We start from the raw sequence: 144,179 nt of genomic DNA on the forward strand, positions 1-144,179 counted from the left end.
GGTCCACAAGAAAGATATTGCACAAAGGAGTGTAAAAATGCATACATTAAGCTGTGATTAGTGAATAATTCTTGACTATTGGTAAATAATAACTTCAGTTTTGGGATGAATTGCTTAATTAACAACTAATTTTCTACCGTCATTGGTTTTTTTTTTTAAGAATAAAAAGTTGTAAAATGAAACAAAAGTAACTATGTTTTACAAAGTTAAGCGGCTTTTACGTCCATTACATGAATAAAATGGGTGTAAAAACATGGTTTTCATAGTAATGACTTAATTTTATCAATCCACTTGTGATAATACCTTGAATTGCACAAACGTTAATTAAAAATATAGAAGATAAATATTCAAAAAATCCTCAAGCTTTACTGACTGTTTTTCACGAGGAAACCCAATACGTAGCAACTTAATACATTAATATTATCTCCCCAAGAATGATAAAAATTAATTGACTAACAAAAAGAAATGGCATGACGTTATGGTTGATGAGCCAGGAAGTATTATAATATCTATAGCGCTACTTTACTGACCTGTAGCTACATAATCTTAATCCGACGTGTAAATCATCTGCAAAATTTCATTAATATGACTCCATTGATATTTCGTAGATAAAAATGTGAATATGATATACAACAGGGAGCATTATATAAATATTGGATTCTATAAACACACTCAAAGTTATGGGCAAAACGTCTGCTAAATTTTAAACATGATTAGATAGTTATATTTTATATCATAAATATGAATATGATATTTAAAATCAACTTGATTAATAATGCAAATTATATTTTGTAATCTTCTACGGATTATTTTTAACTTTCAAGTAAATAACTTTTGATTGGGGATTCATATTTCATATTCCTCTTGTTATGTAGTTGCAATTAATAGTGTTCGTAAATTTAAATCTAAAATATATTGCTGTATATAGGTTTATTCTTATATAGAGTTACTTTATTTAGTAAGTTTCTTATTATTTTGATTAACATGACAGAAAATGTATATTTATATACCTAGAAACAAATAAAAGGCGTATATAACGAGTATCTACGCCTACAAAATATATATTATGGGCTTTTCAATACTATGTTGTAACTGAAAATTAAAGTTGTAAAAATATCTACCCTAATAATGAAATATATCCGTGTCCTAAATTATAAGAAAAAAATGTCTTTAAGGCTGCATATTATACTCCAAATATGTTTCGTATTAACGAGAATTGTCGAAAGCTCCAGGGAGTACTTGATTCTTTTCTAGGGATTTGCTTTGAGATATGTATTCTTTCTTGATGATTTCTTTGTGTTTGGATCTTGGAATCATCTTTTTTTCTAATAGGCCTTTTAGGATCCGAATTAAATGAAGGTAACGATAAAGGATCAGCAGTTATGATCTCTGGTTGGTTTAGCTGAGCTCGGAAACGGTCATTTTGAAGTAAATGTGAAATAGCTTTAGGTGATTCGAGAGAGCTCTCATGCTGGTGGTGGTGATGAGGCCCGTCGATACATCTCTCTGCTCCGCCAATTAAACTGACTCCAGATTCTTCGAATGCATAACAATTTTTCCCAATTTTATGTAAATGTTTTTGTTGATTTTGATTTACCTCATCCTTTTCTGAATATAGTCGGGCGGCCAAGTCAACCAAAAGTGTTGGATGAATTTCTGCTTTTGGAATCTGTGTTACAGTATTTTGGGTATAGTAATGTTGGTTGTTTGTATTAATTTTAGAAAGCATTGGATTATCCGTTGGTGAAGGCTCATACCCTGGAACAAATCCAGAAGTGGCTTTTGGTCGCCATTGAATTGATATTTCATCTTTTGAATAAGGATTCACGTCTCTAGGGTTTTGATTTGAATAATGTGTAGGTTTTTGATTAGGCAGTTCAAAATTTGCATTATTATTGCTGCGGAAGTTATCTGTATTTTGATATTGAGGGATTTGCCTATAATTTAAATTTATATCCTTGTTGGAATGAACCGATGACTCTCTCTGATAAATATTTTGTGGAGTGTGTTCATTATTTTGATAGAACGATTTTGGAGTTGTATGAACAATGGAAAACTCTCTGTTGTTTATGTAATTCTGAGTATTTACTGGGACTGAGTGAAAATATTGCTGTTGTGATGGGACGTTCGCTCCATTTCCATTATAATTTATTTTTGGTTTTGGTTGTACTAAATGTTGATAGTAAGGTTGTTCTTGTTGTTTTTCATTATGTGCGATGTATCCTTGTTGATGTAGAAGCTGTTGTTGATCATTGCGTGGGATTTGAAACCTTTCTTTCGATTGTACTATGTTTTGATAACGTGGCTGTTCTTGGTGCCTTTCATTTTGCGTGATGTGTCCTTGTTGGTGTTGATTGTGCAGAAGGTGAGCTCTATTATTTTCTTGTCTATTAAATTGATTTTGTTGATTATGATTTTGTAGAGCAAACATGGTAGAACGGTTTAGATCTGAAGTATAGACACTTTGACGCCTCTCGATATTTTTAGGAGAAGGCGTTGATAAGGATAGTAGCCTATTTTGAGCATTAATCCTTGCATTTAACTCCTGTTGTTTTGTTATATATTTATTTTTCTGTCTTTGTAGAATTATTTCTTGTCTTCTTTTCAAATCATTTGATTGTTGTTGAACTGAGATATCTGGCTTTTTATTTGCCAATGCTAATGCTTCAAAAGGTGAGACGGTTGGTGTTGTTGTCGCAAATAAATCAATAAATCCATTTTTGTAAATTTCAGTGGTTTGAATATTGTTATCTATAAAAAAGAAAAATGGCAATTATCAATTACATGAACATTATAAAAACTTATACTTTAGTCATTAAAGCTATTTAACTTGATAAAATTAACTAAATAGATACATTTAAAATTATATATTTCCTAGAAACAAAAATCCTTTTTTTTAATGTGAACGTGGCAAGCCTTCCTTATGGGAACACCAAAAAAAAATTAAAATAAAGAAGTTAGTTTTACTGATGATGGAGCCGCATCTCATTTACTCAAAGTTTTTCAAATTGTTCAAATGATAACCTTGAGATTATTTATAGGAGTGGTAAGGAACAACGAATTGTTGCCAAACATATGCTCGATTTAGATCATTAACATAATTCCATGGCTTGACCTCGTCATGGAGCACCTGGATGTAGGGCTTGGAGTCAATTTTTGACTCATTGACAGGCAAAAAGTGAGGTAGCGTGACTTTTCCATCTGTTGAATCGACGCCCAAAACCATAACTGGGCTGAAAACCTGGTTTTAATGATTCTTTATACTTCCTCATTTGACCCAGTAATCCAACTGCTGTAAGACAGATCCACAAAAAAAAACCTTTTTGTCGGCGAGTAAGATAAATCTACATCGACGTAGATTAAATCAACAATTTACTGTATTTAGTGTTGTTGCTTTTTTATATCTTCCAAATATCTCACCTCCATTGAGAGGTTGAAATCTAAAGACTTCAAAATGCTATTGTTTTAGAAGATTATGAACTAATATAGGCCCAAGAAGATAGATACTTAATCGAAAGTTTTTTTTATCCAGCCTAGAGATAGTTACTTTTCTAAGACACCAACAGTAAGAAATATTACCACATATTATAATTATGTAGATATATAGTATGTTAATATGGAATAAACCTTATATATAAGTTGTTACCTATGACAGAAAAATCTTGAAAAAATATATGTACATATATTTACTTCAACATTTCAACTGAAATACCTGTTAAAAATTATACCATTCTCAGAATATTTTCAAAATAAGGTTGAAGACGTGACTAAAATATATTAAAAAAAAGTTTACTCCTACTCATTGCCAACGTACTATTTATAACCGTATACATTTCGGTATATGAACAAGAAATTAAAAAAAAAGTAAATATAGATTATCAAGCATAATTTATATTTATTGTGAATGTGTCCAAAATATAATGAAAAAAAATCACTTATTTAAAATAATTCAAAGATCAATTTTGATCTAATCTTTTTGATTAATGATTGTAGAAAAACAATATTTTCATAAACTAATAACATAAATTGCAGAGTATATTGTAGGATTTTTCAAGAAAACCTGGAGAACATAGTAGGTCGTACGATTGAAGAGATTGAAGGTAAAGGCCCAACCCTCGTAATTGGCATTTCGAGAGATATAAGTAACTTATGGGCATCTTATAAAGTCTTACCCAATTACAACTCTTCTATTCATTGGTAAGTCAACTATCCTGTACGTAGTAAAATTAAAACTAAAAAATTTATAACCAACATTTTCCAACAAATGATAAAAAATAAATATAAGCACGGACTTCTCAAAATTCTCAATTTAACATTTTAATAAACGAAGAAACAAAATCAGCAATAGACAATAATACACTTGAGTGCATCGTATAAGTTTGTCTGGACGTCATACTTTCTCCTTTTATCCCGAAATTGAACAACGACAGCAGATAGTTAAAAATCAATAATCTTAATATAACAATAATTATGAAAGAACTTAGCAAATCGATAACTTTTTATTGGATTAGGTGGAGAGGGATCTTGACTCAATCGATCACAATTACTAGAAAAAGTTTTTAGATAGGATTACTTAATCATTGGAGTTTGTACTATATATTTCTATTTCAGTATGTTTATAGTTTTTTTCTGTTTTAGGAGTTAATGGATTTGATGATAAAGAAGTTCCTCTTCATGATTCATATAACATTTATCTTGTAGTGATACTTTAATGGATCATCGTAGGAGCAATAAAAAGCTACACTGCTTATTTAATGAGAGGTGATTTCCTTCGGCTCATCCCTCAGTCCACAGATCGACTACATGGTGCCCTCCACTCGGAATACTTCATAAGTGTCAAACTCACAACCATTTCCACATAATGATAACTTCCGTTTATTGTCATGATCCATCAAAGTGCTAATTGTCCAAATATCTCAAAAAAGTCGAGTTGTCACATCTAATCCAATGATATTATTCGCTTTGCGATGTTTATTTACTAATTATTAATAGGTGACAATAATTAAATTTTAACTTTGTACTTTTGCTGATCGTGTTGACTCCTATTCATCAATCCTGGGGGTTTCAGTTTAATAAACAGCTTCAAAAGGTTGAGTTTCTCACATTAGAGCAATGAACTGAACGAAAAAAAAAAAATTGCTTTAACCACACGAACTGAAAGATTATTGGCCTGGTACATATGCAAATTTTCTTAGTTATTTTCAACTTGTTTCAACCCGCACAGCGCAGTACTGTCGGAAAAACGTTTCTTGCTTATATGAACTACTTTACAATGTCTTATTGTACGTTCCAATGTGACCAGTAATGAGCAAGATATACTTTGTTAAAAAAAGGGTGTGAAATACGAAATTACTTCTTGTCAACTTAATAAATTATTTTAGAGCCTTATCGTAAAATACTTTTTTATCAAGAAAGTCGGAAAGAGGTTTTGAAATGAGTTTCTTTGTTGATGTTCAATTTATTGAAGGTATTGACATACCTTTTCACCCCATTATGTACATCTATATATATATATGGTAAGTGAAAGAATATAAATTATTTATATTTTATTTATCCATGGCTGAATAGAAAAAGGCTTATTCTAGCTTTCTTTTTTATTTATGTTTTTCTTTAGTAAATATGGTCAAAAATATATAAGAAAAGTTCACATCAATGTCTATATCTTTATATATATATATAGATATATATACTCAATTGTATTGAAATAATATAATGCATGTATATATACACTCTTACACACAAAGAAAAAATTAGGGTAAATATGCGATGCTTGATGATCATTTATCCATACAATAATAAATGAATCAATGAGGAATCTCCAAATAGACTACATGAGCATTTAATAATTTTAGCTGAATAAAAAGTATTTCATTTTATATAATTTATAATTCGAATGTATTTCTTTATGTAGTGAATAGATCCATTGAAATTTAACTAAAGGCACATATTTTTGTATCACAAGATGCTATTTTTACGTCTTTTATCCTTTCATTTCTGGAATATAGAATATTAAATTGATATCTTTACTGATTTTTAATGTTTTTTTTTAATTTAAAACTAGAAATACTTTGGCAGAAGACCTCTTTTCGTGTAGTGTTTGTATCAAAAATTATCCCAAAAAGTTTTTAACCAATTCTGGCTTACTCAAAAAATATGTTTTGGGCTTATATATCTAATGTAATTACAATACAAGTATTAACTTACTACAAATATCCAAAAAATGAATTCCGACATGTCATAGTCACTGTTTCAACAAGTAAAAATCAGCGGGAGTAAAAATGATTCCACCGTCCTTCCATGTAGCATAAATTGTTTTAAGGATCATCTACTAGGAATGCAATTATGAAATGATATATTTGGCTATTGGTCCTTAGATGTTGCCAGTTAGACATTATAAACCGGTCCAAAAATCTAAATGCTTATTTTGATATGAGTCAACAATATTTAATTCATTGTTTGTATAGTTTCATTCAACAATTCACTTTTGTGCTTACAAACGACAATGCGCGGACATCATTGATTTTCTGTTACCAATTAAAGAAAAACCCTTCTCAAGCCCATCAAATATTTGTGGAAGCTTACAGTGGATAATTTCTATGCACAGTGCTTCAGGGTGTTTGAAAAATTCCAAATTGATCTATAGAAATATATCAATAAATAAAATATACTGATCTCTCTTGCTTATAACGGTTGGCCCATATAGTGGTTGCATTTTGAACTACCTTTTTTTACGTCCGAGAGCTGTAGTTAAATTCTCATTGTGTCTAATATTTTGTAAAAGGTCTCCGGTTTACGAAATGGTTAAGTTTACGCTCGAAGAAAATTGGGAAATACTGAAGATTTACTTCCAAAATGGAGAGTCTTCAAACGAAACTGTAAGAAAATTACGTCGGTCGAAATATAACGCCTTCCAGGCAGTTTGTGGATAAATTTGTGAAGCGTGTGCACGAAACTGGTTCGTTAATTGATAAAACAACGCGTTCCTGTGTTCGTCCAGTGCGTTCAATCGAAAATATTGATGCTGTTGCCGAAAGCGAGAAAACGAGCAAGGAGCTGTCGTTACGGTCAATGGTGAGCGCTATTGGGCCATGTCGGAAGATTTGTTTGTTTCCCCAAATGGAAAAGGAAGACATCGACGACATTTGGTTCCAACAAGATGGCGCTACGTACCACACAGCCAACGTTACAGTGGATCTTTTGCGCACCGTCTTCGATAATCATATCATAAGCTGAAACGGCTACGTCAACTGGCCACCTCGTAGCTGCGATTTGACTCCGTTGGACTATTTGTTGTGGGGAACTGTCAAGAATAAATGTTACGCTAACCATCCAGAGACGATTGATGATTTGAAACACGAAATTGGAGTGTCCATTGCATCTATTGAAGCTCACACAATCGAAATGTATTGAAAAATTGGGTGGAAAAAAAATTATCGAAAAATATCCATCCGTCTTTTTGTTATAGCGATATCAAAAAAAAAAAAGTTTCGTCGACCACTCTTTATGTTTGAAAATTAAAAACTGGGAGAAATAATCCATAAGAGAACTAATATCTTGCAGATTACAATCATAACTTATTTTGAAAATCTATGCTCACGACGATTCAGACAACTTTCACATCCTTAGTAATAATATTTCGTAACAAAAAATTATTCTATTCATCACATCAGTACTATAGCGTAGCTTTGTGCCCCTGGCGTTTCTAGAGAAGGAAATATACTTTATGTATATGAACTTCAAAGAAAATTCTTAAGTCAGATAGATCAAATGTAATATTAAAATGTTTACTTATACTTAATCAGTGCAACTCCATCTGACTACTGAAATGAACACTAAAAAAAATTTGAGTCCGTTTTCATTGATAGAGTTACATTATAAGTATTGAATGTTTGATAATTATCAAAAGAAGGAATCCCGAGTATATGATGACCATTACAAAGTCGGTGCAAAATGAGGAAGACCTCTTCTGAGATAGTATAAACTTTTAAGGATAACCAAAAGGGGTATAGTTCCAAAGGATCAAAGCATCTCGGCGTAGTTTTTTTTTTTTTAAATCTAGGTTTGACTATATTCTACTTTAACTCTTCTTAATTTTTATTAATAGATAATCGGATTGTAAATTTAATACATATCACAAATCTTATAAACAAATCTAAAATACTACTTAGTAAAGGAGTCATCGTACTTCTAAATTTATAAAGCATGCACTCTATTTTTATTATGAATAAATTAATATTCTGTATAATGGGGCCAATATAGATGGAATGAAAATGATTTGCTCTTGCTGTAATTCTATATCTTTGTCATTCGACTCCATATCCCTTCAGTATACTTACATATTGAAAAAAAAAATGTTATGGGATCTCTTTTTTAATTTTACAAAAAAACATTGCCTCTCCTCTTGTGTTTTTCCCTATATGTTTTCAAAGGGCAATATATTTGCTATGGTTCTGTAAATAAACCAATACATAAAAAATCCAGTTTTTAACAATTGACAGTATACAATATTCCCTTAACATAAGCCTTTTCGTATAGGCATAATATTGATATGTTTAATAAATTACACATTTTTGGAAGAGTAGGGGTTAAACTTCAGATAATGTGCTACAGCAAAGTCAAAATGGTATAAAAAATGTTACAATTGTCATATTAGACTAAACTTTTCTTTCCTCAAAATAAAATTCAGTATCACCCTCAATTTTTCTAATTTAAATCTATTATTATTAATATATGAACAAGATCAAAAACCCAATATGGTAATTAATATAATTATATATGCATTGCATACAAAAATGATTTCATTTCATCACCAATATATATTGAAAAATATCTTAGATGATTGAAGATTCTTTATATTAAGGACGACTTAATATGACATATTGAGGGCATAAATACAAGTATGTTTCTATAGTACGTATTCTAAAACATACAGTATATTCATATTTCTAATACATATGAGTATATTCTTTGTTAAACGGATCAATAGCCCCATGGGTAAGATCTGCATATATTATGTATAAAAGTTCTAGTTAGTGGTTTTTTCTAATCGAATGACTTATGATGGCAATCATAGAAAAATAAATATACTAAGAGAAGGGAATTTCCATTGGCAGCTCAGCATATTAAGGATGTATTATAAAAATATCTGCAGTCTGTACCAATGAATATTAGCTATGGAAAAGGATAGAAAAAAAGACGCATTAATACCTTGAGAGATGAGTTACATAACATTCCATTTTGAATGAGATGCAAGGAGATTTGAAATTGATGACGGTATGGGAGAGCCACTTTAAATGTTTTATTTGTTTAGTTATTTCTTTGGGGATCAATGACCTTGAAATAACTATGGGTCAAGGAATTGTATGGCAAGGCATAATAGGATTTTACTTTATCTTTAGGTATACAGATGTATAAAGAATTTGAACGTTGCCTGCTCAGGACATAAATTGATTGGTTAACTTTTTATTACATCATTTTATATCAGTCAGTGTTGAAAATACCTTTTCATGTTGAAATTACTTATTATTAAGGTTGAAAGTTTTGGAGTGAAAACTAAAAAAGAGGAAAAGGTGGGAGTAGGGCTTGTATTACTACTGAATTGTTAATATCAGCTTACTGTTGTGTGATTTTAGAGGGAGAAAATGAATTACTGCTAACACGTGGAGAACCTTCCACATTTACAAAAAACATTATTGCAAAAAAATATTGTAAATATATTTAAATTCATAAACGTATATTTATTGATATCATGAATTTCTAAATCATTAATGAACACCAAAGATAAGAGGGAATGCTTCCTTCAGAGAGAAAAGTTAACACCAAGATGATTACTTAAATAATATACAAACTATGAGAAAGAGCTCACACAACAACCGTTTTCTCTTTTCTAATTATTGAAGGTAGTTTTTTCTTTACAAATTACTCAACTCAACCTATTATGAATGTTAGACATAAAAAAAATAAGACGTCTTTTTAGCTATGATAAATTAGTGAATACATCAGAAGCAAAGTATTAAAATACAAATTACAACATATTATTGTATTGCTATCTTGTTTGACAAATAAAATATGGAAGAAGGAGAACTGTTCTTAGATCAGCATATTAATTTGATCATTCTAATATTATATGTCTTTTGTGTGCTAATACTTTTGTTCAAACTTCACTCATCTTGTCCCCTCTATGCATTTATTTCTTTAATATGCTAAAATTAAGGAAACTGCTTTTTTTGTATTTATAACACAAAATGATTTATTCCTTTAGAATTATGAATATTAATATTTAGTAACCTTGCACTATCGACTGATATATCAAACTCCAAACACATTGAATTTTAAATGTCAAATAAATATAATTCATCATTTAACAATAGAATTTCAACAAAACTAATGCTATAAATAAATATGTGTGTACTCTCTTAATCCTTAATGCAGCCACCCTTAGCGGCAAAAAAAAGCTTCTAGGTGGTGGTGGTGGTGGAAGGCCAGACACCCACTACGGTTGTAGTTATTTGTCATGGTGCAATTGAAGGAAGGTACTGCAGCCCTTCCCTTCGACATGCACCCAAAAAATGAAGTCGAAGGGGGATTGGTATCAGGGCTGTAGAGGGTCAAAAGTATCACATAATAGTTCCAAATAGCTCAAAAGACTCATTCAAACGAGTTTTGCAAAGGAAGAGATGGTTTATTTCTATGTTGGTGTCAAAAGTGGCCTCTCTGTCCTCACAAGGGTATTTTCACGCACTTTTTTGTAAGCTCTGGGGACAGTCGGCTGTGAAATCCCAAGTTATCTTGAACGGACCCTCATGGACTTGAGGAGATTGGCCTAGGTTGTTTTGTTTAACTCATTCGAGTTGAATTTGACCTTTTTGACAGAGACCTTCTTCCTCTCAAATATTTTGGGATTCCTAACAGTGTAGACGGTTGTCCTGTATGGAGTGCACAAATGGAAATTTGTCCGTCACATTCCAGTGTCTTTTCAGATAACTAATAGTGAGAGTATAAAATTTTACTCAAGAAGTAATGAGTAATCTCTTAATCCAATCAGAAGACGATCGACAAATTTTATAAAACAACTAATTATCTTATTGTAAATATACAAGCATTTTGAATAGCATACTAGGAGTTAAAAAAGTCATTAACACCCCCTATACGACGATAATTTCAGAGGTTTTGTAAAGTTCCTACCATTTTATTCCATTTATATCAGCTAAAACTGTTTTTTTTATTAAATAAAAAATATGGTATCATGGTTATATGTTAAATATTAATAAAAATTGAAGCAAAAAGTTTATTATCACATTCGTTCTTCCCGACATTGTTAATCCTTTATTCTCGTATGTGACTAATTCGTCACATCATAATTTTTTGAAAAAAATATCAAAAATAATACCAATTCACAAAAAATTATTTTTTTTTTGATAATACTATTTCAAAAATTAAACATCAATTATTAAATTTTTGAAAAAAAATTTCAAAAATCAAAAGTTATTTACAAAATATTAAATTTTTTGCATTTTTTTTAATTTTACAGATATTAACTATCGACACCCTTATATTCACGTTTAATATTTTCTTTGTAATTCCATTTAAAAATTAATTCAGGGCACTGTCTTACAGTGTACAAATTCAGAAAGCTTGTAGAAGATGTAGAAAGTCTCAGTGATTGGCTTATATGTGGTAAACTAATATAATTGACCTCAAAAGGCTGCTAGGAATGTATTGGGTGTCGAACAGCAGCTGACTCCTTAAGGATTTTAAGAGTCATAATTCCACAAGATCTTTAAAAAGTCTACAAAGCAGTGGTGGATATTCTAACAAATAATACTCCAGTGCATACAGCAAACATGGTTCAAGACTGGATGAAAGAAAATTTCTGACACAAAGACTTTTATCCTCCCAAGTCCTCTGATTTGATTCATTTACACTTTTCAATGTGGTTGAAATTTTTACTAAGATTATTTAAAAAAAATACTGATACAGCAAATCTAGTAAAAGATATATAAAAATATGAACTGTAAAATTATTTAATTTAAAACACCCGCCAAAGGGATAGTAGCATTGTTGACATTTTAACTCTATGTTAGTCAATTCAAAAATGATTTTACTTTATTTAAATGTGCATTAATGACTAATTATTTTTAGTATGCTCATGAAATTTATTTCGAATATGTGATCATTATTTTCCTTGTTTAGCACTTGTCTGTGTATTTAGGAAATTTTTATTCGAGGTTTTGTGGATTTTTGAACAGTTTTCCTTCAAAGATTTTCCTTTTCATTTCTTGAATTATTTTTTTTAAATTGTAAAATGCGACAATAGCTAGAAAATCTTAATATTGTAGCTATTGAAACCATTTCAAAAACTGAAGGGTACAATTTTGATTCCCAAAATTCCCATTAAGTAATGAATATTTCATAAGAAAAAGATATTTAATGTTTTTATCAACCCCAAACTGATGTTTTTAAGATTTTGTAAATATTATATAGGGATAAGGTTTGATTTTTTATTGATGTCTTATTTTTGGTACAAGAAAAATTGACAGAAGGGGAATATTTGCAAGGGGTAGAAGCATAAAATTTTATCCATATCTGGATTTAGAAAAAAATACTTAAAAATAAAACAAAGGATAAGTTATGTTTTTTAGACAAATATATCTTTGTTCCTATTTTATTAAATACTTGAAACCTTATAAAAATGGATGCGTACTTTATGTAATTCCAAAAATTTAATTAAAGTAATGAAATTTCGATCAACAATAAGTTATTTAATGTTTTTTGCTAAAAAGACATTATTATATCTTGTTCAAAAGTCAAACTCAAGATGTTCATATTATGTCAAAAATGGATTGATGTCTTATATTGATAAAAGTATCAACAACATTTTAAGTGATATTTACGAGTGCAAAATGGAAAATATAGTTAACCAATAACACAAAATTTAAAGACTAAAACATTATAATCGTATATTAATTTCATTTATAGTTTTTCTTTATTACTCTATTCACTAATCTTGTTATAAAAAGAATGTTCACTTACGGTGGGTTAAAAGGATTTGAAAAATATGTAATGTAATGCAAAGTAAAATAATTAAACTTGATTCTATGTAATGACTAATTTTTTTTCTACAGAGTAGTATGTTATAAATTACATATTACTCAAATAAGTAATCTTACCCAACACTTGTCTTCATATGATTATTATTTCATATATATTTAAATTTCATACACTTATGAAAATATGCTTAAATATTCTATATTCATAAGTTCTTTAGTTTCATGAGAATATACAAAAATGTATATCCCTTGAGTTCTTAAATAAATGAGTATCTAAAAAATATGAAACTCACACGAATATGATATGTAAAAGTATATGAAAAAAATTAGGGTTTTTTAAAAAGATTTTTATACCTAAGGGTAAAAAAATATGAAATGACAACATCCTGTTTTATTCTAAATTTAAGTCTTGATATTTTCTATTTTTTGTCAACATAATTTAAATGCAAATTATGTTATTAAAGGAAAGAAATGGTATTTGATCATTTGACTTTTGTAAGAAAATTGCTATCAACACATGTCTTGGACATTATATGGTCATTATTTGCAAGGTGTGATCTATTTTGCATAAAAGATTATATTATTATTGTTAGGTATACAATAACAAAGTTGTAGTTGAGTAATGATTAGGGGTGAGACTGTACTCTTTAATCATGGCTGGGTACGAACCGTGGTACACCCCTCACGGTATGCATTTCGATACATTATAAACAGAAAAAGTTTTTTAATAGAATTAATGTAGTTTTTCAAGTTTTTTTAATTAATTTCCTTTTACAACAAATATTTTATTTCTAAGAATATATTTATCTTCTTAAAAACAATGATTGATATAAAATATACGTAGGTTATACAATACAATTATTCATGATTAAATAAATTTGTAAGATGAATTTTTTACATTTTACGGGTATAAACATTGTCAGTTGTTGTTAAAATTATTCTGCTTGAAACAAAGGTATATATAATTGCAAAGTATCGTAAAACTACCTTGGAAACATTGGAAAAATTCATTTATATTATTCCTCAACCACACCTCTGGGTTTTTGTCAACTATATAAATCTATTAATTGACCAAAAAAAGATAAATATTGAAATATTTGATATGAAGCTAAATATTTAGCATATATGTGCATATATACGGACCGCCCCTAGAGTAAATACATAACAAACCGTAAGGATTGCACCAACCACAACGGGGTAACAACCTTCTACTCTTGTAGTCCTAGTAATGACGTATATAAAACGTTAAACGTTTTCACAAATTGATAAAAGTAGTATATTAGTTGTTAATCTATTGAGAGTCACAATCTTCAAAAATATCTGATACGGAATCTAATCTGTTGTTTTATCGTGTCACAAGATTTTATAGCCATAGAAGGGAATAAAGCAACATTTTCTTTCAATCATTTACAAAGCTTACAGTAGTTTCAAATTTGGGCACTTTTGAAAATTAAAATTTAACGGTTTTTTGGAAAAATTGTTCTTAGATAAGTAATATTTTTTATTTTATTAAACCTCAACCAAAAATATGTTATCAGTACAATAGAAGCAACATTTAGGAAGGGATTTCGAAGTCTAGTATAACCCTGGCCAACAACATTTTTTAAGCGATTGTTTATGCCATTTATATTTTGGTTTTGTCAAAGTACAAAATAAAAAATGTTTTGTAGTGTACTAATTGATTTTTAGTGTATACTAAATATATTTATATAATTTTTTAAAGTCAAGCAAAATAGAAAAAATTATAAGCATACAGTAAAAATTATAAATGTAGTTTTAGTTTGAAAAATATATAAAAACTTTATGTGCATTGTTCTTAACTCAAGCAAATTGCTTGGAAGTAAGCAAAATTCAGGATTTTTATATGAAAAGTTAATGTTCAAAACTTGATTTTTAAGAAAATACAAGAAATATTTTTTTTTAAAGTTTAATATTACAAAAACAATAAAAAACCCACACTTTTGAAGACCACAGCGATTTAAAAAAAAAAAAATACTTTAGAATCGTTTATAAATTAAATATAAAAAGACGTGCAATTTTTTTTTGAACCACTCAAGAAGAGAAATTTTAAGTAACCAAGAATGGGACATTTTGGAGGACAAATAGAGGTTTATGATAGGAAGAGAAAAACTATTTGGTACACTTCATGACGATAACACTGTTGTGGTAAAAACATATCTAGGGTTGCATATTCCTATTCTCTGTTGACAGAGATTACTATATGAACTATAGCTCTACTAGCTCACTAATACGTTTGAATGCTCAAATCATGAAAAATAATTTATTAAAGCACCAATACTCTTGTAGATTCGTCACATATATATTTTTTAAATGTTTTTACATGACAAGGATTTCGAGAACTTTCACATCCTTAGTTATCATCATTCTTTCATTCTCCAGGGGAACACATCAAAGTATAACCATGAGTATGTATACTCATGAATGACGAAGACACATTCAGATGATTTGATGGGATAAATAGACCCATAAAAAATCGAAACGGGAGGGGTGGGGGGGGGGAATATGTGTTTTTTCCTTCCCTTTATACATGTTCACAGCTCATGTAATGAAAGCCAAGCTGCACTTTTCTCAAACACTGCTCAAATTGTCAGGGTTAACATGTTGATTTATGTCTTTTTTTTGACAAAAATGCTGTCGATTTACAAGTCTAAACATTCATCTCCAAAAGAATAATTAAAGAACCCTCGCCTACCTTTGTTAAATATGTATTTTTGTTTACATTCATAGGAAAATTATGGAACAGAGTCGGAACCCAAAACTCGAAGTAGCTTTACTAAATAAAAAAATGTGATTTATATTAATAAAAGGAGAGACAACTGAAAACCAAATTAGTATAAGTTGAAACCCTTATTTTGTATTGACTATGTCCTCCGTCAAACCCAATAACAGCCTCTTCACGTAATCGAACAGATTTGCAAAACTTGGCGACGAAGGCCGAGTCCATGGCGTACTATGCTGTCATAATGGTAGCTCAGACTGAATCCAAATTTAGATGAGTGGCAGACATTATTCTCAAAGACACCCTAAACTACAAAGTCTAGGTTGAGGGCAGGGATGAAGAAGGGAACATGGATGCAGGTAATAAGCAACTTAGAGATATGGGATATGAATACCACTTATTTATTTAGGTTTCAGCTGTTGTTTGGTTGTGTACTGAACCCTTTCATCAAAAATAATGGGGATAATATTAATATTGAATGTTACTACAAGTTTTGGGTAACGACTTTGTATATATTTGTTGGAAGATAATATTTTATATTATCCCTTCACTTTGTTTATCTAAATGTTGAAAACTTTACACCCTAGAACAATAATACAGTTTTATATATTCTAAAATTTTCCAGAAAATACTATCAGTCACTATGATGTTTTGAAGTAGTAAGGAACGTACGTCTACCTTCGAATATAAATACTTCCAAAAATTTATTTTAAATATTAATATTATTTTAATTATGCTAATTGCTAATTACCTGTTGAGTATTTATTGGCGAGTTTTATAAAAATAAGTTACTTAATTCAACTTCTAATATACAATGAAAAAAACCATTTTCATAATTGAAGTTTGTAAATTTGTATAACGGAAATACAAATAATGATGCTAGAGAATAGAAATTAGTGCTTTGATACCCTGTGTCATACAGAAATTATAAATTAGTGCATTTTGTCCAAATAAAGTATTTAAAATTGATTTATATCCCAAGACAAAACTTTCAGATTTACAAAATTGTCAATACCTAATTATTTTATCAACTTATCATTTACAACTATAACATAATATATGTTGCCAATTCAATTTGGTATCCAATTGATAAAAAATAGTTGGTATAAATACTAAAGTTTGGTCTATTCTGTGTACCAAATATTTGGGACAACAACTATCTAATAGTATCTAATATAATTATAACAAACAATTAAACTTGTTTTAATGCCTTTTGGACAAAAAATAATTTATGCAACTGCACTAGACGAGTATTTTATATAAGTGTAATTAAGAGCATTATATAGATTTACCTTCATCATAGTATGATTGAGAATCATCATATTCATCACCACTATATTCAGAATATTCATGATCATAATCGTCATAATAATAGTCATCTTCAACTTCGGGATTCGATTTATAATCATAATAATAAAAATCACTTTGTTCATTTATATTAGATCTTGAAAACCTTTCAATATGATTTGAAAAGTCTGTTTTTTCTTCGGATTGAGCGTAAATTGTAGATGTATTTGTAGCTTCTATACGAACCTGTAAATTAAAAAAATATTATTACTTTACATATAAGATTATTTATTTGTATAGTAGTAAAAATAATTATGTTTTGATATGGTTTAATATTAATTGACAAAAAAGGAAACTATATTTATATTTTTTTCTCAAAAGAGTACATTTTTTATTTTCTTCTATAGCAGGAAATAAATATCAGTTTTGAAATGTTAAATATGTGTTCATTAATGGGATATATTATAGATACTAAAATAATAATTTACCTTTTAATATTATGAAATTAATTTGTATTTCAGTTTGGCTATCCCACTACATAAATTGATCAAAAATAATTTTTTTTTATTTCTACGTATATAAAAGTTAATTGGTTAACAAAAATTGATTTACGATTTCTTGATTTCTTATTCTCAATTGAAAGAAAAGCATTAGAATTGTTTATTTACACATTTCTTTCATTAACAGTATAAAATAAGTAATTTATCTTTTTAACGAGGCAAAAAAATAGATAAGAAAGTAATAATGTTAATTAAATAAATAAGTATTTGCAGGTTTATAAGTGTTGATGAGATTATAGAAAATTGATTCATTTAAAAGAAAAAGTTTAATTGCGCGCCAAACATAACTATTTGCAATTTTTAAGAGATATTAAATTCAAGTGTAGTAATTTTAATGATGATCCATGTTGTTTATATTTGATTTAAAGTAGACCATAGAAACAATGAATAAAAATTTTATGTGGATTTAATTATATCTAGTATTTCTATATACCGGGGTTGGCAAAAGTTTTGTAACAACTTTTTAATCTTAATAGTTCAGCGTATAGAACAAAAGTTTGGTACTTTTTTTATTTTTCTGAGAGCCCAAAGTCTCCCTTTTTTATTTATCTTAAATTCAAAATATAAGAGTTTATTATCATATTACAAAAATAACAAAATCAAAAGATTGGAACTTTTCTAGCAACTGGAGTATCCCCAAAAATAGAGATGAGGCAAAATATGGCTCAAAATTAATTATAAGTCGTGTCAAGTAGCGCTTGAATAAGAGTGAGTATCCCAGAGAAATCCCCAGGAGTAATCATAAAGAAAATAAACTGTATGCATATTCTGAGATAAGAATATTTGCCGGCAGATTATAATGCCCCAATTAATTAGTAGTGGACTGTCATGTCTGAAGCCTAGATTAAAACGCACCAATAGCAAGTTTTGCAACCACGTGGAAGCCGTTATTGTTGCTTACGGTCGTCATATTTAAAATTTATTATCCTTAATTATAATATTACAAATTATACTTATTAAATTGTTTTAGACATTAAATGTTTAACAAAATAATCACCAGTGTTCAATTCATTCATTTCAGTCTCAAAACTTTCACACGACCTGGTATTTTCAAAGTTGTGAAACTTTTTCATACAGAGCCTGTTTTACCATGAGTGTTTTGTAAAGTTTGTTTTTGTTTATCATGAAATACTTTTAAAAAAATAACAACACATTTTTATAATTTTGTGGCATCACGTTTTTCCATAAATTTTTATTTAAAAAAAATCAAAATACGTTATTTCAATTAGAATAAGTGAAATATGCGGGGATATAAATAAAGTTTAGTACCTAAGGTAAGTGCCATCTCCAAATAAAACCATCGCTGCCTCCAAGAGGTGTAAAAGCTAGTTAAACTACATATTTATCGATAAAGTAATGTAACTTCCATCTTCATGAATTGGTATGTTCAACTATGCTTGTAATTTTTTGCACCAGATCTAACCCAGTTTGTTGACTTTATGCTATAAATTGAATTGCATGTTCTAAATTATATTAGAACAACTTTCATCAATTATACTGATTACGAATATAATGTATCATTGATTCCTTAAAAGGAATGAGGGAAGGTCCATTGAGCCTATACTGGAGTTATTCCAGACAAAAGCATGTAATATATTTTTATTAAATTATCAGTAATTCTATAATGTAATTGAGTGTCTGTTTATTTTAAAATCTATTTTCGCATGTTTGAATTAAATATATTCTTCATTATTGCATATAAATAGAATAATAATCATTAAATATCTAATTTAATAACCCGTTTTTACTCTCAAATTATATTAATCGATATCCATATAGATAGTATTCATAAAATTAATAGATATACAGTAAACATAATTTGAGAAGGATCATGAATCTTGGATTTATTTTACTCAATTTACAGGGACTTTATGCTCCATTTTTTCTTCCCATCCCCATTTATGAAATTCAGTATCTTTTATTGAAAATAGACACTAATGTTTTGTAGGGTATTACACTACCAAGTGCACTTATATATCCGTGCTGTTATGATTTGATCAACAACAGAAAAGTATCAGCATTAATTTTAGGCTAATATTGAAAAATTATTATTAAGAAATTTACTAATAATTAAATAAGTCAACAAAAAATAATTAATTAAGTTCCATATTAAATTTGTAGTAATACTTGAAACTTTGATGAAAAGTATGCAATTAGTTTTTTCGTATAAACTCTGGCTTTCTAGTATTTTGTATTTGAATTTTTGAGTATATCTTGTAAACAGAATCATAACCACTCATGCTTAAAATGAACTCTTTTGGGCTATAATCAATTGAAGCAACAAAGTTGTTGTTTCTATAAAAAAAAACCCTTAAAATATGAAGGTTTTTGAATCTTAAATTTGCATTTTCACAAAATTGTATCATCACAAATGAAATATAAACATATATAAAAAAATTAAAAAAAATGCTGTGACTAAAGTAATTTTTATGTGAATAATTGATTTTTTTAATTTTCAAAAATTATGTCAAACCCATCAAATAGAAAAAATACACGAAAATTAATATTAAAAATTTTATAAAATCAGATTTGATAGAAAAAAATTAATTACTAATTAATAATCAACGCACCATGGGTCAAATAATAAATTTAAAAAAAATAGATACAGTAAAGTTTTGCTGACTGTTTTACTTTATTTTTTTACAAAAATTTAGAATTTTTTTGTATGTTAAATTTTATTATTTTATTTGTTTTACATTTATTGTATAATTTGATTATATTTTCTGAAAATTTATGTTTCTATACGTATTTTAGCTTTTTTTCGAAAAATATAATATTAAATATAACTTACTTTAGATCCAGAGCATTTGGCATTGTACCACCAATCACAAACAGTTACATTCAAATTAAAAATTGTTCCTTTGGGGCATAGAAAGCTATCTTGTCTTCCGTCTTCGTGACAATAATGGTATACCTAGAAAAATATATTTGTTTTCAAAATGTGTTTGAATTTAATGTTCATGAATAAGATTGGAAAATACATATTTTTCAAAAAAAATATCGTAGTATAAACTTATTTCATTTCTTATCGAATAGACACCTCCAACTTTTTAAATTAGATGTTGTTACTATAAAACCAAAAGTGCACAGATATGAATTATTATACTTATTTCGAAAGCCATTTTTTCTTTTGAGAATATATATATTTTTATATATTTTAAAACTATGGATATATATATATATATCATTCTATTTGTACAACCAAAGAAAGTTTTGTTACGTATTGTTCATCTTATACATTATTTACGCTTTTTTTAGTATAAAATATTCGCTGCAACCGATGTCGATGTTTATAAATATAAATTACCATTTGCATGTGTGTGTGTATTTTATGGGGTTTTTGGCTTAGACTTGATTCCAATTTTGGGGGTAGGGTCATAGGGTGGCTTATTCTATACCCAAAACTCAAAAATTACTTTTGGGAGTTCATGGATGCTAGAAAGGGGGTTCATTTATAAATCAAAAAGTGAGTTGGGTCTCAAAAAACAACGTTTTCCAATTTTATACAAAATTTGAAAAGTGAGGGTAAAAAAAAATTTAAAAAAATCGGTGAAAATTACAGTGTTATTTTTTTTTTAGGTGCAAAAAAATGAAATTGTAATGGAATTTTGGATTCCTCGACAAAATAATGTTGGTTGTTACGTTCTAATTATTATCAATAAATATACTTCAAATACTTACATCAGACTAACCCTTTTATTTCATGTGTTAATACATACACGTACATTTACACGTTGATACTTATATCATATCATTAGTAGTTTAACATCAATATTTTCTGAATCATTTCTTTTTTTTGTCATCAAAATTCCATTTTCAATTTTTAAGAAGAAACTCAACAAAACAAAATTTCTCATATAAAATGTTAGAAATTTTAATTAATGTCATTCACTGTATAATTTTCAAAAAATTTACAATTTCAAAGGAGCACAAGTCCCTACTAAAAGTAATACAAAAAATATTTAGACAAGAAATTTAAAATATCGACACATAATCGTTGTGTTAGTGACGTAACACTGTGATTTATTGTGCAATTGTCATGATTTTTGTTCAAACAGTTATACAATGAGTTTTAGTTAACTGTTGGAGCATCCTTATATAAAATTACTCCATTAATTGGAAATTAATGAATATTTAATTGTTGAAATTCGTACAAAATAGTTGAACATTTTATATATTAAAACTGGATTAACATGTATGGGAATCATAATTACAAAGTATTGGAGCATGAATTATCATAAAAAATATAAATATTATTTTGGTGGCAATCTGTTTACTCGAAAAAGTCTTCAATTTGTTCTTTTGATCATTAAGCAAAGTGTCGCCATAAAGTCTTAACACAAGACAGAAGTAGTTAAAATATTTTTTTTGTAAAGTACTTAAGTATTTACTTTACAATTTTGAACATTTTTTTAGAGCAACAAAATCATTTCAATTTTTAAAATTGAAACATGTACATCGGTCAATAAGTACCGGGTTAACTACCTAATGGTGCCACTAACAAAATATTTTTCGGAATTACAAATATTCAAAAAGTGACTGTCAAAATTTCATGACGTTTGATTATTTATTTTACGATTTACAGTGGTTTAAGTGACGCTACTTTTGTTATTCTTAAAAACGATAGAATCAAAGCCATTTCGTGTATTGATTTATCATTACTTTTTGATGGGGAAAAACACTGTTAAAGCCCAGCTTGCAAAATGTTATCTGGAATCTGCTCCATCGAAAACAACCATTAAATGATGGTTTGCCAGTTTCAAACGTGGTTGTACGGACATCGATGTTGCTGAACGCTCTGGTCGCCCAAATGAGTATGTTATTCTTGAAAAAAAATTTAAAAAAACCCTGAAAATCAACATGGGCAATCGCAAAGTGAAGTTGCAAGAAATAGCTGACACTCTGAAGTTATCAAAAGGTAGTGATAATACTATTTTTCGCGAACATTTGTGTATGAAAAGCTGTTTTCCAAATGGGTGCCGCGTTTGCTCACACCAAAGCAAACGCAACAACGAGCAGATGATTCAAAAAGCTGTTTAAAGATGTTCACGTGAAATAAGAAGGAGTTTTTTGCATTGGTAAATCACAAGTGATGAAATATGGATTCACCACCTTCACTCCAGAATCAAAACAGCAGTCTAGCAGACTGTGGTAAGTGCTGTGCAGACAGACAAAGCTGTCCCAATTGTCCAAAGATTCAAACATTGTCTGGAAAGGTCATAGCCTATGTTTTTTGAGATTCGGATGGATTTATTTATTCCCTTCTTGGAGCATAAAAAAACAATGAACAACGACTAATATATAGGTTTGTTGTATCGTTTGAAGGCCAACATTACCCAAAAAAGACCTCATTTGAAGAAGAAAAAGGTGCTCTTTCGCCAAGACAATGCACTCTGTCATAAGCCAATAAAAACAGCTGCAAAGTAGAGTCAAGAATTATATTATTATTATTTTTTTGATTATATCCGTTTTTATATAATATACTTTTATAGTTTATAATTAAACTTTTTTATACCTTGTGGAAAATTATTATTATTTTTTTTTGACATAGGTATATCCGTTTTTTATATAATATACTAATTTATAGTTTATAATTAACTTTTTTATAAGTAAATAAATTGCATTAGAAAATACAAAGAACAATTATTTGCAGTCAAAGGTAATTACTAAGATGTTGTTTGCGTGTGTTTTATAGTCATTAATAGCACCATTAATTTTTATCATTTTATTTATGCTATAAAGTGGTATTATTTTGAATTATTCATTATGTCAAGAATATAGTCAGTAAAAAAAGAAAATAATTATAAATTTTGGGTATTTTGTAGAGTATTTTTACAAGGAAACAGATTGAACAAAAAACAAAACCATGTGATATTTTTGATACAAAAGCAGAATTAAAATGAAAATTTAGATTTTTAGCTCAATTCAACTCTCACTTCTAAAGCCTTAAAGATGAAAAAATTGCATTTTGATGAATATTGGATAAGCGATATATCGTAAAACAATGTAATGATAGACAAGTATTATCCTGCATTAAAAAGCAATCATTTCTGTGGTAACATTTACATCTCCTAAAATCATATATAATATATTTATTAAATAAACTGTCAATACCCTCCTTATTAACACTGTATACCTAATAAAAATACTAAACATTTGGTCACTAATTTTGCTGGTAAAAATATTGAGTTACTTTGTTCATTTTTTTCTATTATCTTGTTTAGGAACAACTCTACGTTGAATAATAAAGGTTTCATATAAGCTATAAGTGTAGTTGTGGGAATTTTTTTCCTGTTTGTAAATGTTTTACTTGCTATTATGTCCAATAATAAAGTGTTCTATAAATTCTATAAATAAAGATACGTGTCTAATCCTGAACAAAAATTAGATTAAAAAGAGCAAAATATATCCTTTCAACACAGAGGACTACTAATGCTCCGACAATTTTAAACTGCCTCAAATTTTACATTTTTCATCGAAAAAAAGCAATATATTCAATAATTATTCATTATACTAGACAAATCTTGAATAAGCTACAAAAAAAAAAAAAAAAAATAGCAATACATGATAAGCATATAAAATGTAAAATTTTATTTCATCTAATCCCACAAAAATGATTTTGTAATAAAAATTCTTAAAACAAACAAGTTCTATGAAAAAATTTATTTTTTATACATTTTAGGGATCTACTATTAATGTTTTTAATATTGGAAAAATATTAGAAATACCATTAAAAATAATGTAATGACAAATGAATCAAAATATGGAACATTAGTGTCCTGTCGATGCAAATGTGTTCATAATAAATACAGGTAATAAATCCTTTGCTGAAAGACACATTGCAGAACGAACACATTACCGAAAAAAATAATAAATATATTTGATAATGATTCATGTTATAGTTAGTAGTGTTATAAATAACGTTGTAATCATCAAATAATTACAAAGTACTGTTCATGAATATATATATATATTGGCAAAGTGTTCGTTTGCCAATATGGTTATTCGAGAATGAGTTTTAGAGCCGTATACATACTTTTTATTTTTTCAAGTAAATGAATTATAATTTTTTTAATTCTTTTGAGAAAAATCATATTTATTTTTTTAAAGATAACTTTTTGACAAAGAAGAATTTTACAAAATTTAATCATCACACAAAAATATATAGTATTTTTATAATTTCTTTAAATAATATGTACATCATCAATGATTATTTTTTATTTAACTACATGAGTCAAATTCATAATATTTACAATAGTAATATAATGACTGATGACCTTCTAAATGCCATACAAAATTTGTATAGGGTATACGAATAAATCTTTGTGAAGTTATTATGAATGAAAACTTTTTAATGCAAAAACACGTAAATATTTATAACTATTTATAACATCGATTATCTGTGGTTGCTTTGAGTAGTTATTATTATATATGTTATCTTTATTTCTATGCAAAGATTAAGTTGGAAGATTAATACTTTTATATTTTAAATACTATAATATTTATAATTTCGTACAAACATTTTCCTGTAAGTGATGTAAGTTTATAAAAATATGTATTTTGTATTGGAAAAAACATTTTGTAGAAAAAAGAAACATATGCAAATGTGATTTTTACGTCCCTATAAAAAATAAACTTTAAGCTTTTTAAACATATTGACTACTACTAATATACAAAAAATATTTACATAATATATAATTAAAATGGAAGCCGGGGAATGATTGTAACAGATCTTTTTCTGGAAAATTAAAAAGCTACAACCATAAAATTTACATAACAAATCTATATTAATGAAGCAAAATTTATATTTAAAAAAGAATCACTGGGTGTAGAGCATATGGTGTCCAAAGATGTAAAATCTAAGAAGATAATAATGTTGGTATATTAATCAACAATTGTGGGTGTGTGCATCAAACGTGTATACAGGGTGCGCTGAATTTGATGGTCCCTGATGTAAATCATATACATATTTATCATCTATGAAATATCAATGCAGTCGTAAAGAAATATTGCAGGTGTGTGTACATAGTATCAAGCGTATAAACTTGGTGCTCTAAATATAGTGATCCCTGATGTAAATCATATTCATATTTTTGATCAAAGAAATAACAATGTATTTGAATAAAATATAAGAGCTCAAAGGTAAAAAGGGATTAACTCTTGTATAAGTGTTGTATGTTGCATTCGGGACTTATTTGTTTTTGTTAGTATACAATGTAGATATTGGAGTATTCATGAGTCAACCCATCAGAATAGATAAAACACATTTGAATTTATATAAGTATTCAGTAGTTATGAGTGAGTGTGCTCATGTAAAACAGAATATTTTTTGGATTTCAGTGGATTTCTTGGGGAGTTATCTTTTTTATTAGTAAAGTAAAAGTTGTCTTATAGTCGACCCCTAATTATTTCCTACAATGCCGGATACTACTGCTAATATAACGCAGATAACTGTTTAAAAAATGAGTATTTTATTTACTTTTCTACGAGACATTAGATAGAAACCTATTATATATTTATAATTTTATCAAAATTCAAAACTGATGTGTAAGATATATTATAGCTCAGTATATAAGGTTCATTAACAATAAGTGTTCATTTTTCCTCGTATTCTTCTTTGATATGTTAAATACATATTATCACTACGGAAAAAACATGTTTTTTAGCCAAAAAGGGCGTTCAAGAGATTTATGGGAGTGAACTTCTTTGATCTATAATACTGATTGATCTATTAAATATGTCTAATCTGATATCTCTATTCATTAGTTGCACTCCTGCGTATTTATATTATAATCAATTCTTACTACTTTCAATGTAAAAGGATTTTATTAAGTGATCATATGATATAATTTGACTGAATTGAGGGAAACATCTGTTCCTTGCAAAAAACCTTGCTAATTGTGGTAAAAAAATATTTAAAAAGTAACAATAATTCAACGTAAGGTCTATTTAGCCAGTAAAAAATAGTTTGAGTATGAAAAAACATCACTGGGTGCAATTTATATAGTGACCCTGATTCATATAGTAATACAGTATAATGAGTAAATATAATAAACAGTGAACACTGTAAAAAATGAATGAAATCTTGCATATTTTTAATGAAATGAAACAAGTCCTTTATATAAAACTTTAAAAAAAAAGAATGTGACTTCAGATAAGGTTTCAAAACAAGCTGAAGTACTCTTGGGCCCATCAAATTATTTTTATATTTGTTGTTCAATCTCTTATTATCATTTCTTATTCATGAGGAGAAAATCTCGAAGTATTAATTTGTATGTTTATGAAAAATGGAGATCAACACCGAAGATTTGTTGAATCTTTTATATTATTTAAGCAAAATGTACAACTTTCAATGCCTAATAACTCTAGATATTGCTAAGTACACCCCCTAGTATATTACATCAAAGCATAAAAACAACAACAGCACACATTAAATGATACCGATATATAATTTTTCATTCTCCAAGAAATATTATTTCATCCAATTTTTTGAAGTTTTTATTCAAATTTGATTTTTTTAATCGTCGTAATCCTCCCTATTTTTAGGACGAGTTAAAATAATAATTTACAAAAATATTTTTTGGAGTGTGACAACCGTCCAATAATTTAAACAATATATTAGAAAGGGGAAAAATGTTTTTAGTTCTGAAGGAGTCAATAAATTAATCAAAAATTGAGATTCAATAGACAATTCTAATTAATCAATCGTTTAAAATGCGTTAGAGCTCATATGCTCCTTGTCAAATACTGATTGACATCCCTTTATCCCAAGGTAATCTCTGATTATAATTATCATAAAATATATATTTATGATGTTTTTCGGGTAAAGTTGTCTTTCAGCTAATTAACCGTTCGTCAAAGATTCCTAAATTCATCAAAACATATGCTTTGAAAGATCTCATCTAATCATTTGTAAAATATTGGAGTGGAAAATAAGTTGAGCTAGCACCAGGAAACTGAGCCACAATACAAAAAGATCTTGAAACTTAAAATAAATTGCAAAATTGAATAAGATTAATCTCTTTTAAGATTTGTTGTTTATATATTAAAAATGTAACATACAATATATTCTGGCCTTAATTGACTGTGATATATTATTGTACATAATAAAAGAAAAATGCTGTTTATAATTCTATGCCTAATGTAACATGAAAATAGTAGAACAAATGTTCTTATTTTCTTATCTTATACATGGTCTTATTTTTTAAATTCTTTGGTTGAAAGTATATGAGAGTGATTAATATATCTTAGCTGGGGTTCTACTAGTGTTGATTCCCGTAACTTTTTTGCGAATCCCGGTAACTTTATCGACTTAAGTATATATCTCTAGAATTTTTGTTACCCTGAATCTTTAATAACTTATAAGTCTCTATAAGTTGATTATAAGCTAATGTACATCTAATTGAAAATAAATAAGTTAAAACTTGTTTGATTTCTTTTTCATCCCAGTGGGGCTCAGTTCTAAAAAAATGTCAGATTTTGTGGATATACATAATACTCAATCTACCAAAGTGTTGATTCATTTTACTCAAATAGAAAAACAGCTGGGCAAAATGAAGTTATTGTTGAAAAATTTGAATGGCTAAAGCGTCAGATAAAACGAGACTTCTTGAACATGTGAAAAAACAACAACCTGGAGTCAACATAAATTAAGACAAAACATATCCGAAGAAAAAAAAAGTTATGAAAAATATTTCAAGCTAATATACAACCCTAAAAAAAGATCTTTAAAAAATTAATAGGATGTAGAACCATTTCTCTAGTATAAAAGTTATTTTTACAAAAAATTAACAAAATATGCAGACCAATTCTTAGTTATTGTAACAGAGAAGATAATTTAGATAAAAGTTATGAAAATATGACCATAGATAAAATTGTTGAAGAAGAACTGTATGTCAATGAAAAGTTGAATATTGATACCCAAACATCATTAAAAGCAACAGATTTATAAATTTCGAATAGAATTTAAAGGCGTTTTAAATAAAATTTTGAAAATTTCCAAAAAAAAAAAAAATAAGTTATGGAAATGGGCTCGACCTTCTTTTTGATCTAAAGACTCGTTATATTTCATATGTGATAGTGATAAAGCGTTGTATGACGGTAAAAAACCCTTTAAAAATGCAATAATTGAAATACAATATATTTTGATTTTGCTACTACAGAAATCAAACTACTTGAAAAACTTTTAGAAGCTATTGTTGCATTGGAAGAAACTATTTTAAATGTTTCTGAAAGATATTAAAATCTCTTAATAAGTGAAGATTTAAATATAGCTTCTTAAAAAAACAAGCAAATCAGCCAATATTTGAGAAAGTATCTTATTGAAAAAGTTTATAAGCCAGGTCAGTCTGTACTAATGCACCTCATTCAGTATTTTCATGATTTTAAATATTTGACTAAATCAAAGTTTGTCAAATTTACAATTGAGTTAGTAATAATACTTTTTTAAAGTAAAAATGATCATCGTAGTCAAAAAGTAGAAACTGTAGTTGTTCCAGAAAAAACATAAACTTCAAAAGGACAAACTTATAATTTAAAGCTTAAGGAATTCTTAGCTAAAAACTGCTAGAAAGTTTAATTCATTTTGGACTCATAAAGTAATAAACAAAGCAATGGCTTTGTATGACCAAACTGTGTACTTGAATGAAGCTAAAGTCCTTGGTACATTTTCAAAAGGAACTTTTAACTATTCATCCAACATCTATTAAGCCAAAAACGCCGTTTTACAAGTTTCATAATTTTTATTAAAGCTTTTATTAAGCATAATGACCAATTTAAAGGATCTAAGCTTGAAGTAGAACACTTTTTTTTTCTATGATTGCCCAATAATTCCCAAAAAATTGTAAAGCACTATCAGTATTGTCGATTTCTGGGAATCCTTAAGAGATCAATAATTTTTCATTACTAGTTTCTACGTAAAAGTTATTGCGTTAATAAAAAAAATGAGGATAAACTTTTTGGGCCTCTCAGGTTCGATTGCTACAAAATGAGTTAAAAGATGTAGGTCAAATATGTCTAGCTAATGTAATATTAATATCTACTTTGAGCCCTCAAGATAGCGCTTTCTTGATTATGATGCAATTTATGATATAAATGAAAATGTTGTATTTTAAATATATTGCAACATCATACTCAAATATTTATTGACCAAAAAGTTTTTAACATTTATTTGATTAAAATACTTATTTTGGCCCTTTTCTTACCTTTCAAATAAAATCTATCCATTTCTCATTCTGTTATTGTTATGATCAACTTTGGCTACTTTAACTGCAATTATTGGTTCACTCAAAGGGTTGAGGAGAAAAATTTCTTTATAAAAGTTCACGATAATTTGTCAAAAATACAAGTGTGATACACACTTGATTTAAAAAACTTACTTGGTTTCATGTTAGCAGTTCAAATATAGTAATAATTATTTTTAATTCACAGATTAGTTCCATATTATAAATTTAAAAAAATAATTCACTCACCTGACATCCTGCCTCAGTATCAGCATAGTACCCTTTTTTTAACTTTAGTAGATTACATGAGAAATTGGTTGCCGGTATTTCATCATATATTGGAAACTTATTGTTTTTTGACGGATTTGTTATTTCTTTCTTTTTTTTAACTATTTTTAACGTTTTCTTAGGCAGGGGAGAAACTTTTGCTAGTCCTAAAGGAACTTCATTTAGAGACTCATCAATTCTTAGCTGTTTTGAATAAAGGGTTCTATCATGCGATGTTTGTTGAGATAAATGTATTGCATCATTATTTATCTGAAAATTAGAAAACGGCGCGTTACTAATGATATCCTTTATTTGTATATAAAAATATTTAATAATAATCAAACATCAAATAATATTACACTGGTCTATTTCTAACTTTTTTTTAGAAAATGAATTACCATATGCTAAAAATTCGCTTATTACCAAAACACTTTAACTGAAAAATTTTGAAAAAAAAATTAGATGTCGCCTAACGGCCTAAAAGTTTTGAACATTGACAAAAAATTGTTTTCTCCATTAGTTATTTTCCAAACAAAGCCAAACTCCAATTATATTATTGGATAATATTTATAAAAAAAACAACTTCATTTTTTCGAATTTATTATGTTTGATTGAAAATGTAATCAAAATCAAAAAATGGTTTTAAACAATAATATTAACAGACAAAACATTCATCTTTATTTAAGGATAGCTCAACAAGTTTCATTAGACCTTTTTGTTACAATAATTAATTCATCATATTTTTTTTAATTATAAGTCTATAGAAATAATTAATACTTTAAGAACTAAATAATAAATTGTATGGATATAAAATAAAAATAATCTTTTTGAATTTCAAATATATTCTTATGAATAGATTGTGAAGTATTATTTTTTTTTTCAATATTTTTTCTTTATTTAATTTATTTTGAATATATATTATGTTGTTTCCTCACTGATAAAAAAATGAGCACTTTATTTTGTTGTCAGCTGTCAATGGTTATGTTTAATTTCCCCTAATCCGTGTTTTGACCATAGATTGGTAAAAGTCTAACTCGTTAGACCTGTTTTTTTTAAGGAAAGTTAACGAAATACAATAAGAATAGCAATATTACTTTTGAATTAAAAGGAATCAACGCCTGCAGGGTCATGATAGAGTGTCTTTATTTGCTATAAATGTATATAATATTTCTTTCAAAAATATTTATTCCTTCTAAAGAATTAATTACTTCAAAAAAAAAATTACGCAAACCCTCTTGGTCAATTAAGTTAAATTTTAAGATAAAGAGCATATAGCTAAATATGTTTTAATACCAATTTTAAATATATTGTCGAAATTGTAATGCAAATTTGCTTTTTTTTAAGATCCTGATAAAAAAAATTCAAATATATATTTTAAATGTTGTAAATAACTTAGGGCTGGAGTTTCCTCTATTTAATATTGCAAATATATTTCGTAGGAACATGAGCATTTCTATACATCAAGTACCACATAAGTTACATTCACTGTTTACTTTTACAACAAGAAGTGATTCACTATAAAATCGTAACTAGGACTTTGTAAATACCCAAGTCATTTATCAAATGATACAAATGGTATCTTCTGACATGCCCATAAGAAAATGACTGTAATTTTAGTTAGATTGTATACATTTTAAAGACAATTTAGGCAGCATTATAAGTAAACCTTAATAGACGAACTCGTAGAATTTTATAAAATATTAGCTATAAATAATGGAAACCCGGACGATCGAAGAATGTTTTGGAGAAAAACGACTTTGGTCCCATTACATTTTGTTATACTGGCTTCAAGCAGCTACATATAAGAGCAAGAGAAAAAAACATAGATAACACAAATGTTGATCCTCGATTCTAAACCCTTACTTTTACTCTCTATCTTGCAAGACCATCAGCATCAGTAATTACTTAATACTCAGAATGTATCTCTTCAAAAATGAAAAAATAATTATAAAAACTTTGGAAAATCCAAAAAAAAAATCATATGGCCAACTAGAATAATATATTATTATACACGCTAATTTTTTATTTTGTTCAATCCGAATATTAAAAAAAAAAAAACCTAATTATTACTAATTCTAGATATATGAATAAATACGTGAATTCTGCATTTTAGAACTAACATCCGTATTTTAACTGTTTAATTGTTTGTTTTAGGAGTAGTTCTGTTATTTTCACTTATCTGAGTTTACCTTGAAGATAATGAACCCCCCCTAAACTACAGGGAGCGGGGATCAAATTGTCGCCAATATATTTTTCTACAAAAAACAATACAAAATATACATTTTTTAACTTTTTATTGAAAATCAAAACTATGACGAGCATATAAATATAGAGTAGCCATTCATTAGATATAATCACCGTTGGCATTAATAACGGCCTCAATACGGCCTCTGAACCGGCCGCAGGCTCTTCTGACCATCTCATTGTCCATGTTGCCGAATACCTCCTTGATGGATTCCATCAGGTTGGCATTGGTGCTATGGGGATGTATGTTGGTATGTCTCTCGACATAGCCCCAGACAAAATAGTACAAAGGATTAAGGTCAGGAGAGTTAGAAGGCCACAAATCCTTGGTTACGACGTCATAACAGTTCTCGGTTAACCACTGCATGGAGATTTTGGACATTTTTGGGATTGTTTGGACTTATTGTTTTCTCATAGCAGCCCAGATCCCTCGCAATGCCCTTCATGGACCTGGTAGGGTCATCCTCAACCATCTTCTTTACCTTGTTGACAAAGTCGGTGTCCCTGCCCTTCTTGTCGGCGCCCTCCTCCTTGGGTGCCCTCTTTATGGTGGTATCAACATCCCAGGTGTCCTCTTGCTTCTTATGGATACGCTGAACAGTGCGTAAATTCACTCCTAAGATTGAAGCAATCGTTGAATTGGAGATTTCACCTCCATTATTAACCAATGCCATGACTACGGCACCTCGAAAGCTCCTCGTTCCACTTATAGCTCTTTATCTCCTCATAGGATGACGGCATGATGCTAACTGACAACTGTCAAGAATAACTTTCCTATTTGGTAATTGGTTTTTTATTTGATAATGTCGTCTTCAAGTTATCAAGGTTTAAAGTAGGCAATAATTTGATCCCCGCTCCCTGTACTGTTAAAAATAAATGTAACTGGCCTTTTTCCAAAGTATGAGTATTTAAGAAATATATACATTAGGTCACAATCATTAACCGACTTCTCAAAATTTTGGGAGAAGTTGGTTGTGGTGATTTAAAAAAAGTGAAGATTTGAGTGTACGATTTATGACCTATTCTTTGATTTGTTAATTTTGAGTATAGATAAAGTCTGCTAAAAAATGTACTTGGATGCAAATATCCCAAACAATAATACAATTTTTTAATTATATTTAGCAGGAATTTCATTTTTTAGGGGTGGTAGATTTCATCAGAACATACTCAAATATACTTTTTTTAAGTACATAAGTAGATGTTTTGTTAATTTGTACAATTTAGAATCAACAAAAGTTTGATTTTATTCAGTTTTAATTCTAACATGATTTTCTTCAGGGTTTCTTTGGCTGCACAGGAAATAGTTGCTGGACGCATTTGGCCGTGGGTTTTATTTTGCCCACAACTACTCTAAACAATCCACTTGGTTAATGGATGAAGAATATTTCCTTATTTTTTAATATTAAGTAGAATACTTATCCTATTAAAATAAGATAAGTATGGTTTTCTGAGTAACTAACATATTACATAGCTAATGTTGTTTATACTGTTTAGAAAAAGAGAAAAATTGTCTCCATATAAAGCCTTTAAAATAAAATTTGTAAAAATGCAACATTATGTCATTTTTTCACATTTGCAATATATTTGCAACAACGGAAGGTTATAAGTAAGAAATTTGCTTTTATTTCTGTTTGTTAATCCATGCACTAATTACTGTAATTTTATTCTTCATGTTTTTGAACTGAAAAATGATCAAATTACTCATGTCGAGGATTCAAAAAACCCTGTATCAAATTTGATAGGTGTGGCGTTATATCAATAAATAACATATCTAATATCAAATGAACTTTTTTGATGGATTTGACACAATTGTTAGTTCATCATCAATAACAGAGTGGATATCAATCATTGTCAGTTACATATAAAGTAAGTCTTGCAGTATCCCTGTTTGTATATTTCCAATGAGACAAATAACCCTATAATATGAATTATTTTGTATTCAAGAAGCCTTAAATATTCTCAGGTCATATTTTCAACCATGACTAGATATAAATTCATATATAGTACTTTTTTTTTTTCATTGGATTATTCTGTTCAATAGAATTATAAATATTTTTTCTTTTATTAACTTTTTACTGCCTATATATTTTTTATATCTAACAAAATCATCCAAAATTTTATTTGATAGGTTAAATGCTAGGAAAGTTGTAAAAAAATATTTTTTATTGCCTAAATTAAACAGGGCCATATTGTCCTACAGGCCTACCACATATAAAAAATAGTATTATTAAGCATTTAAGTAACTTCAAAAAACTTAAGTATTATCTACGTTACATTTTTTTATTAGCCCTTGGTTACAGATTTATAAAAATCTTAACTATCCCTCTGAATTTAAATTTATGGCTACTAAATTTCACTATGCTTCTGAAATATTATGTTGAATTATTTGAAATTCTTTATTTATCTTGATAATGACTCGTTTAATATATATATTCGTATATTAAGAAATTTTAAATGGTGGTTTAGTGAATTGAATTAACTATTTTGGTGGCTTAAATTCTTTTTATTTTTGATGTTAGGACTATCAAACGTCGATCGAACGCAATACACACTGTCAGTTTTAGTTGGGGGATTTGTCAGCAGATCTGGTAAGGCACCCCTAGTCTTTATCTGGAGTTCAAAATTCACAGCTTAGAAAAGATAAAATCCATCCTGGAGAAAGTTCTTCTTCTTCCATGGGCCAATTCCTACTTCAAAGAAGATACTTAGACCTTTCAATAAAATGGTGCTCCTTCTCATACGTCCAGTTTGACGCAGAGGTTGTGCAAGCCTCATCACCTTAGATTTTTTAGCTGGGGTTTTTGGCATCTATCAAGTCTGAGTCATGAGTTTTGTAATCTGATGCATATTGGGGGACAGGCCCCGGAATTTTTTGTCACTTATTTGTAGATAGTCAAAAGTATTGATGTATAATTTTTGGTATCTAATAAATAATTTAAAAGATTATATATAATTATTCATTTCACAGTATTTTGGGCCCAACTTGTACATATGATTAATTCAAGTTTCAAATTATAGAAATAAATTCCCTCATACATAATCTTCTTACATAGCGATACAAAAGTACTTACAATATTTGTATAAAAGTTAATCACATTTTACAGCAAATAAAGGTTACATAAAAAGTTATGTGTATTTAGAGAAGATAAAAAATTAAATGTGAAACGTTAAAAAATAATAAACAAATTGATGAATTAAATATTTATTTTTTAATGAAGGTATATTTATGCTATAAACTACTCTATTAAATTACTTCGTATGTATTTTAATTGATGCTTGAAAACAATCACTTCTTCCCAGTCATTGAAGTATTTTTACTTATACATTCAATTCCCTTACTTTTCCATCATAATTCTATTTTTTCAAACTTTCCTAGGGGGTTCAGTCTTCTAAAACACATCATTTGTTTCAGCCAAATCTATGTTACACAACATTTTGAAAAAGTTGAGGTATTTGAGCAGTTGTATTCTTAACTCTAAATATCAAATCAGCTGTAGCTCTTGACTAGATAGCAGTTGCTGATTTAAATAGAAATTTTGTGACATTACTCGTTGTTTGTGAGTTTTTTAGATAGCTTTAATAGAAACAATCGTTTTGACGAATTTTTTAAGTTATTTCAATATTTTAAACAAGTCATTTTAAATTTGTCAAAAAAACGTTTAAAGTTAATGTCTTTTAAAAAAGGAGGGAAAAAATTGAAATAAATATGTTTTACGTATATCTATGAACGTAATATTGATATTTTCCCCAATAATAATGAAAACAAGCCATTATTCAGCTGAAATAAATTTCTTCGAACCAACAGTGTTTTGGAAAGACAACCTTAAATATTTATCCTTTAAATTAACTATTTTAGCGGAAAAACAAATAAAAACTGAGGTACTTTTCATATTCTTTCAAAACCATTAAAAATGTTGGTTTTTTAACCTTTACATTTTATTTTTTCAAGATTTTGATAAAATATAAGCACATATTTGCATTTAATATAAATATTTATAAAAATACACTAATTTTGTGTATAAGTAATTGATTTTTTGCCCAATAGTAGGCTTTAACCTCTAAAAAGCATAAAAAGTTTTGAAAATTCAAATTATATTTTTTTGGAACTTTTTTAGTAAAAGTAAAATTTTTGTTACTTATATAATTGATTATAATAAGTAGAATATTTGGTTGAAAATATAAAAAAAAAAAGATTGTCATTACAACATTAGAAATAACTATATAATAGTGTATTCTATAATCCCACGGCGTCCTTAAATAGAATTTTTTTGCCCTTCACTTGTACAACCTTAAGGCCATAGTGTATTTTGGATTTAAGAAGGGTTCTTTGATGCTCAGAGAAGTGGCTATAGAAGAATTTAACTTTATTCAGGCACCAGCAACCTAGAATATGTGTGCCAGGGTTTAATCTATCATATTAGAAGGCTTCTTGTTACTTAGAAATGTGGCGGGAGTGTAGTTTAAACTACCTTGAGACCCAGTTTTTCACCTCCACAACCTTTGTTTCGGGGTGTATATTGGGATATTAGTAGGTTCCTTGATAATCATGAAAGGGACGGCGGAGAAATTTAACTTGCCTTGTGTTCTGCAGTTCACCAACACAACCTGTGGACTGGGGTTCACTTTAGAATGGTGGAAGTGGTGTTTAGCGCCTAGAAAGACACCAAGTACTTCACCTGTATAATCTGAATCTGAACACAGTAGCAGTAGAATTTAAACTGTATTATTGACCAGTACTTCACTTGTACAACCTGAGGGCTGTGGTGTACTTTGGCTTATGAGGAGGTGCCTATATAATGCCATTATATTAGTATACTCATACTTATACAACCAAATTGAAAATAATTTTTAAAATTTTACTTTGCTTATTTTTGTTTTATTTCTTCTTAAAAAGAAGAGATCTTAATTCATTTTAAATTATTTATGTCCCGGGCAGCGCTGGGCAAACCTTCTCTACTATATGCTTGAACAAATTAATTTTGATATTTCTTATTAAAGCTCTATTTGTAATTTATCTTATTTAAAAAAAAAAACACATTATTACAACTCGTAATTCAAATCAACGGAGTATTGACTGATATATCATTCTTTTAGCACTCTGACATTGTTCATTCTTACTATTACAACAAATAATAAAAGGTGTTTAAACCTATAAGTACACACAATAAATAAGTTCTCCTTCTACAAAAAGTTTTGCTGACTCAAGTCAATAAATATATATATTATCATTTTTCGATAAAAACACTGTTTCTTTTATTTTATTCTTTATGTATTTGATGTCCATCAAATTGACTGCTCTATCTATCTCTCTCTCTCTCTCTTCAGATTATCCTAAAATTATAATTGTATAAAATATGAACTTAATGTCTGTGATATTTTTTTGTTCGAGGGAATGAAAAGAGTGTTTTATTGTCATTTTCTAAAGCTGTTCTCATTAAACTATCATTCTGGATGAAAGGACAACTAAAGTGAACATACAAGTACGAGTTATAAGTGTATGTAAGGCTGTCAAAATATTCTAAATCCTCGTGAGTGGGTATCAAAAAGAAATTAAAATGTTGGTAAGTTTGATTCAAGACATATATCTTGACTTATATCCTTTTGATAAAAGTCAGGCGTATTTTTTAACTTATCCTAATTTTTGGAGTTGGCAAACGAAAGAGTGCATTTTTTTTCCTCCTTATCTGTTGTCATTATTATTCCATTCCCCATGAGGAATTTCCTTTTCTACTAGATACAACATATCATTTGCATGGTGTTCCTGAAAGACGGAGAGTAGATCTGAAGATTTTGCTGTGGTATGACAATTGTAATTGTATTTGTTGGACGCAGGATAGAATGGAGGATACACGACTCATTAATTTTTGTACATGTTCTTTTTTATTTCCTTCTCACCCTCTCTTGGCACAGCTAATTTTAGCTGATTTAATGCAACATTATGATAGCTAAGCTGGGATCCTCCAAAAAATTACTACAATATTTCCAGGGTTACCATATTGGTTTGCAGTTTTTGTTTTTTTTAACATGTCCAAAATGAAAAGTTTCCTTCAATAATTGACAGAATAAATTGACGATATTATCTCTTCCTATGTCCTTGTTAAATTATTTTTCCCTCGTCACATCTACTTGTAACTGATATAAGGAAGCAATATGATAGTTAAGCTACTCTCCCCCATGCAGTCTTCAAATGGTTATGGTTACTTTTTTAATTTTTGGTTTATTTTATCGTATAACGTCATTGGAGATCATTTTATAAGCTATAGTGCTCCTTGTCCTTTAATACATTTCCATTTTCAAAATAGGAAGGAATAGTTAATAAATATCTTGCATAAATTTTACATCCCTAATCGTAAGTTCCTCGTGGGTTTTCATAGTATATTTGAAGATAAAAACGGAGTAATTCTTGCTAATGCCCTTGCTTGATACAGAGTAGGAAGTGTTATTATTTAATTGCACTCATAGCTAGTTTAGCCACTCTTCTCCCAAACATTTTACAAAATGTTTATTTTACCAGATTATTTATTGGTATTTTTTTTACAGACCAAATATGACTTTTAATTTACGACCCTATGTATACCTTGAATGAGCTTGTACAAATTATGTTTTGTATTGAACATATATTTTATATTTTTTTCATTTATGTATTGTGATGGTGAGCACATTATGGTAATAAGTAAAGAAAATTTGTTACACAACTGCAACTATATGGTTGACATACATGTATTAAAAGAAAATTATCATGTATTTTCTAAAACTAAAAAGAGGTTGGTCGGGCCTGCCATAGCTGATTATGACGTGTGGCCAAAAAAAATGATGAATATTTTTTTCTTTTATCTAATGTTTATTACATTTGTACACTTAATCAATAATCGTCAATTTTTAAATACACATTATTTTTATAAACCCTTGGTATGTATCACAAATGCATTGAAAATGGACACAAAAAAAATCACAGAAAAAAGAATGAAAAATTTCTTAAATTTATTTAAATTATACTCCTGTCAATCAAAAAATCTTAAATTAAATTAAGGTCTGAAACAATAACAAAAACATTTGATCATCTTATTTTTAATTCATCCCACAAATTTGAAATCAAGGCTTTATGATTCTATAAAATTATTGACTGTTTGTATATTGGGATGTACTGTAATGTTAAAAGTTTGGAGTTTAGTATCGTTGGATAATTTTGATTTTATTCCTCTAAACAAAAAAATAAACATCAAACGTTCACAAAATGGTTCTTCATGGACACATTTTGATTTTAAAATCTGGAAAATGTCGAAAAGAAGGAAATTTTGATGTTATTTCATAAAAATTATCGATTTGAATGTAGTTAGAGAAATATTATAAGAATATATATTTCATCAATAATACAATAATAAAAATCCTTTAACTTGCCTCAGAGGGTGAGTATTTTAGTTCCAAACATGCTGCAAATAAATAAATAATATATTTTGCTACCGCCTATAACCCGAATTGATTTTGACATTTTTCTTCATGTTTCAAATCTTTTGATATGAATTGTTAAATAATTAAACATACTTTTGTTGTTCATTTTTGTTAATTTACAATTTTGGACAACAAAAGCTGTCAATTAAACTTTAAAAAATACAATCTTTTATTTATTATTCCTTAATTTCTAAGGTTGATTTGTTTTTATTTAAGCATATTTTTATATTCTATAAGTATGATTTTTTTCATCCATTAGAAATATTTAATTTTTTCTTCTTTTTTTTCGATAAAACTAATCCGTTGATTTTGAGGAATGACAACCGTGATAAAAGTCTCAGTAGCGTTGTTCAAATCCTTCATATTAATAATAGAAGTATCCTCCCGATTGCGGTAAGATGTACAATACGGCTGTACACTGATATCTACCAAATCCCTTTCTCTTATGTCTCTCATTTTTGATATCTCGAATTGTCTATCTTTTTCCTTCAAAACTTGATATCACAGATAGTAGAACATGTTCAGAGTGCAGTTAATAAAGAAACTTTTGGTCCATACAATTGTTTGAATAGTGTGTGAACTTCATACCAATTTATTATCGCTATGTTATATAATAATGAGTTTGATTGATCATTGACTCGTAGTTTCTTTTTGAAAGGTTATTAAAAAAGAGAATTAAATATTCATAATAAACAAAAATATATCACTTATAAGTAAATAACATGAAAAGCGGGATCCACGAGAGGTCGCCAGGGACTGTAAAAACTTGTGGCGCTGTGTGGTAGGGGTTATTCTTAAAAGTAGATTTGATTATGAATAATTGAATGTCATTAAATGTAGCTTTCAAATAAATAAGCCCTTAAATATTTTCCCAATTTATCTAGACCACCTTGTACACAATACACACTACAAGGTAAACTTTTTTTCTCACTTTAATTTATAAACCTACGTATATTCAAATGATGTTTACTTCGAAAAACATTGTATATTCATTTACTTCTTTTATCAAACGATATTTGGCAATTCCTTCTTCTTAAAAATTATTACCTTCACTAAATATAAAAATGATTTTCGTAGCCAAAATATTTTTATACCAAAATTTATTCAACTACACGGTGTATGTACTTTCCTTACAGGAAGTACTTCTTGAAATAGTTAGATATTTTTTCCTTGGTTGTTTAACGAATAATTTATAGAAAAAAATCAAAGTAAATGCATTAGTTATACTCTTTATGACTTCCAATGCCAACTTTAGCACACTATGAGACTATAAATCAATATTTCAAATCATATTCAGTAGTAATCCAGTCGAATGAAATATTATTAAATTTTGAAACATATAGGTTGCTCTATTATTCATTAAACCATTTTTAAATCTTTAAATATTTTTGATGAGAAGACATATATAAATTGATTGAAGTATTGAGTAGCTTATGAAAACGGAGAATAATAGAGCATTTTTTTTATGAAGTTTTCTTTTATATTATTAAGGCAAAATTCATATTTTACCAGATGTATAATTACTCCTGACAAGCTAAGATTTTTTTTTCCGGTTAATAATAAAGCAACAATTTTGAAATTCGCACAACATAAAAATAAAGCTATAAAATATGAAATCTCAACTTGTTTGCTCCAAGAGCTTTTTTAATCTGTCAAGTATAAGATATCTTATAATCTTTGATGCAGCTAAATAATGATGAATACATGGTCACAATTTGTTCCACTTCATGATAAGTACAGTGACAAGGAAAAGTAAGCATTTAATCAAGACAGTGGTATGTTTAAGGCTAAGGATGGTTGGATTGAATGATTAGGTTTATGGAGGATCCCTATGTTTGTATATAAATGGATTTGTAAATATCTCAACTAATTTAAGAAATAAAAAGGTTTATGTCCGCGTCTCTAAAATTTTAATTGTAAAACCGCAACCTGTATATATTACATGACTTAATTTAGCAATATTTAGATGATTTTGAGAAAGTTAAAACTATCTCCTTCAGAATATGTCGAAGTGAACATTATTATTTCAATTTAGAATCAAAATTATAATTTTAAACATTAAACACTTCTAAACCTGTTCATAATTTTTTAAACTAAATATCCAGATAAATAAGAAATGGAAAAATAAAAATATTTTTTTTATACCTCAAAATAACAATTTCATTCTCAAAACAGAATCAAATGTTTCATATCTAAAAGGATACTATAACAATTGCATTATCCTACTAATCTTCAATATTACTAAATTGTATTTCTTTATTTCTAGAAGTGAGGAAACATGCCTACTTTTGGCATAGGCAGAGTTTAAAAAGGGGAGCAAAGGGGGGCATATTGTACATATTTACATACCAAGTATATAAACTAGAAGCTGTGTACAAGATGCGATTTTGTAATTTGTATAACTAAATTAAAGCAGTCCAATTTTTGACTATTTCAATAGAAAATACTAAAATATAAATATTCTGTGGGATAATTAAGTACAAATGCCCGCATATGTATTGCTCATAAATACCTAACTGCCATGTCATTTTGTTTAAACTAAAAATTATATGACAGCAATAATGAATAGTTACTATTTAGAACTACCAATTTTGTAATAATTTATAAATTTAAAAACAAAGAAATTGAAACTTTTACAAGTTCATAAAACTATTTTATTTCTTTTCCCAACAAAAATAATAGATTTTGATCGTTCTAATTTTAAGTTTAGTCTGATCAATTTTATTGATAAATTGGTGGTGATTACATTATGTGAATATAGTAAATATGACGTCATATTAAGTTTAAAGTGTTTTTTATTTGTACAACATGTAGAGTGAGACCACAAAAATATATTTGCAGAAGATAAAAGAATGAAATTTGAAATGAGTTAAAAATTAATTAAACAAATGAATTGTTTACTGTAAAAGTTTGCTTTATCATTGATAAAAAAAACATTTGCAAAAATGACAATATTTACAAAGATAAAATAATAAAATGTAAAGAATGGACTTTCGAATTATATTAACTTTAATTCTAATCTGTAAATAACATATATATTAAAAAAGCATAGTTTGTATTTCCCAATATATTAAAACGAGTAACCAAGTCCACCTTATATAATACTCCATGCTTACATATTTTGATCTAAGAAATAACATTTTAGTCTTCTATAAATAATATGGAACGAGCATACAGAGTGCACTTCACATAGTACTCTCTGATGTAAATTATATACATAATATTAATATAAGAAATTATTATACATTTCTATTCATGAAATATTGCAGGTGTGAACATTTTTAACAAGAGCGAGGTCTCTGTATGTTTTTGTTATTGATATCTTACTTAAATCATAATCATTGTGTAGTTTCAGTAGATGTTAAAAATTGAATGAAATATAAACGCTGGTATGTAATAATACTCTTTTTTAGTGAACTCAATAGAGTTTAGAGTATTCATCTGTCATCCCAATATAATTTTTTTTTTCGCGATCTCTAATAATTACTACTTAATTCTTGAGGACAGAACACAAATTAATTGATATAAGTATTGAATACTTTTCTAAGATAAACAATTATACCCAACGCTTCATTCGCCCTGACAATGATAGGTACTACTTCTAGTAGGTTACTAAAGTTAATACTAATTTCTGGAATAAATCTTTAAAAGTTTCTTTAACTACAAAATTATTTGCAGAAAAATTGTCATCAGTAAAAAATTAATATCAAATGCAAAAAGTTGCCCAAAATTGTATTATATATTTACTTATTCATCTACCAATCTCTGTCATCTACAGATAGAAATAACCCATATAAGGATCCGTAGATATTTTTAACACATATGTTGAGCATAGATTTCAGCCATCAAAGCTACCAATGTAAAAAATGGTTTTAGGAATCTTTGCTGAAAATCTTATTACGCAATGCAACTTTGACCAACATACAAGTATTGTAATACATTCGATTCAAACGATTGATTGAATCCCATGGTCCATTGACTCTCAATCATTGATTGATTACCCCCTTTTCCTTTTTAAACATTATCTTCCATCTTATTATATAATGACGGTTGTGATTATTACAACGGTTTTAACAGCGATTTCAGCCAATGGTTGAAACATCCTCATAATTATTAATTAATCAACACTTAATCAGTGCAATTCATTGCAAATAATTAGATATTATACATTTTAAAATTGGCATTATACGAATGGGAATCTTGATTAAATGGTATTTCATTATGAGTCACGGTAATGTTTTTTAATCTACCGCAAGGTATATGTCTATACTGCACAACAAATTGGAACGGAGCATAAGCTCTTCAAAAGTGTATCTTTGAATTTACGGAAGTTTATAACCTGTCTTGTGGTCCCACTTCATACACAAATCCTGTTTGGCGCAGGTATAAAGGAGGATTATTATATTGTCACTTATCTGCAAATGGGAAAACTATCAACGGATCCTTAAATGGGCAGACCCAATCACTGAATTGATTTAAATGTAGTATAAATGGTGGCAATTATCCTGAAAGTGTCAAATTTCCTTTAGAAAATCCTCAGCACACCTTGTACTCATATACAGGGTTGATCTTATCTAGTGTTACACGTATTATTATTTTATATTTGGAATGATATTGCTGCAAAATCACAAAGGAGGACAAAAAGACATCTTATGTGTGAAAAAAGCAAGCTGACACAAGGAAAAAAAGCAAGGAAGATTCTAAATTTTCTTTAGAACAAAGTTTTGTTTTCTTTTTATGGAAAATTTTTCAACGTATATGCCATAAGTAACACACACTCTATATCTCCACTCAAGATTCAGACAATCTGTTTTGGCTTCAGTGAGACATGTCTTCAGAATCCAGCTGGAACTATGGGCTTGCCAGTTTTTGAGTCTCCCCTCCTATTTTTGTGAAGAGCAGCTCAATAAAGATACTTAAGAATAAGAAAGTGCTAGCCGGTATCTCAGAAAGTTTGGGGACAAATTTGTTTTAACTCAAGACGGAGCTCTGTGTCATTGCACCAATAAGACCAAGGACTTTCTGACAGTCAACTTTCCGGACTTTTGGTACTCAGCATGTGTCTGCCGTTCTCTCAAGACACAAACCTCACTACATAGGTGAGGAGAGGGTATGTGCTACTCGTCATAGGATTGCCCAGTCTCTAAAAGCTTTCATCAAGAAGGAGAAGACCAGCTTCAGTCTGACTATATAGTCAAAGTATTTAAGGACTTAGATTGAGGGAACTATTAGATCTAAGGGCACATATATTGAATATAAATTGTGCGACACACAATTTTCAGATGATTTTAAGAAATATATTTCCGCTCAAAACCTCTCGCTTAAACGTTACTCTTAAAAAATAGACAAAAAATATAATGTTTACCACTGGATAAGATATCATTTAAAAGTACATTCAACATGATTTCAATATTTTTTGGCTAAAAAAGATAAGGAAGATTAATTAGTATTTCAGTTCTATAAAATATTTGAATATTCATAAATCCAAGATCTCGTCATTCATATTTTTTTATATACAAGTATGTATTTTATTTCTTAATGTAATTTATGAGATTTTTTTTCTCCAATCATTTATTTTGAAGGAAAGAAACATATGTATGTAATACATAAATACTTAATATGTGTTTAATACGCTTTAATATGAGCATTTTGTTTTAATTTCTCCCATGTATATAATTAAGGGTGGTTTGTTTTTCAGCTTTTTTGAATTTCAATTACGGTAATTTGGAAAGTTGTAATGTGGTAAAAAACTTAAGAATGCTAAATATCAATACCATACTATTTCATCTTAAGGTAATACGTCTAGTTCAAAGTTTGAAAGGAGACAAAAGTTAGATATTTTGTCAAAAAAAATTAATCATAATTTTTCAGTCATAAATTTTGATATTCCTTATTCTAACCTATAAAAACTATTAATGAATTATAAATAATAATTCATTAATTTATGAAGCAAAAAAGTGAATAACATTATATCATTTTGATACCTCATTTCTAAAAATATACAAAAAAGGATGCACATTATACGGGGATCCCCAAATTTTCCTAACTTTCCTCTCTTTTTGTTCTTGTTCCATACGACCATTAAAAAAACTTTTCTAAACTTTCTATAGGTTAAAAAAATGTGTACCAAAATATGTTATGCAAAATGATTAAAATGTCTTCCTTCTTTGAGATTTTTCCTTTTTCATAATTTGATCGAGATGAGTGACCTACATATAATCTCATAGATCAATTCAATTTTGCAAAGGTAACTTCCATACCATATCTATACTTTTACGTAGTATTTTTTTTTTCGAAATTCGAAAAAAATGAAAATCAAACCGTAATAATCTACACATTTACTTATATATATACAATATTCAATAAATATGGTGATGGACAAAAGACAAACATAGACACTGAACCATTTTTTTTAATAAATATTAATAATATTTGGTATAAGAATATATCTCCATATATTTAGATACATATCTGAAATTAAAAAAAAATAATAATTGAACTCGTAAATCTCACAATTAACCTTGTCAACTAATATTTATATTATGTATTTTGGATTACAAGCGATAGTGTCCCCGAAATAGATTACGTGAAGTGACTATAAAAATAATGGGACCAATTATGATTGAAATAGTATAATTAGTTTTTATCTTCCTTTTTGTCCTCAGGTAAGTGCAAAAATAATTTTGGAAAAGTATACTTAACTACACAAGTCACCAAATTTTAGTTTTTATATATTATTATATGGACTGTGAATCGTAAGCATTTTCGATAACCCTAATCCCTATGAATTTTTACATGGAAAACAGCTGAGATTGAATCATGTTTAGCTAGAAACAGCTGTCAGAAGAAGAAATGTGACATTACATTTTATTCCAAGCGAAGAAAAGCAATAAGTAATCTTTACTTTCTAAATTATATTCTGAGTCCAACAATGGCATTCATTTATAACCAGAGGCGTTACTAGCTTTCATTATTTTGTTGGTCTTAGCCCTAAAAACTATAAAAAATTGTCAAATAATTACATTTATAAATAGGTTTAATTTATACAAATACTTACAAAAGGTACTGTTATTTCAGGGCTGAATAGATATAAAGAATGAAGGTTGAACAAAAGAGACAGAGTGAAGGATGTAGAAAGATACAGAAAGAGAAAATAAGTAGGGGAGGGATATGGAAAGAGAAAACAACTTTTATTTCGGTCAAAAAACATACAAACTGATAAAGACTTAAGAGGCACCGGAAAATATCATAGGAATATGTATATTCATTTTATACATATACTTGCTAAATTTCAGACTGATTTGTTCTAATAAATTAGCTGCTAGCATCTAAAAGAAGAAGAAAATAAATAAATAAACTCCTCCATGTATAGGTAATTCCTTGTTGGATGGGAAATTGGATTGAGAATTGATATCGGAAGTATATTTCATTGCAAGATAACTCCAAAATAAAACCTCAGAGTATTTTTTGCACTAATTATTATTTTACAATTATTGTTCTCCTTTCAATAATAAAAAATAATGATGACAGCCTTAGAAAATAAAAAAGTCTTCCGTTATAAAATGATTTTTATTGATGCTTGTAACTCTTTAACAAATCATGAATCTTTGGCATTCATGAGCACACGCACAAGTGAGTACAATTTTGAACTATGATTATTTTTCATTCTCAAAAAGAAAACAACTAACAGCTTTAGAGATATAAAAAAACAACACTGGACAATAAAACTAGGAGGGTAATAAATGATTCGGATATAGAATCTTAACTATTCATAGAAATGTGAAAATTGTCAAAATCTTGCGTGTAAAAATATTTATAAAAAAAAATTCATAATCTGCAAGATATTATAACTTTTATAGCCTATTGATCCCTACTTTTAAAACTCAGATGTACTCTTAACATAAAATATTGACATGAATTATCTTTGCAGCAACTGCCGTCTTTCAATGTTATCATTCTATACATTTTCTTAAATTAACCTTTGTTAGGATTTGGACACTTTTCACATTTATAATTATGAATTAATCCTCGAGCAGTTTATATATAAAATGAATGAAAATCAAATCCCTATTGTTACAAAACTAGACCTGCAAGAATGATTTTTTTTCTTCATTTAAGAAAGGGCAATTAATTATTTATTATTAAATGAATTCAATTGACATTAAAAAAAGGAAAGAGTGAATGCCTTATTCTGTGCGAAACGAAATCCTTAAAAGAAGGTATTTTTGGAAATGAAAAGATCACATTTGAAATAAAAACCAATAATTTGTATTATCATAAATTTTTGCAAAAAAATATTTTCTTTTGCATTAGTGATTTTACTCAAACTCAAATATTAAAAATATTCACAATTTTCTAATCAAAGTGTCTTAAACCCCAGATTTGATACATAAAAGCCGCGTTACGTACTTCGATATATAGAATCAGACATAAAAATAATAAAAATCTTTTTTCCTTGTTCACTTGTGCTATCTAGGCATTTTTTTCTTTATATATTTCCTGCGTAATTTTTCGCTCTCTCTTATCAAAAGATTGATTCTTCTTATATGAATTTTTATGACTTTACGTTATAGAAAACTTTTATATATGAATATATAAAATGAAAATTATCATTCTATGGATGAATGAATATGAATGACACTTTAATTTTTTAGATAATAAAATAAATACTTGAAATTCGGATTATTTCAGCTTAATACTTTGTAATTTAAGTATCTACTTAAAGACAAAAAAATACATTCTAAAGGCCAAATATTTAAGTATTTATCAAGACTACCCAAAAAATAATTAAATGTATGTATATTTTTTTTAATACTACAGGGTGCGATAAGATAACTTCAAGTGTTTTTGGGAAGCAGTCATTTGCTAATATGCGTTGGAGGAGTTAGAAACATTTATTTGCTGTCAAAAGTAAATAATCTCAAAAATGGTTTTACCAAAAAAAAAATTAAAGTTAAACTAATTGCAATTTATCAAATGAGTCATTATTGGAACAATACAAATTTGATTGTCAGTTAGTTTTGTAATTTCTGATATACAAAAACAAAAGATTATTTAATTCTTTTTTATTATTTTAAATTTTGCTCAATTATTTAAATGCAAATAGGTTCATGAAGTACTTCCATACTTATTCAAAATGCATAGAACTTCTGCTTTTACTAATACATTTGCGATTAAAATTTTACTTAAATTTACTTTTTTATGAAAATTATTACTCTTTTTAGATTCCAAAGGAAATTTTCCAAACCTTACTATTAATATAACAACAAAATCAATGTTTTTGGAAAAGTAAATGATAAGGTTAATAGTTGGTTCCGTATTTTACAAAAAATATTAAAAAAAGTTTGAACAGTTTTAAAAATATTAAATGTAGCTCAACAGCTCTGAAGTTGTGAAAATTTACATTTTTAAATAAAAACTAAGTCTTGCTTGAATACTGTCCATATACCTCGAATTAAAGATTTTGTGAAAACAATTTCTTTATTATAATACTATTGGACCGGTATATATCAAAGTTTGCAATTAAGTTGAAATCTGATAGATGTAAATAATTTCCTATCGTAAGTTTTAGACAAATGCTAATAACTTCTGGTAAGTATTTTCTTGTTAGTGTTAGGTAGGTCCTGAGATTGTCTTTTCCTCAACTTGTTGAAGACATTGAAGGTGTGATTTGCCATTTGTTATTAACCACTATATTTTGTGATGAGAGACCACTCCTCTTTCAGCAAGATCATTGCATACGTGGAGGGAAGAAACTTTTTGTGATGCCTCCATGGAGTCTTCCCCACCATTGAAAAGCACTGAGTCAACTTCTAAAAACTATCAGGCAAATCCAAATTTTCTAGAATATTTTTTTTAATTCTTCGTGACAAAGTTTTTAATATTTTTATGTATAAAATCATTTAAGGCCTAAACTTTGAGAGAGCATTTTTCTTTTTATTGTTAAACTTACTTTTTATCAAAGAAACCAAGTTCAAAAGTTCCTCCGACTAATAACATAAATGTTTAAAACATTTGTATAAGGCAGATTTGGAAATATTTCTACTAATTAAAGAATATTCGATTAACAACTTCAATAGACTGAGGTCGTTCATAGGAGCCTTGGAGGCCTTACATGCATTTACACAAGTTTTGAAATAAATTCTTACAATGAAATCACAAATATCACATAATCCTTGTCCTTCCTTTGGAATCAATTTAAATTCTAATCTAAATTCCTAATCTTGAGACTATATATCACTTTTGAAAGCCAACAGACATGGTGGATTGTACCAAGTGACATATTTAACTCATCGTCAGGAACATCGTCAAATAGTTTTAATAACTCTCTATTTTCGCCTATAGATTATATGTTTTAATATTATTTTTGCATATTCTATAGTACAATCTCGTATGCAATTAAAAAGACTGGATAATCTTTTTGTTTGGTTAATAGTTACTTTTGTTTTTATAGTTATTTTCTTTGATTGATGACCAAAGGACTATCTTGCCATGATGTATCACCAAAATATGAAAACAGTTCCCAAAACTCATTCTATTTCATGATGTTTGCAAGCAAAGGGTTGAATTTTTTGGCCTATTCATCTTTCAAGTAGAATAAAAGTTCCTTTATTCTTGGGGGTATTTGAACTTGTAGTGTCAAAACAAGTAACTTTCATTTTGTGTCTCATATCCTGTTATTCATTAGCTTTCAATATAGTATTCAATTATTATTCTCCTATCCCACATGAAAGTTTGTCCACCGAAAATAGTGTAGAAATTAATTTTCCTGAAACTAACTCAGGTATTTGATTAATTTTTGGTTCTATTAAGATTTGGAATCACTTTTCCGTCCCAATGTATAACATGAGAAACTTCAAAACTAAAACTTGCTTTTATAACATACATTTTTTTTAGTCTCTGGTTTGCCCTATTTTGGAGAAGTGTTTTCTCTTTTAAGTGAAAGTTCTTCCACATTTTGGCCCAGACTTTTAGCTGCTTTTGATAATATAAAAACTGATTTTCTTTGGGAAACTTTTGTTTGATCAAGGGAAGCTGAAATATCTAAAGTTATATTAGTTTTATCTCTTCTGTTATCTTTATTGTTATTTTATTTTCACTTTAGTCATCTATAATTTCATTTTTTTGATCGTCAAAGTTTAAGCTTGAGATGTTAATGATGAACATTGTTTGATTAATTTCTGTCTGGCTTCCTCTCTTGCATTTTTTTAAGACTTGCTATTATTTTGCTTTCTGGCTTTTATCAACTCCAACTATGGACCATTTTGGTCCTTCATCAAGCTGGGCTTAGAAAAAGTAACTGTAAACGTCTGATATTTTTTTTGTATGTACTATCTTCAAATTGGATTAACTATATTTTTATTTCTGGATTTTTATTTAAAATGCTCAATTCTATGGAAAAGTAATTAAAAGGGCACTTAGTTCATAATAATTTAATTTTTTTCTTTGAATTTAATGTGAATTAAATATATTTGAAAGTTTTCATATTTATCGGTAAAAAAGGGGTTTATCAATGCTAATGAAGGTCATGACCTAGATTTAAGTCATCTTGAATGGACGATATTTTGAACATGTATAAAATTTATTTTATTTTTAGCCTAGTAAACTCCATTTATTGTTTTTACTAAAAAAGCTTTAATTTGAAGTATAAGGAAAAAGTTCAAGATAATAATTAATTTTTCTTTAAAAATGTAAATTTACAAAACTTTAAAGACATTGGGTTGTGTCTAAATATTTTCACAACTGTTCAAACTGTTTTTAAATATTTATTTGACAATTAGGAACATTTTTTACTTTAAGCCATTTACTTATATAAAAAAATGATTTTGTTATGACTCTACTCACAATGCTAAGTAAACCCAAAGCCATCATAATATTTCTGTTATGATTTCAAACGATTTTGATTTATTAACCAAAAGGGATGTAATAAGATAGTAATTTTTAAAACTAAATAATGATTTTAAGATAAAGCTACATGATAGAATAGAATAATTAAAGCAACTTCATTTTGCTCTTTGATTAAGATGTTGTTTTTACTCTTACAAACATAAAAAATGACCAATATAACCAAAAATGTTTATTTTGTGGCCTAAAGAGTGTATTTTGATAAATATTTTACTAAAGGATGTAGCGTATTTTTGAAAGAATTTTTCTCCATCCTCATTTATCAAAACTCAAAAATATTCGAGTATAAAAAAGTAACTAGCAATTCTATATCTCTTCAGAATTTATAAGAAATTACAATAGTTCAATATACGTATAATTAATAATATTAAAATAAACAATAAACCTGTTGCAGGATTCTGCACACATTTATTATAAAATATTTTTCTTGTGCATTTGATTAAGTTTCTTGCATCTTTTTTTTAAGGCATCTGGAACACCTGGGTCCACAAGTAATGATACTAAAGAGCAACATTTAATATTTTTAGATTGCATATTATGCCAGTAATTTTAACTAGGCAATGTGTTCAAATAGTAAATTGAAACAGGATTTGTTATGAAAAAACGAATATTTTTTATATTTGCCTGAAAAAAAACTATTTTATACATAAATAAACCACGATTTAAAGATCAATAATATCTTGCCCATTTAAATATATAGCTTGTTAAATTACCTTTTCGAAAAAGGAAGTAATGTTGCTTCACTTTGTACTTAAAAATTGTATTATCGTCTGAAAAAATATTTTGATAATTTTTTTTTACGATTTCTTTGAAACTGTGCTGGGAAGAATAAAAATGTACTCTTAAATTCACTCAAGTATGCTTACTTTCTCCAATTTATGGAAACATTTTTTGATGAAAATTATGTACATATATATACGTTATAAGTTGTACTAGTACACAAAATTTACATATTTAAATAAAAAATCATTCATATGATAATAAATATTTGTTTTTTTATGTATTAACTTTGAAAAATGAAGCTTCAAAGATGCTAAAAACATTAATAGAGCTGCGTCCCAAAGTACAAATTTTATTTTTTTATCATCAAACTTCATCAGGTCTTAATTCAAAACATTAGAAATACAGTGAAATCCCGAAGCTTAGTACTCATCATTTTCGAAGTTCAACGAAAAATAGCGTGAAAAATTTGTCTTGGAGTTCGTGAAACTTTCAAATTCATTTTATAGTATATCTTACATACATAAAACTAGAAAAACAGTTCAAAGACACCTTGCCAAATGCAATAATAATTATGTTTGAATATAATTGATACTAGAATACAATGTAATTATCTACTAAACAAGTCCAGTGACAATCACATTTTCATAACTATTGAGTGAGAAACGACCTCTGGATAGATGAGTCTCGATCAGGACTAGCCTAAATATATAAGAGCTCGAACAACTTTATCCAAACGATTGATTTACTTACATTGTACATTGAGTCTCAATCATTGATTAATTGACTCTTTTTTTTAAATATTTTTTTTTCTTTTTAATTTACAATTTATTGTTTGGTTGTAATTATTTATGTTGCCTTAGTTTTAATAGCAGTTTCAGCCCACTGTTGAAGTATCCTCATAATTGCAATTCGTGACAAATAATTATACATATTATTTTTGAAATTAGTGTAAGATGAACTCAAATCATATTTACATAGTATTGCATTATGAATCATCACCAAATATATTTACAAATGGCAGTAATACCTGGCATACCCGGGACTGTTTAGGTGTTGGCTAAGTACCGTTTATTATTAAACTATATCAAAGGAAGCCATTTTTTGATGGAATATCCATAACATAATTATGAGATTCTCAGTTCCTTCGTAGTTCATTCATATTTATTTTTGATATGAGAAGAGCGTTGCTTGATGTACTTGTTTTCATCAATACATGAATTTACATTATGTAATTTATGTCTCACCTCATGGGGATTTCATTTCCCTTTTCTATTTGATTAAAAGTGTTGAAAAAAGTTAGGCAGATTTTATTTTTAAGATGATATTATGCTTGTTGTTCATTTTTGAATAATTATGAACAACAAGGGATACCTCATCTTCCCCTGTATGGAGTGGGGATATCTACTTGAATAGGTACTTTTAACATCAATAATTTTTAACTTATATTTTGGATTAAAGATCTCAGTGTTAAACATAAATTAGTCCATATTTTAATTCAGCAAATCGTTATTGTCACCACTATTTAAACTGAGGACACAGCACAAAATAAAGTTTGGTTGATGTTTCTTTCATTTCAAATTGATTTTGATAATTTATTGTGACAGTAAGTTCAACTTTTACTTCCTGATATTTATCTATTTATTATATTTAGATATAAATACTATGAATATTTAATTAAAATAACTCATAATCCATTGATCATTCGATGTAGAATAATTTACCTATAAAGTATCATGTTAGTATAAACGTATACTAGTTATAATAATTATTTTTATTTGAAAATCCTATTATATATTACTACAACATCTTGATAATTTTCATTAATTGAATGGATCATGAAACATAAAATAGACTTTGTGCCATTGTCGTTATAACCATAAATTTTGCCATTCATGTACTCTTTTTTTTATGAGCTGGGTAGACTTTATCTAATTTAATAGGATTAACATTAACCTTCACAAATAATTTTTAATATATTGCTGTGAAATAGTTGAATTCTCGTTTCGATATCGATTCCTGCACAACGGAAGACAGTTGTTTTATTCGAAATAGTTGGGAAACATAACATTTTTAAAAGTTATTTAAAAAAAAGAGGTGAAATTTTGTGCCAGATAAAGCTGTTGCCAAAGTTTCTACAGAATATCTTCTCAGATTAGAGGGTTGAGTCACCACCTTTAACTGTTCGGAAATTAATGATAGTTTTTTATTTGAAATGAATTGAGTTAGATCAGAAGTCGTTTGACTAAAACTGATTATTCTAATAATTGCATCTTGTTTGGAACGTCTTCATAACTAGTCTTAAAAAAACAAGTAAACTTAAAACTTCGCTACATGTATTTTTTCCTTCCTAAACACCAAATAAACTATTTTATTGGTTAAAATCTTATCACTACTACTCCACATTTGAAATTTCAAGTCCTTAGAATTATTTAAAAAAATACAATAACAGGATAACCTAAAATGAATGAACTCTAGTTACCTACTATTACCTTTAGACGAAGCAAAAATCTAAGACAAATATTATATTTCAAATGTCTGCTTGATTAATCTTTTACAATATCTCTAACATCTACAACAAAATTATGGTAAAGTTAATATCAATAAGACGTTTATTATTTTAATAAACAACGTGGGAAAGCAAATTGGAAACATTTCCCCAAAATACTTTGATACACGGATTTTCATAAACCACAAAAGTTTTGTAAAAAATTATTTTTACTAGAGATTAATTACAGTAGATACATAATCAATTCTTCAATTTGCCCTCCTCCCCTCATCATCCAACATAGCCTCCACTCAGGGCGGAACACCTTCGACGACCTATTAGCATCCCACTCCTTCACAACTATAGCTTTGAGACTGTCAAATTTTTGTGAAGTTTCTCATAAGCCTTCCACTCAACTTCACCAAACATACTGGGACGTTAGAAAGTTTTGGAACATAATGAGGGTTGAACAATTAATTACACTTAGTGGCTTCAAATGAAATTCTACAAATTTCTTATAATTGGAACTTGTTTATTAATCATAAGATAGCATTATTCATGAATTGGAGCACCTTCAGTTTTAATTTGATCGGTCTTCCGTTTCTTTGACGATCACTAATGTATTCACCCTTATTGACCTTAATTCTGACCTTCCAGACGGTAGTTTTTTTGACATTCAGGGGCATTCCACTATTAGAATGGCTAATTCTGGTGATAACTAATTTAGCCACTTCTTGTTTGTTTGGCTCCATTTTTGGTAATATTTATCCTAGTGACTTTGTAAGTACGGTGTTCAAAAGGTAAACAGTCAACTGTTCTTTTTCGTTAACCAAATTTTGGTATTAAATGAACCAAAACCTGTCAAATTGCAAATAAAGTATTTTTCAAAACTTTTTGACGGACCGGCAGCATAGTCGAGACGGAAAGATCAGGTGATGAAGGAAGCCACTTTTTACTTTCCAGAGTCCTGCCAATTTTGAACCAACTATGTTATGTATCACGTAGCTGACAAGGTCCTTAAAAGCTGATGGGATATTTTTAGGATCAGCATGTAGCTCCTTAGCAAGCATGCTTGTAGTTTGTTGAACCTTCATTTTCACTGATAAACCGGTCAATAACTCATCTAGTGCGTATTCTGTTTTTTTAACACTACCAGACTTCCTATTGAAATAATTTTCTACTCTCCTTAAGCTTCTTGAGTGTAGTTACAAGATTCCTAGAGTAGGGAATGCTATATCCAATATCTCCATCGTTCCAGTACGCGCTGACTCTTAAACTCTATTTTGAACTACGATGTAGATAAAAAAAATTTGGGTAATCAAAATTGTAAAGTTGAAACTACATAAAAAACTGGTACAATAAAAAAAGATTCGTTAAAATAAAACCTGTAAGGATTAGGGTTGGTACGGTACGAGGTTGTACCTTAATTCCGTTTGGTACATTTTTACCAATATTTATATGTATGCGTAATTAGATATTAAATATTTAGATATTATAAAGTTAAGTTTATTTTTATTAAACTAATAGATTAGAATACGTAAGAATTTAATCAGTAATCGCACTCTTTATCAGAAATAATTTATAACTACTTTTATTATAAAAAAAAGATTATTCCTTACAAATGATCAAATACCATTTTGCAAAAACCCAGTGATATGGTACAATAATATTTTACATCAATTTTTCTATGTTTCCAAGTTAGCATCACAATTCCTTGCAAATACAGGTACATCTGTATTTAAAAAATAATAATTTTTTGACAGCTGGCGATATTATGACTGCATATCGGTCTGGTGTATTACTAGAAAATGTAGATAAGCTCATCTAATTGTAAAAAAAATGTAAATTCATGAATAATAGTATTATATAACCTTTGTAAATTTTATATCAAGTTATATTTTTTAGAGAAATTAATTATAGTTAGGAATAGTTTATTTGTACAGAAAATAAATAATTATAGAATAAAATATCAAATTTTTTTTTTTTTTTTTTAATCACAATAAAAACATTTTTTTCTTTAATAAAACGCCTACTGCAAATAGTATAGTTTTTACCGTTCAAATAACGATGATGCCCACTTTTCTGACCTCTTTCACTTCAGCTAAGCAGCTTTCACCACCATTACCACAGTGTTCTTACTATTTTTACAACAAAAAAAATTGCGACAATATGAAAAAAAAATCATCCAGACGCTTCTAAATTGGGCTAATCTAGTGCAAAATTGGCTAATTTTGGCAATAATGGTGGGAAGATCAAACAACTGTACTGTGAAGAAAAAGAAAATAGAAATCCAAAAATTTCAAGACTGGTCAGACATTGTTGAATGAGTTAAGCAACTATTGGATTTAGTGTCATAGTATGAACCGTTTTAATTTGTTTTTCGCTCTGTTATGTATAAAATAATTCACATTCGTCTCAAAATTTATTAACAGACCCACTGATATAGACTTCTACTTTTTTAATCATCTAATGGTTCTTGGCTCTCTTTTTTTTTTGGTGTAAATGGTAGGAAGGAAATGCATAGCTATAATTCTGAAACTTTTACAGGTCCATATATTTAAAAGTATTGTATGTACATACTTATTATGACTCCTTAGCATAACAAAGCCTTGATGTTTTAAATTGTATTCTTTGAAATATGCTCAAAGATAAACGTGTATTCATACATATATGTATATGTACCTACAATAGTTTATGTGGGTTCTAGCGGAAAGGAAAGTTGAACATCATCATCATCACAGGCTACGATGATCATAATAAGAATAATGTTTCTAGAATCATATGTTACATAGTTTTTAAGATAATAAAACTATAGAAGTTTTGTAAGCATAAAACGGCTTCTAGTCAACTAACTCCTATGTATTTAAGTTAAATATATTTCATACTTATATTTTTGTAGCATATGTATATACTAAACATATTTTAAATATGTAAAAGTATGTGTACTTGTAGTTTTCTGACATTCAAGCAAGAAAAAAAACGTAGGGGAGACTAGGACAGCTTCAACACTTTTTATTTTTGGCCCAATTACTCCGAGATGGTTTGAGTTAGACTAACAAAAATTTTAATCAACATACATACAAAGTGTGAGCAAAAAACTGTGTATTGACTGATTAACGTAAAATGTAACTTTTGGTGAATGAAGGAAAGACAAGTAAAGCCAATGTGTGATATGTATAAATACTATATTTAGCTACATATTTTATTCGATATGTTCAGCTACATAAGCAATAACAACCTTCATATACCGGTCAACAGATTGACAGCTCTTGTCGTTGAAGTCCGTATTCAATGTCAACCACGCTGTCATGATGGCAGCTCGAAGTGAATCGAAATTTGGATGAAAGGTGCGGCAAAATTTCTTCTCCAAGACGCTTAAGACTGCAAAAATTCAGGGAGTTGAGATTAGGGCTGGAGGATGGCCACATGGAGACAGGTCAGAATTCAGCCATATTGTTACTCAATTTTTTTATTTTTTTTTGTTCTTCTTAGCTGTATGTGGGTGTAATAGACTTTTTAACGTTTTAGACAGTCTGGAAGTAGATGCCAACGGTGTATAGGCACTTAATATTACAGGTATCCCCAAAATTAAATTCCAAGAAAGGACTAAGTAATTGTTAGTGATGAATAGATAATTAGACATTTCATGATGCTCAATTATCAAATTTAAATGTACTTTAGTAGATTAAGATTTGTATATAGATGAAATAAATTAAATCTCCAAATACACATTTAGGGACCTATTCTGGCATAAAAACATTCTTGATGTGAAGGTAAATTATATAAAATAATTTAAAATAAACAATAGTATGAAATTTTCAGCACTTGTTACAAGTGTTCCGTTTATACTAAGCGCTGAATTATCATCGTTAGTTTCTCCTCACTGAGTGGCAAAATGATTGCAACTGTATACTATTAAATTATATAAGGAACAGCAAAAAAAATTAAAAATTATAATAATTGTAAAAAAAAAACTACTTTAATTTTGCCAAAAAAAGTTTTTATCTAATATCTTGAAAAAAATAGACACAAATCTTTGAATTTTGTAACAATAATTTCATTATATTATACAATGGTGATGTACATTTTTTGACCGTAGCTTTTTTGATGTATGAGAAAAAGAAATTAATAAAATCTTACCGGGCCTCCCTTACATATTAGGTAAACGAGTAATGAATAAATTTCGTTTGAAGTTAATGTATTCTTTCTCATGTGTATTATGGTAATAATAATAACATAGAAATTCACGGTCGAATAAAATATAAACTTTCATTTTGGAGTAATTGTTAAATATATATATATTTTTTTTTTTTGAGTATGTGCATCAAAATAAAAGTTATTCAACAAAACAAAACAAAATATTTATAAGTTACATTCAAATGAAACTGCGTGTCCAACATTTTTTACCTAAGACCAATTATGCGCATGCCTTTAATTAAATAAAATGTTTTATATGATCGACTATTAACTTAAAATCCAAAGGTAGTACCCGTTTTTGCTTGGAGTACTTATTTGTCGGCTAACCGACAAATTTAGCGATAATAAGACTATGTAACATGATTTATGACTTGAAAAATCAGCAGGTTCAAACCCAAATTTATTATTGTTATTTCAACAATAGAGCACCAAAATGATTTTAAAATTTTCAATCACTCTAAGTTACACCTCTAAAGCTTTAGGATTCTTACATGATGATCAAAAAATTTGTAGGAACTGTATTAAAGATTATATAATATTTCTTTTGAATACTGGAAGTTTTTTTATCATTTTTTTTTACCAGGAAATATAGATATTTTATACAATTACTTCATTTTGAAACATGACATTGAATTGAAATTATGCTAAAAAATATTAGGTAAAAAAAAGCTTAAAGGACCTAATCTACTGTGAGTGAAATTTAATGATGAGCGACTGTTGAGTACTGGAGTTTCAAAAGCTATCACTTACAAAAACCGAAAAAACCAGTACTCCTATACAATACATTGAAAACACAAGCAAAAGTTATTCCTTAAATTATCTATATATCAAATAGAACTATCTACAGTGCACCCCGTGACTTTTTTTAAAATACAGACAGACATTTAGACAAACAGAAAGACAATTCTTGTTTTAATATTAAATATTTCATAAATCACTTCTTAATGTTTTTGCCCTATGTTGACGAATAAGCGGGGTTTTTGAACAATAAATAGAACAAAATGATAGAGTGAGCTTCGAAAAATAAACTACTGATAAGGGTCACCCCTTTATACATATATATGTCCATATTAAAAAGTAGTTACCAACGCGTTTTTGAGTCATGAGAGGCGGGAAAACCCATATGATAATAGTCAATTTTATTCCTTCTTAATGTTTATATCATTTCAGCACGGGTGAGCTTAATAATATGGCGCCTGCATAGTATAAATATATATGTATTATTATGAATAAAAATAAAAAATAGTTTTATAAATTTCAAATAACATAGCAACATATCTGAGTGAAGTAATTTTTCTAGATGAAAAGTTCATTTTTAATTTATTTGAAAATACTGCTCAATCGAAAATGTTAAAGAAAATTGCAACAAGTTTTCTCTGCACAAATTTTGAACAATAAATAAAATTTATTGGCATGGTAAAGATAATTTTTTACGTACATGCAAAACCACAAAAGTTATATAAAATTAAGTCTTCGAAAAAATGAAACTCGATAATTGGTTCATTTTTGCAAATCTATGCAAAAAATAATTCATATAATGTTCAAGAAATTGAGAACTCTTTTTTGTTATGCCAAAATTTAAAATTTGATGTCTATAGTACATCATTTTGTGGTATTTCTTCTGAAAAATTGAAAATTTTTGCTTGATGAAAAGACAAAGAAAAAGAATGAAAAATTATTCTGTAAATGACAAATATATCAGTCAACATCCATTTCTATGTGTTAAATTTATATGCAAACACATTTGCAGACAAATTTGTAGAAACTTTATTTGATCTTCATACAAATCCAACATTCCTTTGGAAACCTATTTTTTCATCAGAAAAAACAAAACTACAATTTTCCTTGATTTTTTTTTTTTTTTGAATAACTTTTTTGATTTCAAGTAATTTTAGATTTTTTTTTTGTATAGTTGGCTTGTGAGCCACCTATCATTTCTCAGCCCCCTTTCCGATATCCTTCAACTCAAATAAACAAATTTTGTGTTTTCACTATAGAATAAGCCTGTATCAAATTTTGGCATCTTAGGTACTGCGGTGTGGACACTCACTAAGGAGACACTCACAAACATTACTATTTATATATAGCTGATAGAGATAATAATATAAACCATAAAGTTTCTAAATAAAAAACTGTATGAAGCACTAAAATTCGTCTATTTTGTCTTAAGAGATAAAAACATGTGATGATAATCATAAATTAATAGTTAAATTAGGCACGATTAATTAGTTTTATTCCATATGTTTTATTTCATATGTTTTTTATTTCATATGTTTTTTTTTCTGTAATAAAGATCTATAGAAATCATTTATTAGAGTATTTTTATATTTCTATCAAAACTTATAAAGGGTTTTCCAATAAGAGGTGGTATTTTGAATAGCTGATATTCCGTAGATGTCACATTGAAGCTCTAATTTGTTTATATATGACAGGTAAAAACTACAAGATTAATAAAAATAGAACGATACAACCTTCAACTACGCATTGAAATTATTAAAATTCACTAAAAAATGGGGAAACCTGGCAGAGACGGCTCGTAAAACTTTGGGTAGTTGTGAAGCACCTTGTTGGACCTCAATACAGAAATTGGTTAAAAATTTCGAGCTGTTGGGACAGGTTAGTGATTTGAAAAATAAAACCAGTGCACATCGCTCAAGAACAACAGAGAATATTGCTGCTGATAGTATTCATTTGAACAAAGTTTACTTTCAACAAAATGGTACAAGATGATACAATTGCACAACGAGATCTTGTGATTTAACACCTTGGTACTTCTTCCTATGGTACCAAGTGAAAGATCAGAACTATGCCAACATTCCATAGACAATTCAAGACTTCAAAGATGGAATTTGTGAAGCTGTTGAGATCATAAATAGCCAGTTTGCCATTTGGTGATGGAAAGTTGTATAAAAAGTATATTCCTGTAAGGGTAGTTGTGGCAGCCAATTGGTTGATAATGTTATCTATTATTAGCGGCGAACATTAAAATAAACATCCAATCATTTATCTCAAAAAATGTCATTTTTTTTTAAATCAAAATAATATTGCTTATCGCAAAACCTTTTAATTAACTAAATTTTATTTTATGATTTTTTTTAATGATCAGATGATGTTTTCCTTTGTTTAAATTGTTTAAAATTTAGCTGCATAGTTTGTCAAAAAAAAAAATGGGAAAAAAAATTATATAAATAAAAACTTAAATAAAAGCATTTAGATTATAATTATATTTACTTTTCACCTCTCCAACGTAAAAAAGAATAAAAGAACAATCGCACATCTTTTCCTTTAAAAATAATTATGGTGATCGTAGTTAGACAATTTAAACAAAAGAAAAATTACTAAAAAAACACCTAGTATATCCATCCTTTCTACCCTCTACAACAAATCTTAATTTTTCTGATCCAAGGCGGGCTTACTCATCCTTGAAAATTACGAGGCACGGATTGACAGCTCCATATATTTCTCGAAACAATTTGAAATATCCTTTCCCCTACACTTGATTACATAAACCGTAGATTATTTGTTAAATCACCAAAGTACAATTAATCACAATAAAAGTTGATGAAATTAATTTGTAAACAAAATTAAATAAAATCAATTTTAATTTAACTAATAAATTAAAAATAAAATGAAATTTAAATTTGACACTATCTTTAATGGAGCAATTTAAATGTATAATACTATTAGAAACCATTACGACAATAAATGTATGCAATCCAGACGTACTCTTGCTTGGGAAAACTTTATAGCTGGTCTCTATTGAGGGCAAATTTATACCCCAGGATAGGTCAAAGACAAGAACAGATAGTAGTCACTTAGTACCAGGTCCAGACTGAAGGGTGGATACATAAGAACTTCCCATCACAGTTGATGGAGCTTCTGGCACGTCATCAAAGCCTGGTGTTGTTTTTATGATGCAGTGATGCATTTTTCAGTGCCAGTAAAAATCAACAGAAATATATCAATCTTATTTCGATTAATCAGCGATTCCAAACTATGATATTTTTCAAATATGAGAAATTTCTTCCTTTGAGTGCTCCTTTATCGACGCACGACAATTCACGACTGAGCCCGCCAAGCGCATTACTATCCAAAAAGCGTGTGTACTATCCACTCACATCTTTGTCACATTTTATTGTGTGATGATCTGATGTGACCATAAATGAACAAGATATACTTAGTTAAGAAAAAGCGCAGGAAATACAATATAATTCTTCCCTATTATGATAAATTCGACTGCGTTTCTCATCCTTCTCCCCTCATCCCCCAAACCATTTGAGTATTTCCTTCTAATCGGTCTAATATTTTTCTCCGACTTAACAAGCATATAACCTATTAATAGATAAGTAAAGAATAATAAATTATGTCTTCATTGTAAAAGTTTGCCCACACGTAACAACAGCGGAAAGTTGAATTTCCATTACAGCCATCTTTTAATAGTAATTTATAAGTTTTAGGACAAATAACTTTTCCAGATGAAGCTTTGGGATGCATAAAATATATATAAAGATTAAAAGAGGAGTCTTTACCTCGGAGTCTATCTGTGGGCTAAGGGATATGGCCATAAAAATATCATAACGTAATTGACTACAACTTTTTATTTTATCTACCATGAATCAAGGCCTTCAGGATACAAGTGAATAAGATTAAATAAAAAAATGTATATATAATGAACCCCTAGTTCCATGAGAAATGGAAAGTTGAAATTCAATTATCACAACACAACTTTAAAAACTCAAAAATGACTACCCTAAGTTTGCGACGCTATGCAAAGAATATTTATTTGGAAATTTAGGAGAGGTCTCTCAACTTTTGCGAGATATTTGGATAATTACAAATTTAGAGGATATATACATCTCCATATATGAGATCCTACAATCTTTTCCTGTATCTATGAGGAATTTAATAAAACATCATTTTTATGTTTCTTCACGTATACTTTAAAGGATCCAAGTGAATTAAGTCTAATCCAAAATATAAATAATATTGAATTCCTCTCCTCCTACTCGAATAACATATTCTTTGTGTCGCTTTGAGTTACTAAGCGATGTTATCGTCTTATTATTAAAAGGTTGCAATAACTGAATTTCAACTTTTCCCTGTGGCGGTGGCTAATTTCGCCAATTGATTCATAAACATACAATGTATTTTTTTTTCAAATTCTATGAGTTGTAATTAATCAGAGATATGTTGATGTCGTTTTTATAACAGTTAATAATATCGAACTTTTATAATCTTTAACGTAAGAAAAAATAATAAGTTATTTAATTCAGTGTTTAGACTTACTATTGATTCAATCTCAGTCTTGCACATATGAATTTGGTAAGATATGTTGGTTAATACAATACATAATGTATATACTGATGTATATCTGTGTGTATTTTTTAATTGAATTATTTGTAATGACGTCTTTTTGAGGTGAGTTATAAATTAAACTCAAAACTTATCTAAATCAATTAATTTAATCGATGAACTATATTTTTTTAATCCTTATATTAATGAATAAATTCAATAGTAATGCAATTTAAAAAGCATACAATAATTAATTAGACTAAAAAATAATATTATTGGCTTCTTAGTCCTCCTTTACTTCTTTCAAATCAAACAATTAATACTTCAGTTGTGTGTTTAAATATCACTATTAAAAAATAAGTACTTTAGTATGTATAAGAACCTTTTTTTTGCATTTTTTTGGTAATAAATTTGATCAATGAACGATTTAATAATATTTTTATTATTATAGTTTATATCTTTGACAATCAAAAAAAAATATTTGAGGGATAAAATATTATTAAATTTTGTACGGGTAGGATAGAAAAACGTGAACTGTTAATATTTTCATTTATATAAGAAGGTTTGGTTCAGCTATCCTTTTATCATAAACAAACTATAATATATATTTCGTTATAATAAGTGAGTTAGAAGCCAAAAGGCAGCACATCTAATATTTCCAGATACTGAATTAGAGGTAGAAAGGAAATTTTAAAGGTCTGAAGGAGCCTGGTTTTCAAGGTAATTAAGTTGAAGAATGATGGAGAAGATTTTTCAGGAAAATCTGGAAGGGCAGGACAGAATTTAAAGAGGGATTCAGAATTCCTATCCAACTTAAATAAGAAGATCAAGGAGGAACCAACTAAATCGATGATAAATCGGCTCGCCAACGACTTCTCCGTGTATGCTAGGAGGGCCGTGAACGGCTATTTGGAATCGACATTAGATATAAAGACCCCACATCCCCATCTGCAAGAGTTCATGCAGGCAAGGAAGCTTGATACATCAAAGAATTTTCTATCATGAATTAAAATGTGAACCCATTTTTCACAAGATCTGAACTCTCTGAACTTTACTGTGTTTGGTACTTTGGAGAAATAAACCAACAAAACTAAACACACAATTGTGGGCTCACTGAAGGACTCCCAAGTGTCTACGTGGGACAACTGCTCAACTCCTGCAAGACTTTCCGGGGACGTATAAAGCCCGCGATTAATTCTGTTATTGTTATATTGATCTACCAAATTTGCAAAGGTCTCATTTACAAGTTTCAATAATTTTTCGCTTGTTATTATGACAAGTAAAGACATTTTTATGTATTTCTAAAGAAAACTCTCGAGACCACGTTTACTACCTAACCATGTACAATTTATAATAAAATATGAAATATATCATAAATAAATAATTTACATAGACGATATTAATTCCCATGAAATTTACAGAGGCTTTAAAAATATATAAGAACATATTTTCACTTAAAATAAACTTAATTAATTTTTAATAACTTATGGATAATTAGTAAAGCAAATGTCGTACAAATCGCTGCAATGTAGGTAATCCATCTTTTTTACTTAAACGAGTATTTTTTTGTTTAGAGGTGCAAAGGATCTTTTCTTTTCTAAAGGAGCAGATCCATAGAGCACACCAAATGTTGGCTGTGTTTTTAATACACAAGAGCAGCCAACACCAATAGTTAGATTACGCTGATATAAAGCATACCAATCCTCTGAATATTGATTAGCCTTTTCATAGTAGCCAACAGTCATTTCTACATTCACTTGCCGACAAAAGTACTCACTTGAAATAAACAAAGAAATACAAAATATTTTAGACTGGAAAAGAAAATAATCTCACCGATTTCCACAGCTGGAATCCTCACTTGAACAAATAATTTCCGTGATTTTATTCGGAATTCGATTGGCCACGTTTGTATAATTAACTTCCCAGCGACAAAGGGACTTTACCTTGATGTTAGGAATGGGAATGAATTGGTGAAAGTCGTTTGAAACGTTATTTATCTCTTGAGATAAATGAGGAAAGTTATTAGTGAGCTGACCATTTACATTTCTTGATATGTAAAAGTAAATGATTACAAAAATGTGTAAATGCATTTTGTACATCTCGATTTGAAGTATGGTGATGGAATGATGATCTCACTCTCTGGTGTCTGGTGTTTATATAGTACTTGGGTGGTGGATTATTTTAATGGTTTTATTTAACTTTCAGATAATTTGCCATCTAAAAATATTGCAATTCAACGTGTTTTCCTTTATTGTTTATTTTGTCTGTTTTATTGCACTCTTGGATATACAATATATTGTTATTATCTACTCAAAAGATAATATTTGTACATATGTTTATTTAATGAAAGGATTTGATGAATATTTTTTTCTAATTTTACCAATATATAATATACATTATTCTTTTTCTGATTTCGAATTATTTATGTATTATTGTTATGTATCTACTCTCTTTAGGATACTCTCTAATTTCTTATTAGGAAGTATCTTACAAAAAAAAAAACTTCAATACTTTGTATATTATGTCCACTTCAAACTTAATGAAAATATTGTCTTCTTTGATCAAAAACTAATATGATAGTTAATTTAATGTATTTTTAATTTTATTTGTATTATGTAACTGAATATAATTACAAATATTTTGTTTTAATATTTTCACTTAAAACTACGTATATTAATTCAAGAATATCCTTAGCATCTATGGAACGCGTAGGACTATCTTGGGTAAAATATACTCATTTTAATATGATACCCCCTAATATGGAGTTACTTTGTTTTGACATGTGACAAATAATAACATCATCTTTCAGCCATATTGTATCCAAGCTAATCCCGGCACACATTATTTTGATGTTTTTTTTTACTAATTTTTTAAGTGTACTCTATTAGTGGGTTAAGTTTCTTGTACAAACAAAAGATAAACATAGAATACAATATGTACAATTATGTGATAATAAGTATTTGTTTCGAAGATGATAATTATTTTATTAATTGGTCTATTGGGTAACATTGGCTATGGCTTTGTGGAATTTTCTGATCGTATCATGAAGGGTATTTATTTAGGAGTTGCATCCAGAGCTGGCACAACTTTTAATTTAACCATATATTTGTGAAATTTATCAAAATAAGGAGTGTACCTGTCATAAATCCTAAGAAACACTTATTTCCCAAATTATAAATATATTCTGTATAAGACATTTTACCAATCATATATTACTATTTTTGGATAATTAGAAGCAATTAATTAATTCAGTTTCAATTATACTAATGCAACTATGGGTCATATGGCAGGTTTAAAAAAAGGGCCGCTAACTTCAAATATCCATGTGTGTTAGAGGTACATGCCAATAAGTTTCAATGCACAACACTAAAGGTGCAACTACTGCCAAAGTTTTAGCTATATGATTAAAATAGATTATAAAATATAAGTGATTTTGAAATAACATCTCATTTCATTCCTACTTTTTTTTTTCTCCCTTTTTATGACCTACTAAGAAAAACAAAATAACTTAAATAATAGGCTTTGGATCGGTCTTTAGACTTATAAAAAAATTAAAAACCACCTTCTGAAGTCTTCTTTTTTCTTTAATGTTTTGATATTTTGATCATTCAGCTGTCTTAAAGATCGTTTAGTAAGTCCTACGGTCTGAATATCTTTTTATTTTCTTCATACTTATAAAAATATAAAATGAAAACAATAAATTATGTTAGTTACAACGTATAAAAATAAGTTATAGCTACACCCTTCCTTCTTCAAACTTAAACTGTCATGTCTCTTTGAATTAAGTTATGATGGAACTTCCTTAACCGAAATGATGTAGTTATTAAATACGTCATTTCAATTGTTCTAATTACTATTAAAGACTCATAAGAACCTGTCCTAAAACTGACAAATCGAATTAGTACTAGACTGATTGGACTCCAGTCTTTTTAATTTTTTTTTTTCGATCCAACAAAAAGTGTGATGACATTATATATTTATATTTATATATACTACTATCTGCAAGGTATTGTGACTGTCTATAGCTTGTTTGAAAAGAAAAGGAGCATGCCCAGAAGAATTTTAACAATGCTCTCTATCTAAGTAACATATATATTTTTTTAAATAATATCATCATTGAGGTATTTGTACTATTTTGCAAAAAAGACAGCACCACTCTCTGTCGTTTTGATTTTAAACCAGTAAGTAAATAACGCTCATCCCTTTTTTTTAAATAAATCAACCCAAAAAATATTTTAACTACTCTGGACATTCATAACACGATTGTTTAACTTATTTTTCGTTTTATTTCATAACCGTAATACGTTAAAAAATAGCTCTTAGTTGGTAAAAATAAAGATAGACAACGTAGTACTGTATTAATTTTATTTCGAAATTACATTTTTACGTTAAGTATTATATTAGAAAAGATACCTTGTTCACCTGTTTCGTTGCATGTTTTATTTTCTAATAGAAACGCTAATGTTTTTACGTAACAAGTGTATTGCATATGTTCGATATTTATATAATGAACAATAGAAAAGTTGATTTATTTACTTTGCAAAACTAATATATATACACAAATACTCTTTTATGAAAGCCAAATATAAATAAATACAAGCTTTCTATATCATTTCATTAATTAATTTAAAATGTATTATTTTCAAACATATATTTATGTTTGACAGTTGCATGAAATACATAATTATGTGAAGCTTGAAAATGCGTATATTATTGAGACTTTATCAGAGACATCTTCATTTATATATTTTAAAATGATTCCATTGGCTGCTAATTTGGTTTGAAACCAGGACCTGAAGTGATGTAGGACTTTTTGATGAAAGTTTCGTACAAGACCGCCCACTCCTGCTCAACAGAAACCTTGAAGTCATCCAAATTTCGAGGATGAGTAACATCGGTTCTCTTTTCGACTACGCTCTAAATGACATAGTCAAAAAGGAAAAAGTCAGAGGAGGAAATGTGAATTTTGACTTATTATGCATTAACCAAGTCAATAATTTATGGCCTGTATTGATCCATTTTCTAGTTACTGATTTCGTTATACTTAAGATGCCTTCTCTAAATCCTTCACATAACTCCTCATAGTCAAATCACTGACGTTGATAGCCTTAGGATACCACTTCATCAACTTGGACGGACTTTTGATGATCACGGTGTCCACATCTTGCATGATCCCAATTTTCTGGGGTGTACTTCTGCCAGGGGACCTCTCAAGGCTATGACATGAAGCTACCATGGTTTGATCATGTTAACAAGACTCCAGGGGAAAAAACAACCTTCATGATATCTTCGACACTCACTTCGGAGTGGAGTAAATCAAACACCATCTGCCATTTTGTCTCTATGCTAACATCTGTTTATTTTTGAAAGTTTTTATTTATTTACTAGAATAATCCCTACTATTGATAACGCAGCCTAGTTTAAAAAAATATTCAATCTTAAGTAAGCCATATTGATTTAAAATCAAGTCCATGATTTTACCTCGTAAACTATAATTATGAATGAAAAGTATTTACTTAATAAATATCGATACTTTCATTAATATTAATAACTGTATACTGCAATCTTGAGGTTAGTAACATTTATTATTAAATAATGTATGTTTATATTATAGTAGGACTTTTGAAGGATTTATTGACCTGATAAGCTTAATTGGTTGTTTCATTTTTACTTATAAGAACTATATTAATTTCATTGTGTCACATAAATCCAGTAATAAATTAAATTATGACATAGAACTGAAAGATTGAAAAATTATCTTGATGAAAAATGAATGTGGATAATGGAATAAATTAAACAATCTGATATCCAAGAATTTACATTACATGAAGAAAAAGCATCTGATTTCATGCAGAATGAAGGTGGAAGGAGGGGTTTCAATCATGTACACACATTTGCCACAAATGGTATTATATAAAGTGAAATGAAATAATAATAACCAATAGGGAGAGAATATGTGTGCATGAGCAATTCAGTATATTCACTATCGATATAAATCGCAACTATTTTGGGGATGTTAGAAAAAGAGAAACCGAATCTCAACAATATAAAACTGATAATTAAAAAATGTTTTGGAAGAGAGCAACTTTGCTATCATAACGTTTCATTTGATCAGTTAAATTCAGGTGTGGCAAAATGACACTGGCAAAAATTCCTCTGATGTACTCAAATTACTCAATCTCCAAAATCAACTTACGATTAAAACTCTGCAATAAACCCTCAAGGTTAACCTTCATATTTTATGTGTGCACACGGATCAATTCAATCAGGATAGAATATAATTACATGTAGTAGAAAAGGAAGTTCATTCCTCATGAGATAAATAATAATTACAATAGCTGCAGAATAGAAAATTCAATCGTCTGATTACCAACTACAAAAAAGCTGTTTAAAAGGAAAATTTACTCTTAATTTTATATCTATTTTATTGATTTTAATGTTATTAGATTAGGTTACTGAATAGTTTGTGCATGTAAGCCAGAATCTGGTTAATAGATTTTAAACTATAGCGTTTATTGATAGTTTTGTAAATGCATCTTAAGCAAAAAAAATTACATAATTCTAATTTTATTAAATTATTTGCTGTCTATATCAAGGTTAAAAAAACTCCAAAAAAGAGGCCAAGATAAAAAATACTCATGATATACACAACTTCAACCCCAATTAGTTCCATATATTCGGAGGATACTTGTGTATATAAAGTCGTTAAATCTATTACGAATTACACAACCTTTTATTTTAAAAAAAGAAGCAGAAAGAATGCCAAAATCATTTGGTAGTTTGACCGTTCTTCCCAACTATGGAATTATTATACAATAATTGATACAAATGTTCATTCAAACGAAGGGGTGAGAGGAGGATAATTAATTGAAGGAAAACTGCCAGACCTTATAATATAATTGAATGAACTCCTCCTTTGAGAAAGAGATACCAGGATCGAAACAATAAAGCGATCCATTCAAGAAGAGTAGATAATATGATATTTCAGAATAATATCACTTTAAAAAAATCCTCAGAGATGCATATTTGTTAAATATATATGTTTGTTTTAATAATACATTTAATAATTTTTTATTATATTAGCTATGATATTCCTCAACACTATAACATTTTTTTAAATTTCAATCTTTGCTTTTCTGTCTAAATTAAATGCTGTTTTAATAAGTTTACATATCACATTTTTATATCAATTATTGTAAACATGTTATAAGGATCTAAAGCAGGGTGTCATTATTTATCATTTGTCAGCCTAAAAATGGAAATATATCGACGTCAGAACTAAATAATAAAACACTTTTTTTATAAGTTTTATTTATTCTATCTTTTAATTTCGAGATTGTTTTTAATATTTTTGATATTTGTTTTATGTTATTATTCTTGCTCAATAGATAGTAAGGCTTTTCCGAAAACAAATATAAGCTGAACATTTTTTCATTTCAAAGTATGTAAGCTGCTCTGTTGCCTCATTTTCAATAGAATGGTAATTTGAATTCTCTAAAACAAGTTCAGGTCACAATATTGGTGAATAAAATATATTTTCCTAAAAAATCACCCATAATATTTGTATTCAATGTCAATTCGAAGTATGAGACGTTGAACCCAAAAAAAAAAAATATTCGATAAATCCTATTCATAACATATAAGATATCGAGAGTTAATTCACGGAATGTAAGTCGAAGCATATGGAAAAAAAACAAAAACCTTTTAACATTAAAGTTAATTTTCATGACTTACCTCATTACACCTAATGTCCTTGCTATTACATGAAATTTTATAGTGATGTATGTCATTTTCTAAGCTCTTAGAAGGAAAATGAGGAAAGTTATTTGAAGGTTGTTGAGGCTTTTTGTGTTGATATATTGAATTTTCAGGTTGGATTAGATTTACGTTTATTCTTTTGGAACTTATGGACCAGACACTCACAACTGAAAAAAATATAAACTAAATTATATAACCACATTATGATATGCATAAGTATATGAAATATGTGGTCAGTCAACACAAAAAAAATTTGCATGAGTATGAATTGAAAAATTAATGATGAATTAATTAAAAATATTGCCGATACTATTATAAAAATAAATGTTCAACTATTGTTTTTACATAATACTTATATACAGTCCAATATTTTATTAACATATTTTGGTCAGCAATGAGATTTGTATTCAAATGCTTTCAATGAGTCAAAATACTCAAAAAAGCTAACCATATTTTAAACCAGTGTTTTCTAACTTATGAGCCTCGACCCGGAATGCGAATTTTCTACAAATAACAGTGAAAAACATATTTAGACAGTTTTATAAATTCATACGATGAAACTAAAAGTAACAGTTCCCTAAGTAACTCAGCCGGATTTAGCTAAATTTAGCAGATGTTGTTTTTTTTTTCATTTAGTAGTTAATTTATATATATATATATAAGATAAGTAAAAATTCCGTGTCAACGGTGTTCAATGCTACTAGGCAGAAGTGAAAAAGGCTTGAAGAGAGTCCATGGTTGACTCAAAAGCATCGACAATTCCGTCAAGAATATTGTTTGAGTCTTCGTAATGATCTCAAGCATAATAGCTAAGGGGTGATTTTCTTCTCCGATGAAGTATTTATGGAATGTATAGTTTCTTTCACGAAAAAATTATCTATAATTCATAATTGCAATATATGGCAGTTTCTTGATTTAAAATTAGTGTATTTACATATAGGGCTGGGACGTACACTAAACAGACGGTTCAGTACAAACCACAGTACTCTCCTCACTGTACGTGTTCGGTAAGTTATAATAGTATTTAAAAAAATAATAATATTACTATAGTTTATCAAATTGATTCGATAATTTATTCATGAATAATTTATTTTTACAATATAATACTATTATTCATGAATTTTAAAATTTTTTTTGCAAAAAAATGAGCTTGTCTACATTTACGATAATAACAAGACTGAAAAAAAATATTGGGTTTTATACACATTTAATAATATTAGCAAGGTATTGTGAAGCTAATATAAAGACATTCAGGTATTTATTTAAAATATATTTCCACAATACCACGATGTTTTTGTCAATTGATAAATTATTTGTTTTATATAAAGATGCTTGGTTATATCCATTAAAATAAATAAACAACAAAAAAATTAATATATTAAAATATTGAAAATAGATATACCTACTGGACTGAGGGCAAAAACATATCGAACCGAACCGTAAAACAATCCCACATCGCCCCATCCCTCAAAATTTGTATAAGACAACATAAGAATTGTGTTCCACTCTGATGTTTTCTTCTGAATTGGGCTGCTATATTTGAAAGGTTGGAAACCACTGGTTTAAATCTTTTATTTAAATTATTATATATTTTTTGGTCCGGATGTGGCCTTTCAAATAAAATTTATTTTTATATTTTTTTCACTTTTCGCTACTTTAGATACAATTTGTGAGGGCTCCAAAGGATTAATCAGAATAATTTATAAATAAAAATTCGAGAAAACTCGTTCAAGATTATCGATATAAATCATACTCAATTTTGAAATAATTTAGTTATAGCTTGTTTTTATATTGATACATTCCAGATGAATTCATTCAATATTAAAAAAAGTATGATTGTCATACTTCTCGAGACTTTCTATATTATGATTGATAACTGTCATTTCATAAGCATAGTATATAATTGTGTATGATAAATGACTATAATAATAAATCCATTAGATAAATTAATCTTTACATTGATTAATAAGGTTAATTATTATCCTTGGACTTATAAAAAAACTTTTTCCACGCCTTACAAATCATAATCTAAGAATGGAAGCTTATTTTATTCGAAGTAAATCTACTTATAAAGACTGTACCGAACAATTTAACGATGTTATTCATGCGTTTAGTAATTGTCTAGCTCTGCAAATTTTAAGGGAACTTACACAGATCAACTTAAAAGCAAATATATTGTTTGTATGAACAACCAAGGAAATTAATGCGTTAGAAAAACCAGAGCAATGGATTATGCAATTATAAATTTTGGATAAGCTACCTTTATAACTTACTTTATAAGAAATATTCTTATAAATACAGTTGCTTGCTAAACCAGAACCCATTAAAATTCAAGATGATAATATCAGGAGATTCCATGTCAAGTGTAATCACGTTTACGACCTTAACATTACAGCTTTTGATAATTTTTTGTTAGGGTGACTATTTCATCAAAGAAACTAAATATGTCAAATTTTATATTATTGAAGTCCCTCAAAAATTGACTCCCTTCAAAAGACCATTGAAATTCGGTAAGCGATAACTCCAATTAGAATTAACCAATTTATTTTATTTTTACATTAAAATACTAAGAATATAAAAACTTTATGTTTAATTTGCTAATAAATAGTATATGGGTAAAAAAACAGAAGAAAAAAACACTTTAAAAAACCTTGAAAATATAAAAAATAGCACCACACACAAACTTGAAGATTATTTTCGTCATTTTTTGTTTTTAGAACTTTAGCTTACTCTTATTTTATAAATTTGAAAAAATTGAAGTGGGATCCTTATAGTTTATATTTATTCAGGAGTGTAATCGAAAAATTCATAGTCGTGATAAGAGTTAATTCCGTCTTTTTCTTTCAAAAAGTTATTATAAATATATCAATTTTTACAAATTGAGTGTAATCATATATAATGAAAGTTAAGTAATTTTTTTAATGGTAAAATTGTGCAATTAGAAAGCGTAAGCAAGATCTATGTAAATATCAGCTGCTTATAATATGATTTAGGGGGTGAAAATTAATTACTTCTTTGAAGAAGAAAACATTCTTCATTTAAAAAAAACCATTATGAAGGAAAAATATTTCAATTATGTATAAATAAATTCAAATGCATTTATTTTATCATGCATTTTTAAAACTATTTACACAAAAGATAAGTGATAATGCATACTTCAGATAAATAAGTTCACAACACGACGAACGAGCAATAAATTTAAAGAAATAGAAAGAGCTCACGCAATAACCGTGGTCTCCTTCTCTAATTTTTAAAGATACTTTGTTATTAAAAACTACTCAACTAAACATTTGTATTCTTCGACGAATTATAAGTATACTATATCACTCATGCAATTCTATAATAATTAATTATATTTTATTATATTTTATAAAAAGAAAATTATATTTTCAAAAAATTATTTAATAGGTGCAAAATTACATAAAAGGATTGTTTTGACACTTTGGTTTAGTTTTTATTGTAGGTAATGCCTTTTTTAATTTGAGGAAGCTAAGAATAAATATATTTATTCATATCTGTGTAAGTTATAATCTTTTTAATGAAGGAAAAAATACGAGCTCCTACAGATGTGTATCCTAAAACAGCAAGATAAGGAGAAATGATAAGTTCTTAAATTTGATGAAAGTTGAGAGATATATGCATTAAAAACTTTATAATACATAAGTAAATAAAAATATACTTATTCTGAAAAAAAAAATATGTGTATTAAATTTAATTATATTAATCACGTTGTTGGATTTCAGTATTTGAATATTTTTACCCTATATATAGGTCAGAGTCAACTTTTAATAATTGTAAATAAATCAATAATTTACATATATCTTAGTGTATTCTTTGTAAAATTTGAGTCTTATTTACAAATGTGGTTATATTTTTTGAGATGTTCATCCTATACTGAGAAAATGCAATTGAAAGGTTAAAAATATTCATACTTTAACCTTTATTTTAAAAAAAATAATGTATAGTGTGCATATTGTATATACTTTTGATGATCCATGTAAAACGAGATTGCATTGATATAACTACCTTGTCATTTCTTGTATCAGAAATGCCTTTTTTAAATCTTCAGACATCCAAACATATAGACAAACATTGTTTTTTTCTTATAGATAATTCCTTTAGCGAAGGTCTTTCCTTGTCACTTAACAGGTACAATAAGTTACTTTAAAGTACAGGTAACGCTGTAATTTTGACCATACCGTTTATTTTTTCATTAGATATAATTGATCAATTTTCTTGAATTTTTAATGCAGCATATGTACCTACAGATTGCAACCTCTATTCAACAACCTACACTTTTTTTTACATAGAACTGAATCATTCGATTATATAAAACCAATTGCAAATGAAAGATGAATAAAAAAGTTCTTACAATTCAATCACCTTTGTTGTCAATAATGACTTCGACTCAACCTAAGAAATGGGATTAGGTCTTGATAACAGTCTACTTTGACAGATTCCACAACTACTTGTGGATCCTAGACATCAGTTTTGATATTGCATTGCAGGATGATCTGCTGGTGTGTTGTTCTCAAACCTACACAAAAAATTCCATGTGGTTGATCACCCGTGAGCCTGGAGGACAAACACTGGGTCCAACAATGTAAAAAAAATATGATAACCATCTCAACGTTTTTTTTGCAGTGTGGCAGGGAGAAGAGTCATAAATACTTTAAGACTGTTCCAATTATTTCATGACTCTTCTAAAAATGACCTGTCCAGATTTAAGAAATTTGCAATCTCAACATTGCCTCGTCCAGTGCGGATGGCAAAAAGGATACTCTGCCTTCTCCTCGATTGTAGAATAAATAATTGGTTAATCGATGCAACATATTTTTAACTTTTTGAACTTTTGTCTAGCCGCCAAAACAACAGACAACGTTATACCTGCGCATGTAGACTAACTGTACATGAATAAACAACGACCGTACTCTGTATATACTTAATATTTGACTTTATGCCACTTCTAATGAATGCAATTATGATACCACAATTAACATTGGACTCTAGAGGAATTATTAACTTACGAGTCTAAAAAAAAATGGATGATAAGAATGAGAATAATTTCGATTGTTTAACAATAAGAAATTTACTAACATATACAATATGTGTAAGATATTATTTAGAAAATAATTTACACACATTTATAAATAACTATTTATCTTAGGGACAAAGGGAAAGATGCTCAAAGGAAGAAAAAAAAACTTTTATTACTAAGAAAGTGTATAAAACAGTTCTTTTTGGAAAAAGAAATAGTTCATTTCTTATATATAAAAAAATTATAAAGACTATACATTATATACAACAATTGTTGTAGGAATAAATTTTAGCTTTTTAGTACATTCTTGGAATAATACAACTTTGAAGACACTTTTTTAATATTAAAAATAAGGAAAATCAATGTAAAATATATTTTATTGTTGTGATATGTTTAAAAAAATTTTTTTAAGGACATAAAAAAGCTTTAAAGTAAATTATATACTTATAGAAGAGTGTGAAGACTTAGTCAAGTAACGATTTATTCTTTTTGGTTGTGTTTGAATTGATTTTTTGGTGACTAATATTTTGGTCTGACTATGCTTTTAGACTTTAAATCAAAATTTATTATTTTTTCAATTGTGTACAAATAATTCAGTAGCAATATTTATAGTGGGTTAAGATCAAATCGGCGCTTACATGTGCAGGCAATATTCTGTTTGATGACATTTTTTTTTGGTGGCAGAAATGTTGTTGTATCAGCAAACTTTTGTGAAGTCATAGGCATAAGGCAAAGGTGCTCTAGTTATAAAGAAGATAGAATTTACAGAAAAGGAACTTTGTTGGGCCATGGCGATGATTTTTTCCCACAAAAACATGAAAATTGTGCTACCTTGGATCCATTAAATTGCTTGAGATCAGCCTTGGGTATATAATAAAAAACAACCTATAATCATAATATTCAATAACATATCCATAATATTTAAGCAATAAAATTTATTTTATCATTTTTTGGTGTATCAGACTGACATATACATCTCTTCAAAATAATATAAACTTGGTTCATACCGTTTCAGTTACATATTATCATCAATCAAATGTATCCTTACAAATTGCTTATATTTTGTTTAAAGTAATTATTATTATACCTCTAGAATTGTTAATAACCATACCTTTTAACGTTTTTATGAGTATGTTTGCTTGATTTTATAGGAGTGATTAAATTAATGGCTGTTTTAACATAATAATATTAAAAATTGTTTTATTACTCAATATTTATGTCCAATTTTATGTGTAATGATTTTCCTAAACATGGACCTGGTTAATTCATTTTTTACTTTTGCCATAATACTCAGCTTTAAAGGGTGCAATCTCTATCTAATAAATAGCACAATTTTTTTAATTAGATTTTCTCCTACACTTGGAGCCTAAACACTGGATCCAACAAAGTCACAAAAAATCTGAACTTATCCTGTGATTGGAACGCTATGCTGTTGAATCATCACCACTTTAAGTCTTTTCCAGTTCTTTCCTGACTATCAATACAAAGGATTAGTCCAGGTTTAATCATTTTGAAATCTTAAAATTGTCTCGTCCAGTGCAGATACTACAAGGACTTTTCGAACATTTTGGAAGAATTATTTTTTGATTGATGTCATATTTAAAAAAACGCCAAACAGTTACGGCTAGTTGCTAAAGCAATACACATGCACAATTGCCACAGGCCCTCAATTTTTTTTTCTTAAACAACGACTGATTCTGTGGTTTGAAAAGTTGGTCTCCAATGTCATAACTAATGTCAGTTAATATAATATGAGCAGAAAATCAATTTCCATGGTCGCAATTATTTGAGGTCATCGATGGGCAAGTTGGTTTCGATGTGATCATAGATTAATTATAGTAAAAATTATCTTAATTATCGGTATAAGTGAAGAAAAAAATAATATAACAAAAAAATATATATTTCAAAAAATATGATTAACTAGCTAAATATATCTTAGAAACTTTGTAAAAAATGGAAAGAGAAACTTGTTTTGTTCTCCTTTGGATTGTATATGAATAAAGATGTAATAATAAAAAAAAGATTATTCTCATTAAACTGTTTTATCTAATGAGCAAACTTCTTTCAAAACAAAATTTAGGATTTGATAGTCACTTAATTTATAAACATGGATCTTAAATAAAGAGCACTTTTATAAAAAAAATTCCCCTCAAAAAAAAAAAAAGTACATAAACGAGTTATATTTTGCTTAAAAAATTTGCCGCGCGCAAAGTTTTTCTGTCGGGAAACCTGGCCTTTTTTCGATTTCGATACCAATTGTAGTAAACACTAGAGCAATAGTAGTATAACAACTTTTTTTTGCTAACAGATGGTATCCAAAATGATTCCATATAATAATATGCATTACTAAATAGTAAGTTTGCTACAAAATAATTTTAAAATGCTTAATGGAAATTCTAAATTTATTTTCAATAAATTATAGTAGATACACACTAGAGTAACGATGATATAGCACCTCCCTGGATTTCTGCTGGTATCAAAAATGATCCTGCCAAAGTTTAAGTCGTAATTATGTTTGAGGGGATTAATAAGACTTCTACATAACTTCAAACGTAATTGTTGATGTTTATGACACAAAAATTACCTCTCTTTGAACATCTTTGAATTCCTCCCTGCAGCATTGACACATTAATATAACTTTTCTTACAAAAAATCTAGACAATGTAAAAAAACAACAACTGTGTTGCCACAACCACAACAAAAAAAGAAACAAAAAATATGTTTAATACTGGGTCAGCCCTTTGTTCAGTGACATAGAAACAGAGAATTCAAAGTATGAATTTATAAATACATTTTTTTTGGAGTGAGAAAAAGTTAACGTAGTAACTTTGGACATTTTCGATTTTTTTCCAACGTTTAATTTATAATTACATTTGTACTCCTACAACAAAGACACATTTTAAAGCACAAAACCATTATTGTTATTATTTTTTTTTTAATAAGTTAGGAACAAGCTATATATTAAAAACAATTTAGACATTTTTTTAGATAAATGGAAAACATATACATTTTTAATATTATCATTGCATTATGCAACAGCATTTTTGCCCACCGGCAAAAATATATATTTATTATTTTATTTAAACCATAAAACACGAAAATGACTTTTAAGGTTTGCCTTAGAGTCTTTTTTTTATTTTAAATTCCTAAGTAGTGAACTTCCTTTCCTAAATAGATCTAATTATATCCAAACCATGATTAAAAATTCTTATGTCCTCATAAAAGACGGTAAATAACCCTACAGATTTGTTGCATATTTATAATTGAAAATCATTGTTGGAATCAGAGTAAAGTTGAAGTTACGCTTCGAAGTAATTCTTGCCAATGTCCTTAATATTTCTTCTGCCACTCTTCCCTGCTCACAATAAATTGTAGCTGATTTCCTACACAACATTCCTCTAATAATAAAGGTTACCATGTTGATTTTCAGTTTCTTTTTTAAAATGCCCAAATTACAATTATCATGTGCATGTGCCTTTCAAATTAAGACACTGTAAATAATTACACACGGCACTACTGATGCAGAGGCAAATGTAATTCAATGAACCAACAGAATCCATAGTTTATGACGAATATAATGATATTTATTTTCTACTTTCATTATAGTTTTGTGTTAACAAGTAAATATATTTCAATTATGATAAAGTATATATGTTGATTAATTAATTATTTACCGTTTCTTAATTTGATGGACACAGACAAATTTATTTTAGTATTTTTCGGTACATTTTGTACCAACTATCGCAACCTCATTCTACATAAAAATCGGTAATGATTATAATTTTCACCCTGCATTTATATGTTGCTTATAGTTACTTAATTTTAGTAACTTGAGTCGAGTTATAAAGATCAACTTGAGTCAATAAATTAGATTAGAAAAAAAAAAATATTAAACTAATAAATACGTGTAATACGAGTAAAAACATTTATGAAAATCCTCTGTAATTCTTTGAATGTATGTATGTTGAATTCAGACAATTATATTTATTAAAAATATGATTGTACTGCAGATAAATATGATAAATAAATAATTTATGAGAATATTAATTTACTGAACTAATGCAGTTTTAATTAATTGGCAAACTACCTATTCATCTTACATATAATATAAAATGCTTGTAAATCAAAGTAAATAACTCATATTTTATTACAAATATATATGTTCTACATTTAAGGTGATTATCCAGTCTTGACAGTGTTGTCCCGATAAAAAAATAGTTTAGAGCTTTGTAAATACACTATACCTTGAGAGTAGGGGTGTGGGCAGTTGGCCTTTTTTGACTATTTTGACTAAAAATTGTTTTTTCATTCTTATTATATACTAAATTTAACATAAAATAAAATATAGAAAGGTCAAAAAAATACTTTAATTTTAGAGGTACAAATTTTTAGAAGAGGTTCAATTACAACAAATAAATTTAAAAAGAGAGGGAAATTGATACTTGCCAATAACCCCTTCCTCTCTATGGAGCCAGCACCACTGGTAGAATTATAGGCTAAAGAGAGTTGAATCAATTTTGCCCAAATATGTTTTTTTAGTTTACTCGAGTTTACTCCATTATTGGCCCAATCTTTTTAGGTATGTTTGTTTGACAAATTTTATGTGTAACTTACATAATTATCTAATAGATTATCATCCTCTTTTCTAATGTAATAAGTATATGCCTTAAATATTGTTAGAATGTTTTATAAAATGAAAGAATCAATTATATGGAAATGTTGAACTAAACAAAGACAAAAGTTATAATCAGCACCATATACATTATATCAATATTTTTTTTGTCAAACTAATGGCTCACTTAAAAGACATAAATATTTATAAACCAAAGTAATGTATTTTTATTGTATTTATCATAAGTTAACAAATTGTGTATTTCATATATTTTTCAAAAATTTAGATCATTATGCTTAGTGTTGTGTTAGTACTTATTTTTTCAGCCCATTCCAGTCGTAAACCCTGTCCTATTGATCCTTCAGATCAAAAGTTACGACTTGCAGTTGTCCTCAATTGTTAGTCCTTGGAATTTTTCCAAAAAATGTTGATGTTTTATTAAGCCAAATAATCTAAAAAATATATACTAAGAACATTGCACATATTCGCAAAAAATATTCATGTGTTCATTATAATGTTATATAATACGAACATAGTAAATTTTTATTTAGTTATATAATTTTTTATATTATATGACATTAAAAAAATCAAAAATATCCTCAATGCCATCATAAGGGATCGATTTTACCTTCTTTTAGGACCAACAAGTTGGACTGGACAGGAATAACACAAATTATAATCTCAAAATAGATATCAATAATTGTTTCTCAATCAAAATATCCTGAACACCAAAAAAAAAAATTGATATTTTAGAAATCAAGGTAAAGATGAGAAAAAATATAAATTGACCTAAACGTATAAATAACAAGTTTTCAAAATTTTCATTTTTTTAATGAAAATTGTATAACTTCAATATTTCATTATCTCTAAATCACTAATATTTAAGTTACAATTACTCCCTTTCTTTAAAGCAAAAATAAAAATTACTAAAATGCAACGGAATAAAAAAATAATTCGATGAAGTTATACACCCTTTTTTATTTTTATAAATAACCCAACAGCAGGGAATAATTATGGGGAGCTTTAAATCAAAATAATTTTGGAAATAGAATACGTGTTCAAAATTATCTTGTTGCTTGTTTTTCTATTAGAAAATTATGAGAGTTAATAAAACTTATTTTCAAATGAAATTTAGCTTTTATATATCTATATTCAAATTTATATAAAAATATATTATTTTTAATGAAAAAAATAAATATGTAAACTAATTTCTATACAAATAATCTTTCAATAATTTTGTATTAATTTTTTTATAAGCTTTACCAAAAGAACCTATTCAATTGTTTAGAATTTTGGAAAAAAAAACAATATAATATTAAAAATTTATCGCAAATATATTTTGGTAAAGACTTCAAGATACTTTTTAAGCCTTACATAGATTAAAAACAAATGATCAAAACTTTATATTTACAAATTTGACATATTAGAAGGAACTTATTTAAAAGTTTAGAATATTATATCCAATAGCCTTGTTTATAAGCGTACAAATCAATTAAAAAACTTTGTGTTAAATCCAAAGAAATGTTTAATTAATTCTTAGTGTGATGTTCTATTAGGATCTCAAATTGTCATATTTTGGAATGACACATTGTGATTGGTTTCAACTTTGTATAGTTTGCATATAATCCTCATTATCCTCAAGTATTGAATTTCGGAATAACAATCCTATAAATGTTTGAAACCTTAATTATTATTATTCGACCGAACTAGTTTGGTTCTTTAAAGAAGTTCAATATTGATTGCCTCATTTAAAATTCAGTCTCAACAGATTCTATAGACAAATTGTTAATGACGTCAGTTCTGACACAAAAAGGTCATAAATCGACCTACAAAAAGTCATATGAAGTTAAAGGTTTAGAAATAAATCCTATTTGTAGTTTTTTTTTCTTCATTGTCACATTTAAATATGAATGGAGTTGAAATATTTACATAAATAAACATTTTAGTATAAACTAAAGCAGAGTAGACATTACATTAAGAAAAAAAACAGTAGTTTGGTGTTAAGTTCGCCTATTTTTGGATTTGTTTTTATTTTTCTCAATGCCTACAAAATCAATATACAGGGAGCGGGGATCAAATTGTTGCCTATTTTAAACCTGGATAACTTGAAGACGACATTATCAAATAAAAAACCGGTTACCAAATAGGAAAGCTATTCTTGTTAGCTGACGATACGGTGTTCAGTTAGCGTCATGCCGTCATCATATGAGGAGATAAAGAGCTATAAGTGGAACGAGGAGCTTTCGAGGTCCGCCGTAGTCATGGCATTGGTTAATAATGGAGGTGAAATCTCCAATTCAACGATTGCTTCAACCTTAGGAGTGCATTTATGGACTGTTCAGCGTATCTGTAAGAAGCTAGAGGACACCTGGGATGTTGATGCCACCATAAAGAGGGCACACAAGGAGGAGGGCGCCGACAGGAAGGTCAGGGACACCGACTTTGTCGACAAGGTGAAGAAGATGGTTGAGGATGACCCTACCAGGTCCATGAATGCCATGGCGAGGGATTTGGGCTGCCATGAGAAAACAATAAGGGACTGTGTATCTGAGGATTTAAGGTGAAGGAGCTACAAGATGCAGGTGGGCCATATCTGGACCCAGAAGGCAAAGGATAACAGGCTGATGAAGTCAACAAAATTGCTCAACAAGCTCAAGCACCCAATGCAGCCCGGGATGCTGTGGTTTTTCTCTTATGAAAAGAATTTCTGTCAAGATCAGAAGGTCAACAAGCAGAACCACAGGTGGATAGCCTTCTGCACCAGCCATGTGAGGAAGGTAATGAAGACCAAGTTCCCTGCATTGGTCATGGTCTTCGGGGGTGTCAGCAGTGAAGGTCATGTTATGCCTCCCCACATGTTTGAAACAGGTCTAAAGGTCAATACAGAGGTCTACCTGGATGTTATGGAGAAAGTGGTTCTGCCCTGGATCCAAAGGGTGGCCGGAGACAGGCCCTAGGTGTGGCAACAGGACTCAGCACCCTGCCATGTGTCCAAAATCTCCATGCAGTGGTTAACCAAGAACTGTTATGACGTCGTAACCAAGGATTTGTGGCCTCCTAACTCTTCTGACCTTAAACCTTTGGATTATTTTGTCTGGGGCTATGTCGAGAGACATACCAATAGACATCCCCATAGCACCAAGGCCAGCCTGATGGACTCCATCAAGGAGGCATTCGGCAACATGGACAATGAGATGGTCATAAGAGCCTGCAGCCGGTTCAGAGGCCGTATTGAGGCCGTTACTGATGCCAACGGTGATTATATCGAATGAATGACTACTCTATACCTATATGCTCTTCATAGTTTTGATTTTCAATAAAAAAGTTACAAAATGTATATTTTGTGTTGTTTTTGTTGAAAAATATTTTGGCGACAATTTGATCCCCGCTCCCTGTAGATTATATATTAATTAAAATATTTTCACAATATTTTCCTACAGTAATGCTATTTTAAATTAAGATGTGTATACTCTAAAATAAAATGCCCCATTTTTATCTCCAAAATTATTTATGAAGCAGCTGATATTAACAAGTGTCTTATGATTCACTTTCCCTTCTCCTCCTGTTCTTTTTTTCCTTATAAAAATATAATTTATTTTCTTTTTTGGATTTTTATTTAAGATTGATTTTATATTGATAAACCACATATGAATTTCAATTATATTAATTAATTGATAATATTTTTTAAAAAATCCTTTAAAGTTCTATAATATTGATAGAATCAATTTATGAAATTGATTGATTGATATACATAAAATATATAATCAAAAAAAGAGGTATATTTAATATCCTAATCTAATTTATATGAAATCTTTCGATGTAAATACACGTGTATTAAATGAAAATAATCAGAAAATAACATGATTATATCTGAAAGGATGCATAGAAATAATTCTTACTCAAGATTTACTTTGTAACAATCTTCATCTGATACATCGAAAAAAAAAAAAAAAACAAAACTTTTCACCATGCTTCTATCAAAGAAAACAATCATGCATTTAAGTATATTTGCTATAAACTTAAGCCATGACTATGAATGTTTAATCGTTAAAAGTCGATGTAAGATGCTTATGGACTTTTTTTCCCACGAGAAAAACTTTTTTTTTAGATGATGATTATATTTTTATACTACTATATACTATAAAAAATTGAATATTTAATTTTCTCTCAACATATATAAGAATTTGAATATTTTTTCTTTACTCAGTTTTTGTATACTGAATTAATTTTAAAAATTGGGTTTTCGTAAGGATCTACATAAATGTATGTTCATATAATGTGAACATACATTTATGCTGAAAAATATGTTGTAATCTAATAGATTTAGTAGAGTTTCAAATAAATAAAATTCAATTCAGTATATTTATGGAATAATATAGAAACTACAATAATTTGGTATTATTTGAAATGTTTCTTGTGATGTAAAATCAACTAATGAATTAATGTTGAATTTGACTTATTATTTTATAACTTTCATTATGTTCCTATATTTTCAATGAATAGCTTTCTCAGCTAAAATTTTATTTAAGTTAAAATAGTTTTCTTTATATTTAATACAAAAGTAGAGTTGTAAAAAATATAACCTATTCGTATTTAAATTAATATAACAAAGTTTGTATTTCTGGCTGTTAAAATATGGGAAAACGCGTGTCCTTTTGCATTTTACAAAATGCTCAAGGATGTCAATCATAAAAACATTTGCAAAAGCGCTATTTCTTTCTTTATTTATTGCTCTTGTATTCATATTCATGTGCATTCTCAGTATATGTTAAGATTTGAATTAAATGTAAACGCTGGAATACTAAAATGATTATTGTTTTGTATTTATTCGTTAGCACTTCTTATTATTAACTTTTTCTCAATCTCATGCAACTATTCATTCATACTTGAGCAAGAACCGATATGAATTTATATTGGTATTGAGTAGTTACGTGTGACTGTTCTCACAAAAAACGGAGAGTAATATTTAAGATTTTGGGGGGAGTTATTTTCTATATAATTAAAGCAAAATTTTGTCTGTTCTTTTTCCCAAGGCCAAATTATTCCAGGGAATGCTGTGTACTACCACCGGTAATAAACAAAAAACACACAATAAAATTTGTAATTCTGATAATTAAAAGAATGTTTTGAAGGATAGCAGCGAAGGTACCTTTTATTAAATTAGCACCTATTGAAGTGAATTAAAGTATTACTCTGTATCTTGCAATACCATAGGCATAAATGAATCCAATGTAAATACTCAATTATACTCTGAGACAAACAATGACTTACTTTTATAGCTCCGTAACAAAACATCAGTGTTTCTTTTTTGTCTCTTATGTGTGAACACACTCATCATTACTTTATACTTCAATTTTATATAAAAGATTTGAAAAATAAAAGACAGTTTAGACTGCAAATACAAAAAGTATTCAAATTCTTAAATGTCATATTTTCTACAACTTTATACATGAAAATGAATATACAGAGTGGGGATTTTAAATTTGAAAAATTTAAGGATAGTGTATTTTACAATTTATTTCCATAAATTAATTCAGCAATTTATAAATCTTTTAAATCTTACATGAGATGGGGTCCACGGTGAAGTAAATCTCTAAGCCAACGATAGCTTCCAATCTGACTCTGAGCTGGGAAAACCGCTTAATATGGAACTATTTGTCCATGTTGGTCAATACCTCGAGAATAAATGCCCACAAGGAGTCAACAGTGTCATTTGGTATAATTTCCTTTACCCAAAACAAAGTGGTATTAATAATGTAGGTTTTTTTGCAATAAATCTCGTTCCTATTTCCCAATTTAAAAATCTACATCAATTTTAAATTCTAACATGACACCAAATCTTTAAGCTATCGAACATATTTATCTATAGGTCCTTGATGTGCACAGAGGCACATAATAACGGCCATAGGGAGTTTGTGATAATATCAAGGATTTTGTATTTTTATTTAAACTATTTTGTCAGCTAAATATGATCAGAACACTTTCATGAACATAAATACCAGAATTACCAAGATATTGAGGGGTTAAACATGTTCCGTATTAAAAATCCCCCCCTTGTATGACAAATTTCAAAAATTATACATATTTGAGAAGCATATATTTTTGATTATACAATTTTATGATATCACTACTAAAAAATGGGAAAGGGGAAATATCCATTCAATTACTGATTAGTTCATATTAACTATTTTTTTTATTTTCATATATCTCAATATAGACAAAAAAATGTTACATTGTGTTTTATATTTGCCCAAACTTTGCTAAAACTAACAAAATCGACTCTGAGGTATAATTTTATTCTTTTCATATATCAGAGATGTAGATAAATATTTTTTAAATTGTAGAAAATCAAATAAAATACGTCATTGCTTGTAAAATTATTAAAATGAGTCCATTTTTAATTTATTAAATACAATTATATAAGAGAGTAAAAGAGGGTCGGAATATTTTGTGTATTCAATATTTTTTTATTCAAAATGTAATGTTTAAAATTTTAAATAAAAAAAGATCTTACATAGCCATATACGAAGAACCCAGTACTATTTACATTTTCTAAACTAGAACCCGAGATGATATGTAAAACTCAAGAACAGGGTAGGGGGACCCGAAGCACTGGCAGCCTTTTCACAATATCGCATCTATGCTTACTGTAAGAATATGAAATATTAATCTTACCATTAATTATGATCGATAATATCCTTATCCTCATTCTTAAAAACTATGATAACTATAAATATAAATCACTTATTATAATCTAATCTTATTATCACAGTGAAACTCTTTTACACACTGAATTAAACCAATTGAAAGTAAAATTAAAATGAATCTTCAAACTGTACTAATAATTATCATTATCTTAGCACTTTTATTTTCTTTAAAATATACAATTTAAAGTATGTAGAATCTCAAAGGCCTGCGTTTGAACATAATGTTGTTATATTAATTTCTTCCAGAATCCATATGTGTGTTCTACTCACCACAAATGAAAGTGTTTAGTTAATTTCTAAATGAAATGATGTTTTAATTTTTGTTATACGTAGACAAATACCAACTAATTATCCTTGATATGTCTCCACTCAGATTTCGAATCAATATTTGCATTATAAAAATAAAACAACTCCAAGAATAAAGGTGGCCTAGAAATGAACTAAAATTTACCACATAAAAACCCTTAATTTTCAAAAACAAAATCGGAAAAAATCACTTTCCTTCAATCTCAAAATTATATCCTACAGGAAGACCTCCAAGACTACCAACCTCAATCATCTGGACTTTTATTGGTGAAACACCTTGTAAAGCAAGTCAAATAACACTCAACAAAACAAAATTGATTATCTCTAGTCAATCATCAAGGAAGCATTTGAGGTTCCGTCCATGGAAGAGATTGTATAAACTTGCTCCTCATTTTGCGGACGTGTTGAAGCTGTCATTGCAGGTGAGAGAAAATACTTTAATACCTCAAATAGTAGTTATTGAGCACTCAATTTACAAACTCTCAATTTAAAAGTATCATAAATGATTTATGTGGGTGAAACCATTCTATTGATTTTTTAAAGTTTATTTCAAGTATTTAAAATTTTATTATGTGAAGAGAAGACCAAGCGGGCAATAATTAGTTTACCTTTCCAGATCCCTTATTACAGGTTTAATAACTGACTTGCAAATCTATTGAATGAAGTAGACAATTATAAAGAGGGGGTGGTACACAAGTTTTGTAGAAGCATTTCTTTACAAATTTATACTTTTTATTTTTATAAGGGTGTTTCGTTATGTAATTTAACGACTGTTGAAAGAAAAACAAACAAGTTTTGTATTATCCAATGTCTCTGAGTCTCAAAATTTCGGAGCAAAAACAAAAAGAGTAATGCATGAGCATTATCCTCAACTCTAGTGTCAGAGCCAAGAAAGCTGCAAAGACCTTTATCATCTACATCCGTACTGCCTACGACATCAAGAAGCCCATACAATCCCATGCAGCTAAGAAGAACCAAAACCTATCAAGCAAAAATACGGCATACTTCAAGGCTGCCTTCATGTGGCCTCCTCCAGCTCTGACTTCAATTTTCTGGACTTTGCAGGTTAGGGTGTCTTAAAATGAATATTTTCTGCACATCTCATCGAATTTTATATTCGCTACGAGCTGAAAATCTGTTCACTGGCGTGTCAAGTGTTATTGGTTTTTCTTTTGGAAAAAAAACCCCATATTGAATTAAAAATATACCTAATAAATGCACTATTTTAACAATTCAAAAATTAGGCTTGACTCTTCCTTTCTTGATTAAATAAACGGTTTTTGTTTTTAGTCATGTTATAGCATGTTTTGGGTAACCACTCTGTACATTTTTTTATTACCATCAAGTTAAGAAATAAATCAATTGTTGTTATATAGATTTCATTTTTTTTTTTTTCAATGGGCTTTTCTACTTTGTATGGACGTAAAAAGGATGTTTAAAAAGTTCCAACCTTCATAAGCCATATTAAAATATGAAACAAATAATTTGTATAGAGAAAATGATGTCAAAATAACTTCTTTTACATAAAAAAACACATAAAATATGTAGGTTTCTAGATTTTTAATTGTTGTACAGCTATTTTTAAAAATAAGTGCTTACTATAATGCTCAATGTTCCATACACATAATATTTGAAATTTTCTTTACACCCTACGTAAATTTTTAGAATGGGAAATTGACTCATGAAAATATTATAATGACACTAAAGCTTTATATTTTTTTATAAGCACATTTTGTAATTTTACATAATGTGGCGTGTCAACATAAAAACAAACTTGAACACAAATTTAGAAAAGGAGAAAATCAAAAATAATGTTTTACTTCATGGAGAGTAAATACACCCCAATATTATATAAACATATTTAGACAATTATTGTCTCCCTATTTAAATTTGCGGAATAAAATAAGATACCCTATAGTCTTTGCTAAATTTAATACCTTTTTTGATTTAAAGAACTATTATTCTCCCCAATAAAATCTTTTAAATGAAATCTACTAATATTTCATTTTTTTAATTGTTACGACGATAAATTATGACAATTTGCTGCGCCTTCAATGGGTTAATAAGATGAATTTGTTAATAGAAATCAAGTACATATAATGTATCCAAGGATACAAATATAATACATACTTTTTTATATAATACATTCTAGCTTGCTATTGTGTTGACATAATACATATATACATAAAAAGTTTTACTCTACATTTTTTATTCAAAATCCACTTTACAGAGAAAATTTTCAAGGTAAAACTTTCATTGTCGATTTTTCTTGTATCTTAGTATATAGAAAGAAACATACTGTACGATCTATATCTTAATGATCAAACATATGGCAGCCAAATGACGTGAACCAACATTACGTTTTCTCTTTCATTTGATATAATTTTCAAAGTAAACAAAAAAATCAAGTCATTAAGTGTTGATTTTTTTGCTTTATATATCTACAACTGTTGTATCAGTCCTTATTTAATACTGAAGATTGTTGCCCTATCAGGTTCAGTCCTACATATCAGTCCTAAAATTTATAAAGTTCGACCTTTGATGATTTCATTCAACAGTATTTGTTCTTTTTACAGTCAGGTCAAGTTCTGTCTATACGAAGGACTGAGAGGGCCATTCAATGTCAAATCGTCCAGAGTATGCCAATAAGAGACTTCAGATTTGGATGATTTTTGGCACACTTGTACTAATTACCGTACACTACTTCTTCTTGTAAAATATTTATAAGAGCTAACCTCTTGATATTTTATGCGTAACTAATTTGAAGTATCAGGATTCCAAAATTGAAACCAAAAGAAGAATATTAAAATTTTTCATGACCTCAATTTTGATTTTGAAAAATCTGAAATACACAAGTAAATACTTGCTCAAGAATTAAAAAAATACCCAAATTTTTTAAATATGAAATTTTGACAGCCTGTTTTACATATTTAAGGGTATCAAGTTTTTTTAATAGCTCCCAGGGTTGGATATCAAAGTTAGGTTACTTTGTAAGAAAACTAAACTATAGTAACTCATATAACTGATTAGAAGTTGAGAAATTATAAAAATATGAGTAGTTTATAAAGTATCACTCCTAGGGTCCGGTAATAAAACTCAAAAATGACGTTTTAAACTTTGGTTCAAAAAGGTACCATCAAATTTAACATCGTTATCTATGGAATCTTTTGAGCCCTTGTGCGTTTACTGAACATAAAATCACGTAATAATGTTCGTATAACATTACAGGAACATTATAGGAAAACATCTCAAGGTTTTTTTTTATTTCTGACACAATTTTGTCAGTTAAAGTTGATGAGCACACTTTCATAAATATATATTTCAGGGTTGTCAAGATATTCAGGACTAAACTTATTCCGGATTTAAAACCCCACCGTATGGATGTATACTTTGTGTTAGAACCCATAAGCAATTACATATAATATGCAGAATTATTAAAATAATATTGTATGTATATTTTATAACATTTTTCAATCCTCTTTACATAGTTTATAGTACGCATGACTTTTTAATTAGTTAAACTTAAATTATTCCCAGGTGAACAATAATTATTGACCTGACCTTTTCTGCTGTAAATATCTGAAAACAAATACTATAAAAAAATAAATCAGTTTATCATTCTTAATTTGTGAAAAAAAATGTATGCCATGTTAAGAGTGCAATTTATAACATCCCCAAATGATTAAAACCAATTTATTAATATAAATTGACAATTATTTTTGCTAGAATACAATTTTAATCCACACTTAATTTAAATCATTCTACCTTGCTTTTGTTTACGGGCTGCATATAGTTACATTTATGGAATTTTAGAAAATGAAATAATCCCCCGTGTAGTTTAACTAGATTTTTTTATTCCCCCTGTCGAAGCAATTAATTTAAAAAAGTCATTGACTCCTTTTTTCTTTTTTTTTTTAAGCCATCACTCAATTTATTTTATTTTCATGTGACCATATTAATTCCAGAATTCAACCTATACAAAAAAAGTACTATTAAGCGGATATCAATTTATAAATTATTATAATATAAATATCACATTACTTGAATATCAGAAAAAAATATATAATTTAATTATTTACAAAATGAATAAATATATACCTACATTACATATATTCGTATTTACATAAAAAAAAATCCTAGTTATATCATTTTTAATAATAAAATGAATACAATTAAGTTAAACAAAATCTGTCAAGTTTCGTAATTTAAAGAAAACTTTGTTTTGTAAAGTTTTTTTAAACATTTTGTATAAACTATTTTACAAGGAAAAATTCAGTTAATTAAAATATATAACTTTGAGAAAGCCGTTTGAAAATCAATCTTATCTAGTGTCATTATTTTACTATGAATAGATATATTATACTGGCTCATAGATATATTTAATTTAAATAAATTTAATAAACCTTTTGTATTTTTTTTTTTTTTTTGCAGATTTTGTAATCTTTTGAATTTATTTTGATTGTCACTGCCTGCTTCACAATTCAAAGTTATCACAGTCAATTAATCACTAATTACTGCTGATTAGGGCTATTCACAATAAAAGTAATGATTTTTAAACAAAAAAGCTATTTTTAATTTAATTTGAATGTTTTATTTAATTATATTTCATAATAACAGAATTGTATTAATCTTAAAGTGTTGTTATAAAAATATAAAAACCATCAATGATGAGTAAAGTAATAAATAACAGACAAATGTAATATTACATTAAATACAATTATTTTACTATCAAACTAAGGCAAAATCAATCATATTTATTTTTGAATACTATAATGGTGCCATCTAAAATAATCATTAATAACCAAGAGGGGAAAAAATCCGTAGGGGAACACTATGGCCATACACGGATATCTCTCAAATAACTTTGATCTCTTATGTTGCTTATTTTTAATATCCTGATTGTCTTTCTTCTTGCTCCGAAGTTGATAATAAAGCTAGTAGAACTTTCTCAGTTTGCTACTAATAGATAATTTTTGGTCCATAGACTTGTTCAACTAGTGTGTGAACTTTATACCAGTGAATTTCTGCGATGTCACATAATGACTGAGATCGACAGTCTCAAAAATTGAGCTAACTCTTTTTCAGGTGTCCTAAATTATATTGATCAAATTTATTATGCATTTATTAATTATCTATAGGGAAACATAGGAAACTTATTTGTAGTAACGTTCACGACTTAAAATTTAAATAGCACAAGTTTCCTCCTGCGTGAAGTATCTCAAAGTGTCGTTGATAATCTGTCTAATGATCAATTTTATGCTTATCGCATTACCAAACGGCTTATCTTAAAAATTGCAGATGAATAACTTCTTGAAATAAAAATTGGCATTGTTTCACATTCAATATGGCTCATATCAGCATTTGTTTCGTACGACTCTATATCTCAAAGCATAGGTTGGCTGGAGATTAAAAAAGGTTCCCGATTATGGATGAGTTCACTATAAGTTTTTACTTCCATATGTGGTTCAAAATTTAAGTAAATTCTTATATTTTAACCGGTCCTTCAAATAAATTATATTTAATACAATTAATTCAGAACATAAAAAAACTAGATATACTTTCAAGAAAAGTATAAAAAATTGCCAGGAAATTTGCAGAGAAAGGTGTGTGGCATGCTCACTCTGAGCATTTTTTACTATTGCTACTATCAAGCTCTAATCAAAAAGATAGACAATTCAAGATATCAAAAATAAGAGAAATTAGAGATGGAAGTGATTTGAAAGATATCTGTGTACGGCCATACTTTTCAACTAATCTCAATTAGGATGCAACTTCAATTATTAATATCCAGGATTGGAACAACGGCCCTGGGCCATTTATCAAAGTAGTCATTCCTCAAAGTCCAATGATTATTTTTTGTCTCTTCACCGCTTCGACTTTTCAATATACCATCCCACACACAAGGTTGTGAACGTGGAGTAAAAGAAGTAACCAACGTTTGAGCTCAAATTCATTCCTATATCAGAGCCAAATTAATATTTTGTTTAATTTTCCCTAATAATGAAACAAAAAAATAATGACAAGAAATTATTAATTGATAATTTCTTTTTCAAAGGTTATTGGGAAAAAAACTACACAGAAAGTTAAATATTTCGAAATTCGTCTTTGAAAAATCACTCGTAATATTTATTTTCGATATCTATTCAACGTTCAAGACGTTGGTACAAGGTAGTATTCATGATTTGACCCCTAAATTGCCCAGGTATATGCGGTATTTGCATTCCAAACTTTATATTTGACCTCTCATATATTTCTGATATATTTTACTGGTTTTGTTTTTCATCAACTATATTTAATTCAACAGAATGTTTTAAAATATTATCAGCAAATAAAAAAACATATTCTGCAGAAGAAAACTATAATATACCAGTTGAGAAATACAAAAAAATCCCTTTACTTTCAGAAAGATACCATTGCCCCAAATAGTTAAAACATAAATGATTTATTATTTATGGAATAGAACTAAATTATATTTTTTATTGACATACATCTATCAAAACATCTATTTGATTAACAAATGAGTTCTGTTAAAAATAGTAAAAAGTTTAAAAGAGTGGAAGCAAGTTTTTTATGTTTAAAATTTTAATAATCAGTAGCTTACAAAATTATAAAAGATCACTTTTGATTCCTTTATGAGGAAATATGATGAACTGTTTGACGTCTTAGACATTTTAAAAACGATTATGGCGTTTGGACTATAAATAGAGTCAACATTTTTTTAATCAAAAAAGAGTGCGAGGAGAAAGCAGGAGCGAAACATATGGTACTAATAAATAAAGTACCTTCTTAATATCTGTTGTATGATATATGATTTGGGGGGGAGAAAAGGAATTACTGCAGTGGAAAAGAGAACCTTCCACATTTCAAATAGTATTAGAGTAAGGTAATTATTGTTATTATATTCATTTATATATTAATTTTATTATTCAATTTACAACAAAAAACAATTTACAGGAAAGATGGTCAAGAATAGTTACGTAGTGGGATAATTTAACACTACAAGACTACAAGTATGTACCTATTAAATAATTAATAACACTAAAGAAAGATCATACGAAAAAATTGTTTTCCTCTTTTTAGTGTCTAAACTTAGTTTTTTCAATACAAAAATTCAATTTTACCATTGGCTATAGTGTATCTGATGATTAATTTTCAAAAATTATGTAACAGGGAGTTAATGTGATCAAATATTATTTTTTAAGCCAATTACACCACAGGCTTTACTCATAAAGATGAAAATTTACACTGTATATTGTAATCAGACGTCAATTTTTTTAACGTTGATTGATTGACATTGAATAAATCTATGCAATAAGTAAGTCAAAATAAAGAAAAAAGAGAGTATTTGTATAAAAACGGTATGTAACAAAGAATGAAATCTAGCAAGCAGGCTTTTAAGTCAACTTAAGTCTATATTTAGTACCTAGGGCCACAGTTTAGTCTTATATCACATGTTAGTCCTTAAAAAAAGTTCAAATCGATTCCTCGTGACATTATTCAGGGTGGGTTTCGCTTATTTAAATATTCCGTTATATATCAATTGTTTGGGGAAAAATTAATTTCTTTTTTACGCTCTTTCTTTTAAGCCAAGTATTTCTTGCTCATAAATGGTCACATTGGATCATACAATCAAGTCTTGTAAAGGTGTGAGTGTATACTAAAACTGTTTTTTGAAGAGTATTACGCTTAGCCAGCTCAGTCGGGAGTTATTATGTGTCTAGTATAGAGGTATCAAAGGAGGAAATTCGCCATGTTTTACATTATTTTACCTGAAAAGGAAAAAGTGCTTAACTTCTAAGCAAATTGTGACTGACGATGACAAACGGATCACTTACGTCAATATAAAGCGATAAAAATATTTACTGACAACCAACAAAGCAGCTTAGACTGTAGACAACCCAGGATTGACTGCAAGGAAGGTGTTGCTGTGTGTTTGGTGGGATTGGTAGGGAATAGTATAATATGAGCTGTGCCTCTATGGCCAAATGCTCAATTCTGCCCTCTTCATTGAACAACTCCACCGGTTGAAGCTGGCGATCAATCAGAAGCAGACACCATTGTTGAATAAGAGAGTAGTCATGTTTTAATAAGACAACGTCAAGGAGCGTACATCTTTAATGACACGCCGGATAGGATGTTCTTATACATCTACCCTACAGTTCAAACCTGGCACCAAGTGGCTACCACCTGTTCTTTTCTATTACCAACACGCATGTGGGCACATATTCAGCCTCAATAAAGGCCTGTGAAAATTACTTCTACGAGGTTTTGCTAATTGGACAAGGACTTCTACAATAATGGCATTATGGAGTTGGACTCTCGTTAGCAAAAAAAAAAAAAAAAAATCAAACAGAAGGGGGCATACTTTATTTTATTGGATGATTGTAAACTGATAAAGTATTGAAATAAAGTGAAAAAAATTAATTTAATTTTGTCCTAACCTATTATACTGAATTATATAACTAATTAAAAAGAAAATAAGTTCATATAACATTGCATTTCAATAAAAACCCAAACATTTTTTTTTCCAATAATTGTGACGACCTCTTTAAACATATCTCATATCTTATTTGGCAAGAAAAACCATCAAAATATTAAATAAAAAATTACTACAACCAAAATAGGACCATTATGGCTAGTATTGAGTAACTACGTTTGAGTACGTCCATAAATCAACAGAAAATAACCCTGAAGATTTATTTGGATTATCTTCTATATTATTTTAAAAAATTATTTTTTTTCACGTTTAAAAACTCCGTACCATGCCAAGTACTGCAGCTAGTTCTATAATAATTCAAGAGTTAATTGAGGGGAAATTGGGTAAAACTGGGGGTGTACTGAAAATTAGGACTCGAAAAGAATTAGTCTTTTTTAAGTATCGGAAACGGCTCAAAAATGCTGATTTTACTGATACATATGCATAAATATATATATGGGTAATATGACTTTTTTGAATTCATTTTTGGGAACATAATTACGATTTCAATTTAATAAAATATCTTGACTTTACTACGTCACTCAGACAACGTCAAAAAAAAAAAAAAAAAAAAAAAAAAGGCGGGAGGGGAAAGTACATATACGTATTGAATTTTTTTAAGGTTTATTCTGGAAATTTACATGAAAATAACAATTCAGAAATAACCACACTGTTACAGCATCATACTTTTTGTTATATTTGTTGAATTGTATTGTTTATAGCAAAACTGAAATCAAGTCCATATTTTCTGAGTCAAGTTTGAGTCATCAGTATCCGTCACAAGTCTATTAAAAGAGACACGATCCGGAATCAAGCACTGTTTTTATACATATTTCAAGTCTAGTGAGGCAATTAAAGACAATGTAATCTCATATGAGCCAAACCAGTAAAATAATAAAAAATACCCTTTTGTTGGTGTCACAAATATTTTTTTTCTGATGACAGTGAGGCAGTTGAAATTAGATCAGAGACCGAGAGGAAGAGACTGATTATAAATATCTAACAATGAACGGTCGTCAAATTTTTTAATATGAGTCAACCAGAGATTAATTGACTCCCGAGCAAAGGAGAGTAATTAACTTCTTAAAATTTAAAATTATAAACAACTAATTATGATTTTTTTTCGTAATTAATAAAAGTTAAAAATTAAAGGCATCAACAATTTTTTTTTTTTTAAATTCCTTTATACATGATAAAGAACGGGTTTCGAAATCGTTCATAAAGATAGTATCAGAACCAGAATTGGTTAAAATTTTTGTATCGGTACAAGCTTACCAACAACCATTTTTGGCTATTTTTTGTTCCATTTTGAGAAAAAGGTAGCAAATTGGATATAGTAAGCTGTAAAGAGCATAGACAACTACTTTTTTCATGCCGATCATCAGCACACCAAATACCGCTGGAATATAATTTACATTAACCTTTCGAACATAAGGAATGTTTTACTCTATAATTTAATTTGACTATAGTGTATTATAAGTACGCAACTTTCTTTTTTGTTTGTTTCTTAAAACATTTTGATGTAAGAATATGTCATACAAACATTATTTTTTTTGTGTCAAAGGCATAAGCTTCAACTTTGTATTAAAAGTAAAGTTTATTTGTTTTTATAAAGAAAAAGGAAATACGTATGGTATAAGTATTTGTAGACATCCATCATGCTACAGATTTTGATGAGAAGGTGGGTAAGAAGGTACATATCAAAACTGTATGGCGAACATCCAGGATTAAATCTCACAAATTACAGGATGGAATCTCTGTTTATCAAAAACCCGGATTTTTTAAATGAATTTTCTTCTAAACTATTCATCCCATTTTAATCAAAACCAATGTCAAATGAAATCTAAACATATATTTATTACTATTTTTATCAATCCCTTTAGGCGACAAAAAACCCTGTACTCGACAACAGGGACAGGTCTTGATGACAGTTTCCTTTGGCATATTCCGAAAATTCTCCCGAATACTAAAAACCAGCTCGGATTTTGTGTTGCAGGAGGATCTGTTGTTGTGTTGCTTGAGTGCACCCCTCACAAAGAAGTTTATTGTGTTAAGATCTGGTGAGCTGGAAGGCCAAACATTGAGTCCAACAAATAACAGTCTGACCAAATCTTGTGATCAGCACACTTTGCTGTTGATTCATAATCCTCTCCAGACACTTCCATTTACTTCCAGATTCTCCAGAAAAAGACCTGAACAGGCGTAAGAAGTTTGAATTCTTATCATTGTCTCATCCGGCATGGATCATTACAAGACCACTTTTCCACGATTGTGGACTTTGTAGAAGAATGCCAATTTTTTTAATTGACGCCAAACACTTTTGGCTGTACCCCAAAATATCAAACAACGTTCTACCTGAGCATACGCTTGAAGTTCGTTGTCAAATAACCCCTAAACACATACGTATTCTCTATCTATATCAAAAGAAAAATACATTTGATGTTGAAAACAAGTGTTTTCCGAGTACCAATGGCAGAATATGTACTTTTTTAACTATCTACATCGTATTAAAGCTATAAAACAAAGTAGCAAAGCGAAAATCTCGTGATCAATATTTAAAAAAGTTTGACCTTTATATAATATTTGTCAACTATAGGCCTAAATGAAGATTTTTCCGTAGGAAACCATACTAATTTTTAAAGTAATAGTTCTGATTTACCTTGATATAACACTCTTACAGAACATCATGGAGAAAAATGACTGCTGGTCATCTCATCCAAATTTGAATTTGTTCCAAGATACCATCATTAGAGCCTGGGGAGCCATGGGCACAACTTTGAACGCTAAGAGTCACCAATCTGTTCGCTGTGTCAAAGCTATTTTTGTTTCCAAGGAGAACATATTCAATTAAAATTTATAGCTTAATAGAAAATCTAAATATATCATAAATTGATTTCGAGGGGTATTTTCTTCATTCCATTAAAATCACGTTTTTAATAATTTAGTCATGCTACTATAAGTTTTGGGTGCTCACTATGTATATTTTGAAAATTTTACAAGAAATAACTAGATTTTTTTTTATGTTTGCGCTAAACATTTAAAATCCTTTCGGGTAACCCTAAAACTTGGAAATCAAAATGTTTTGCTTTGAGAATCCAGAATTGACTATAAGTCAGATCAATCACATACCACTTAGAAATGCTAATGGTTTGACTAGAAAGGGTGTTGCTCTGATATTAAGTTTAAACTATTTGGCAACTAATTATTAATAACAGCAATAACAATATATATTATAAGTGGTCCTGAACCATCTTAAGAAACCATTAAAAAAAAAAGTAAATACATCAACTTTTGAAAACAATACTTATTATAAATATAATCAATGTTAACAATTTGATGTTGTTTCATAAAATGAATAAATATAAATAATGCATGCTGTGAGTAATAGGGGTTAAAAAAAATCTTTCACATATATTCTGCTTTCAATTGAAGATAAAAACATAAGAATTAAAATAAATTTATATTTTTTTAAAATGACATACTTTTGTAAAAAAAAATTGCAGATTAAAATAAATAGTACATATATGGAAGAAAAAAAAACTGTCAATATTCAAAACTGCAAAGCCATTTTGCAAGCTCTAAAACTTTCTTTCAAAATCGATCATATATCATATTATATCAAAATGCATATTTGGACCCTTGAGTAGTCAATATTTACAAAAAAAAAAAAGTTAGAAATGAACCAGCCTAGTACTTAAAAGAGTCTATAGAGTTATGTAAACAAAAAGGTTAGGACTTTTTTTACTCCATTATGTGATAAGCCAGGGAAAATTTTAGTTTTTGGAGCGCTCACTGGGTCTGTTTTTCTTACACATGCTTGTTGCTAAACCGTATTACATTTCACACGCAGTATTTATTATTTACGTCACTCTTTATATATATAACGTCGTTGTTAAATTGAGTTATCTTCACATATTAATCAAGCAATTAGACAGAAAAACTTCGTTTTATATATAAAAATATATATGATTCTTAAATTTATATCAAAATAATTATAATAACATTTGTTTATACAAAGCCATAAAAAAATGATTGTTACCAACAATTTGTCATCATTTTATGGTTTGCATGTGTTGCTCAAAAAAATAATACATAATTTAATTTTTTGAAGTTCTATATGGGAACAATTTAAAAAAGGTTGTGCAGTTTCTTGTATTTCAAAATGAAAATGAATAAAATACAACCAAATGAAACACTCAAAGGCTTTTTATATGCTTTTATTCATGAATGTTTTATTATTTTCTTGAAGGTAACAAATGCAGGGCTCTTAAATATGAATGATTAATATAATAATTGAAGACAAATGAACCTATAAAATGAACCTTCATGAATGAAAGGTGCATTTAATTTATACATATCTTTCTAAAACGATAACTCAATCAAGGGAGCATCTGTTAAATAGGTTTTTTTTTAATATCACTCAATTGAAATAAGATAAGCAATTATAATAATTTGTAACTTTTTTTAATTTGTAGATATTGTTCCTAAAATCCAATTTATTTTTAATTACTATAAAAGGATAAACTTTAAGTAATGGAACTCATGTGACCTACTTCTCCTTATATTTGTCTTTAAATAATTAGAAAATAAGTTGTATAAGATATAATAAAAAAATATAGTAACATCTAACGAATGTTTATTCCTATCCTAAATATTATATTTATTATTGATGAGCGTATCACTGAATAAATACTTATATATACATGTATTAAATTTGACTTGCAGGTATGTTAAAGTAAAACCCTGACGATTATAAGAATGATTTTGAAAAGATCAACATAGTTATTTTGCTGTTTTATTAAAATCGCTGCAAACAGTTACAACTTACAGATTTATAACTAGTGCTTGCCAGTCATTTTTGATTCAGTCAAGTCCATTTCAGTATTAGGACTCCTAATATCAGAACTTGGACCGGTCCTTCGGACAATCAGTACTGGAACTGATTTAAAAAATGCAATATAGTTGAGTGGCATCATCAAGGATCGAATTATAAAAGTTTGTAGGACTAAACGAGACCGGACCGAGATTCTACTGAATTAGGGACAGTCTTCAGTTCTAACTAAGAAATGATGCAACACTTTTTAAAACTTCCGAACAAATCATTCGGGTTACTCTTAAATTTTCATAAGCTCAAGTACTTATAGTGTTGGATTGGTCCTACGATCTTAGCTATCTTAATACTTTTTTCACTCCTTAATAGGATTGACAAAAAATATATACTATATATTTTGTTATCAGATGTCCATTGTTTATTTACTTCTAATCAGTGATTGGTTGAATTAGAATGAGGTCCTTTTAAGTTGTAAAAAAAAGTTGGTTAATCACGAGCTGATTTTAAGCCTTGTTCTGTTTCTGTTCGGGGGAAAAATTTGTGATAAAATAAATATAACGATTTGTTCAAGTATCTTTAATCTTTAATCTTTAAAAGAGGGTCAGACAAAACATGAGTTAGTGATTCGTGAGCCAAATATTACCAATATTGACCAAAACAAGAAAATCGAAAGGACATATTAGCAATAGACGATTTGCCGAATGTTCATTTACTGAACAGACATTTCGCTGGAGAATAATTTTGACATTTGGCAGAAAAAAGGTATAATATATTGATGTATACGATTGTATATTTTAATTCAATTTTAAAAGATTGCTTGAAAAATAGGTATTGTTCATATGCTATATAGTTAAATTAATTATTACTATTTCGCCAAATCTTTTTTTTTTATGAAGTATATCAATGATAAAATGATAAATATATAAACCGTGGTATCCACCTATGAATTAACAAATAAACATAATATCGGACAAGAGTAGTGCCTTTCCATAAAGTTGCCTGTTCTTACCTGTTATTGTACTTATTCATCAATCCATGTTTATTTTTCAATATGAATAAGCCAGTATGTCAAATGATAATTACATGATCACAGGGAAGTAACGAGCACTTTTCTTTTGTAATTTTTGTCGTTTTTGTTTGTTAGTTTACTTTTTAAAAGTAAAATAACGGAAAAAGTTCGAAATATATTAGTCCCTTTGGCAAATTGTCCTTTGGTTAAAAGGGCCATTCGCAAATTTTCTTAGAACTGTAGTTACTAACTTCGCCATTTCAGATATTGTAGTTACCATAAAAGACCAATAATGACCGGTCATAGAACTGACAAATTTCATTATGACCGATGCTATACTCTGAACCATTGATTGCTTTCAAAATTCAGAAATAGTGATCACAGATTTAGAAATTAAAAAAAAAAACACTATTCAAATTTACTGACAACCACAAAAATTGACTCTAAAAATATTGATGATTTATGGGCCTTAATATTAATCTTCCCCTTTGTCCCAGTTAACGGCGGGATGCATGACAACTTTACACAAATATTTTTAATAACGATACAAAACATATCTATATATTTTTTTTATTTAATTTATAACAGATTGGAAATATAAAAGTTTCTACTAATGCATTCATCTTATAAATATACTCTTATAACTATGTACTTTTAAATGAAAATAAATGTTACTACATCTATTGCACGTCTACTAATCTAAGTGTATATGTATACAAAGGGGGTATGAAAAATTTCCGACCTAACAAAGATACAAAAATGTTTTTTAGACTTCTGCTGGATATGCTCCCATCTTTTATTCTTGAAGCGCTTTTGTTTTGGCTCAATTACTTCGAGGCTGTCTTAGACGCATCAGATTTTAACCCAACATACATTGTTATGTTTGCTATTGTTTGTATTTATTTAAAAGCTATACTTTCAAAAGCAAATATTTAATGTTAGCTAGACACTCAATAATTCATAATTACACCTAAATTGTTATTTATTAGATAAAGATATATTTGAGATATATATCAGGAAGCACCATATACAATGCACTCGGTTACACATTTTCATACATTCGTATAGACAGTAAGACTAAATTTGATTTATTCGTATAGATATACTCATTATTTTTAATGAATCTTGGCATCAAAAACGACTCCGTTATACATTCACGTATTAAAAAGCACTATTTTTGAGATTCTAAGTTTGCAAGAATATTAATTATACAAGAAATTTTAAATAATTATTAAATTCTATAGTCATTTATCGTAGTGCTTGACGCACATTACCAATCTCTAATTAGTTTTTTACACCTAATCTGGTTTTGGGAAAAATTAAATTAGATTAATTTTTGGAAATGTTTATACAAATTTTAAATATTTGCTTATATTTAATATGTAATCATCCAAATCTGAGAAAATACATAAAAACCACCATATTTCAATGGTTTTTCTCAAAAAAAATTTAAGCCTTGGTTTTTCCATTGTTTTTCCCGCATTTAGTTAAAGTCTAATTAATTATATTCCATTTATAAAAGTGTATGTCGTTCTGAAAGGTCTAATTGAGGAGTGATATCCATTTGATTTTAATTTTTATGAAGCATCAATTTGTTGAAATCAAGTGATGAAATATTTAAAATTCCGTAAGAACTAGTTATTTTGCATAAGGAAAAAATAAATCAATCATAAATTATATGAGTGAAACGATGAAGTTTTATATATTATTATATCACGAAACTTTTCTTCTGAAAAAAATACAAAACAAGGGCTCAAATAAGTTAATCACACCAACTGTTATTTATTTCTTATAGACTATCCTTATCATATTATTTCTCCACAATTTCTAAAATGTATTATATATATTTAATAATATTGAAATGCTACATTTTACTTTATTCGATACTTCACATTAGTAATATTACATTGTACATTCGTTAAAATTGTATTTCTAAGTGATAGCTTCGCCAATATATTATAACATATATACGACTAAGGATCAACAAGAAATTTTAATTCTTGTTGTTTTGAAAAGTAAGAAATATGTTTTACCTAAAATAGAGGTGTGTAGAGGAAAATTACGTTTAACGATACGAAAAGGAAATAGGGTCCATGCTAGGGCTCTTGTTTTATCATTACTTAATACGTCTTGAAGTTTTTAACATCTCCCTCTGAAAGAAAAATCCTCACCTATCTTATTAATTAATTTAAGTTAAATTAATTAAAAATATATAATATATGAACTGAAATATACAGGAGGTTCCAAATTATTGCAGTTTTTGAAAACAAGGAAAATATGCGATGTAATACGATGTTTTTTATTACAAAAAGTCATAAAATGTGAGAAATTATTGTTCAAAGTCCACTTTTGACTATTCCTTGACATGATTAGAGCAATAAAAACATTTTTATTTATCATTAATTATTTTAAATCATAAATTCTAAACAAGTTAAAACAAAAATAATTGTAAAATTTTTAATAGATTGGGGATTTACTTCATTTTCATCCTGTCATTTATATACTATTAAATTTAAATTATAGAAACCTAATTAATATTATTTCAGCAACATTTTTGTTTGCATTTTTTTAAAGAATGTCTACGAAAAAATTACAGTCTTTCTATCAAATCAAATACTTAATGGATACTTTACCCTAACAAAAATTATAACGTTTTATTACATAAATATATAGGGACAATATAAAAGAACCTATCAATAACTTTAAAAAATCTTGTATTCTTCAATATATAGTTATTAGAATTTTTTATCAGAAGATTAAAAAAACACGATATGAGGGGAATATTTAGCGGTATACAGAGGTTCGAAATAATTCCAAATACTTCTTTACCCAAAATTCACAGTGTCTGTAACAATATTTTGCGGGACCTCCTATAGTTGTTATAGTAGTTTTATACTGTACAAGTATTATATTCAATGTAGAAGGTTCTCGTCTTTATTGCAGTTATTCATGTGTCCTCCCAAAATCATATAACATACATTTGATGTTAACAAGGTTTTTAAATCAGTACTACTATTTATTGTTTTCACGCACCCGCCTTCTCCTTGCGCTCCTACACGAATCCCGTCCCTAATGATACTGTATAATATATTACTTCGTTTACTGATAAAAAAGAATACATATCAATAGCCACAATGTATGAAGTGAGACGAGGGAATCAAAAGCTAACAAGAAAATACATTGATATTTTTGTGTAAGCAAGGTAATACTGTGAATTCCTTTTGTTTTTCCGATTTCTTGTTCAATATCATAATTTCCAGTGAGTGTTTTGAGTGATTCCTTGATGACATTTTTATCTTGATCAGGGTCCACCATGACTTTGAAAATTATATTGAGCCCTCCATCATCTGCCACTTTTTTACTATACTCATTTGGAACGGATAAACTGCTCAAACAACAAAGTAATAAGGAAATATCTTTGGTTTCTGTCAAATCTTTCAACTTATTGTTTAGCAGAGTAAGTGCATCATAATCTTCGACAATTTGTCTTACTTTGTCATGAGCATTAACATGTGGCACTCTAACATCATCATCTTCCCAGCCTCATGGAGTATTTCCGAGAGAGTGACATTTTGACGATTGTATTCGTGGCGTACGCAGACATTAAGAAGAATGTCTAACCCAGCCTTGAGAATGGCCGTATCTCCTGTACAAATTCCTTCATTGACAGATTATAGTCCCTCTTGCATGAGAGGTTCCGGATTTCCATCTACTAATGACGTCATGGCTCGAAGATACTTTTGAAGAAGAGGCGCTGGAGGGGAGTTGTACAGGGGCATTGTATCCACCGGAACTAGTAGTCAGGGTCTTTTCCGTAAGACCCTTATCTTTTGAATGTTAAGACTTGGGATTTCGTCCTTTCCTCATCAAAATGCACGTGCAAGGCTGTTAACTCTCAATCATTTTCTTTAGTTCCTTCCCTTCTCTCTTAAATATGACAATGTTTGACAAATCCACACCCAGAGATAAAAATTGATCTTTGGCCTCTAGAATAGCCTTGGTTTTTTAAATTTCAAATGCATGTATATTTTCTGCCACAACAGCATCAAAAGTGTCTTGTGAGATAACTTTGACCATGATGAAGATATAATTTGTCGCCTGAGATCTGGATGGAATGGAGGATGGGTAAGGAAATGAACCGGGAGGTAGAGCTTGTTCTAAATTGTATTGGAATGAGTGTTGTGTTTCAAAACTTATTTAATATTTGATCCAATAAAAATGTGGGTTTTTTTTTTTTTTAGTTGGTATACCGAGTTATTTATATTTCTTGTCTTTCTTATTAAATAAATATATATCATGAGCCTACACATAATTCGTGTGTAGACAATTAATTTTTAAAAATTTTGCATGATTTAAACTTGTGTCTTGTTTGTAGGAGGTGACAAGTCAGGATAAATTAATTTGCAGAAGCACAAAAAAGTCGGTCCTTACTTTTTTGGCCATGTAAAGTCTTAGGACCGGTCCTTGGTACCAATTCTTACAAAATTAGTCTTTTAAACTTTTTCTTAGAATATGGATGGTGTATTAAGCCAAATAATATATAATTGATGGTATGTATTACGATTTTAGCACATATCTTCCAAAAAATATTCCTATATTCATTAATAAACGAACATGTTATATTATTACTTTTACTCTAAAGGATCCACAGGAAGTTCTATTAACTTATCTTTAAATAATATAATTAAATGGAAAGTTTCTAGATATTATGTTTAAACTTTAGCTGTGTCGAAACCGGATGTAAACAAACTGTTTTGAAGACAAAAACAGTATTTTAACTACAATGGAAGCCAAGGCAGAAACGAAATTCAAGGAGTACCGGAAGAGAAAATCTCTATCAGCCTTCTTGATGATCCTGAAGAGCCTAGAGGTCAACCCCATGCTCATCAAGAGAAACATTGAGAGGTGCGAGGTGAATCATTCTATCAAAGACAGACCCAGATCAGGCAGACCAAGTTCAAAGTGGACACTTGGATTCGTCAAGGCAAGGATTGCAAATAATCCCAGGAGGAACCAAACTAAGATTGCCAAGGATTTCAACCTAGGTGCAACAAAAATGAGAGACCTTATCCTAGATGACCTTGGGATGTATCCCTACTAATGGAAGAGACAACAGCACTTATCAAGCAAGGTCAAAGCTAAAAGACTTCCGTGGACCCTGTTTAATAACGGAGTAATTTAAAAAAAGGGGAAAAAATCATTACACGTCACAAGTTTTCGATTTACCTTCTTTAAGGACCAAGAAGTGGGACTGTATTAGACGGACTAGACTGGGCCGAGGTTTACAGTCCTATATAAAACCATACTCATTACCACCAACGTGGTATTTCCTACTCCCCCCCCCCTTCCCCCGAAAACACATTATAAGTCACATAACCTCTTCATTTCGACAGGGAAAGCTGTTGAGGTTTGAAGACTCTAATAAATAAAGTGCTTACAAACTAATCATCGTGAGTACTCTCAATCTTTCATGAACATACTCTCCAGTGATTAATTTTTACTTTGATGTTTATTCTTCAAAAATTAAGGTAACAGAAAATTAAATGAAAACCAGTGAGTATATCATGAGTTCTTGATCGTAATGTATGAATAAACATCTATACATGTGTGTCTCTTGCAATAATTAATTTACCTATTTATATTTTTGAAATATCAAATATCAGACTACAATTGTAATTTGAAATGTCCGTGCAAAGTCCAAGAAATGGAACTACTAGCGTGTATATAGGTTATGTTTAGTTAGTTACGTCTCTTGGAAGAACACACAACTACTTTCAGCCAGATCCGTTTATTTCTTTTTGTTTGGCATTCGTTAGAATCAAAGAACGGTCTTAGCCTTTTTGGGGCAGATTCTCCCCTGATAACCCATTTTTTAGATTGTTATTTGGTTTTAAGGGATCCATGTTTCATCCACATTGACAAAACGATGCTTAAAGACATTTGGATTCTTCTGGAACAGTTTCAAACCGTCCTTGCAACACTTCACACGATTTCGTTTTTCGTCATTTATTATTCATTTTGGCATAATAGACCAGAGAAAAATAATAATACATAAAAAAATGTACACACCCAATAGTATAATAAAGGGATATATCATCATTCATCAAAAGGAGTATGTTCATTATTTATTAAGGGAGATATGGATATCATTTTTTTTATATGGAAAATTTTTTCTTTTCTTTATTTCAACATACGAGTAAGATTTGTCCCATATAACAATCATTTATATAAATTTACAAATAACGTCTTTATGAAAAGCAAACATAAAATTATAATTCATAGAGTGAAATCATTAATTGCATATAATAAACTGATTCCAACCGTTTTGGTATAATCTGTAATCATACAAATTAGATATATTTTATTCAACAAGATATAATTAATCACTGACGTTATTTATTTGATATATATATATATACTCCTAGTAGGGTTTCTCTATCGGGATATTGAGATTTCAGGGGGTTTTACAACTAAAGGAGATTCACATGAAATATTATTTTTCCCACGAAATCTCATATTTAATTATTTCGTATTAAAAGTTTTCATTAACTATAATGGATGGAATACAATAAATTTCTTTTTGTTAAGTGCAAAAAACAAGTTTTATTAATCAAAGACGTTCAATTTTTATTTAATAAAAATATTTATTGAATTAAACCTTTGTTTTACACAGTTATAAAAATTATATGACATTCCACATTGTCCATTCACTAAATAAACCGAAATTTGTTATATTTTTTCATTTATTTTTGCTTTCTTTTTTTTAAATTCCTTAACTTTTTTGGCACAATAGGAACATGGGCGTCCCACCAACTTAATTGGCTATAACTTTTCTTATAATCCTTCAAAAATATTCTTTTGTACTTTAAAATGGCCATCTGTATCTATTTCATTTATTTTATCGTCATATTGATCTTTTTAAATAGATATCTTATTTCAACTGATTTTAGTATTGATAATTTTTGACAATTTGTACAATCAAGTTAAATTATTTATAATTGGACAATTTTTGCTAATTTAGAAGTTATATTACATTTTTTATTTTGCATTCTGTCTATTCAATCTACTTTAAAAATTTCAAGTTCATCCGAAATTTTTATTTATTTTATTTTTATGTTTTAAATGAAGGTACGTTGGTGTCCCTTTTGTCCTGAAGGGTTAAATACATTAGGGGTAACAATATTTATGAATTTGGTTATAATGGTGGACAGTTTGTAACAAATTTAGAAAAAATCCGTACCTCTCGGGGAATTAATTTCATGAATTCAGTGATGAAGTTTCCTAATTTGCAAACTTATTGGAGTGTTGATAATTTTATATCATCTGAGAGAATCAAAAATGCATTTACCAGGATTCGATTAATGTCCTTTATTCAAAACTTTCACTTCGCTAATAACTTAGAAGCAAATAAATCGGACAAATCTTACAAAATTAGAGCAATTATTGACCATTTAAATCTGACATGTCAGAACTACATGTCATGCTACAGAACTATCCATTGACGTTAACATGATTAAGTTCAAAGGAAAAATGTCTAACAAGTAATATTTGAAGAAAAATACGATAAAGTGGGGATTCAAATGGTGGTATAGGTGTTGCAGCAAAACAGGATATATTTATGAGTTTAATTTATACCTTGGGAAGAAAGAAAATAATGAATATTGTCTTGAGAAATTGTTGTACTTGCACTTTCTCAGAAGCTCAAAAACTCTTATTGTTCACTATGTTTCAATAATTTCTTTAGTTCTTCCGAGTTAGTTAATAAATTATAATAAAATGGATTATATTGTATCAGAACATTATTTTTTGATAAAATGAAGAATTTTATTTTTTGATAAAGCTTGACTCCTTTCGCTGTAGGAATATAAATCTACCATTACACATAATTACAAGAAAGAATTAATTTGATTATCTCTATTAAATATCGAAAAGCTTCAATATGAATGAATTAAGGTACCTTGTATATCTGATGAACCGCAAAATTTTGTAAAAGAAAATTGTCTGATAAACTTATATGTACATGAATCGATACAAAAATAGAGCAGGGCTCAGATACTTCCTTTGAGATTGTTTATCCATTCCAGAGACTGAAATATTTAAGTAATATATTGTGTGTATCTAACTTTAATTCATCATTTATCTGAACAACCTGTCTCCAATTCTTTTAGGATGGTTCTCAATTAGTTTCTGAGTAATTTACAAATTACATAATTAAGATATCAAGTCCAAGATTTGTCAACCTACATGTACAACACTGATCAATACAACTGTTCTTGAATTGGTTTTTAAAGATGAATCTAACAGCATTATGGTTGTTGATTCAAAATCGGTCATTAGTTTTTACCTATCACATCAAGTTTTTGAACAACGGGTGATACACAATGATAAGCATGATTCTGAGATTTTAAAAGTAGTTGTAAGCATGATTTGGGGATTTTAAAAATGGTTTTACACTTTTTTAACTTTCAGTTTTACAATATATTCAGATAATTTATCTTTATTTTCAACACCGAAGACTCAAAAACAACTTTCAATCGGAGAAATAGCCAAAAATGAGAAAATACATATATTTTTGGGAAATGAAAATCAAATTTTACTAAGTTGAACATATGTTGTTCTTGCAAAAAAAAGTACGATTTTATTGGATAGTGTAATTATTGATTCTTAAATTCAAAAAAATAGAAATCTTTTAAGCTTCCTTTTTGGTTTGAACAAAACGAACTTTTACAATTCCTTTGTTTTGGTCACCTATTTTCTTTTTTTTCTTTTGACGGGATCAACTACTTCTTCAAAACTTCCTCTATTTGTTACTCACACAGAAAAAGCTATGTAATTTTTTTTGTTGAAAGTAAGGAATATATTTTGATTAATTTTCTTTGCACGCCCAAGTTTCAAACTGTTACTCCAACTTACAAAGAATATATTGTTTTTAGTTTGCTCATGCTCTGTAGGACTGGGTTCTCGTATTATAATTGTTTACTATTTTTGTATATTTTTTATAATATAAATTATAGTGTTATTTTTATAAAATTTTAAATCAATTAATTACGAAAACTTCGAAGAATGTTTTTATGCATGTGTACTAAAAATATACTGTAATAGTTAAACGGGAATGATATTTTAACAAATTGTAAATTTGTAAAGCTTTAAGTTAATTGATGTAAAATAGTTTCCACAAATTTATCTAGTAAATCTCTTTTTATGATTTTATATTAATTTTCTTTCGAATTTATTAGCATCAAGTAAGACAATTATAATTTATTTTAAAAATATTTTTTTTTATTTAAATATATATATTTGTATAAGCAAATTGTAAAAGTTTCAATTTCTTTCTAAAAAAAGTATTATATAATTACAATATTGGTATTATACCATAAATATATAATTACCATATGTGAGTTAATACTATTATTTCATTTTAATTACTTAAAATTACATCTTTATTATGTAGTTATATTTAATATAACTCTGAGAATTCGAATTTTATAACGTGACACATAATAATTTTAATACATTTGTAATAAAATGGCTAAAAATTGCAACTCTAATATTTGTATCATCTGTAGAATATTCCATTATTGTTTATTCCCCACGTTATTATTCCCTATATCTCCACGGGACCACTCCTTAAGACTATTGGTCCTTCGCACTGTAGGACCAGACCTAATTAAAAAGAAAGAAATAAAGTTTTGTGATATCATCAAGGAATTAACTTTATAAGTTTTTAGTACTGATATGCAGGACTGAACTGGACTGGACCGAGAACGAACTGGAGGAAACTGCAGTCTTTACTCCTAAATAAGGAATGACACCATACTATATACACCTTTATTTTTTATTTAATAATACTATAATTCATCGAATTGTATTATTTTACCCCAAGACAGCAAAACTGTCTGCCAATTTGTTTACAAACTAATGTAAGTAAACAACGTACATGCACCATTGCATATTAAATGGATATAATGTATCTGCAGGGAGTTAGATGGAAGGGCCTTAACCCCTCTCCCCAAATAATGAATTTTCGCTATCTACTAGCAAATTTAATTGGTGAAAACAAAAGTTAAAAATTTAATATTTTAAATTCTATTTTTTCCAACGAAAAATTTGAATTTTCAAATTTTTTTGCAATTAGTAAATAGTAAATTGCTGTGGATTTTTGAGTTTTTTTAATGCATATTTTATATTTGAAATTCTATTTTTGGATTTTTTTCAAAAATATGTTAAAAACCAAGCTCCCCCGAAAAAAAATCTGGTAACAGATCTGGATGTAGTGTAGTCAAAATATAATAAAGTCTATTGTATACAATGCCCATCAATATGTTGAGTTGAGGAGATTGTTAAAAAATCATTATTATGTATGTATAAATTAAATACACACACCCTTACAGTAAAAAACTTACATTGCCTACAACCTTCATATCTAGAACAAAGGCAACTTAATTACTTATAATTTTGTAATAGGAAGTACTATTATTACCGTGTTATAAACATGTTCTCTTGGTTTATATATAAACAGTTGAATACCATTGCTTCTGTCCCTGAATGAGCACATATGTGCTTGATTTGTTGAGAGTTCTAGACCCATAATCATGTATACATTACTTTTTTTTTCTCTAAAAAATAAATAATGTGTTGCAGAAAACAGAAAATAATTGTTTATTTACTTATTGAAACTATCTAAAGAATAAAATTTTGGAAGCACGTTAGTTATTGACGTGTTTTCTATCTGTAATTTGTATTCTTCGAAAAAGAAATACAGTTTTTATTTATCTAAAGGAAGAAATTGATGATTTATTAGATCAAAAAAATAAATATATATAGACCTATAATTACAATGGTATACTGTCAAGAAGAAAGAAACTAGTTTTTGCACGACGATATTCCGTATATGTACAGTATGTGTCAGCAAATGGTTCTGTACCAATTAGAACTTCATAAAACCACTCTTGCTTAGAATCGATGTTAATTTTTTTTAAAAATGTTTCATATTTGATCAGCTTTCATACTCAGTATTGTGGGTTGCAATACGTCAACAAACAACGACATTGGAGACAAAAAAGCAATAGATTACAATTTTGCCTACCCATCACCCTCAAAAGAAGGTTGAGCTGGTTTGCTAGATCAGGAGGCTCATTAACAGGGCTAAAGCCGCTCCAGAAAATGGAAAACACTAAAAGATTGTTCATGAAGACTTCTTCATCGACATGGCCTTTGAAATTGAAGTCAATACCATTATATTGAGTACCAGAAGGTGATAAAAGAGATTATGATGCCCTGGATTGATTCCAACTATCCCGAAGGGACCTTTTGCTTAGTAACCAAACTCAATATCTGGTCAGAAGACCATAAAAGCTCACGCTTGGTGACAGGAAACCCGATTTAAGGCCTTAAAATTGTGTCCCCCTAATTACCAGACTGCTCATTACTGGATTTTGAGAGAACAATTCCTGCAATGCCCCCCACCACAAGGTTGATTCCCTGAAGGCCTCTGTAGAGCCAGGAGTGGGCTGATATGCCCACATATTTTTTTCAAATGTTGATTTTTGTATTCATTACCCTTAGCAATGTTCCGAATAGCAATTGCTTGCATTTGATTTAGGTCTTATTCAGTAGTGGACAATGTCCAAAAATTATTAAATAGTAGTTCCATAGTGAGGAATAATTAGCTAACCACAAATTATTTTGAAAGAAAAGATTACAAGATACAAAAGAGCGTTTTCATTCGGAATTATGTAATTGTTGACGTTGGTCCTCTAGGGGTGAAGAGCAACCACAACATTTATAGAGTAGTCCCAGAGGTTCACATTTGTGGAGGAGGATGGCTACACGTTGAAGTCCCAATAGTCTGTGAAAATTGTCTCTCAGAAAGGCCTGGCTCTTAGCGGTGCAATGAGAATGAGCTCTATCTTGAGTGAAAACAAATCCCCAAACTTTTTTCTCACCCAAGATAGCACTTTCTTTTACAAAATATCAAACTAAACATCGAGGTTGAGCCACTCCTTCCACTTTAAAAAAAGGAATCAGCCTTTGGCCAGAACACCCAAGACCATGGTTTTGACTAGATTTTTTTGTTCTTAAGACATGTCTTACTGAAATAGACCCAAGATCCTTTGATATGGAGATAGGGGACATTCTGAATCTTCACAAAAATTATTGTTTTATCCTTGTATTGAAATATTATGTAAGTATTACTCATTTTTTTTCCTGTGTTTTCTAGCCTTTTTGTGGTTTAACTTTTTTTTTTTTTTTGACCTTATTTATTTAGAGAAATAACCTATAAAAAATTTATATAAATAAACATTTTAGTTTAAGATTAATTTCCTTAAACAAAGTCAAACATCTTGAGAAATTGATATATATGACGTTAATAATCAATAATTTTAAGTTTTTATCTGACAATGTGGGGATGTAGTGCAATATGTCCCCAGCATAGTTCCATAAAGACTGATACGCCTTATAATTCTAACAGGAAGGCAGAATATTGGACTGCGGCGGAGATCAGAATAGCTTTGATTTCTTCTACTCTGATAGGCTCCACTACTGCCAACTTCTCTGCTTTTACAGCTTCATAAGGCAAACTCTATAGCATTTGTGGGATCCATTTGAATTTTTAAGTATACCAAATAAAAATAAATGCGTTATATTTTTTTTTTGTAATTCTAGCTATGTACAGTGTGAAAACATCTCTCAAAATTTAGAGTGTCGGTCAACTTAACAATGCATGCATAACTGTGTTAAACATTTACCCGCAGTCCTTAAAGAGACTTTTAAAAGTAAACGGTTAGAGTATATTTAAAATTGGTCAGCAAATTGAATTCTATCCATAATTTTGGTCAAGATCATGAACTGTGATTATATTCTTAGATAACGCTGTCCATTTCAACTTTTTTGGTTTACAAGGTGTTTAAAAAAAAACTTTTTATGATTATTCTGGCACACAATCTCAATAGCAGAAGAGGATATAAATGATCTTTCTAAATGATCATCTGGACAGTTGCCAAAGAATGAGATAATTTATCAATTTTTTCGTTTATAAAGTCAGTTCTTAGTATTAACCAATTGTAGGCAGGATTAGTCAAAATAAATACACACAACTCAGACTCCGAGTTTTTTGAAAGGTCAAATGGAATCTTTGATAAATTTTTGGAATAATTATAGAGATTAAAGACAACCCTCCTCTTAAATGACTTTTGTGTCTTTTTATGGAATTTATGTAGTTTCCATAAAAAAGCTTATTGAACCACTAATTTTCTTCGTTAATGACTTTTTTGGCTAACCATGGAATACACGTTGACATATAAAAATAGCAGGAACAACTTGATAATCAAAGATGTCAATTCTTTTTGAAGATTACATTTCTTCCATTTGTTAATCGAAGAATTAATAAAAACGATGAGTTCATTCCAGTTTATATACGAGGCTTCTTTATTTTCCAACTTCATTCCTAAAATATTAACACTCTTTTTGATAAGGCAATCAGCCATTCTAAGTCCTTCAAATAAGTATATCCAGAAGGATACTGTCTTTTTCTTGTTAATCTTCAAACAAGACCTTTTTTTTTTAAATTTCTTAACATTGTTCATTAAAACAATGTATCATTCTTCTTAAGTGGTTATCTGACTTTGCCTCCAATATCAAAGTGATATCGTCAGCACACATCTCAATAATATACTATGACGTTCCAAAATCAACTCCAAAACCCCAAACCTCTTTCTTATTGTATCCCCAAGATCTCTATTATCGCTGCAGAAAGTAGAGGAGCTGAAGGACAACCTTGGCGGCATTAAAAAAAAAATATTTGATCACTTTCCAAATTACCTCATGCAATAGTCCAGTTACGGTTGAATAGAAGAGTTCTTATTAGGTTGAAAAATCTTCAAGAAAGAGTTTATTTATTTATCTCCAAATTAGTCTATGTAAAATGGTATAAAAAGCCTTGCAGAAATCAATAACAATTATTACACCAAATCTCCCCCTTATTTTGTACACTCGGGAAGTCTTCTGGCCAATTCTACAGGACAGAATGTCTTCTAGGCTCAAAATATAATAATGGCATTCAACATCAGTTCTATTATGAGTTTAGATAAAGTTTTTGATTGGGATACCGACGATTTGTATTACATAAGTAAACTATTAAACTTCCTATGATCAATAGAGGATAAAGTAATTTTTATAAACATTTATAATAGATTGAATGAAGATGGGACATTTCACTTTTGGTTCATATAAGTTTATAACATAAACACCATCACTTTTTATGCCAATCTCCAAACCTTAATAGTTCTTTAATACATTTAGGTTTTTCGATAGGTTTTGAAACTAGAGAGTGTATTACCCGTACCAGAGCCTGTGAAAAAGTAATAATGTTTATGAGATATACAAATAGGGCCTTTCTATTTACAATATGCTGAGATAGTTGCCTTAACATCTTGAAGGCAGATAATTCCAGGTTTATCACGAACTAAACTTTTTATTAAGGGGAAATTTGGTTTTTTCCTCCCCTTATGTATAATGAAATAATTTTACCAGTTCTCACATTGATTTCCTGATCGGTTATATAAACAATCAATTTTTGTCTGCTGTTTAAACAACATCAATATGAAAAACGATTAAAATTGGCGAAATTAAGATCTTCGAATTTTATTAGACCCTTGATCTCTTTGTGGAGGTACGACTGAACTTAGAGAAGCTCTTTTCGAGACAAACCCTGAACTTGTCTGTGCTAACAGAATAACATCAGGTTTTATAAGGAAGTTTTGAAAGTTTATTTAGTTGTAGTGCAACTCTTGTATCACCTTCTCGTTTACTGATAATATTAAAAGTAATGTTGTACATAATGAAGTATCCACAGTAATATCTTTAACTCATCTTAACTCATCGATTCGTTTGAATGTATTAACCATTGTGGTAATAATTATTTTTCTCTCTATTAAGATTAATTTTGTCAATGTCATTAAATTTTAAGTTCATAATGATAAAACTTCCATCCACATTTTTAAACCTAATTGGTGTTCTCTTTTGAGGTCCTCTAATCCCCATATTATTTAAATTGGATATTTGGAGTAAAATCCCAGTTGGTGAATACCAAAGTATGGATTCATACTCTTTAAAATTAAATAATAATGCAGTATCTTAAACGTCAATTTGTCTTAGTTCTTCAAAACAACACAACAAGGTTTTCCATTACTGTACTCAAATAAATCAACATATGTGTCCTATGTAAATCTCTTATCCACGTCAATAAACGTTGCTTCATTAACACTTCCACCCTTTCCTTGTTTCCCTGCCCTCAAATATAGTATACGAAGAGATCAAGGACATCTTTTTGTCCTTGCAAAGAGATAGGTCAGAAGAATCCTTTGTTGCTTCCTCGTCTGGTGGTCTTACAAGCGGGAGCCCGGCCAACTTTAATGTGAACGCTCTTTGTTAAACATCGATATGCACTTTACCTTTTTGTGAATAAATTTTACAATTGGTGGTTAGAGAACCAATTTCAACAAAAAAAACACTTTTGTGCAGTCTTCCGAACTTCATAATGGTTCAGATACATTTCTCACTTGATAACGAACACACCGTTATAAAAAAAATCTGAAGGAACAACACTTATTTTCCTAATAAATACATTTTTTTGTTCACACTAGAGAATAAGATGACTACTCGTCAAAAGAAATACATAATTGAGTCTTTTATTTAATGAAAATGTCAACTATGATCCCCCCAAATGGTGTCACTTTCAATAACAATAATCATGCAATTTATGAAGTCTTTGAAGGCGTTCCATAGAGTGTTGTCTATTAAAGTTGCCAAAATATACTTTTCGATTTGATTTACACTTTTTTTTGTCGGATTATCAAACGTTTAGAGAAGCAATATTTCCTATCTGTGTTTTCTCTTCAATCCCTTTACTCGTGGAAGGGGTTTAATTAATTATAAATGAAATAATGAGGGCAGTAATAGACAAATTAGAAGTGGATATTTTTTTTTTTTGACGTGTGAAACTAATTAAAATAGACACAAAATGAAGGATTAGTAAATATTTTGGAGTGTGCATAGGATTATAATACATATAAACATGATTATAAGTCTTGAATTTTGGTCTGAAAATCCTAGAACGGTCTGAGATGTTCTTTGTTTTTTTTTAAGTAGACCGTGTTCATACATTCTGTTAAAGAAGTTTAGTCTAGATTGGTATCTAAAAACATTGGTCTAAAAAATAACCTAAGACCAAAACAAAAAATAATGGTAATTGGACTGAGTATCAATCCATCGCCTTTTTGGATGGACTGTAGCACCTCCAAAAGTTTCTAGCCCCCCTCCAAAAAAATATATATCTCTCATATATTATCAACTTTATTTTAAGGCAGTTTTAAACCATGAAAGAATTCAAGTAACGGTATGAGAGGCATTTAATGCATGTATTTATACCTCGACTCTATTTATGGGCTTCTACCTGTTTGCTAAACAAATCAAAATATGTATATTGTGTACACATAAACACAAAGTCAAATATGAAACAACAGTCTTTTTATTCTTTTTCAATTTGAATAAGACGATTCATAATTTGAAGTATTTAAAAATCCTACTTATGGAAGATATTGAATGACTAATGTAATTGCAAAACGATTAAGATATATCCTGAAAGTAAATTTAAAAGAAGAGATTGGACAACTTTTATAAACAGTCTACCTACAACTATAATTATTTAACGTGTATTGGCTGAAGTGTAAATTTACATTCATTAATGATTTTGAATGGATTTTTAAATGAAAAAAAAAACGATATAACAATGAGTTATTTATATATATACTATATTTTTGATCATCTACATCTTTTTAAATTAGACTTGATCTCTTTTTTCAAAAATTTTAATATAATTTGTTAATGTTTTGATACTTATATAAATACGAGTATATACGAGGGTTTTCTAACAAGCTTCCACAAAATAACAAGACATTTATCTGATTTTTTTTCCTTGAATATAGTCTTGTTTCTCAAAATACTTCTCCTAACGATGCTCCAATCTCTGTAACCCTTGCAAATAGTACTTTGTGTTTTTTTTGCAAAATAATTGTTCAATAGATAATTTTCTTTTTTGCTCAATTACTCCGAGTTAAATTGACTTTGACGCGTCAAATTTGAAAACAAGAAGACCTTATATGTTGGCAATTGTTTGAATCTTTTTAAAGGAAACACTTTCAAAACAAAAATATTTAAAGACAGCTCAATTCTTGATTTTGTCCATTTATCAAAACACACACATCAACTCACTCAAACAAATTTTTTTATGAACATTCAAAATGGCTGAAACTTTGGTGAGTAACTGTCATTATATGCTAAATAGATATGAGTGGCTTTTATTTACGAGGGCTTCCATCTTCACGTTGAGGCTAGTAACTTTTCAGACCAGACTCGTATATACGTTATACGAAGGTTAATAGAAATACAAGATTTGACCATAATGTAATCGGGCTAACTAGAATTTTGAATTTCGGTATATCGTACTGACTTTTGGGCAATACAGAATTTTTTTTGACATACACTATGACGTCAATATTAAAAAGCGTGGTGTACGTCAAACATCAGTCGTACACATGATATGTATAACCTTGTATTTATACTCATATTACGTTATACGAGAATAATCTCATGTAAACTATGTTGATTTATCTCTCTGACGTAGCCATTTTGCCCATCTTTAGTTTACATTATTTTAAAAAATTCATAATTAAATAAATATATATTAATGTAATATAATTACAATATTTTCCCTGCACCAATGTTATTTTTATTTTTAATGTCATAATTCCTCTTTATGACATGTTATTCATTTCTCACCCAAAAAAACAAAAACATATAACATGCAGGTAATAGTTATAAGGGTCTTAGTTCAGGTGTACCATATTTCTCGCTCTTGCCTTCTCCTTGCACTTTTTTTTAAAATTAAAATCTACTCAACTCTTTGTGTAATATGTATATGTATTGGATTTAAGAAGGGTTGTAAATTATAAGCTTTTTCGGTAACATTTTGGTCATTTAAAATCAACATGGTAAACCGGACAATTTGTAGAATGTTTTAGAGGAGAGCAGATGAGCTCTCATGAAAATTACATTATATTAGCTACAATCAGTTGTTACGAGAGGATAAATAAATAAACAAGGAAATGAGATAGAATTACTCTCATATCGATCCTCAATTTTACTCTGAGTCCAATAAGAACTTAAACTTCTCATTTGTCGGGATTACTCTTCCTCTTTTATGAGTACACACCGATGTGCTATCCGGTTTTGTATATAATTTAAATGGAATAGAAAAAAGATGTTCACTCTATAGTAAATTAAATATTAATTGATACAAATGAGGAAAAAAATATTCAATAATTGGGTTTCCAGCTCCAAAAATAAAAGCGATTTAAAAAATATCCCCGATTTTCATAACTATATATTCTTTATGTAAATATTCCTGCCATGTTCAATAAAAGGAAGAATGGTATACCTTATCTCTAAGTATCTTTAACATTATAAACTAAAACAGGGAATTACGTAGGTAATTACTGATTATTAAATATACATTTTTATTTTTATTCAAAGACTTCAATTCATTCTATACTATAAATGAAGTTATTAGATAAATAAATCCATATTTCTCTATGATAACCAGTGTTGCCAAACTAGCTGATTTCCAGCTAGATCTAGGTAATTTTGGGACTTGTATAGTTTGAAAGATATCATAAAGCTGATAGCTGGAAAGCTTAGCTGATTTTCGCAACGGGTTAACTGATTTTATGCCAATTTTTAGTCATGTCAGGGATTTAGAAAAATATTAATCGAGAGTCTGAAACTGTGATACTTAGAGCATGCTAAATAAAAGTACATCATCTTGGAGTATTAAAAGATAAATGCCATCAATCAAAAGAAAAATACATGTATTATAAAGATTTAATAAAAAATCAATAGGATTTTATTGTTTTGTTTAAAAACAGTTTAAATGCCAAAATAAGTCAGCCCTCCATTTTCTATAACAGGCATTTTTTTCTTTTGTAGATAGCCTCACAGATTTTCTAATATTGTTAGGCGATAATACATTTTTCAGTTTTAATGAACAAGATAAAATTTTGAAGTTATTATATAATTGTCTAGTTTGTAGAACGATACTGACCCGTATAAAATCTACTTATTAAATAATTGTCATATGGATCATATTTATACCTTTGGGGAAATAAAAGTAAATCAAGAAATTCTTCTTCTATTTCCCAAGATATAAACAGGCATACATTATTCAATTGAATATCCGTCTCCCATCCATCAATAGTCATCGATGACTCAACATTCCTCTCCAGACCCGATCCAGTCCTCTCTCTACAGCCCCACACAAAAACTACAAAGTAGCTTAGAAACATAAACCGTATGACTTCACTAAATATCCATCTTCAAAGTGGGAATAATATGTCCGGGGATGAATTTTACAAGGAATGAATTTACTGGGAATGAAAAAAAAAACTGAGAATAAATTTACTAGGAATGAAGTCACCTTGTATAATTTCCTCTGTTTTACATGCTACGTTAATATTTTCATGGTATTTCTCTCTATTAATAGTATTAACTAATATAATATTACTTTCAAAGAAAAGAAAAAAAAAGATTTGGCAATTGTATTTTTTTAATTATTTTTGTTACCCTTTAAAAGTATATGTTTATTTTATGATGCAAATTATAACTTTATACCTGTAGATATTATTTACCATATGAAATAAAGATGTGACATAAAAAATGGATTTTTTTCTAGGAGGAACCTCAATTGTATCGCTAAAACTTTGAAAAATGATTTATTAAGAAGCTCTCAAAAAATTAAACCCATGTAGCTATAAGCCATTATATATATTAAGTTTTTTGTTGAAACTAGCTCATTTTCCTTCTATCCACTGGCAACACGGATGATAACATCTAAATAAGAAATTTGGTCATAATAATAAAGAAAAATCCTTAAGAAAAATAAAAAAAGATAAATGCCATATATGATTTTTCTACAAATTTTGTCTTCCCTATTAATAATCTAGTTGCGAGTCGTTAAAAAAAAATACTCAACTTGTGACAGCCTTGTATTGTCACTTTGTCCATCTCAACTATGAATTTGACTATAATATAATGGCTTTGACTACCTTTGCAGCCTTTTTTAATATCACTTATTAATTCAGTATTTATAATTTCCTCTTAGAATCAAAGTGAAGACAAATAGGATAAATCTTATTGCTTACTTATAAATCAAAAATATATATTTTGATTCTTAAACTTGTGACAAAAATGATAAATTTTTCATAATTTACAGAATTATATATTTTACAACACAAATGAAATGTAGAGGAAATATTTATAGATCAACAACCGAGGAGAAAAGAGTGCACGAAATTATGTTTGTTTTTTTGTAAATAAAATAATTTGTAATACAATAAATATTAAATAATCTAATTAATCCTTTTAACAGGATTGAATATTAAAAACTACAAAGACTAGAAAACCACATGAAATGTGGTTTACTAAAAGACAAAGTTGTTAATGTGAATCTAGTGATGAAGAACGTGTGTATTTTGTGCATGATATATAAAAGAAACCAAAAATCAACATGATAACCCTAAAAATATTTTTTTTAGTTTAGCTGACATGAAATTTCATCAGATCCACTACAATCAACTATGGCAAGGGAGGAAGGTAGAAGGAAATAAAGGAGGGCATTTTCAAAAATTACTCTGATGTTGCTCCTCAATTCTACTATGAGACAAATGAAAGTAAAACATTAATATTCATGGGCCAACCTTGTCTACTCTAGTCTACATAATACTAATGGTATTCATGAGAGGAGACCTTTTATGTTCCGTTGGCTAATTCTTTGTCTATTTTAAACAATTGTACATTTCTGATGAGCATACTTTTTATTAAATTCCATATATACTTAACGTTAAAATAATCTGTATACTTCTTTTTGAAGAAAATAGATTAATTATCCCAGGTTGTAAATGAGAAGAAAAAAAAATACTAAGGAATATACAGCGTGGGAAAGAAAAATGGAAACATATATTTGATCACTTCTACTGGAGGTCCTGCATAATGCGCTTTCAAACACCGCGGTGTTTGTATAGTGGAGTATATCCCCCTCATATTACGTTTTTATATTCTATTTTATTATGATAATATACTATTACTATATGTTCTTCAAATAGAAGTGGCTAACTGTCTGAAGGAGGAAGGGAGAATGTCTTCAAAGTATTTTGATTTGATACCCAGACATAAAACTTTTCTTTATTACTTATTATACAAATTTGCAAATAAATTTTTTGCTATTTAAATGTTGTTTAAGATACAATTATTTATATATAATAGTATTGAAATGTCCGGACTTAAAATCATATAAATGCCGGATTAAGATTAAATTTATACATTTATTTTAGACGTATCTTGTTTGGCAAACATTTAAAAAATACATCATCTTTAAAATGTTTCTATTATCCTAACCATACTTAAAAAGTTGTAAGAATGGTAAAATAAATAATAAAAATATTAAAATAAAATAAAATAAAAAATAATAATAATTTCTACGGGGTTTAGTACTAAAAAATACCTTGTAGAACGCAGATTTCATATATCCAAGTATATTTCTTTTTCCAGAAAATAGCAATAAGCGATACCCTTTGTATCTTGATAGTTTTTACTTTTACACCTTCTCTTTTAAGGAGCTCACAAATGACAATTTTGATTCTCAATAATTTTTATATTTACACCTCAGTTCAAGATGGAGTTCAAAATACCACACGCTGAGTGTGATATATTTTCTCGACGCACAACTCTTAACTGCAGAAATTTTCCTTATGATTCCCTGTTCCAGGAAGGCATGTGGCTACTGTCAAGATGCTAAGGGAGGGTGGAGAAGACTTCAACAGGAAGTTTGGTAGTGGTGGGTACACCAAAATATGCACTGACGAGTTCCTGACGCATTTATCAGGGAAAATTGAAACCAAAATAACGACAAAGTTACAAACACTTGTTAAGGAGTTCCAAGTCTATCTCAAGACGATCTGATCGGATGGTCAATAATGTGACATACCTAGAAGGTCATAAGTCAAAAATTTGTCTCGGTAAGTCTTAGCAGGATTTTGATTTTAGAAATGGGAAATGTGTCCACTTTCAGCGTCTGACCTTTCACCTATTGTATATGCTCTGTGGGGCGAAGTTGAGAGGAAAACTTGTGACATACCATACGAAAATGTGGCAGATATCAAAACTGAAGTTGAGAGAGAGTTGACTAATATATCCGAAGATTTATGGATTTCGTTATGCCCTGAGTTCATGAGCCGTGTATAGACAACGTTAGCTGAATAAAGGGGCATTTTGAAATGTATATTTTGTATATAAAGTTAATTTCTTCCCAAAAATATTATTGTTGACGTAACTTTGAACTTTTATGGTTGATGAGGATCAGCGTGTCGAATTTAATACGGATGAATGTTTCTAAATTGGTTGCCCAAACTGTAAAAACATAGATAAATAATCAAGGCTTCACGTTAACCCTTATCCGATCGTTTAGGAGAGGCAAATTGTTGTCGGACGGATAAATACCGTTTATATCCTCTCTGAAAGAAGAAGTGGTCCCAGCTCATGCAAACTAAATTCGTTTTGACATTTGACACACTTGTATTATCGTATAACTTTTGTATTCTGATTTATTTTAACAAACTTACCTCGACATACACAATTTCCTGCGAGTTACAATTTTTTGCAACTTTTGGAATCGTAGCACATGTTAATAATTTTATGAAACAAATTCATGTCAATCTCTTAAAATTTATTTATACATATAAATGGAAAAGAAACACTTTCTATATTTTTTTCATCCGACTTGTATATAATTTAATATGTAAATTACACTTTTTTAAGAATTTGGAAATGAAATTTCAGAACTGTAAGTCGATTCATTTCTGATTTTTGAGCTTCTTTACATCATAAATATCATCAAAAATTATTTTAAAGACCCATGCATTTGTATTTTAATTTGTAAACAACGCATCAAATGTATGCATATCATTTGATACCTATTGATTTATGAAACAAAGAATCCTTGACAGAAAGCATATATTCGATAAGGTAATTTACGTATAAAAGAAGTCACCTTTTTTTATATAAAAGATTTTTTAGAAACATTGGCTGATACGTTCGTAGACGTCAAAAACAGCAATGGAGAGATCGGGTAATCTTGTTTAACACATTACAAAATATTAAATATGATGACTCAATCCGTCATCAGAAGAATTTTTATTCTTCTCAAACTTATATTATTATTATTTCATTTCTGGAGTAGAGAACACGTCATATGAATATATACACGTATTGAGCATTTATGTATGAGTGTGTTCAAGAAAAACGTAAAGTAACACGGAGGATTTCTTGGAGAATATATTTTTAAAGAAAAATTTGTCTTCTAGCCGGCGTATAATTATTCTGAGCAATGCCCGTTATTACTGCATGTTATTAATAAATTGAGTATGTTAAGGAGATAAGATATATAAGAAAACTAAAGGATATTTAAATATAAATACTCAAACTTTCTACTTTGGAATTAAAGTAGTTTTAAGTTATAAAAATATATTTACCTCATCTTGACTGTAAACCAAATACCATAATAAAATCGAATTTATAAATTTTTTAAATTTACAAATCGTTGACATTCAAGTGACCCCAGTTGCATTACTCATTAATAAATAGTAACAATTTTTTTAACTGATCAAAATTAAATGATAGCGTCAATCAATTATAGTTGGTAATTGGAATGATGAATGTTGTAATTAAAGAATGAGATCTATAAAGCTAATAAAAAGCAATTTGTATAAACATTGCAACTTGTAAACACCATATAAAGTGAGGAGTTTGATTTCCCACTCTTTTTGAATTTACATTGTTGGTGTAAGGAAAAGTAAGTGTAAGGGTATTAAAACTACCTAAGCAAAATTTCATTATCTTACGAGGTCATATTTAGGTAGCATATCTTGATCAAATTATGAATAAAAAACACTCTTTAGTAATATAAATATCTATCGTTATTTATTTGTGTAAATAAGGATGAATGCTGTATTTTAATTTTTCTTGACTTAGCAAAGAATTTTTGTCTCATCTCAACCTTTTAACTAGATGTGCTACCTACAAAATACATTGTAGGAACATGATTTTTTTGCATAAGTTATTTCTTTACCAAACCCCAACTTTTCCGAACTGGCTGTTATAGAAATTAGAAAAAAGTTGAAAAATAAACAGGCATAATAGATACTATACAGTCAAATCCATAAAAAGAAAACTGATACTTTTATTATTATAGGTGGGCTACAAATATCAGTAATGTATTGTTGTGAGAACATCTCTCTATACTAAAAAATATTTAGTTTTCAGCCTATCTTTGTGCCATATAGATAATACCAAAAGTGATATTCCCAAAAAAAAATATATTATTTCTCTTCTGGTATTACTTAAAAATAAAAAGGTATTTATTTCTAGAGTAGAAACATGTCATAATGAACAGTACCAAATGGTTCTCTTCCCTCTACCGTCATACTCTCCCATATATCCACCCCTGTTCCTTGGTTGAATGAAGTATTGTAATAACATATTTTAAAGAAATAAAGGGCACTTCAAATATTTTTCCCTATTGAAGGATAGGGACGTTTTTTCTATAAATTTCAATACTGAACTAATATAAAAATTATAATTCTTTAATTTTTTCAAATATTTTGTTTTTTGGAGTTTTTGGAGAATACTAAAATGTTTTAAATATCATTGAACAATATTTCCTGAAGCTCACATTAACCACTGATACAAAACTGTGTTACAAAAAATAATAATGTATAATACAAAAAAAAAAAAGAGCAAATAGAAAGTTATAATTTCCAAGTGAGACACAAAAGGATTCCTTTGTTGCAAGATTCAAAGGGGATTATTCAACAGTAGTTTTTCCTCTCATTACCTGTTTTCAGTATCTGGTCCCTTACATATTCGGCTATGTAATTATGTACATAGTTTTCATAATGAAAGGGGTTATTGAAGGTGGATTTTCCCTCTATAAATGTCATCAAAGCTGTTGTGTTATCTAAATAGAATTTTTTTTAGAAATATATTGATTTCATACCAGATTAAAAAAGTAAATGACAAAATGAGCAATTCCCCGTAAAGGCTCAAATGACCAATTTTTGAGGGATTGAGCAATGTTCACAATTCCTAAATTTATTAATAAATTTAATTATTACCTTCCCATCTAATTTTTTGTATAATTATTTTTAGGGTACCTATTTGTAATAATTTAATACTTACTTTTGCTTACATAATCAGTGCATCTTCTTTCTGTACAATTAAATGAACGCTTTACAAAAAATTTAGGCGTATTCAAAAAACCTAAAGATGCCATTATAATAGTTTTTGTGTCTTTTTCTAAAATTGCATTCACATTATATTGAAGAAAAATATTAATATATTTAAATCTTAGGTGAAATCACAGGATCAAAATAGGTGAAAGCTAATTTTTACAAAATCACAAGATCAGCTTCACCCAAATTCCAAATATATATGTAGAATAATAGAAGTAAGTCTATTTTGATGCACAGAAAAATAAAATGTATGGAAATTTAATCAAACTTTTTGAAAAATATATATGTATGTATGAGTATATCATATTGAAAAAGTTAAACCTTAAAATATATATATTCAATAAAATATGTTACTTTGTTAACAAAAACAATATAAAAGAGAGAAAAAATATAATAATTTTTGTAAATATTTTTTTTTGTTATATTTTTTTTTTTTTTTGATAGTATAAAAGTGAATAAAATATGAATTTTGGTTGAACGTTATAAGTATTTGAATGCTATAATTTCAATTTGTTTCAGTCACAAATTATAGTCTTGAAAAAATTCCCATTTTAAATCTTTCTATTGAGCATATAGGTAGTTATGTAAATTGTTTGTATTTTTTGGCCCTGCCAAAAATTTGAAATAAGTAATTTGAAGAATGAATTTTTTTTTTTCCATAAGTTATTGTCCTATTTATTTAACTCTTGAGTTGTAAACTTCCTTCAACCTATATTCAAAGCCCAATTGAATAATTGTGTGTGTCCATAAAAGATGGAGCGTAACCTTGAAGATTTTTGTCAGAGTTATAATTGTAAGTCCTAGTTTGACTAAGAGTTGTATTGAGGATCGGCATTGTTGTAATTTTTTGCCAATATCCTTCTCCCTCTCCTCTCTCATGACAGCTGATTGTAACTGATCCAATAAAACGTCATGGCAGTCTTTAAATGGTCAGTTCTACCCTGTTGAGTTTCGGTTTCTTTTTTGAAAATGCCCAACATCTTAAGTATTTTTAAGAGTGTAAGTTTTGTTGTTGCTTTATTTTCTAGAAATGGTGATTCTTTCATTCTTAAGAAGAGTATATCTAAGTACCAAGTGTTATCATATGTATGTGTATGCTCATAAATTGCAGAAAGTAACGCTAAGGATTTGTTGTAGAGTTCTAAGTAAAGTTGTGAAAATTATCTATAACTTTGTGAGTATAAATCAAAAATATATGTATGCAACTTTGAACGACGAAATATATGCTCACAAGGATAACTAAAAAAATTATATTTCTCTTTGCTCGCCTATAAATTTGAATTTTAAGATAAGGTGGAATTTATATTAATAAAGTAAAGTATATATATTATAATATTTTTATAGGAAAACGATCCCCCGTTTGAAATATATATAGTGCTACTTGATGAATATATCAAACCTATTTTCATCTAACAAATAACAATCGTTAGATTCAAATTGTCGAAAATGTACTGTGTTTAGAATACACTCTTTCTTTATTGTTATTTTAGATGTGAGGTATTAAAGTATGAGAGGGAGTAACAAGTGTCTGTTATTTCAATTTATGTTTAAAGCAAGAAAAATAATACCATGGCTAATATAAATATAAAATTAAACCAGTTTGTAATCAGGCTTGCTAGAATTTTCAATTTGATGCATCGTACCGACTACTGGGCAAGACAGGCAGATTTTGACAAAACGCACAACCACTCAAAGTCTATCACGTTCCTATTGCTAGAAGGATCAATTTGATGTATTGTACGGACTGTTGTGCAAGAAAAACAGATTTTAATAACTCACGCAACCACTCATACACTATGACGTCAATACTAAAAAGCGTGTTGGAAGTCTAACATCAGTCGTACACACGTTATTGTTGATGGAGGCAGGAAGTGCTATCATAGTGATTTTAATTCGTGCCGGGAGGAATTCCTAGGATATCATGATGGCCTTAAATGTCAGCAAGGCCATAGTCTGTCGGGTCAGAAATCGTATGTCCATTAATAAGACATTAAAGTAATGCTGAAAATTTTGGTCTAAATAAGGGACTTTGATGAGTATCTACATCTCATGAATGAATAAAAATCATGTGTTGACATTTGGCACACATTATGTACTCATCAATTTGAGCCTATGTACCAAAAATCATCCAAATTTGAGAGATCCGGTAACATTTTTTATGGTCGATTCCACATTCTATAAAGGAAACTTTATACAACTCTTTTTTTGTCAATACTCATAAGGAAATTTTTTTGGTACCACAAATAAATAAAAGATCTCCCAAAAAATAGAAAAGACTATTTCACATACCTACGAGTATGTAAAAAAGCAAATGGGTTAACAACTTTTAGGCTTTAAAATATCATTAGTAAATGAAGCACAAATTTTCGATATTAATGAAATAAATATGTTTCATATGGGTAGGAAATATAATTATTATCATCGATTTCATTTGATTTGATGTTTTGTTTTTTATTGTGCATATATTCAAATTTGAAATAGGAATAAAAATATGTATTTTTTTAAATTATTTAAATAGAATCCATTAATCATTAATATAATAAAATTTAAAAACAAAATTTAATAACAAATATCCAATACCCAAATGAAAATAATTGATATTAACATATGTAATATATTTTTTTATTTAAAGCATTACATGTTATAATATTATTTGATTAATTTTTTCCTTCCTATTTTTTTTTTTTTTTTGTTTTGTTTTAGATAAGTAGAGTTTTATAAGGTACACGAAAAGTAAGTTAATTATATACAAGCTCATACATTGCTAGGTAAAAAAAAAATTCAAAAATCTGTTGATAATAATAATTTTATATGAAAAAAAACAATTGTCAATTTTCACCTTATCATGATCAAATTTTCTTTGAAAGATGGACTTGAAAATTTGATTGGGTGGTGTATAAAATTATTATTCAAGTGTTGTATTTAGTAAATTACTTGTATTTCTTATCTTACAATCAGTTCAATGATTTGCACTGGAAAAAAGATAATACTATTTTCACTTTACCCTAAAATATGAAATAATATCTAAACCAAAGTCATCCAAATCAAATTGTACTTTAATCAGTATAAGAAAACTACTTCGATATACTTTTTAATTATCCCAAAAACAATCGATGGTATGTCAGTGGACACGGAAATCATATGTGTGTCTATCGACTATTTCAAACATGTACTTAGATATATCATAATTCACTAAATTGTGAGAGGTATACGGAGTATCACGGAGTATTTGATAACAAACAAATTTAGTAAACTCTGCAAGTATTTTTCTAAACGATATCCTTTAGCTGCTACAATGGCCTCCAGCCTGGACCAAAAGGGCCACAGAACATGGCAAAGTTGAAGGGGAACAATCTTGGGAGGAGGCTAGAAAAATAGACATATTATGCTTTAAACAAGTCCACAATTTGCCCCTTATTTACTCGGTTAGCCTCGAATGCTCTTAAAAGTAGTTGTCGATGTCGTCTTACATAAGAGGCCTTCCCAAGATCATTCAAATACATCCTCACAGCCAAATCACTGACAAGATCGGTATGCTTCGTAATCAACTTTGCGGTCTTCTGATGATCCCTGTTTCCACGTCTTCCATGATCCTAATTGTCAGCATTTACTGCTGCCAGTGGATCTCTGAAGACTCTGACCTGAAGTCTCTATTCTTTTGATATTGTAAACAAGACTCCTGAATCAACACTACAACCCTCGTGGTCTCCTCGACAATCACTTGTGTTCAAAGCATGTCTTTTCGACTTCATGCTGACATGTTGATTTTTGAATGTTTGGTTTGTTATTTTTTATCAACCGAAATATTCTCTTCTTTTAGCAATGCAACCTGGTCTTTTAAAATTTTCACCATAAAGTAATGATGATTCATTTTAAGGCAAGTCCACAATTTTACCTTGTTCACTGAATATTGGTGTTTAGCAGCAAATTAATACATATATTGTAACCATGTATATACATCGGAGCAAATTCAAATATTATGCTTATGTTGAAAAGCATAGATTTGAAGCTTACAAGAGAAAATTTTTGTAGGCTTAAGGATTAAATTGAAAATTGAACAGTTTTCTAGCTTTCCATTTATTTTAGAAAGAAAAAACAATCAAAAGAAAAAAACTAAAGTTGTTCCTAGGTAGTTAAACTTATTATTTTTAATTAGTCTTTTTCTTACTATTTTTTTCAAAGATTACTTCAGTTTTATTTTTGATTACAGATATAATTATCATTATCTTTGAGATTCTCAAGAATAAAATTAATATCTATTAAAAAATTATGAATCTTATTTCGAGTGTAAAAATATATACTATTGTGTGTTTACATTGATAGCGTTCTATGAAATGCTTTAGATTAGTACATCATTGGACTACGTAATAGTCGTGTACTAAACAAAAAATACTAAGGCTGCAAAATTAGTATGTTTCACGGCTCCATCCAGGATTTTATCTATTCTTGGATGCTCCAAACAGTCCAAATCGTCACTCGACGGTTTTTGCGATTTTAGAGTAAGAAAAACCCAAATCTGTGTTGAGTTGATTAACAGTTAATTCCCTTTGGTGTCGTTGAATTAACATCTTTACAGTAACTGCTGTGTTTCAAACCTAAGTTGTAAACTATAAGTTTAATCATTCTAATGACATCATAATTTGGAAATTAATAACTATTTTAGGAATAAAAAGCTATTTGCTTAACTCAATATTTTTTCTAGAACCCCTAAATATAAAGGTTATTTCGTATACCTGCTTATGCAATACATACATAATTTCACAATTATTGAATAAAAAAAATATTCTGAGCTAGCACCTTCCCAAAAATAAATCCAACGGACGTCCCTGAAGATGTTGAATGCATTTTAAAATTAACCAAATGCATGTACCATAGACATGAAAGGTACTCATTTATTATAATCTAAAGTGATTTGTCTCAGTGTCACCAAACCAAGAAACGGAAATAAATTACCCCTCAAATCTTTTTATTAATAAAACAAAGGTTATGAATAAGAGTCACAATGTGCACTGTATATAATCCTCCAGGATATTTATGATTAACATATTTTGAATTGAGAAATAGCCTTTTAATCATATTAATAATATATTAAAGGTGTATATAAAAAGATTCAAGCCTTTAACCAGGATGCACTACATATAGTTCTGCTCGATGTGTATCATAATCATCTTTTTGATTTAAAAATACCGTAATTTAATAATATAATATTTTTACAAATTATTCACTAATAATTATTACTGTAATACAGTACTTTATTTTCTAAGTGTCAAAAATAAGTGAGTATATTTATTTATCAAAAAATGTAAATAAATACCAATAATAAAATACAAGTACTCTATTATTTTTAACCAATCTGCTTTGAGTAATTATAAAATTTACGCTATACATCCAACCAGATCATGATGAAACAGGCTGGAACTAGAAAAAACTAGTCAAATACGTGTATGCGCGTAATAATACAAGTTGGAAAAGTGAAGTACACTTATATGTATTACAAGACCTGTAAAAAATATTACATTATATTCTTTTTTTTTAGTAAATAAGACGCAATTTATTATTAGGATGAAAATGACCTTTTCCAGTTATAGGCTTGAATAAAAGTGATGTAATCAAGATCCCACTTTATTTTTACCCTTGATTGTGTCCGATGTGCTTCAAAAAACATTTAATGTGATATTCAATTACAAAAAATGTAAAGTGCAATTTAAAAAAAAAAATAGTTCTTTAGAAATTAAGAAAATTTTACAATCTCTTTTTTTTTTAATGTTACTTCCTAAAAATGATGAATATTTTTTAATTATTTCATTATTGGTTATTATTCTACAATTTTTATATGTGAAATATTCTAATAGTCCCTTTTTAAGACTTTGTAATTGAGGTTAGTTAATTTGAAAGTATCTGCTAAATAATACCTAAAATATGACGATTGTTACTTCTAAATTAAATGAAGGTGTTGTCTGAAATGCAAGGAATAACAACAAGGAGTCATGTAATATCTGAATTTAGTAAAATTAAATATTAAAAACTCCAACTGAAATCCATTTTTTAAATTGGTAAATTTATATGTATTTATTATGATGTGAAATAATTGATTAACACAAGTTAAGACTAGGAATCAAAACTTGCAACTCGACTTGATCTCATAATCAAAGACTAAAGACCTGAACTTGCTACCCTAGACTAGCAACTTGTCTACGACTCTCAGAATAGCGACTCGATTTCGACTCGATAGCTTAGGCTATCCTCGTGACTTAGCTATTTTGGACTAAACTAAATAAAAACCAAAACTCCATGGACCCTATGATCTCAATATCTTAAATCTCTCAACATTTGATTTGATCTATTTATTTCCTAGGAGTGCTATGTACAATTTGACTGGCCGTTATCAGTAGAGTTATTTTACATAGGAGAACACAGAGGACCAATCACCGCAGGAATTGAGGGAGATCAGAAAAATTGAAATTGGGATATGGATATAATTAAGAGAGGAGTATACAGCGTTGTAAGTAAAAGAAATAGACCAATCAAAACCATCAAGAAGCGGTAGATAGAAAGATTGTCCTTGAGAATCGAGACCGATCCCGTGAATAACATCCGAAGTATAACCTTTAATAGATTTCATCTTTTATTTATATTTAAAAAATAAAATATTTTTTTTAAAGTTACACATTAATAGCCTACTTAAATTCTTTGAAAGAAACATAATGGATTCAGCTTAAAATTATTTTAGATTATTTTCAATAAATAAGTTTATTTTATTATGAGGAATGACTTCCTTCATCATAGAACTTAAACGACCTCAAAATATATAGTATTAGTATATTTATATCATATTACTCAACGCCCTCGTCATAATTTACCTCACAAATATTAAAAAAAAACTATGCAGCTTAAATTAATGACTTTTGTGGTTGATCATGTTATCATAAATTGCAAGAGAAGCATAATGAATATTTTGTACGAAATATACGTTACAATGGTTAGTCTTGTTTACTTTTGGCTTAAATACTGGGTGGCTCAGAATGAGTGTCCTTTTCACATTTTTCTCATTAATTGAGATGTATAGTGTGTGGAGATTTTGTTACTAAAGTCAGAAATATTTGGACAGCGTTTTGTCAGAAAAATATTGAAGTATTGTGGATTTTAGATCGATTTAACATACATTCCAGTCCAGACCGTAAACCCAAACATAATAGTTTCACAAAAGTAACCCGGTTTTTTTAATTGCAAGATATAGGACTATATTTTTCAAGCTTAATCTATAGACCGACTTTATTCTTTATTCGGATTTATATGTTGCATAAATATTTTTTATCCAACTCATTTAACTTCATTTAATTTTCTTTGGCCGATGCTCACCAAGTTGAAACACAACTAACGTCATTCACTTTTCATATATACAACCATTCTAGACGGAATTTAAAGAAAACCACCGCCAATTCATGTAATATCATCAGAGATGGCATCCACTATAGACACGGTTGATATCATAACCCACTGTTGGTCGTGTTGGCATAAAAACAACCTGCAGTCCGGGATATCAACTGTGTCTATAGTGGATGGTGTCTTTAATGATATTATATGAATTGGCAGTGTTTTCTAACTCGTTTGTTTGTTGCATTGGCAAACAACACGGCCCGTGGGCCAGGATATCAACTGGGTTTACAGTGGAGGGCGTCATTGATTGTAATACATGAATTGGCCAAGGGTTCTTAGTGTAAAGTAATCCCTGTGAACATGCTGCATATCTCATGGGCCATGTATCAATTTGAGTCTGTGGAAAGTGTCTCGGAAGATAATGTGAAATTTATGATTTCAATGATTTTGCAAATTTATGATTTTTTTTTGTTATTATAAATATTAACAGTATTGTTCAGTTATTTTGCCAATTATCTACTTGTTTTTTTTTGCATATTAACGGATATTAAACCTGTAAAAATAATTAATACGGATTCCAATACAAAACTCTAATCCTTGAGTAATTTAAGTTTCTAATTATGAGCTCCTCTGCTATGGCTATAACTACCGTATACATTATAGTAACTTTATTTAACCTATTTTTAAGACTAACTGATATAAATGTATAAATTAGAAACCATAAAGTTGGATATATATTGATGCATGGATACATGTTTATTATGTAGCATATTATGTTGTTTTATATCTTGAACTATAGAAACAGGATATTTGTATGTCCAATAAATCTTAGTTAATAGTTACCCAACAAAGTTTCCTTATTTATCCTCTGCACAATTCTCATAATATGTCATTTTTTTTTTCTTAAAACAAGAAGAATATTGACCTAATAGAGTGTTTTCATGTGACGTTAGTATTGTGGATGTCGTCCTTTTTGATACCCTATACAAATAAATTTTACAACAATACAATCCCTTGTTTGATTAATATATAGAAAAGCGGTGAAGCAATGGATGTCCAAACGAGACCAGTAAATTAAAGGATATAAACCTTACTATCTATAAACAATAAATTCTTGTATTGCATAGTTTTATTACATATTTTGCATTTTATGTATTTACAACATATTATCAAAACATTGTTCTATGTACAATCTTATTTCCATACTGCAAAATATACAGTGACCATTCAATTGGAACAATAAAGGTACTTTTCTCTATATATCCACCTTTTCTTGCTCCTTCAACAAACAAAAATAGTATAAATCTAGGCATTTATATGGATTAACAGTACACATTACTTTGATTTTATTCTAATATGAGAGTTAATTATTTGCATAAGGAAGGATTCCATGCAGGTATTCAGTCTTCTTTTTTTTCTCACAAACACTTGATGAAGATTCATGTAGATTTGTCCATTTTATGATGTAAAAATTTCAACTTTGAAGCCCAAAGATGGCGGATATCTCAATTATTATGTAACTTATTACATCAGTGAACACGTTCTATATATAATTATGTTCTGTACCAGTTGCGGTTTTGTAGAAGTTGTAACTAATATAAGAAAGTTGTACAAGTTGCAAGCAAAAATAAGATGAATCATTTAAAATGACGGATTTATTGTATTTTGAATGAGAATCATGCAATAATTGAATATCCATGGATTATCAATAAATTCAAGGATGTTACATTTGACTATTTAAATACAAATTACTGTTATAACGTTCCATATCCACAGTTAGTTGTATTACTCATAAAAATATAAGAACCATGTAATTTTAATAGATCAAAATAAAGTGATAACATCAATGAGTAACTATTAATTAGAATGATCAACCATATAAGTAAATAATGGAGTTAAAGACGAATAAATTGCAACTTGTACACAAGATCAGAAAAAGGAAGTATATAATGGAATTGATATTCATGTATCAAGGTACAAAATATAATTAGTTGAGTCAAGTCCGTCATCTTTTTTTTTTAAACCCGTCTTCTTTAAAGTAAAAGATATTATTAATTACTGAACAGCTTTTCGTTTCTTCCAAATGACAGTTGTTTGAATAATGAGCTTCATTCTATGCTAATTGTATATTGGAATCATAAAACTAGTATAGGTATTTAATTATTTAATATATGTATGTATTTATAACATTTAATAAATTATTTTATAAATCTTTAGCATATATACATAATATTAAGAGTATTGAGTTGTAAATCCATTGCATTTATAAAATGCAAGTCGCTATTTCAAACACTCATCAAAAGGATATGATTTTTTGGCAGTCCAAGAACTATTTGTATGTATGATTTTTGGTTTCAAATTCAACTTAGATTCATTCAAGCGCTAACATACTTGACACATTTTTTTTAATATAATTTTTATGGTATGGTAGGGAATGGTTGTTTGGGGAAAAGATTGGGTATATTGGGTTGTCTGACAAATGGATCCGGATTAATAATGCGGAAAACACCAGGAGTACCAATCATTGTCATAATGTCAAACATATTCATGTTTCTTAAGAATTCACCAACACGTGAACAAGAGGCACAAAAAGGGCCACATGTATTCCTTCCTCCCCTGCAACATGATGGATATCCACCAAAGCATATTCCCATTGACATTGCAGTTGTAGCCATCAAAAGGGTCAAGAGTAAAATCGCTTGTAATTTCATTATGAATTTGATTAATTTAAATCTGAAAGTTAAAAAATGACAAACATTAGTTTATTGTGCGTTGTTTTTGATAGATATTCCATGACGCTGAAATGATATTTTAATATAAAACTATGGTCTTCTAAATCACAAAATAATAATATTAAAATCTATGGAATATTTATAAAAAGTTTATTATCAAAATGAGAAAGATAATTTTATTAAACTTATTGAAGTATTTTGTACGAGATGTTTCATTGTATGTCGTAAAATATGGGATTTTGTAATTTATAATAAATCCATATCTGAGTAAATTTAAAGATATAGATATAAATTTATTTAGTAATTTTATTCTTATTATTAAGCTTTTATGTTTTTGATGTATAATTATAATTTATATTTTATAGAAAGAAATTAAATATTTTGCAAATACATGCATTTGTCAATAAACAAAGTTATTACTTATTGAAAATAAGTAACTATTTCTCTATGTTCATTTTTTAATTTCACAAATAAAATACAAATTAAAAAAAAAAAATTGCAAAACAAATAAAAAAAAATTCTTTAAAAATGTGTTGAATAAAATAGATGGAATGAAATTTTATAAGCAGTTACAGCATCAATATGTCGATTATACATATCGATATGTTATAATTCTTTATTTAAATTTTTTTAAATAAACATTTTGTCATAAAAAAAAATGGTAGATAACATCAACAATATTTATTTTTCACTTCAATAATATTTTATCTGTTAAATATATATATATATATATAGTTATTTGAGAAAAATAAACTAATCATTTGATATCGCCAATTAAAAAAACTAAAACTAATTTGAATTGAATTCTATACGTAAAATCAATATTATAGATAAATTCCAAGATACATAAGATCTATTTTGAATAATAAATTAGAATCATTTGTAAGAACTTTTAAATTGATATTACTGATATTTTTTATTTGATAATATAATTTTTTTACAAATACAGTCCTTATTAATTGAATTTAATTGGGTTAATAAGATAAAATAATCCACGAATAACATGGTAAAATGGTGGAACTAATCTCTCAACAAGGTGTGTACTTAATATTGAATAAATACCTTTTAAGAGCAAAAAAAAAAAAAAAAAAAAAAAAATCTATATATAGATATTTTAAGAACTGGTTCTTTTGATGGCATGTTGCAATACTCATTTGTGAATAGCAAAGCAATTTAAAATAGAGAAAAGTTCCAACTTCTGTCTGAGAATGAAGAGAAACTGAAAGTTATTTTAGGTAATATATTCCATAAATGCCTTCAGAGAGTGAAATCTTTTACCGCATATTCAACAACATATGCTTTAAAAGCAATATCTTGAATATAAATGTATGTAGTATGTAGATCTTCATTACATAACAATCATTAAAAAATAGATAATTTCTAGTGTATGAAAAAAGAGTATTAAAGTAATAATAATCAGGGTATCTTACCTTCTGGACTGCGTAAAATTAAATGCTGAATATACTATTGAAGTAAATAGTTATATTGATTCAACATCAACAGTTATGTTTCCATCATTTTGCCTACGCCAAGAGTTGTGTTCTACGCAAAAGGAGGAGGGAGTTATATTTGAATCTGCGTAGCTTTATTTATGGATACAAGTTTGATGCATATTTTATAAAAGAAATAGTGATAATAATTACCTTTTTTTTAATAAAAAAAAAAGAGTCATTGTTCACATAAAAATGACAATTAAAAATAATTGATGAAATAGGATATACATAAAAGACAACATAGCTAAATTAACAATCAATACAACACAAATAACTATTTGTAATCATGAACTTGACCTTCCCTCTGTCTGAAGTCCAGAATGCCCTCTTGTGCTGTGTTTCTTTGAAAACCTGTTCAACATTGGCCGGACATAATAGTCTAAAGGGTTCAATTCCGGTGAATTAAAAGGCAAAATACATTGTGAAGCGTACATCACGTTCTCAGAACCAAGTTCATTGTGTGTTCCCTTGCTGGTAGGACGGGTTGCTCCATTTTGATGCCAGGTCAGCTCTTTCAGTTTGCTGTGGAAACAGGGAAATACTTTAGAACTCTGAATACTTATGTAGCCTTGGGTTGATCTTAACACCCTGCTTAAAGATGAAGGAAAGTATAACGTGCCCCTCGCTACTAACTACGCCAAGAATACGAACTTGCTGTGGGTACTTGCCCTTTATGATCATAGGAACGCATGTCTTCTTACCCTCATTTGAAAAAATTTATAATTATCTCAAAAATAAAAAAATCTTGTTTAAAAAAATGTCCAGATCAAATTTCCTATTTTTTTTTTTTAAATTTGTTAAAATTTATTTTTTCAATAGTTGCTTTGCTAGAAAATGATAAAAAAAGTTTCTTGTCTCTTTTAAAAAAACTATTCGTCAAATTTGGAATTGATAAAACTAAACAACTTTTTCGTCAAAAATGTGAAAAAAGCCCCATCATCCAGCCTCCACCCCCTAAAAAAAATAAACCAGCAGACTGACGTCACTATTAAATAATTTACCTGCCGCCACTTGAAATACACGTTCCGGTTCCTGTACACACAGAGATAAAACAAGTTCAAATAAAGGAACATTTTATATAATACTCAAAAAAAATTAAGCATGTACACATAAAAGTAAGCTGGGATCCAAAGTAATATTTAATATAATCATGTAATATATATAAATTACTAACAACTTAGCAGTACGTCTTTAATTATACTTATTTGTCTATGTTCTAAGATTCAGAACATAAAAATACATTACATAGTTTATTTTAAATACAGTTACTCATTTCAATGTAGGTATGTTGGTATCCTTTCTCACTAATACATCTCATCATATCTTTAATTTATTTATGTCCGTAAATAATAGATCTTAAGATAATTGCCTCTGTTCTCATAAAATAAAATTATTGAATGTTTATATGTATGGATGTATTTTAAATGGGAAAAAAGGATGTGATTGATCCTACCAATAATAGCTTAATAAATAAAGATAGGAAGGTTCTTGCAACCTCCATATTCGTTATGCTATTCAAAGATGGAAACACAATGAGTCTTTTATTCCTATATTTTTTTAATCTTTATCCTACTCCTCATTTCTTACTTCTTAAAGTAGTATTTGGAGTTTAGGATGATTCCAGACAAGTTCAATTATGCGTGTAGCATTGGATGTATTCTTGAACCAAAGGGTAGCGTTGTGTTAGTCCTGATTTATTTGGTCAAAGCCATCAGTCCTTGGACCGTTCCTTAAGACTCTAAATACTAAACCTGATTTAAAATCATAAAATACGTCATCAAGGACTTTTTTTAAATATTTTTAGGACAGAACCCACCGGACCGAGACTACAATTCAAACAGGTACAAAGTAATTACAACATACCTTAATGTGAAGGAGCATCTACTCAATTAACAATTTCTTCATTAAAGGAAGTTATATATCCATCGAGTGAGACTTAAGAACCTTGTTAAAAATATGTAGGAAGCGTGTGGCTAAGATATCTAAATGAAGATATATTCATACATCCGAATGCTTTGTAGTAAAAGATCCTTCCAAATCCACAATATCACTAAAATCTCATTAATCACAACAGCCAAACCCCCTTTTTAGTAGCACATAGTTCAAAGTCTACTTGTTTCATCTCTTTTTGTTTCTTCTAGCGTATGTACCCTAGTTGGTATAGTTGTATTTGACATGGCCTGAAACGCGTTAATGGCTATTTTAAATTAGTAATTGGAGTAAGATTTTTTTTTTTCCCGAAGCCATTGTTATTATTATTTAATTCTTGAAGACAGAACATCTATGTATAAAGTAATAGCTAATGTGTGTAATCATGTAAAACGAAGTATAACAATAAGATTTTGCTCTGGAGTTAAAAATGTAAGTCCATTTTGGACGTTAGATTAATTATGTTCCTACTGAATAGATACGTAAAATCTAATTATGTATAGTGATGTAAATCCTGTAACTTTTTTACCAGCCTTGTTTTTTTATTTTTTTATTGGTAATCTGAAGAATGAATTTTCTTTTCCTTAGCAGTTGGCATTATTATTTAATTTCTGAGTAATCAACATCCTATCCTAAATAGATCTAATTATGTTCAATACCTAATTAATAATTTTGTGCGCATAAAAGACAAAACGTATCATCGATGATATGTTACGGAGTTATAATTGTAAGCACTTGACTCAACGTAGAAATGAGTATCGAAATTGGAGTAATTCTTGCCAATTTCATTCTCGATAATTGCAAAACTTTCTTCAAATTTTTAAGGTCCCATGTTGATTTTCGGTTTCCCCATATACACAGGACTTTAGTTTTATTTTCCTTATTCTTTTAGTATTCATTGATCATACATTTGATATGTTTAAAGGAATTCATATTTTTAAGGATAAAATGACATTTTTCTTTCAAGAACACCTTTTTTTTTTTGGATTTACATAATTCCAAAAGTGAGCTCTACATAAATGATAAATCATGTATACATATAAAAGTAACTATTCGATGAATTGTATGAATGCTTTAAATAGAACATCGAAAGTCATATTTTTTTCTTCAGTACCTAATACTTAAGGTAATTTATCGACCATAAATCTATTTATAAATAGAAATGCAATCTAAAACATATAATCAGAACAACATCCACGATAAAAAAAGCTTCAAATCAAACCATGGTCATTAGTATCTACAATTATTTAGGACAAAATATATTGGTTTTACATGTAATACAAACTTGTCCATGAACAAGTAACAGTATAATTAAAAATTAAGTCCTTTTTCGAGCTTCATGTTTTATTTTAATATTGATCAAAATATCGAAATGAATAACTAATTTTATGCATCTTTTTTCACCTAATAGGTGGCTTGTCAATACAAAAGCAATCTATAAGGATTTTTCACAACAATCAGTACGTAATACATATTTATTTTTTAAAATTATTCTGATTAATCAATAGGAGGCACTTCAAAATGTACTTAAAGTAGCAAAATTTCAAAAAAGAAGAAAGATACTTTTATGAATTAAATTTAAAAGACCATATCATTGGTAAATTAAGCTTCATGTATCATATGAAGATTTTAAATTCTATTTAATATTGCTTTTCTAATCACTAAAATGGTACAAAAGTATCATTTTTGCTCATGATTAATGAAGTAAATTTGCATTAGTTATTGCCAGCTATTCCTCCTCAGTATTGAAATACTCAATTTTACCCGAGTCCATAATTACGGTTCTATGATGTTTTACCCTTGGATCTTTAGGCCTTATGTATATATTATGTCAAATATATATCTTCTTACATATCAATTTTTCCATTCATTAGCGTAAATGAGTACATTTAATTCAATTTAATATATTTCATTTAAAAATAAAATCTATTTGAAGATATTTAATACAATTTTATAAAATTTTGAGTACAGAAAATCCCATTTCAATAACGAAAGCTAAAAAAAAACAAGAACAAAACCCCAACTTTACTTTAGAGAAGTACATTGTATAATTTTTCCTAAACATCAAAATTTCAGTTTATACCTTGAAATTAGAG

The 144,179-nt window shown here is 28.5% G+C and overlaps 1 protein-coding gene and 2 long non-coding RNA genes across 3 annotated transcripts; all 3 read right to left on the reverse strand.

Moving 5' to 3' along the window:
* Positions 1 to 925: 925 nt before the first annotated feature.
* LOC121124318 (uncharacterized) lies at positions 926 to 88,590 on the reverse strand. The gene is made up of 6 exons (XM_071890995.1): positions 88,502 to 88,590; positions 72,153 to 72,343; positions 30,107 to 30,394; positions 20,428 to 20,550; positions 17,082 to 17,322; positions 926 to 2,751 (listed from the first exon to the last, which is right to left on the reverse strand). The coding sequence occupies exons 1-6, from the start codon at positions 88,533 to 88,535 to the stop codon at positions 1,184 to 1,186; spliced, it is 2,445 nt and encodes an 814-aa protein (XP_071747096.1). The 5' UTR covers positions 88,536 to 88,590; the 3' UTR covers positions 926 to 1,183.
* Positions 88,591 to 137,023: 48,433 nt separating this feature from the next.
* On the reverse strand, positions 137,024 to 137,710 carry LOC121124544 (uncharacterized). Its single transcript, XR_005866329.2, has 2 exons — positions 137,269 to 137,710; positions 137,024 to 137,208 (listed from the first exon to the last, which is right to left on the reverse strand). It is a non-coding gene; the product is annotated as an uncharacterized lncRNA (long non-coding RNA).
* Positions 137,711 to 138,084: 374 nt separating this feature from the next.
* On the reverse strand, positions 138,085 to 140,252 carry LOC121124543 (uncharacterized). Its single transcript, XR_005866328.2, has 2 exons — positions 140,092 to 140,252; positions 138,085 to 138,662 (listed from the first exon to the last, which is right to left on the reverse strand). It is a non-coding gene; the product is annotated as an uncharacterized lncRNA (long non-coding RNA).
* Between the last annotated feature and the right edge of the window lie 3,927 nt (positions 140,253 to 144,179).

This window comes from Lepeophtheirus salmonis, chromosome 9 (genome assembly GCF_016086655.4).
Source record: "Lepeophtheirus salmonis chromosome 9, UVic_Lsal_1.4, whole genome shotgun sequence".
NCBI classification, from domain to species: Eukaryota; Metazoa; Arthropoda; class Copepoda; order Siphonostomatoida; family Caligidae; genus Lepeophtheirus; species Lepeophtheirus salmonis.

Coding starts and splice junctions, on each gene's coding strand:
- LOC121124318 (XM_071890995.1), bottom strand. CDS start 88,535: ATGAGGATAAGGATATTATCGATCATAATTAATG. Junction 72,344..88,501: donor ATTATCGATCATAATTAATG/GTAAGATTAATA, acceptor TATTTTTTTCAG/TTGTGAGTGTCTGGTCCATA. Junction 2,752..17,081: donor TCAATCATACTATGATGAAG/GTAAATCTATAT, acceptor TCTTTTTTATAG/ATAACAATATTCAAACCACT.